This window comes from Epinephelus lanceolatus, chromosome 22 (genome assembly GCF_041903045.1).
Source record: "Epinephelus lanceolatus isolate andai-2023 chromosome 22, ASM4190304v1, whole genome shotgun sequence".
Classification (NCBI taxonomy): Eukaryota; Metazoa; Chordata; class Actinopteri; order Perciformes; family Serranidae; genus Epinephelus; species Epinephelus lanceolatus.
In genome coordinates this window covers 13,550,927-13,676,808 of record NC_135755.1, presented here as the reverse complement: position 1 = coordinate 13,676,808, position 125,882 = coordinate 13,550,927, and the positions used below count along the sequence as shown (strand labels likewise).

The following is a 125,882-nucleotide window of genomic DNA, read 5'->3' as shown; positions in this document are numbered from 1 at the left end:
TAACCGCTTATCCTGTTAGAGGTCGCGGCTGTCACTGGGCAAGAGGCAGGGTTCGCCCTGGACAGGTCACCAGACTATCACAGGGCTGACACATAGAGACAGACAACCATTCAAACTCACATTCACACCTACGGACAATTTAGAGTCACCAATTAACCTGCATGTCTTTGGACTGTGGGAGGAAGCTGGAATACCTGGAGAAAACCCACGCTGACATGGAGAGAACATGGAAACTCCGCACAGAAGGGCTCCACCACCCAACAACTATTGGATGAATTGCAGCCAAGTCGGCAGAAGAAAATGTTGGCATTGTAGGTGTCTGCACACCACGGATACATTCCTTACATATCATATCAATGTTTTTGAAGCGACGTAGTCATGAGCTGACTTTGTCATCGGGAACTGGAGGGGATATTGGATCATGTGACACATATTAGCCTCCAAGCGTGGGTATATTTGATAGACTTGTGACTCTTTTTCCAGCAGCTTTTTAGCCCCCAAACGTGGATGTTTTTAAGAGACCCATCACTGTGTTCCCTGCGGCTTTTAAGTTGCCAAACATGGGTGCTTTTTATGAACCTGTCACTGAGTTTCCAGCAGCTTTTTAGCTGCTAAATGTGGGTGTTTTTGAGAGACCTATCCCTGTGTTTCCTGCAACTTTTTGGCTGTCAAATGTGGGTGTTTTTTTAGGGACCCATCACTGTTTGCTGCAGCTTTTAAGTTTCCTAACAGGGGTGCTTTGTAGCAATCCGTGGCTATTTTTCCAGCAGCTTTTTAGCCACCAAACATGGGTGCTTTTCAGCAATGTGTGGCTCTTTTTCCTGCAGCTTTTTAGCCTCCTAATGTGTTTTTTTTAATGGACCCGTCACTGTGTTTCCTGCGGCTTTTTAGCCTCCTAATGTGGGTGTTTTTAAGGGACCTGTCACTGTGTTTCCTGCAGCTTTTGAGCCTCCTAATGTGGGTGTATTTAAGGGACCCGTCACTGTGTTTCCTGCGGCTTTTGAGCCTCCTAATGTGGGTGTTTTTAAGGGACCCGTCACTGTGTTTCCTGCAGCTTTTTAGCCTCCTAATGTGGGTGTTTTTAAGGGACCCGTCACTGTGTTTCCTGCAGCTTTTTAGCCTCCTAATGTGGGTGTATTTAAGGGACCCGTCACTATGTTTCCTGCGGCTTTTGAGCCTCCTAATGTGGGTGTTTTTAAGGGACCCGTCACTGTGTTTCCTGCGGCTTTTGAGCCTCCTAATGTGGGTGTATTTAAGGGACCCGTCACTATGTTTCCTGCGGCTTTTGAGCCTCCTAATGTGGGTGTTTTTAAGGGACCCGTCACTGTGTTTCCTGCGGCTTTTTAGCCTCCTAATGTGGGTGTATTTAAGGGACCCGTCACTATGTTTCCTGCGGCTTTTGAGCCTCCTAATGTGGGTGTTTTTAAGGGACCCGTCACTGTGTTTCCTGCAGCTTTTTAGCCTCCTAATGTGGGTGTTTTTAAGGGACCCGTCACTGTGTTTCCTGCGGCTTTTGAGCCTCCTAATGTGGGTGTATTTAAGGGACCCGTCACTATGTTTCCTGCGGCTTTTGAGCCTCCTAATGTGGGTGTTTTTAAGGGACCCGTCACTGTGTTTCCTGCGGCTTTTTAGCTGCTAAATTGGGGGGGTTTATATGAACCTGTCACTTTGTTTCCAGCTGATTTTTGGCTGCCAGACATGGGTGTTTTTTAGTCCATCACTGTTTCCTGCAGCTTCTTAGCTGGCAAATGTGGGTATGTATTTTAGGGACCTGTCCCTGTGTTTCCAGTGGATTTTTGTATGCCAAATGTGGGTGTTTTTTAAGAACCTATCACTGAGTTTTCTGTGTTTTTTTAGCTGCCAAACATGGGTGCTTTTTAGCAATCTGCTGCTGTTTTTCCAGCTGCTTCTTAGTCTCCAAATGTGGGTGTTTTTTAGAGACCCATCACTATTTTTTTCAACGGCTTTTTAACCCCTAACTTGAATAGCGTCATGAAAAGCAGTTGTCTTTTTTACCAGGACATTGCTGCATTTCCTGCCAGGATAGTGGCAATTAAAGTTAAAGTGTGGAGGAAAAAACATCCAAAGGTATTATTTATTGAGAGTTAAACACTCATAAACTCATCTAATCTGCTTTGTCAGGACTGTGTGGGTGTGGTTTTATCAGATGTCATTGACACTTGCCTGGCAACATAAGCAACAACCGTCATTGTATTTTCGTTCAAATATTGATGCATTCTGATTGGTGCAAAGACGTATGTGACATTACCTTTTTTTCCAACTAAGGTCCGCTCCAGAAGATCACAGAAACAAAAATGGACACAGAAATCTCTGGTATGTGCGGAGCCCCTAAAGTCTTGAAAGGTGATTATCTTGTGGGAACAAGTTATTGTCTTGTGCACACAAGATAATTCTTATCTTATCTATAAAAATAAATCCCCTTTCGGGACTTTAAAGGCTCTGCAGATATAAAACAACCAAAACGGTTCTAATTATGGCAGAAAACTGTGTGTTAATGTTGGAACTCTTTGCTCATAGAAATAAGTCTTTTTATTAAAATGTGTTTTTAGGGCATTGAAGCATCTTTTCACTTTTCCACAGTTGTTTCCAATAGGACAACCATTATATGTAGGAAAACACCCACTACACAGTATGGTCATAAAAATATGATGGTTTATGTATTGGGTAATGTGTGTGTGAATGCATTTTAGTTCAAAAGTCAAATTCTGGGTTTTATCCTAAATGTGTTGCTCAAACTATCTGCAGAAAGTTTAATTGTCCTGAACTGTACGAGGCTGCATGAAGCAAGAGCTGCTCCCATCTCTTAAAACAGCAACTTTAATTACAATCTTTTACAGCACTTGTTTATATTCCTTTTGTAAATAAACCAGCACACTCATACATCTTATATTTTAATTACATTTATTGCTTCTGTCCGTCTCACCTGTGCTGCCCCGTGAGGAGCTGTTCCTGGAGAGCACGTGAAAAAATGATGGGCATCTTTCCAGGTATCACATAAAAAGAAATCACATAAACTTTTGTTTTCACAGATGAAGAAAACTCATCATCAACCAATGCTGCGGCCAAGTGAGCTGTAAAAGTGGCCTTTGCAAACAGCTCGGCCATAAAGTGGGACATTTATGATGCGGCAGGATCTTGTTTCCAGAGGAACTCAGGTGCGGTAAAGCTAATGAAATAGGCCAATGAGATTAGGTTTATTTAGCTGTCGTCAGAATTTCTGTCTTTGTTGGACCAAGATAACGACCTGAAATGCTCCCACAGCGTCCGTGGTGTTAGTCAATGTATTATTCCTGGAAGGATTCATTTACAAAGATGGACTTTGGGGTTTAAGAAAGCACAACAAACAAACAGTTAATCAATATAAAAAAGAGCCCAAAATAGAATACGTGATTTAAACGCTTCCGGTGAGACATCTGTTTGGGAACATCTCAGTGAGCCTTTTAAACAAAGACATTTTGACCTGTCACGGTGGGAATAAATGATGATTGAATTCAACTGCTTCAGTTTCAGGGTCCTGCTATAGTGCTTTCCAAATGTTAATTATACACTCAGCTGTTAACTGTATATTGATGTTTTACTTCTTTTATACAATAACGGGTATTTTAACAGAGATAAAAACAAAAAGTCCTCCAACCCATACGACCACATAGCTAGGAAGCAAAAGTACGAGCAAGACCTGTTGCTCATGGAAATACGTCAAAGCTTCAACAGTAGAGAAAGTTATGATGTTATATGTGCGACTTGTGTAGTATTTCTAATTACGAATTTTTACAGTTTTCCCATAAAGTGCAACTTTCTTCAATTGCAAAATTGTCTTTTAAACTTGACAAACATTGTAGATGACGCTAATTGATGGCACAGTTCAAATGGGATCAAAAAATTATCAAGTCTCGTCCATACAATGTGTAAAACACTGGATGTAGCTTACCTGACTTCACCTGTCGGTTTGTGGACTGACATTTTTGAAGCCTCCAGTTTGGCATTTTGGCCTGCGCCATCTTGTTTTTTTCGGAGACTGAAGTGACCGTATTTGGGCGAGAGGCACTCAGAGTGCAGCGACGCCTCAAAGACAGCCTGTCACTCAAGCCTCAAGCGGCCCCACCCTTAAATATGGGTAACTTTGGGCCTTAATAAAATGGAAACGAGTGAGTTATATAAAAATTAACCCCCTGTACAGTAACCATGAATGTTAAAAGTCGCTATGGAGATCAAAACCTTTGGTCAGCATCAGGTTGGGAACATGTTTATTTCGGCTGTAAATGGGGATTGACTCACTTTTGGAGCCAGCCTCTAGTGGCCGTTTGATGAACTGTAGTTTTGGCACTGCCTCGTTTGCTTAATTTTTCAGCCTGTGAGGTTGCCACTTAGTCTCACCATTGACAATTTTTTTTTTTTTTTTTTTTTTTTTACAAAATAAGGTCCCATGGTGGTCCACCAGAAGGGGAGGGACTTCACATCTCTATTGAACTGTTGCCCAGAGGGATCTTCATCTCTCTCTATCTGCGTTTCCCTTGTCAGCCTCGTTGATCCATTTTACACCATTTTGTTCTCCATGTACAAAACATTACTTTTATTTGGTAAACCTTTCATTCAAAATAACATCTACATGAAAACTGGACTTTCTACTACTTAAAAGCATGAAAGACCTTCCAGGAATATAGATTAGTCGTCTCAGACATCTACCCAGTCAAGCTTTTGTGGTAGAGTCCAAACCGTTGCAGACACTTCGATTAAATTTTACAAGTGTTCCTATGTCACAGCGATTAATTTACAAACTTTCCTGCGCAAACACTTCACCGCCCACTTCCTTCTGGAAACGTGATGAACAGCTGGGGTCAGCTTTGTTGTTGGTGCTCTATTTCTGGAGACTCAGTTTTGACCTTTAAACAAACGCTGGTGTATAAATCTCCCCACCTCCACACACTCAAGGGCTCTGTCTGAAATGCAGGTGAAGATTTATCTTAATATTATCAGTGCTGTGAACTCAGTGTGCCCTGGATTTGGCAACACTGACCCAGCAGCTATCAGGGGGATTATTAATGAAGACATACAAACACAGAAACTACAGGGTGACCTGGGAAACTTTAGATCTTTGTCTTTTGATTTTAGCTGTGACTTTGGGCCTTAAAGGGACAGTTCCCCACAAAATCAAAAATACATATTTTTCCTCTTACATGTGATGCCATTTATCAGTTTAGATTATTTTAGTGTGAGTTGCTGTGTGTTGGAGATATCGGCCGTAGAGATGTCTCCTTTCTCTCTAGTATAATAGAACTAGATGACACTCAGTTTGTGGTGCCAAAAAAATACATCTGAAAAAACAGCAATGTCTCTTTCCAGAAATTATGACCCAGTTACTCAAGATAATTCACAGACCTTGTTGTGAGCAGTTTCATGTAGGAACTATTTTCTTTCTACGTAACAATGCAGGATTTATACTTCTGCATCTATGCAGAGCCTTCTCTGTAACCTACACAGTAGTCGGACGTGCACCTCCCCAGAAATGTAACTACACATTGCAGCACTACACTTTGTGGTGACGCAGACCTCCTGTCTGTTTCTGTAAGCTGAAACCATTTCCCTCAGTGGAAACAAAGCTTTTATTTACTTTAATTTCACAGATAAGAAACAATAAATTATGAAGACAATAACGCCTCCACAAAATAGCATTTTAAGTCTTGTGTGTGATTTATCCTGGCTTCATATGAGCAGAGGAAATCTCTGCTTGTCACTAGGCTAATTTATACAATGTAAAATGCCATAGGCTTGTGCTAATAACATTAGCATGTTGTATTTGTTTGGAAAACGTATATAGTCAGTGAACCTTGTGAGTTGTAATGGAGCTGAATTTTGTAACGTTACCTTTGTTAAATGTTGCTGTTGTCCCTGGCTTCATATGGGAAGAGGAAAAGTCTGCTAGCTGCTAAGCTAATTTATACAATATAAAATGCCATAGGCTTGTGCTAATAACGTTAGCATGTTGTGTTTGTGGGGAAAATGTGTCGAGATAAAGACAAATGTTTGTCTGTGAATGCTGCGAGTTATAGTGAAGCTGATTTGTGTACTTGTGTTTGAGACTGTCTCTATTAAGCCATGTTTAATGTGTTTTTAATGTGTGTTTTGAATCGACTAAACTTTACAGCACTTCACAGAAACCTCCGCCACTGACTAGTGGTTTGGAGGTGTCACTGCAGAGTGACACAGACACACCACAACACAAGTGTAAATGCTCACAACAGTGTAGGCTGTGCATAGAACTGACTTACAAATATAAATCCCACTCTACACTCATAAACCGTATCACTGCGCAGAAGGACGTGTGCATCTACTGCTAGCTCACCTAGCACCACTAAGCTAGCTAATGTTACAGTTCAGCTGAGGAGGACGTCATTCATGTTTACATATTGCGCCGTCATGAGCACCAGCCTGTCACCTATAAGTCTACGCTTCCTTCTGTGCGGTGACACAGTTGGTGGGTGTAGTTCGGTAGAAAGAAAATAGTTCCTACATGAAACTGGGGTCATGATTTCTGTAAAGAGACATTGCTTTTGAGTTTTTCAAATGTATTTTTTAGCGCTTTGAGCATCACAAGCTGAGTGCCATCTAGTTCCATTATATTGGAGAGAAGGCAGACATCTCTACGGCTGATTTCTCCAACACTCTGCAACTCACACCAAAACAATCTAGACTGATAAACAGCACTACAGGTGAAAGGAGAAATATGTATTTTTGATTTTGATCGCCCTTTAAGTTCGACCAATTCCATGTTGATACCTTTCCAAAATGTTACAAAATCTTGGGTGTGTTGCGGAGTGATTGTGACCTTGTGTCTTATGGCCTTGAGATTTCCAAACCAAAACAATAAAACAAGGTGCAGCTGGCTTTGTTCTGAAGGTATAATGCATAATGTTCAGTATATAAAACCTGGGGTGTAATGATACATTTTTGGACAGCTCCAGCATAAAAAACTAAAAAAAACTCATAAATTACTAATAATGTTTTATGGATCATCAAAGAAAAACAACAGGGTGGAGTGTGTCTAATAAACATACACAGTGCAGTGTCATTAAGAGCGGCTGATGACCATTGGACCCTGAGAGTGAGCCGATAAACACCTGTTCAGTTTCAGGGGTGTAAAATGTGAGACAGAAGGTAGTGTGTGTGTGTGTGTGAGGGGAGGGGGGAGGAGAGAAAGCAAGTTATATAAATCATTATACATATCTGTTGAGCCAGACATATCTCATACTGGCAGACTAGACACACCACAGATACACTCGCAGAGACTTGCTGACTTTGTATCCGACAAAAAAAACAGCTCTTATTTTCTTTAAGTTTTTAATCAATTTCAAAAACTGAGATCTGGATATACTTTTTTTTTGACTGCTGGACCGAGGAGGGGTCATGGATCCAATTGTGGAAGTAGTGGCTCTGTTCCTGGGGTTCATCGGGTGGGTGATGGTGGGGATCGCCCTGCCGAACCGTTACTGGAGAACCTCCACCGTCGACGGAAACGTCATCACCACCTCCACCATCTATGAAAACTTGTGGATGTCCTGTGCGACGGATTCAACCGGGGTGCATAACTGCAGGGAGTTCCCTTCACTGCTTGCTTTGAGTGGTATGTTGATTCTCTAATTGCAATAAATTTTACACATACACATAGGTAATTTCAACTTCAAGGTTCAGTGTGTAAGATTTAGGGGGATTTAGTGGTACACAGCAGTGAGGACTGACGATTGCAACAAGCTGAAACTTCTCGCATTTAGAATTCTTTCAGTGTTTATTGTTCAAGATGTTTTATCCAGGAGCCGAATTATCCATAGAGGTCTTCTCCTTTTTAAAACAAACAGACCCTGGGATTTAACCCAGTGAAAACACTGAACAAAGCGGTTTTAAGTTGAAAATCAGTGTTTTTCCAATGCTGTTTGGTATGTCAGAGATGGGCAGCCGGCCTGCAACATGTTATTGTGTGCTTGCCTTTTTTCTCTGATAACTTAAGATCCAGACATTCAGGAGGTTTTTACCAGGAGCCGAATTATCCGCAGCGGTCTCCTCCTCTTTAAAACAAACAGACCAGGTGATTTAAACTTTAAAAACACTGAATAAAACAGTTTTAAGTTAAAAATCAGTGTTCTTCCAATGCTGTTTGGCATGTTGGAGACAGGCAGCTCACCTGCAACACGCTGTGGTGTGCTCACCTTTATTCTCTGGTAACTTAAGATCCAGACATTCAGAAGGTTTTTATTGGGAGCCGAATTATCCGCAGAGGTCTCCTCCTCTTCAAAACAAATGGACTCTGTGCTTTAAACCAGAAAAACACTGAATAAAGCATTTCATGTGAAAAATCAGTGTTTTTCCAATGCTGTTTGGCATGTTGGAAATGGGCAGCTTGCCCACAACACACTACTGTGTGCTCACCTTTTTTCTCTTATAACTTATCTAACTTTATCAGAAGCCAAATTATCCGCAGAGGTCTCTTCCTCTCCAAAACAAATGGACCCGATGATTTAAACCAGTAAAACCACTGAAGAAAGTAGTTTTGCATTTAAAAAAGTCATGTTTTTCCAACACAGGCTTCTATCTTCAGTGGCTAATGCAAAAACTTGAATGGCCCTATCTAAAGTCAGTTTTTGTTTAATTTAGTTTGTCCATTCTGGGCTACTGTAGAAACATGGCGACCTCAGTGGATGAAGACCCGCTCCCTATGTAGATATAAACGACTCATTCTAAACTAGCAAAAACACAACAATTCTTATTTTCAGGAGATTAAACTCACACACAAAAATACTTAGGCCTATGTTACATTCCACTCCTGTTAATATACCCCCCTAAATCCTACACACCAAAAATATTATGCAATAAGAAATGACTGCTAAAGAACAGTTTCAAGATTTCATGGGTCCTCAGACACCCTGAACTTTTCCTCTATTGAACATGAAATGTTCATAACAAGATGTGATTACAGGCCAACATCAGATCTCGCAAACTGACAAGTAAAAGGTGGTGAATTCAGTGGTTGTTTTTGTCTGTCTCCCCTCTGCGTTCAGGTTACATCCAAGCATCTCGTGCCTTGATGATCTCAGCAATAGTGCTGGGCACCTTTGGACTGCTGGCGGCCCTGATAGGAATACAGTGTTCGAAGGCTGGAGGGGAAAACTATGTTCTCAAAGGGAGGATTGCTGGCACTGCTGGAGTGCTTTTCATACTTCAAGGTAACAAAGACACAAAAAAACAAATGCATTGAGTCCAAAGAACCAGTCTGACCTGCTAATACCAGTGGTGAAGAGGATACTCAGATCTTAAGCAGTAAAACCACAATGCTACAAGTAAAGGTCCTGCATTTAAAACTTCACTTAGAGTGCAAACGTATCCTTAAAGTACCAAAAAGTACTATATAAGTATTATATTATTAGATAATAGTTATGGATGCATTAATGTGTTGATCATTTTAATGTTGCAGCTGATAAAGGTGGAGCTCATTTTATGACTTTATGCTGTTGTGTAGCTTGTGAATTTCCCCCCAGGCTCAATAAAGTTTTATGGTTGCACTTGTGTAGTGCCTTTCTAGTCTTCCAAAGCGCTTTTAAATACATTCATACCTTGGCCAAGGCTACCATACAAGATGCCCCATACTTCATATGGTTCACAGCATTCTGGGGTTCAGTATCTTGCTCAAGGACCAAACCGCTGATCTTTCAATTAATGGACAATCCGCTCTACCTCCTCAGCCCCAGCTGCCCTATATGACAGATCATTATCTTAGCCAATAATAATACATCATAATGTATTCGTTAATTGTTAATCTGACTCTGAAAAGTAACTATATCTGTAAAATAAATGTGGTGGAGTAAAAAGTACAATACTGGCCTCCGAGATATCGTAGAGAGGAGTGGAAAAACTCTATTAAAGTACAAATACCTCTGAATAGGACTTAACTCCTTGAGTAAATGTACTTACTTACTGCCACTCCCTTATTCAGTACCCTAGAAACAGATAGAGGAACTAATACTCAAATTTCTGTAAGTTTCCTGCAAGAGTTCAGACTTCTGTGACACAATCTGGAAGCTTCCCGGCTGTTCTCTCAGTGATTACAACAATATGTATTTTTCTATTAAAAGGTCTGTGCACGATGATCTCAGTGTCCTGGTACGCCTTCAACATCACCCAGGATTTTTTCAACCCTCTCTATCCTGGGACAAAGTAAGATGATGGTGGTGGTGGTGAGGGATGACTTTCAGGCCCAACATGAAGCTCACATATGCAACTGACATTCTGCTGTGTGTCGCAGGTATGAAATTGGAGAAGGACTTTACATCGGCTGGTGCTCCGGCGTGCTCGCCATCGCTGGAGGAGCCTGTCTCACCTGCTCCTGCAAGTTGGGCACACAGGAAAAATAGTGAGTGCAGTTGTATCTGTTGGATTTCTGTCTGTCAAAATATAATATACAATGATTTATGAATGGATTTACTGTTAGTTAACTGTTTGAAACAATGACTGCGTTGCTTTATAACCATTTTCACTGCTCTATAGCTCGAATAGTCACTTTCAAATGTAAAAATCATTTATTTGAAGTTAAAGAGATGGATTTATGACATCACAAATATGAAGTATGAATGTACCAATACATCAACAAATTGATCAAACTACAAATAAATAAAACAATTGATAAATCTCTTAATAAAATAATGAATATCTAAATACATATTTGACTTTAAAATGTCAGCATGCAGATTTACAATGGAAACAAATAGCAACAAGCATAAATGAATTCATAAATAATTGTACCTCTACAGTTTAGACAAACAAAAATTAAATCACTATATTATTTTTATATCTGTGTTTATTTAAGAGATCACCATTAATGACACTCTGGCGCCCTGTTGTGGCAAAACCTGTGTGATGTCATAGGAGCTCTCATCAGACATTATCACCTGAATGTGTTAGTAGAGTCAGCTCATCCAAGTCCATGTATGGAAGGCCATTTCTGCCAATGTTACCCCTGGACATTTTTGTCCATTTCCAAAAATCAAAACTCCTTCACAGACAAATGAAAGGTCACAGGGGGGTGATTTTGGGTTAAATTTGAAAATCCCAACTTTCAGCATGAAAATCCATTATTTGACCCTGTAATGCATTTTTATCCCATCCATGATAAATGGATGGTATAGCAACAATAACAAATGGCTAAATGACATGTGGACATTTTTGTCCACTTGAAGGGTCATGGATGTAACTTTTTTGAACGATAACACAAGGGTTAAAAAAATAATAATTCTGGGGCGTCAGTAGCGTAGTGGATAGTGCCGACACCCCATGTACAGAGGTGATGCCTCGCTGCAGCGGTTGCAGGTTCGACTCCGGCTTGCAACCATTTGCTGCATGTCACCCCCCTGCTCTCTCTCACCCCATTTCACTCTGTCCTGTACATTAAAGGCAAAAGCCCAAAAAAATCTTAAAATAATAATTCTGTAAGTCATTATAAAGAGAAACTTTCTCAAAATAAAAATTTAGTATCTCAAAATCATGAGTTTATATCTCGAAATAATGACTTAGCATCTCAAAACAATGACTCACTTATCTCAAAATATTTATAGGGTTTCTCAAAATAATGACCCACTATCTCAGAATAGTAGAAACTTTTTTCAAAATATTGACTTAATACCTCAAAAATAATGAGAAATCTTGCTGATTCATTGTTTTAAGAAACTAAGTCCATGTTTTGGGACAGTTTCTCTCTGTTTTATCACAACGTCATTAATTTGAGATAAGCGTTTCATTAATTTGATTTAATAACTAATTATTTGAGATACTAAGTCGTTATTCATGAGGCTAAGTCTTTTCTGAGATATTAAGTCATTATTTTGAGATAAGTTTGTGAATTATTTTTGCCTCAATAAGTAATTCTTTTAAGATAGTAAGTCATTATTTTGACGTAAAAAGTCATTATTTGTGAGACTAATTCATTTTTTTAGATAAGTGTCATTATTTTAACTTAATAATTCATTATTTTCAGATACTAAGATATTATTTTGAGACGCTAAGTCATTATTTTGAGATAAGTAATTATTTTAAGATTGTAAGTCATTATTTTGACATACTAAGTCATTATTCGTGAGACTAAGTCATTTCTTTAGATAAGTCTTTATTTTAACTTAATAATTCATTATTTTCAGATACTAAGTCATTATTTTGAGATAAGTATGTCATTATTTTTGACTTAAATCATTATTCTCAGATATTAAGTCATCAAAATTTGAGAGCGTTTCTCATTACAATGATTTACAGGATCTTTTTTTGTTTTGTTTTATTTTGTTTTGTTTTGTTTCCATCACATTGGCAGAAATGGGCTTCCACAATGTGCCTTTGTTTCTTACACATGGAAAGTTTTATTTGGGTTCTATTTTATTGACCATTAAGTGTCATTACACAAGATAAATAAGGTGCACCATTGAAAGGGTTGGGTGAAGTAGAGCAGGCTATAAATCAAAGGGTGGTAATTGCTAAGTCATGATTATCTACCCAGCCTGACTGGGCCTGACAGGTCAAGGCCACTGTGTGTAGGATTTGAAGATGGAGTTTGGCGCCCCCCACACTAGTGCAAGTACACAGTGGTGAGATAAATGGGCTGAGAGCACAATATAGGTTGCACAAGGTTTGCACGTCACAGCAGGAAAAACACAAGTTTAAATGATAACATTAATGATGGCTGAATTCCATTTAGCTGCTTCAGTATCAGGATCCTTGTTATGATGTACCAGGTTCCAGCCTCAGTGTCTAATATATGTGTTTAATGATCTTGTGTTGCAGCCCGCTGCCTTATCAAACCAGAGGAACTGTATATTCTGGACCTGCGCCGACCCGAAGCGTGGCTGCTAGCACTTACGGACGAAATGCTTACGTTTGAGCTGGATGTGGAAATGGAACTTTGTCCATAAAAAATCCTGATGGACATTTTTCACGTCCTGGTGTTCAGTTTTCACCCTCCAGTTGGAGCTGTTTGTCCATGTGGAAAAACACAAAGGTCCATCTTGATGTGACAACACCACTGACCTGTATATAATCACCACATCATGTGTGTATTCTGTAAACTGTTGGCTTTGCAGTTGTAAAAAAGCTGAGCGCAAACCTACGACATGCTCACAATGATTCTATTTATGCTTAGCACAAATACATTTACATACAGCCTTTTCTTTTCAAAGGAATCCAATCATTTGATGATCTATTTAAACACTTCTGGACATTTGTAAAGGTGAAGGTCAAACTGTGATGATCCAGATATTTGTGTGTTGTTTTGTACAGTTTTATAGAAAGTACCTGTGAACGAGGGCGGAGGACAAGTTGTCTTTATTTTCATGTTTCTTTGTTTTGTTTTTTGTACGATTGTGCACAATAAAATGTGTCATGCTAAACATTTCAGTGTGACCTTGTCTTCCTGTTGTCCAACCAAACACTGACTCTAGACATAGGGTTTGTGAGTTCTCCTTCACCAGGGATACTCAACTTGCTTTGCCTGGGGGCCACTTTTACAAAAGGGCAGGAGTCCAGGGGCCAGTCACAGCAGCTCAGGTCTGGTAAGGCAGGGGTGTTTCTAGGATTTGAGGACATTTGGGGCTCAGCCAGTGCTTCTGTCTAACCTGGTCTCACTCCCATCTCAAGCACTGGCGCTTGGTCAGTGGCCCATTGGCATCAGACTCCGATGCATAGAGGCACCCTTTAGTGCAACATTTTGGAGATGGGAAACTGCCGATGCAGACAGTGGGTTGGAAGCCTGATTGTAGAAGTTGTTGAAAAAAATCTGGGTGCACGCCGTTTTTGGCCTTTGTCCATATTAACGTTTTTAGTTTAGATCCTATGCATTGTTTTATGAATGATACCCCTGGTCTGTGGGTGGTAAGTTGAGTATCACTGTCCTACACACTTGGCACATGGGAGAGGTTTGTTGAACGCAATCTGCAGCCTCACCACTAGATGCCACTAAATCCCACACACTAGACCTTAAAGAGACACTTTTTTGGGCCTGTTCCAATACCCGCACTTCCCCTAGAAATACCCACTTACACTTGGTTGTGCGCGTTCACGTTTAGGCTAGTGGTGTCCCAAAACAGAACTGAGGTAGTGGAAGTGGTTTCCAACACTTAAAATCCACCCTAGATTCCAAGGGAGCCCAGACCCACACTTTGAACGAAGTGGAAGAGGAAATTTCGCAGAACACTTTGCGAAGTCAGCAACTTCGGCAAGTTTTGGAAAACAATTTGTTACTGTACGATTGGAATGTAGGCTATACAAACAACAGATGGTTGGACTAGCGTAAACTCATCAGCAACTCGGTTGAACACGGCTTCAAAATATTTAAACAAATCGACTTACCCGAACAAAACCGATCAGAACTAGAAGACGTCGTAGGCGCCTCCTGTTTTCAGCATTTCGTCTCCGTTGATTCATCAGATGGAGAAGAATAAACATAGCACCACGCCACGACACAAGCGCTGGAGCTGGCATTTTCAAACCTGAATGACTACCAGTATCTTGCGTTGCTACTACGCGTGACGTATACCTGCACGTCAGCCACGCCGATTTGCATGAAGTGGTGTCTCATTTCTTAGGGGAAGATCTCTACCCTAATATTTCTCACTTCCTTCGTCAAGGGTTATCTCGCAAACGAGGGCACTCAATACCAAGTGGGAGATTTAAGAGGTAGAAATGGGACAGGCCCTTTGTCATATAGCCAAGAAATTATCACATAATAATAAGACATAATAAGACACAAATCATCTATATTTAGCGACAAAGCTAACACTGAGGTCTTGTCTTGAGAATGTGGGAGATATAATGACATAAAGATGGTTTAGATTCTGCAAAAAAGGAATAAAATATCTGTAAAAAAAAGTATTAAACTAAATGGAGTTTAGGATTCCTCTCCAGGGTTACATACTTGGCATTGTAGAGAATAACATTAGAGACCCAAAATCCAAATATTCTTAAATCTTGGCCGCAGCACTGGAGTCATAAAGGTCTGATAAAGTGATCACATTAGGGCATTTTATCTCGCAATTTTGAGACTCCTGACCAGTGGTGTAAGGTGGTCACCATGGGCCTAAACTAGCTGCTGTATCGTATCATCGTCTTGTCACATGATCAAGTAGAGACGCCATTAACAGCCCTGTTACTCAACAATCATCAATGCATACCTGTATGTGACAAAATATCGAGGAAAATAAAAGACAGCGTGGCACTGTGGTTCAGTGGTTAGCATTATCGCCTCACAGCAGGAGGGTTCCTGGTTCGAACCCGGGGTGGGGCGCTCAAACCTTGTGCGGAGTCTGTATGTTCTTCCCATGTCAGCGTGGGTTTTTTCCAGGTACTCCAGCTTCCTCCCACAGTCCAAAGACATGCAGGTTAACTGGTGACGCTAAATTGTCCGCAGGTGTGAATGGTTGTCTGTCTCTATAGCCCCTTTTACACTGCCAGATTTTCGGCGAATGTTGGGCCGTTTTGCCGGCAAGCTGCAAGCGTTTAGACACACAGAGCCGGACTGGCGAGTTGATCCAAGGTGCACAATTTTCTGCCTCGTAGGGTAGACATATTGGTGGAACCTTTTTTGGTTTAAAAAGAACGAGGTGCCCTTCCGCCATAGGAGGGGCAGATATGCAGTCTGTGGTAGTCCCCCCCGCCACAGACCTCAATAGGCCCGTTTCCACCGCATGAACTTCGGGGTAATTTTACGGGGCCGGGGCCGTTGGTGTGTGTCTCCACCGCAGGAACCACCCCCGAAGGACAGAGTTCCGGAACTTTTACAGGGGCTAAACAAGTCCCTGCCTCGGAGTAGGTACTCAGAACGGCCCGGAAAGACTCCTGGCTGGGGCTTGGGGATTACTTGGTGCTGATTGGATATACTCAAGGTGGGATGTGATGTCAACAGAAAGCAACAAAATAGCCGGCATTTTTAAAACTCAGCAGACGAGGATTAGCTCGTTCATATAGCTTCCTCCACCATGTAAAAAAAATTCACTAAATGGCCCGTGAAAAAAACATTCTTTCCAGCGGATATCTTAGTTACAACATGATTGAGCTAGCAAAGCGTTTTGTGTTGCTATGTGTGGTATTTATTCAGTTTTGGGAAATCACGATGTCCAGAAAGCATCAGCTGACAGGGACAGCTAACAGCAGGCTAACATCAGGACGTCATCTGTTAAAAGCCTCCCCTTGTCAGATACGACATGAAACTACTCCAGTTAGCTCGATCATGTTGTAACTAAGACATCCGCTGGAAAAAACATTTTTTTCACGGGCCATTTAGTGAGTTATTACAAACACCGCTAAGGGCTATCAGCTAATGGCGTCCCTACGTCGCCCCGGTAAATGGTCGCGCAGCGATTACGTCACATCCAGAGCCCGTAACTTTACAGGAACCTTCCTCCTACTCCGCTCTCTCAGTGGAGACACGGTGGTTGAGAGGGCCGAGCAAGAGGACGTTCCTGTAGTAGTTCCTGCCCCCCAAATAGTACCAGGAACTTCTTCAGTGGAAACGGGCCTAATGAAACCAAACTGCCTGATCTGTCTAATTTTACGCCCCTGACTGAAGCTCAAGTGATAGATTGTGTTTTTAAGTTTTAAAGTTTGGCACAAATAGGCCTCCATACATGATTTACATTACCACATTGTCAGATTTTTGTGTATCAGAGTAAGTTTCAGTTTCTTGTTCTTGAGCCACAGTCGTTCACTTGAACTGATACGGTGTGTGTGTGTGTGTGTGTGTGTGTGGCCCATGCAGGGAGTGTGTTAAAATAGTCCCTCCAATGAGCGCAGCCCACGTCTCCAGACCAACGCGGATGTGCGGCCCGTGGACCAACCACAGATATGTGGGGCAGAAAGGGAGGAGACGACGGTACCACAGGCAAAAAGGTTTCATGTACAAAGTGTACCGGCCCTCAGCTGTTCACCCTCACCATCCTCATGTTACGTGGAGCTGTTTTAAATTCAACTAAACCCCACTGAGTCCCTGTCACGGCGGAGGAACCGCTCTTTAACCGTTACCGTTTCAGGGGGGAACCTTTCAGCTGCCGTATTTCTACACGGAACACTGTCACACCGGGACCGTAAATACACCGTCGTAGCTGTCCCTGCGGTGTAGCAGAGAAGGAAAGGATGGAGGTTTAAGGTTGTATATCACCAGCTTCAATGAAACTAGACGTGAACGCAGAGCCGTTAAGTTTGCTGGTTCCGGTGTGAAAGTGTGACTGAAGCCGGAGATGGAGTCGTGTCGGCGGACAGGACTCAGCGGGGTCCTGTGCTCCCTGTCCCTGCTGTGTGTCATCCTGGATATCCAGCTGGACGGTAAGCCTGGCTTCACGTTCACAAACAAGTTTTTAAAACACAACTACAGACGGTAATGTGCGTTTATAACTTCTGTAAAGCCGTTAAAGTTTCCCCAAACTGACCCGGAATGTTAGCTTACCGGGTACACTGTTACCCGCCCCACCATCACCTGCTCTGAGTCACAGCCACTGCTTCATTATTACACTGATAATGACATTATATAGGCTGTAAAAGACATTAGCAACAGCTGTACAAGGTGTTTAAGAGTTGTAGTTATAACTAGGAGCAGTACGCGGAGCTACAGTCCTGTACTTCCTGTCACCAACATCATTAGGGACTGTACTGTATTTATCTGAGGAGGGAGGTGGCAGGTGAGCAACAGAAGGGCCACTATATAATATTCTCAATATATCCTCCTGAGACCCTGTGTCCTCAGATGAGGATATCACATTTTGGGTTTACTTGACCCTCTACTTTATTCTTCTTAACTTAGACCTGTTGTCCTCGTTCGTGGACACTTTTTTGTGCCATCTAGTGGTAGTAAGAGCACAATACACTAATCCATGTAAAAACAAGATGGCGGCCATCTCTGCCAAGTTAGTCTGCAGCTGATCCCGACACAAAAGTGGACAAGGTCCAAAACCTGATCACATTTTATGGTTGAAACTTGTTTATTTGAGATTAATGATGTTTGTAGTTTGATATGGCAACAAATTTGACCAACTGTTGCAACAGTAACAAGATAAGACGCTGTTAATTAAGAAGTACTTGTTTAAGGATACTGGGACTTTACTATCGTTTCTTTTTTTGGGACATTGGGAGTGTATTAGCATTTTGTTTGAGGACATTGGGACTTAATTGTCGTCTCGTTTGAGGACATTGGGACTTTCTTATCGAGTCTTTTTTTGGGGGGGGGGACATTGGGACTTTTTTATCATTTCTTTTTTTTGGGACATTGGGACTTTATTATCGTTTCTTTTTTGGGGGGACATTGGGAGTTAATTGTTGTCTCGTTTGAGGACATTGGGAGTTAATTGTTGTCTCGTTTGAGGACATTGGGACTTTATTATCGTTTCTTTTTGGGGGGGACATTGGGAGTTAATTGTTGTCTCGTTTGAGGACATTGGGACTTTATTATCGTTTCTTTTTGGGGGGGACATTGGGAGTTAATTGTTGTCTCGTTTGAGGACATTGGGACTTAATTATCGTCTCGTTTGAGGACATTGGGACTTTATTATTGTTTCTTTTTGGGGGGGACATTGGGAGTTAATTGTTGTCTCGTTTGAGGACATTGGGACTTTATTATCGTCTCGTTTGAGGACACTGGGACTTAATTATCGTCTCGTTGAGGACATTGGGACTTTATTATCATTTCTTTTTTTTTTGGGACATTGGGACTTAATTATTGTTTTGTTTGAGGACATTGGGACTTAATTGTCTCTTTTGAGGACATTGGGACTTAATTGTCTCATTTGAGGACATTGGGATTTTATTATTGTTGACAGTGTTTAGTTTTTTATACTTATCAGGTCCTACTGATCCCAGATAGCTTGGAGAAATTAAAAAGCATACCAAACAAACGTGCAGGTCTCAGGAGGATATAATATTTAAATATTTATTTATTTATTATATCAGATCAGTGGCATAAAATTGTCTTAAAATGACAATAATGCAGTTTATCACATTATTTCTTGGACAATATATCATCCAAACAAAAGCAGAAATCATGACAGGCCTAACCAAAGTGATAGAAGACATTTAATTTGAGGATAAACCCTTTGAGATGCTCCATCTTGTTTTCATGAACTGTCAAACTGACGGGAGTCTGTTTGGGCTTGTTAAATGAATTAAATCATATAGAGATGAAATATCGCCATGCACATAATGGCCTTACACACCTAGAGATGGCTTCTTGGAGTCAAACAGAACAGCAGCATCATCACGGCAAACATATTTATTTCATGTCATGGTCTGTAACATCTTGAAATGTGTTTTAAATACAACTATCAGCTTATACTGAACGCACACCACATGTTTATAGTGTTAGGAGTCAGTTTGAGGGGCTGTCGTTGCCTCTGTTCATCACAAATTAGAATGGTGATGATTAAGGTTGGGTATTTGAAGCAAAATAGACTTGGCTTTGACTTCCTGTTTAGCTCATCTGAAATTTAATGAGCAGCATTTGGTCATGTCTGCACCTCTGATTCACCTAAATACTTCAAGTGACTCACAAACTAGCTGTTAGAATATAAATCATAAACAGGTGTAGCTTGAGTGTCGGAGAATATATTTGTTTTTTGAGTTTCTTGTAGACAGTCTGCTGTCTAATAATGTTGTCGCCATCTCTCTTTGTCAGCGATATATTTCTAGCAAGGCTCAAGCGCCGTCTTATGTTACAGGTGTCTTGGGGGCGACTCATGTCGAGATCGAGCACCACTTGGAGATGGGCCGCAAACTTTTGGCTGCTGGTCAGCTGGCCGAGGCCTTGTCCCACTACCACTCGGCTGTGGGTAAGGTTACACGTGTGCACACACACACACATGCTGACACACATTTATACTCTCACCACTGGCTGACATTTACAGCCGCTTTCTCGGCTCTGATAATCCCTGTAATCTTCCAAATGTCCGCACAGACAGATTTGTTTTTGTACATTAAGAATGACATTTGGTGTGAATTATTTTCACAGAGGGAGACTCTAAGAATTACCTGACCTACTACAAGCGAGCCGCGGTGTTTCTGGCGATGGGAAAATCCAAATCTGCCCTGCCAGACCTCACCAGAGCCATCCAGCTCAAACCCGACTTCCTGGCTGTAAGTTTGCCTGATTCAGAGTCTGATTTTATGTCTTTTTCCCCCTGAATTAATTCACTATTAAGAGCTAAAAATGTGTATTGAAATTGGAATATTTTTGGCTTTTTCTCTTTTAAAATAAATAAAGTTCCCGAGCTCAACTTACTTACTCTAAAGGGCTAGTTCGTAGCTTTTAAAGCAGGATTGTATGGGGTACTTTTCCATAGTCAGTGTATTAATTACAGAAAGTGAAAGTCTTCACGTCCCCTTTTGGGAGAAGCAGACAGGAATGTTAAAGTTGAGCAATGTACTGCTGTGGATGGGGCTGCAGCAAACATATTTTGACTGGTAAATGGACTGCACTAGTCTTCTGACCACTCAAAGCGCTGTTACACTACGTCACATTCACTCATTCACACACTGGTGGCCGAGGCTATCATACATGTTGCCACATGCTACTCGCTAACCATTCTCACTGATGGAACAGCCATCAGGAGCAATTTGGGGTCCAGTATCTTGCCCAAGGATTGAAACACCAATGCTGAGCCACAACTGGCGCTAACAGATCAATATCAGTTTAAGTGTATGCAATATTGAGGGTATTATCAATGTCCTACCTTTCCATCAGACGGCAATTTTCGATGGGTACACCGTTCTCAGCATCTGTACTTTCTTTATGCTCTCGTCAAAGCCACTGGACTCCAATGACCTCGATGGGTACACCGTTCTCAGCATCTGTACTCTCTTTATGCTCTCGTCAAAGCCACTGGACTCCAATGACCAAACAGTAATTTTCAGAGGTGGGGAAAAATTGATACGGTATAGTATCACGATATTTTTGTGTGGCAATATCGTATCATCACATACCAAGTACCAAGTATCGATTTTTTTTTTTAGTAAAGAAATCATTAATATGACAAATACAAATTAAACTTTAGTTGGCCTTTTTCAGTCCACTAGATACAATTTGCTGCTGCGAAAAGACTGAAAACAGACTTAAAATCGCAATAATATCGTATCGTGACTTAAGTATCGTGATAGTATCGTATCATGGATCCTCTGGTGCCTCCGACCTGTAGTAATTTTGCTGAACATGAGAGCTACTGTTGCCTTAGTCAGCTGGCTTGTTGGTGTTATCGTGTAACTTATCCTACCCCTTCAGCGACAACAACACAAACAAACTAACGGACGGAGGCAGCGATCGTCCAGCAGCTCCTGTGTTCAGCGATGTTAAATCACCGTTTTTCTCAATGGAGTCAGGCTTTGAAGTGAAAATACTCTCAATATAACGTATACTTAAACTGATACTGAGTTTTTTAGGTGGCTAAAATATGTTTTGCTGCTGCCCCATCCACAGCAGTACATTGCTTAGCTTCAGTGTCAGTACTCCTGCCTGCTTCTCCAAACTGGGGGCGTGCTGACTGACATCTATTGTGGGGATTACACTGACTGTGGAAAAGTACCTTATATAACCCCACTTCAAAAAATGTGAGCTCTGCCTTTAACATAGACATGCTTTAAGACCTAGTATTGCTTTTTATGTGTATTTTTTCCCCCAGATAATAAAGAGGTACAACTTTTACAATCGAAATTGTGAAGTTTTTCAGACATTAAATGGAAATTTACAGACCCTCTTGCATCCCTAGTCCTCATTATGTGTCCATATGGTTCTCATATTTCTCTCCATCTCCTGGGTCTCTCTTTGTTCCTGCGTTTTCAGGCCAGGTTGCAGAGAGGGAATATCCTGCTGAAGCAGGGTAACACTCAGGAGGCCAGGGAGGACTTTGAAGCCGTGGTGAGTTTAAATCCCAAATCACCGCTGCTGTCCTTTGTAGTGTTTTACCTGCAGCAGCCAGAATAATTCGTCTGTTTTGTTTTTAGCTGCAGCGCTCCCCAGACCACGAAGAAGCTCAGGACCAGCTGATGAAAGCGAACGAGCTGGAGGAGCTGCAGGAGGACGCGCATGCCGCGTACCACCAAGGAGACTACAGCGCCACCATCAGCGTGCTGGAGAGAGTCATTGAGGTGTGTGTCCGCTCTGGAGAAAGTCTCCTAAAATAAAAGATCTTTTATTATTATATTATTTCCCATCATACGTCAGATGTCAGTTGAGTTGAATTACTTTGCACATGTAATAAAGTTTCCGTCCTTCTCCAGATCTCTCCTTGGGATCCTGAGTCGCGGGAGCTCCGTGCAGAATGTTACATCCGCATGGGCGATCCTCAGAAAGCCATCCTGGATCTGACGCCGACCACGAGGCTACGCAACGACAACCGCGCCGCCTTCCTGAAGCTCAGTATGCTGCACTACAGCCTCGGGGATCACCACGAGTCACTCAAGTGAGCTGGAATAAACAAACTACGCTGATTTAGAGCCATGCAAATGAAGCTGATTTTCATCCTGAGAGCATCTGTGCCACCATAACAAAATGTCCGTCTGGCTCGTCTGTTTGTGTGCAGTCACATCCGGGAGTGTCTGAAGCTGGATCAGGATGACAAGGAGTGTTTCAGCCACTACAAGCAGGTGAAGAAGCTCAGCAAGCAGCTAGACGCAGCAGAGGAGCTCATTGAGCAGACGAGGTCAGTACGTCTGTAGGAGTGGTGCGCTTTGTCCTCTGAAATCATGAAGTCTTTAGTCTTGGCTCATGCAAATACTGAAGTTCAATGAAGTGAACATTGTCAGCAACCAATAGCTGCGCTCTCTCCAGCACCAAACAGGAAGCAGCAAACCAGGTAGAGAGTGAACGTGAACAAGTCTCCGTTCTCTTGCACTGCGGAAAAGGAGGAGAAGCTGGTGGAGCTGTGGAGGAAACAAGACTCTGTGTTTAATTCAGTGTGTATCTGATCCACCAACCAGCACTTATTCCCACAGTCTCCTCCCACAAAAATAGTGCAATTAACCAACAGAGGCTGGCAGCAAGTTGAGGAAACAAAATCCAGAATTTAAAGTCTGTACGCAAACACAGTTTATCTTTGTTTATTATACTGGTGCCGAATTGACAAGAGAACTGTCGACATATGACACCTTTAATCTTGTGTTACCAGAGTCATGTCTTTTTACAGAAAGTTAAGGAATTGTTAAAATGTCATATTTCTAAAAGGGAGTTTGGTGTGATATTTTACACCAGGAGCAGGATGGAAAATAATGTCTAAAGGATTCTAGTTGCTTTCAGATAGTGGCCCTGCAGATCCCCCAGTCTTCTCAAAATCTTTTTGTGTGAGACTAAAAACCCACAGTCTTAGGATATGTGAGGGTGTCACTCAAGTCTTTTACAGGTCTTCTGAAAGTCTTCTAGTGTATGGTAGTCATGTTTGTATGTAGTCACACACTAAGATTTTACAAAGACTGGGGATCACTACTACTCACTACTACAAGACTACAAGTAGAATCCTTTTAAGATTATTTCCCATCCTCCTCCTGGTGTAAATTTACAAGAACAAAACCTGTTAAACATTTGAGCAGAAACCGAAGCAGCTTTTGGCCACAGCTGTCCAGATGTAATGTCTTTTGCGCACACAAACCCATTACAATGTAGACACGTGTCATGCTCGCTCACAACCCAAAGCAAACGCCGTAGCGGCGCGCATGCGGTGTGTGTGTTTTTTCGTCCGGCGCACAGCTCCATGGACCTGCTTCTCCCTCCGGTGTTGTGTCAGATCCCGGTTCCCCCTCGGGCTGTGTCTCTCCTACTGTTTCCCACAGAGCTCTGCCCCGTTTGAAAGGCGAAGAAAGCCCGTATGTGGAAAGACGGCGCCTCCGAGATGCAGAATGTGTATTATAGAAGAGAAACACACATTTCACGACCGCTGACTTGTATCATCAGAACGGACATATCAGACATGATTTTCAGCCTCCTTTCATATTTAATAGAGGGGGGACAATACCTGACAGTAATATTCTCAGCTGTCAGGATCTGCCTGCTGTAAAGGGTAAATATAATCATAGAGGGCTGAAAATCACAGGACACGTCTGTTCTGATTATACAAGTCAGCAGTGTAAAGCTCAAGCATGTGGGGGCCTCCTTTCATATTTAATAAAGGGGGGTGGGGGGGGCGTATCTAAAAGTACAGCTGTCAAGATGCCCTCCGCCACAGGCCTTTGCCACCTTAGTCTCGAGAAAACCCAGGGAAAACCCTGGTGACACCCTCTCAAATCTAAAGACAATGTGAGTTTTTAGCCACACTTAATAAGATATTTGTTTGGAAAAAGTGGGAAGATTATTTCCCATCCTGCCGCTGGTGGAAATATGACACCAAACTCCCTTTAAAAAGACATGTCATATTAACAGTTCCTTAAGTGTCCGCAAAAACACATAAAAGACTTGCGACAGCTTGGACTGAATTCTATGATCACCTTACATCATCAAGATCACCACAACTCATATCATTTTATTCCAACATTGAGAATTTGTCTGACCATAAAGAAAAAGGCCTAAAGAGTCATTTGTTGTAAGGCTATCATAACATGTATTTACAAGGTGTGTGCTTTGAAATATGCGTCTGTTTGAAACAGAGAATGTCAGCCACTTGATATTTTTGAGATGAAAGTTAGCTGCCTCAGAAAATAGGAATCAGTGTGGGTGGTTTGATGAGTTAGGGCACATGTGATACCTTTTATTATACATGCAAATCTAACTTACAACCTACACGTTGCATGTGATCCCCGTTCTTTCCAAATCTTGTTGATACTCGGACCAGAATACAAGAAGAAGCTAACACTTGCAACCTAACTAGCTACCTGAAACCCTTACTGAATTTTCTCTTTACACACAACTAGGTACGAGGAAGCTATTGAAAAGTACGAATCAGTGATGAAGACAGAGCCTAATGTCCCACACTACACTAACCTGGCCAAAGAGAGGATCTGCTTCTGCCTTGTCAAGGTAAGATAACTTGTGCCTGTATTCTAACACATAAATAAAGTAAGTACATGAGGGTTAGATTTTCTCTTTACCATCAAACTTGCCAACTAGTGCCAACTCATTATCCCTCTGTCTTGCCCATTGTAGATTAACTTGGCTCAGGAGGCCATAGACGTGTGTTCAGAGGCTCATCAGAGAGACCCTCGCAACGCCAACGTCCTCCGAGACCGAGCCGAGGCTTACATCCTCAACCAGGAGTACGAGAAAGGTAAAGAAACATCTTACATTTGCATACACATACAAGCATGCATGTATTGGGTCTAGGTTAGCAGGTTCTCCAGGGTTTATGGTGCCAAAAATACAGTAAACTACCAGGCGAAACATGCATTGAGAAGGTCGATTAATAGATTGTAGTCTTTTACTGTTATTCCCCCCTTAAAATAAGATCAGGTAGAATTTGTCCAGTCCAAATCGATGACAGTTCCATGTAGGATAAGTGTGAAACGAGGCTGTCTTCTACTCTCAAAAATGTTATTTAAAAACAAACTTTAGTATTGTTCAGATACAAGTGTGGCAGACAAAAATCTTTTTAAAGGTCTTTTATTATTTGTTTCATTCCAGCCGTGGAGGACTACATAGAGGCAAGAGAGTTTGACGGTGAAGGCGACCGCATCGATCTCAAAGAGGGCCTGGACCGAGCACAGAAACTGCTGAAAATCTCTCGTAAGAGGGATTACTACAAGATCCTCGGTGTCGGCAGGTAACCGGTCCAACCAGTTCTGTAACACACAGTGTGTATTTCCTCTGGACTGAACACTGAATCCATCAGCTGTCGATAAATGCATCGAGCAGATCCCTCCAGATAACTCCCACGCACTTTGTTTTCCTCAGGAATGCAAACAAGCAGGAGATCATCAAGGCGTACAGGAAGCTGGCGCAGCAGTGGCACCCCGACAACTTCCAGTCTGAGGCGGAGAAGAAAGAAGCAGAAAAGAAGTTTATCGACATCGCGTCAGCTAAAGAAGTCCTCACTGACCCAGGTCAGGAGCTCAGACGGCTGTTAGATTGTCTTTTTAGGAATTTAGCAGACACTTATTGAGAGTGACTTCCAACAAGTTAGCAAGTGTAATTTTGAGATTACAGAATAAGCGAAAACAGTTTCTGGCAGCCTGTATCTGTACTGACACTTTCACACTACTAATAGCTAATTTAAAAGCATACCTACATATATGTGGAAGTGTGTTTGAAATTGTCATAATACAACTTAATTACTCAGGTTATCTCAGATTAGTTTGACAAAATCCAATGTGTTCAAGGGGACCTATTATGCTTACTGAGACGACTACTGCAGGAGTGTTAGCTTCACGCCTGGGACAGAGCACACACACACACACACACACACACACACACACACACACACACACACAGACAGGGCTAAACTATTAGGGCGGGTTTATACTTGTGTGTCAGCTCTATGCTGTAGCCTACACCATTGTGAGCACTTCTGCATGTGTGGTGGTGTGTCTGTGTCACTCTGCAGTTACACCTCCAAAACACTAGATGGCGAGTGGGTTTCTGTGAAGTGCTGTAAAGTTTAGTTGATTCAAAACACACATTAAACACACATTAAACATGGCTTAATAGAGACAGTTTCAAACACAAGTACACAAATCAGCTTCACTATAACTCGCAGCATTCACAGACAAACACTTGTCTTTATCTGGACACATTTTCCCCACAAATGCAACATGCTAACGTTATTAGCACAAGCCTATGGCATTTTACATTGTATAAATTAGCCTAGCAGCTAGCGGACTTTTCCTCTACTCATATGAAGCCAGGGACAACAGCAACATTTAACAAAGGTGACATGACTAAATTTGTCTCCATTACAACTCACAAGGTTCACTGACAAAACAACCGTCTTATACTAAACACGTTTTCCAAACAAATACAACATGCTAACGTTATTAGCACAAGCCTGTGGAATCTTATATTGTATAAATTAGCTTAGTGGCTAGCGGACTTTTCCTCTACTTATATGAAGCCAGGGACAACAGCAACATTTAGCAAAGGAAATGCTAAAAAAATTCGGCTCCATTACAACTCACAAGGTTCACTGACAAAACAACTGTCTTATACTAAACACGTTTCCCAAACAAATACAACATGCTAACATTATTAGCACAAGCCTATAGCATTTTACATTACAAGACTTAAAATGCTATTTTTGAGGCTTTATTGTCTTCACAATTTATTGTTTCTTATCTTCGAAATTAAAGTAAATAAAATCTTTGTTTCCACTGAGGGAAATGGTTTCAGCTTACAGAAACAGACAGGAGGTCTGCGTCGCTGTGATGTGTAGTTACATTTCTGGGGAGGTGCACGTCAGGCTACAGCGTAGATTACGGCGTTGATTCGAAGCAGAAGTGTAAATCCCAAATAGTATCACACAGCTAACGTTACCCAGTAGTTATTAAGGGGTTTAATGACAGAGCGGAGATGTTTCAGTGTCGGTGTGAGATTGTTGGGACTGTTAAACCACTCCTTGTCAGATGTTAGCCTCAGCTGCTGTGGAGCAGAAGGAGAGCAGCTCACATCTGCTCCAGGCACACTACTGCAGGTGTCTACATTACATACACTACTACATGTATCTACATGCTAACGTCAGGGAAAGATGTAATCTTGGTTGCTGACTGATTTTGCATCCTATTCCTGCGGGAACATGTCCCATCGGGAAGTTTTTATTCACGATTCAGGGTAGAGTGTGCTGCTGTTAGCCATTACAGTCACTCTCCAGGCTGCAATGACGGTGCAGTAAAATGGAAATGCTGACCAATTAGAGCAGACTCCACTTTTTTGGGAGGGGTCTTAAAGAAGCAGGTGCCAAAACGGAGTGACAGAGGGTAAATTAGAGGTCACCCCTGGAAAATAAAGTTGAAGCATGTAAACATGTTCTAGTAGAAACCCAAACTACAAGTACGAACGTTAAGATCAGCACAATAGGTCCCTTCAAGCAATGATTTAATCTTAAATTTGTCCCTCCATTCTTGCCATTGTCTCTCCAGAAATGAGGCAGAAGTTTGACGCAGGTGAGGATCCCCTGGACCCGGAAAACCAGCAAGGTGGCGGCGGAGGTGGAGGGCAGGGCTGGCCGTATCACTTCAACCCATTTGAGTCTGGCGGCAGCTTCCACTTCAAGTTCCACCACAACTAGAGTGGCGGAGGTGACGAACACGAGGGGGGGGCGGGGGTTAGGGACATTTGGGAAGATCAATAACGGATTTATGGAGGAGTCTTCCTCAGAACTTGTGCTTCAGCTTGGACACAGTTTCGTCGGTTACTTGAACCTTTTGATTTTTAACGCAGCGGAGGCTTGAGCTGTACAGTGAAAGGAAAATGGACTTCCAGCCACTAACACTAAAGATGTGACCGTGGCTGCTGTCGAATTAACTCATCGCTGCGGTTGAAGAAAATGAAGTCAACACTTGAGATCCTTAGGAACGGAAAGGTGGTGGTTGAAAGGAGTCGATGTGGGTGTCTGCTCTTGTTCCTTATTTCTTTCTTTGTGCCATTCTTTGAACCTTTTGTGAAGGGGCTCTTTTTTTAATGCAGTACTTGTTCGGACAGTTCGTAGGAGGACTGTCAGTGTGTTGGTTTCTGCTCACAGTATTCTGCAGAGGAATTACATGTTTACCGATCTCCATATTTTTGACCATGTCAAACTTCTCTGTGCTATAAAACTGAGATTTTTATACATCACGACATCAGGAGGCATTTTGTTTGAGCGTCTACATTGATGGTGAGTAGACGAGACTTCAGCACTGTTAAAGGAAACTTGTGGGTGAAATCCTATGGGTCTTAAATCAGTGATTGTTTTTGATTTGATTTTATGAGGTACGTTTAATATTCTTCAACCTGGTCACTTCTTGTCTCGTGTTTTTGTGTCTACGCAAGACTAATGAAGACCAATTTTTTTAAACTGGTCCAGTATTGAGCGAGAGTATTGCAGTTGGCAGCAGTGAAACAGGCTGCAATTTTAGCACTCGGGGCTTGTTCGCACCCTCAGTTCACGTCCACTTTAAGTGCGTGTTTTTGCCACTGACAGGCTCAGATTGTTATTCTAAGTGTCTGATATAATGGAAACGATCCATACAGAGATAGACCTTTTTGTTAAAGAGAAAGATCCCTTCAGTTTAACCAAAAACAGCCTTGAAATTGCGATCACCATACACACCAAACTGCATTTAAATAATAAGTAATTTCAGCATGTATAGCGCCAGAATATTTTCTTATCGAAGGGGGTAAACTAAAGGTTTATTTCAACCAAACCAGAGTTGGTGATTATTGGAACAGTGGAAAGATGAACCAAGACAGCCAGAGTTTTATTTTATTTCTGTTGAGTGTTTTCTTTGTGTTTTACGATGATAAAATTACTGGTCATTTAACCCTTTAAAACCTGAGCACATTGGCTTGATTTCTTTCAAAAACATGGAAAGAAGGCAACGAGCAACGAAAGAACAAATGGCCTAAAAAAAATTGCAAGAAATTAGTAAAAAGAGAAAATTAAAAACAAGAAAATTGGTTAAAAAAAAGTTAAACAAACAAGAAAATGAATCTAAATCTACAATTTTTTTCGCTATTTGTGGGACTTTTTTTTTTTTTAAACCAAGTTGCTATTGCATTTTTTCTCATATTTTTTTAAAGAAATTGCACCAATTTGTGTAAAATTAAAAAGTTAAAATACTTGCGAAATGTGTCTAAAAGCAGTACAAGAAAAATTTGTCGTTCCAGGTTTTGAAGGGTTAAATGGAGTCTACTGGGTTTCACAACGGTAATTTTGGGGCTGTTTCTGGTTAAACAAAAAGGTCTATCTCTGTAGGGATCCTTTTATAATGTTGCCAGACACTTAAAATAATAATCTGTGCCTGTCAGTGGCAAAAACAAAAACTTTCAGTAGACGTACAATTGCCCTTAATAGCTACATCGCAGCCTGTTTCGCTCAGTACTAGACCAATTTCAAAAATTGTTGTTGCCATCAGTCAGTTAGACACAAAAACATGGGAAATAAGGGCCCAGGTTGAAAACAGAGAACTTACCCTTTAAATTATGATTTGTTTTCAGCAGCTATCTAATCAGAATAATGTGTGAATTTTGTATTTCAGTGGAAATATTATCTCTTCAACAGGCTTTATATCCAGGTTTAAAACATTATGGATGTAACTGTTAATTAAAACTCACGTCACCATATTTAACTGACGAAAAAAGTTAAATATTCTGGACAAAAGCAGAGCAATTCATGACTGAGTCCAAGGTTGTAGTATTTCGCCCTTTTCCCTCGTCACTCATTTCAAAGCACGTCTTTGAAAACTTGCACTTTTACCTTTTATGTTTGAAAAACCACTCCACATCTCTTCCACTCCTGAAACGTTACTGTGGGCTTTAGAAAAGCCTTTCAAAGACTCTTTACAAACCAAGTGTGTCTTCTGTGGTTCTCTCAAAGCCTCATTTTGGAAAAAGGTCTATCAGAAAAATGCACATTTAAAATGTGATGCTGAGCTGGAGCGGGTGTGTTGCATTAGTTACAGGTCTGCGACGTATTGTATGTAATTCATATACAGTGCATTTGTATAATTTGTCTGACAGGATGCATTTGAAAATATCAATAAGGCTCCAGTTTTACAGCCAGGAAAGACACACAACAGTTTAATAAAGATCTGACTTTCTCAGTACAAACTATGTTATTGTGTCACTAACAGCTTAAAGATACAGTGACCATAACCGCTTCCTGTCCACTGCTCGACTGTGTGAACCAAATGTGACTGGCTCTTTGTATTTAAATGGACTGAGTGGGATGGTTTTGTTTCTGGGTTTTCTTTTTAGGGGTTTCTGCTGTTTGTGGCATCAATTTTACTGTTGCCAGACTGAGTCAGCTGACATGCTCAAGCATATTAAAATATTGAAACAATCCAAGTTTGTCCTGATTTCATGATGCATGGTGTGAAAGAGATGGAGACAGAACAGCTCCCCCTGCAGCTTTTATGGGGATATTTTTCCTAACTTGCACTACAATTGAAGGGTAAGTTCAGTGTTTTTCACCCTGGACCCCATTTTCACGTTTTCATGACTGATGGGAACAACATTTTTTTTAAATTAGTCCAGTTTTAAAAGAGAGGGCTGCAGTGTAACCACCCTGGGCATGTTTGCACCCTCAATTTCTCGATTTACATCCTCTTAAAGTGTTTGTTTTTGTCACTGACAGGCTCAGATTATTATTCAGGTGTTTGGCAACATTATGGAAAGGATCCCTACAGAGATAGACCTTTTTGTTAATGAGTAAGATCCTTTTTGTTTAACCAGAAGCAGCCCCAAAATCACCATTGCCAAACCTACCAGACTCCATTTAAATAAACAGTAATTTAAGCGTGTATAGAGTCAGCATATTTTCACGTCTAACTGGGTGAATTAAAGGTTTATTTCAACCAAGTACGAGTTGGTGATCGTTGGTACAGTGGAAAGACGAACCAAGATGGTTTTTGTGAGTTTTATTTTGTTTCTGCTGACTTTCAGTGAAGTGTGTCTTATGATGATAAAATCACTGTTTATTTAAATGGAGTCTGGTGGGTTTGACGATAGAGAATTCAGGACTGTGTTTGGTTAAAAAAGTCTGCAGTTGACAGCAGTGAAACAGGCTGCGAAGTGTTTGTTTTTGACACTGACAGGCTCCGATTTTTATTTTTAAGTGTCTGACAACATTATGGAAGGATCCCTACAGAGATAGACCTTTTTGTTTAACCAGAAGAAGCCTGGAATTCGTTATCGTCAATTCCACCAGACTCCATTTAAATAATCAGTGATTTTAAAATTAAACTCTCAAAAAGCCATCTTGGTTTGTCTTTCTACTGTTCAGCAATCACCAACTCTTATTTGGTTGAAATAAACCTTTAATTCACCCAGTTAGATGTGAAAACATGCTGACTCTATACACGCTAAAATTACTGTTTCTTTCAATGGAGTCTGGTGGGTTTGGCAATGGCAATTCTGGGGCTGTTTCTGGTTAAACAAAAAGGTCTATCTCTGTAGGGATCCTTTTCCATAACGTTGTCAAACATTTACTACTGTCAACAGCAAAAACAAGCACTTCTAGGGGACGTAAATTGACAGGTTTGGCAATGGTGATTTCAGAGCTGTTTCTGGTTAAACAAAAAGTATCTTACTCTTTAACAAAAAGGTCTATCTCTGTAGGGATCCTTTCCATAATGTTGTCAGACACTTGAATAACAATCTGAGCCTGTCAGTGGCAAAAACAAACACTTTTAGTGGACATAAATTGACAGTACAAAGTTCTGAGTGGTTACACTGCAGCCCTCTCTCTCAAAGCTGGACCAGTTTCAGAAATTGTTGTTCTCTTTAGTCACTTAGACACAGAAACACAGGAAAATGGGGTCCAGAGTACACTACCAATTTAGCATTGCACTCCCATAACATTTAGAGTTAGATATTAAAAAACAAAAGAGGATCCAAACTGATGCAGAGATACCTTCTTTTTATTCCACTCAATCTGGCGCCTACATTGCCCAGTGCTGGAAACCTCACTTCTTTAACTCTGAACCCTCGGATGTTTTTCATATTCAAACTCAAATTTAAGAAACTTTCTTGTGGCTCCCTCTGGAGGCGCAAAAGGCTTCCCACAACTTCCTTTACATGTGTAGTTGTACCATTTGAAGCCTGTTAATAGACTTAGATGTGAAGAATTGCATAGCACCTGATACATTTCTACCCAACATTTGTTTACAAGAATTAACGAAACACAAAGTCTCAAATACACAAATGTATTTAAAACATCATGAAACAAAGACGTTTACTGTACACAACACTGAATCACCATTTCTGCACATCTTGTTTGCCCACACACGCTGTATCATACAGCGGCCTCATCTTCAAGCTTCGAGGGAATGGCTGAATCCAGAATACTGACACAGGAGTTCTGTATCTGAGGTGAAGTCACCTCCAGTGAAGATGTCCACTCTCCTCTGAGCTCGGCCGTACAGCCTGAGCTCACTGAGAGAGTCAGTCTGAGCACTGAGTGTCGTCCAGACAGGAAGGGTCTCCATCAGTGGTTCGCTCCGAAGCCTTGTGCGTCCTCCAGACTGTCTGCCTCCACCTCGATGGATACCACGTGGTGACCGGGGATCATGGCCAAGCCCAGGACTCTGGGCTCACCCTGGGAAAAAGTGTCTGGAGATAAAAAATACAATCATATAAACATCACCCAGTTTCAGATCTTAAAATCTGTCTTCTTCCTGGTTGGACACCTTCAGTCGTCACCCACCTGTGGATTTGAGGAACTCCTGAGCTGACCCGAGGATGACGTTGCAGTCTCGGTCCGTGCAGAGGAACAGCCCCACCAGAGTCCGTCCGTCTGTCATGCGGATCCTCATGTTCTTGTTCAGGAGCCCCTCCAGTTTCTGCCGGGCCTGAGACGACGAGGACACCTCAGACTGCTCCTGGGTGTGGACAGAAAGGTAAGACACTAAACAAACATTGAACAAAATGGCGGAACAAGCGGTCAATTACCTGATTAAGTTAATGGGCAAACAAACGTAACTTACTTTTGATTTACTTGTAGTAATATTAACACATTTGATGCTCCTATTTTGCAGTTTTCAGTATTAAAATCATCCAGAAAGGTGTATGATAAGTTTACAAATATAGCTACATATTTGGAGTCCAAGACTAAACAAGTATCTCTTAAATACAGGCTAACGTTAACGTTACATGGTGTAAACAGGTGACAGTTGTACTAGCTAGTTCGTTAGCCACCGGCTAGCGTTAGCAACAACTACACCCTTCATTATAATTGAATATGTTGTAAGCTAACTCTATTCTCTCCGTCATAACACGTCAAACACCGTGAACAGTATTTTAAAGTACTAAAAAAATAAAGAGAGAATCACATACATGAGTCGAAGGACCATTTTCCTCAATCATTGTTGCCATAACCCTCCTCCTCCTCCTCCTTCTTCTTCTTCTTCTCCTACATTTGCTGACGGAACAATTTGTGTGACGGACCAGTGAAACCGGAAACTGAGTATCCGGGGTTTTTTTTTCCTTCTTAAAGAGACCGACACCAGGAAGTTAGTGATGCAGCAGAATATTAAATAAATAATAATAATAATAATAATAATAATAATAATAATAATGATAAATAATAATAAACATTTTAATTGTTTCAAATACATAAGTTATCTGTCCAATCCAATCAATTTATCGTCCTCTAAACCCTCTAAATCCACCTAAATTAATCTCAATCACCCCCTCAGAAGTTGAAATATTAATATATCTGGTTTGATCAGCCATTTTGAATTTTGAAAATGTCAGAAATTGATTCAGCTTCCTCAATAACCCCCTAAAACCACTCCAGTGCTGTCCAAATAATCCAAGCAGTTGCTGAAATATAGTATGCCTTAGAACATTCATCAGGACTTGGGTTGGGAACCGGAGGGTCGCCGCTTCAAGTCCCTGTGGACTGAGCATGGAGCATAGACAGGTAGCTGGGGAGATGCCAGTTTGCATCCTGGGCACTGTAGAGTTGCCCCCGAGCAAGACACCCAACCCCCAAGTGCTCGGGGTGCCCTTCCAACTCAGCCCCTGTGTGTATATGTATGTACAGAGCATTTGAGAATACTCAATTATTTTTTGAGGCCATGTTAAACTCTCTGAAGATACAGAATGCAGAAACTGAAGTGTTGAGCAATTCCACAGACTGTGTTTCATTCCTGGGCAGGAGGAGATAAGACAAGACAAGTTAAGACAAGATATGATAAGACGAGACATAATAACTGATCCCAGAGTGGAAAACTACAGACCTAAGAACATGTATAATGTCATGGTAATTAAATATGTAGAGAGTATGAGTTATTGATCAGAAGAATCATCAGTTTCTCAGCTATACTCCTGATTCAGCCAGATGTTTTTGATATGTTGTTTCCTCAGGCTCTGGTCCACAGTGATCACACTGATGACTAACTGAGTGAAGTGCTGCACCCTCAGGGGAGGTTTGTGCACATGTTCCCCTCCCGGCCTGCACCGACTGGGCCAATAGTGTGAGGAGGGAGTAATGATACGAGATGGGACTGTTCAACATCTTCACATCACAGGGTTACAGCTGGAGGTGAGGAGCATGTGCTGGAATGCAACTTTTTTTTGTGACTCTACAATGAAACCATGTTTGCTTGTAGCCCCGTGTCACAGCCAGGTACATGCCAGCTTTTAGTGACCAGTTCAACCAGAGTTATTTAACATCAAATTTGTTTAGTAATGTAAAAGAAATGTGAAAGAAGGAGACATGATATTTAGAAGAAGAAAAAAAAATGTGTGGCTGAAATACGTTTTTTATGTCTCCACACGATACACCAATAACCATAGCTGGAGGCATCATATTTTCAGGTCGTCCGTCCCATCCTTGTGTACATGATATCTCAAGAACACCTAAAGGGAATTTCTTCAGATTTGGCACAAATGTCCACTTGGACTCACTGATGAATTTATTCGTTTTTGGTGGTCATAACCTAAAGGTCAAGGTCACAGTGACCTTGCATCCATCTCATTCTTGTGAACAAAATATCTCAAGAACGGGTTGAGGGAATTTCTTCAAATTTGGCACAAATGTCCACTTGGACTCACTGATGAATTTATTCGTTTTTGGTGGTCATAACCTAAAGGTCAAGGTCACAGTGACCTTGCATCCATCTCATTCTTGTGAACAAAATATCTCAAGAACGGGTTGAGGGAATTTCTTCAAATTTGGCACAAACTGATTATATTTTAGTGGTCAAGGATCAAAAGTCGAGGTTGCTGTGACCTTGCATCAATATAATTCTTGGGACCTCAATATCTCAAGGTAGTCAGGATCCAAAGGTCAAGGTCACTGTGACCCTGCATCCATCTCATTCTTATGAACAAAATATCTCAAGAACGGGTTGAGGGAATTTCTTCAAATTTGGCACAAACTGATTATATTTTGCTGGTTAAGGATCAAAGTCGAGGCCACTGTGACCTTGCATCCATCTCATTCTTGTGAGCACAATATCTCAAGGTAGTCAGGATCCAAAGGTCAAGTTCACTGTGACCTTGCATCCATCAGGGAATTACTTCAGAGTTGGCACAAATATCCACTTGGATTCAACAATAAACTGATTAGTTTTTGGTTGTCATAGCTCAAGGTCACTGTGACCTTGACGGTCTCATTTTTTTATGAACACAATATCTCAAGAACACTGTGAGAGAATTTCTTCAAATTTGGCACAAACTGATTATATATTGGTGGTCAAGGATCAAAAGTCAAGGTCACTGTGACCTTACATCCATCTAATTCTTGGGAACTCAGTATCTCGAGGTAGTCAAGGTCCAAAGGTCAAGGTCACTGTGACCTTGCATCCATCTCATTCACGTGAATGCAGTATCTCAAGAAGTGCTTGAGGGAATTTCTTCAAAGTTGGCACAAATATCCAGTTGGACTCAACAATAAACTGATTCGTTTTTAGGTTGTCATAGCTCAAGGTCACTGTGACCTTGATGGTCTCATTTCTTTGTGAACGCAATATCTCAAGAACACCGTGAGGGAATTTCTTTAAATTTGGCACAAATGTTCACTTGGACTCAACGATGAACTGATTGGATTTTGGTGGTAAAAGCACAAGGTCAGTGTCGGGGGGCTTGATTCTGAACAACTTCTTGTTTTTCTTTTCCAACTTTGATCATTTCTGATCCATTCGTGAATTTATTAATATATGTTTGTACATCAGAATCTCCTACGGTTTAGTTTTAGTACATCCTTGCTGTATTTATTTAAAGATTAGTATCCTTCTATCTATTTTTTTTGTTTTGTTTTGTTTTTATGTGTGTGTTTTAGCCTCTTTTTATGTTTTTCCTTTTCTTTTTAAAATAATATTTCAAATGCACAGGTGGAAACCTGACACATTTTGGAACTGCTCCTGCCCTCCTGTACTGTAATTTGAGCATCTGTTAATAAAAACATATCTTTGCAAAAGGTCAAGGTCAGTGTGACCCTGCATCCATCTCATTCTCATGAACACAGTATCTCAAGAACACCTTAAGGGAATTTCTTTAAATTTGACACGTATGTCCACTTAGAGTGAAGAATAAACGGATTAGAAGTTGGTGGATAAAGGTCAAGGTCACTATGACCTCACAAAATATGTTTTTTTGCCATAACTCAAGAATTCATACACTAATTATGACAAAACTTCACACAAACATCTAAAAGGATAAAATAATGAAGTGATGACATTTTATATCCAAAAGGTCAAAGGTCAGCTTCCCTGTGACATCATAATGTTCTGTAAAAACACTTTTTCGGCCATTTGCCAACCTCATATCTGACATTTGGCCAGATACTTAATCATCATGCCACCTTAATTGGTTGTTTTTAATAAGAAATTGGTGACATTTCCAGCAGCAATTGTGGCACTAAAACCAGTTGTTTTTAGCAAGACGTCAGCAGCATTTCCAGCAGTGACTGTCCCACCAAAACTGGTTATTTTGTAGTGAGAAATTGGCAACATGTCTAGTAGCGATTGAGGCCCCCAAACTAGCTGTTTTTAGAGATATTGGTGCATTTTCAGTGGTGATTGTTCCATCAAAACCAGATATTTTAAGCCCAAACATGATCTTTTCATAACCACGTCTAGGTGGTTTTTATGCCTTAACATAACCACACTTTAAACCGTGAACAATATCCACTGCATAATGACATACAAATGTTAGATGTGTGGTTTGCAGAAACAAGATGCCGACATTTGTTCTTTTGATGCGTTTGCTCTGATGGACAGCCACTGTCTCTGTGACATGGTCACCTCTTTGCACTTTAAATTCTATTTCGTAGGAAATAAGAACATTTTGTAGAGGGTTTTTTTTTTTTTGCAGAGATTGGGGTTGAGACCTTGCCAAACCAGAATAAAAGATTCTAAAGCAAATTAAACACTGATGAAGTCTCAAAGGTCAGAAGAAGCCATAATTGGAACCTATTAACTGGCGCATGCATGACTGAACACAAAAAGAATATGTCATACTTTAAAACACTTTTGTTGGGATATGCAGAGCTAACTTCTTCTCCTTGGCACCCGCTGCCTGAACATTATTTAAGCACTATCTGCTCTCAGGGTCGCCTCGGTTCAGACAGCTCAGCTCTGAATGGAGCACAGGAACCTTCCTCTGTGTGTCACACTGCATAAAATCTGGGTTAGCTACAGCGCAGCACCCAGGGGAGGCGCTTTTTCCTCTCATCCTCGACATGTCTCCCTGCCAAACGGACACAGGGGGTGTTGGAGGGGAGAGGAAAGGGGGGGCCACAGCACAGTAGTGCAGTGTGTCAGGGCCTGCGGCATCTGAGAGAGAGTGCCGGCTAGTTTCAGATGCATAGTGAGACACATGCACAGTCATGGCTTCAAATACCTCACACACACATGGATGCTGTGTAGGTGAGGGTATATAAAGCACACAAACACAAATGCACATAAACACACACGTCTCGCCAGCCACCCAATCTGGAGACAGCAGACACCTCTGTGGCCAGAGGCTTCATGGGGGGGCTTCCAGTCAGATGCACAGATGCACACACACTCCTCCTCCCCCCTGTGGGTCTTGCATTGCGCCGTGCCTCTCTTGGCAGATGTAGCCGTTGGATCAGACACTTACAAATTCCTCTCTTGTCGTTTGTGGGCGCGGGGAAGCCGAGCCGGAGCGGCGCAGGCACCTGTTGCAGCAGAGGGAGCACGAGGTGTAATTGAAATGCTTGTTTACATGAGATCCAGTTATGGGTGTAAAAAGCCGCAGCTGACAGATAAATATACACAAACAGAATGCAAAAACAAAGCTCCGCACAATGAGGCTGCTGTCTTCCCTGGTTCTTGCCTGAAAGGCAGACCAGCCTTGAAAATACAATGTGATGTTGGGATTGTTCTCACCATATCCCATGAAAATGATTCCACTCTCACTCATAACATAAAGAACACATTTGCATATTTGTTATACAGCTACAAATGTGTTGGGTTACAGGTTATTTTGTGGGTTGAATTATTTTGTTTAAGGGTACAATACGGTTTTATTGAATGCTTACACTGTAAAAATAACAAACGTAGCCACCTTTATGTCACTTATCGGTTTGTGGGCTCCCGTTCTGAGGCTTCGAGTTCGGGATTTTGGCTGTCACCATCTTGGATTTTTGGAGCCAGAAGCGACCCGAGGTGACCATATTTGGACCAGAGGGTGGAGCTGACTAATGGACTGTGGTGATCATGGACCGCGGAACAAGGGGGAGCCATAATTTCAAGTCACGCGGAGGGGGTGGGGGGGCATATGCATTGAAACAGACAATATCACTGATGTATTAAATAATGTTGCAGAGCACTTTTTTTATTCCGACGCCACACAGTCACATGTACAGTACACGCATGAACACAAACACATGCTTGCTCAGATTAACCCCTCTGATCCCACTCTAACATTCACACACAACAGGCCAAGCCTATTTACACATAAACGCACAGATGTATAGCAAACTATAGCAAACAACAAAGTACATCCAGTCCACAACCAAAACTCATCTTGCTGCCTTGAATCTAAATCAACATCATATTCATTATCATCACAAGTCATCATCGACAGGATGTCATCATCATGTGTTGACATCCTGTCGCTAGGCTACATCTTCTTCTTTTTCTTCTTCTTCTACTGTTTAATGGGGACCCGCGGGACCCAGCGGGACCCAATCCCAATGCAGCCCTCTATGTCAGAGTACAAAAGTTACCCGGGCCATGGCCCCCTTGGCCCCCCCAGTTCCGCGGTCTATGGTGATGATACCTCGCAGACTACCTGTCGCTCAATGCAGCCACACCCTTAATCATGCGTAACTTTAAGCTTTAATAAATGTAAATAGGTGACTTAATAAAAATTCACCCCCTGTGCAGTTGTCACAAATGTTTGAATTAGCCATAGAGACTAAAACTGTTTTTGCACTTTAAACATGTTTATTTCTGCTGTAAAGTTGGGTATTTTAACATGATGGTCTATGGAGATTGACTCGTTTCTGGAGCCAGCCTCAAGTGGCCATTAGAGGAACTGCAGTTTTTGACACTTAAGCGTTGGCTTCATTTTTCAGCCCCAGAGTTTGCTGCTTGTACCATTTAGCGTCATCTTGCATTAGCTTTCCAATTGTATTAATATCTTAAAAATGGAGACACACAACTTGCCACTTGTTAAGTTTATGTGCGTGACTGGTGACCGTAGATCCGTAAATATACAGATGATGCCTCTAGTGTCCAACGCAAGGAAGTGCATTTCTTTACAGATGGAAACCACATGTAGCCATTAGGGAGAGGCTAATTTTGTCGTTTTTTTTTTTGCCATCTAGTATTTTGGAAAATGTGCTTGGTGCATTACCAGGACAGAAACGGGACCTGCCAGGTACGTGGCTGAACGAGTCATAGATGTGATGACAATCTGACTGTATACAACGTATAACCATATTTTAGAAGAATAAAATTACTCCGATTCATAATGTGTTAAAACTAGATAAACAAGTTGTTCTCAGTCATACACTCTCACCTGACGATCAACACAGGCAACTGAATTAAAGGAAATAGCCTGTTAGCTAGTTAGCAGCCTGTTAGCTAAGCTAGCACACCGTCATACGGTCTCTCTGAAATCCACTGCAAACGTTCAATTTTTAACGTACTCGTGGCAAATTTCACACCGGAATATTACGAAGGGGAGGAGTTACGCAGGCACATTGGATACTTCCATTCCCATAGTTATGAATGGACTTCTGGTTGACTCGTCTCTGTACACATACAAAAGTCAAAACAAGGCGTGGGCTCGTTAAGTGTTGCTCCACGACCAGCTGTGTCCAATTAACTGATGGTGTCACTGACTGATTCATTGACGGGCACAAAATGATTATGTTATACAGTAGTTTAAGCCTTCACGTGTACTGTGCATACATATTAAAGTAAAAAAAATACTTAAATTTGAATTGCAATGGATTTAAGACAAAAAATACTTTAAGAAACATGAGAAGGGCTATAGTATTCATCAGCCATATTTTTAATATGGCACTTTGGTTTTGACAGGAGATAACCCTCCGACTGACTGTAGATTTTTAAGCTGCGAGAATTTAGATCACACATGTTGAGGAAGTCCTGGATGAGTTCCTCCTACTGTTGAATTTAAATGTTGACATACAGGAAGAAAAGCAGAGGTGTTACTGATATCATTAATGAGTGTCTGAGTAAACAACAACAGTGTGTTCCTCTGCCAGAAAATGTTGAGCAACACTTAATTTTTTGCATTCTGGTGAGTTTTTCTGCATCAATTTACGGTGGAAATGTCTTTAATTTTGTCAAAATAAAAGTCCTCTGTACTTTAATGTTTTTATTGGGGGGTGGGGGGCGTCTTCAACATGCCCTATGGTCATATCTTGTTTGAGCTACATCACAGTGCCTTGACAGTCTCCGGTGGACGTGCTCCACTTTGTCCGTATCCATAAAGGCTCATTTATGCTCACTGGATACGTATATGGACACGTACAGAGCCACCTGTCGATATGCTGTGTTCATTTCATCCATATTTGTGCACGTTTTTCAAAATGGAGCAGTACTACCGGAATCCATGGGGGCAGTGTAGCATAGTTCAAGTTATAACTGTTGGACATGATGGAGACATTTTAAAAATGGCGAACAAATCAGTAATTTAGTGAAAAGAATTCTCCTTCCACATGTCGCAGTGTATTTAATGACCATTATATGTAGTGCTGTCTCCCTTAAAAAGAACATTTATAAGACCTTGTTACTGTTGCCTTGTTTGATGTTGTCAGAAACTTTTGTTCCTGCCCTCTGGTGCCATCTAGTGGATGTACCTATGCTAACGGCTCTCTTTTGTGACTTTGCACCGCCTCTAATCTGCCAATCAAATCACTTAATAATAATAAGTAATCAAAAAGTCAAATATAAGAAGTTACATTACTGCCAATTCCGTCAAACACAAGTCAACCACTCTACAAACTGTATGTGTTGTAGCTGCTGCTGCTGCTGCAGGAGTGTGAGCTCCACATCGTGGACAGTTGTGAGAGTCTGCCTGGCCATAAATGCACAGTGACAGGGCTAACCGAATCATCACACAGCTAATGTTACCTGACGCTTATTAACAACAGAGTTCAGCAGTTTCGGTGTCGGTGTGAGTTTGTTTGGACTGTCAACAGCTCAGTGTTGGAAGTGTTGCTAATGTGCATGCTAGCCGGACAGATGTTGAACAGTTCAGCGGGATGAGAGTGGCTTCAGAGATGGCAGCAACATAAAGTTTCTATCAGGATGGTCCCGGATCAGACCTCCTGGACCAAAAAGATCAAGTGCAGGTATCATTTAATTTGGGATTCAGTACTATGACATTCATTTATTATGTGAAATTGCTCATTTTGATGCTTTTTTTGTTGCTTTATTTTTCTTTTTTAAATGAACTTGTAACAAAATTAGTTGATTGAAATTAAATCAAGGCCATGTCAGACCCTGTGTCCTCGTATGAGGACATCACATTTTGGGTTTACTTGACCTTATACTTTATTTTGCTTAACTTAGACCTGTTGTCCTTGTTCGTGGACACTACCACATCTTTCTACCACATCTAGTGGTAGAAAGAGCACAATACATTAATCCATGTAAAAATAAGATGGCAGCCATCTCTGCCAAGTCAGTCTGCAGCCGATCCCAACACAAAAGTGGACAAGGTCCAAAACTTGTTTATTCATGATTAATAATGTTTGTATTTTAATATGGCAACAAATTTGACCCATTTTAGCAACAGTGACAAGATAAGACACTGTTAATTAGGAAGTACTGGTTTGAGGACACTGGGACTTAATTATCGTCTCGTTTGAGGACATTGGGACTTAATTATCGTCTCGTTTGAGGACATTGGGACTTTGTTATCGTCTCGTTTGAGGACATTGGGACTTTAATATCGTCTCGTTTGAGGACATCGGAACTTTATTATCATCTCATTTGAGGACATTGGGACTTTATTATCGTCTCGTTTGAGGACACTGGGACTTTAATATTGTCTCATTTGAGGACATTGGGACTTTGTTATCGTCTCGTTTGAGGACACTGGGACTTTAATATCATCTCATTTGAGGACATTGGGACTTTATTATCATCTCATTTGAGGACATTGGGAGTTAATTGTTGTCTTGTTTGAGGACATTGAGACTTTATTGTTGTCTCATTTGTTTAAGGACATTGGGACTTTATTGTTGTCTCATTTGTTTGAGGACACTGGGACTTTATTATCGTCTCATTTGTTTAAGGACATTGGGACTATATTATCGTCTCTTTTGAGGACATTGTGACTTTATTATCGTCTCGTTTGAGGACATTGGGACTTTAATATCGTCTCGTTTGAGGACATCGGGACTTTATTATCATCTCATTTGAGGACATTGGGACTTTATTATCGTCTCGTTTGAGGACACTGGGACTTTATTATTGTCTCGTTTGAGGACATTGGGACTTTATTATCGTCTAATTTGAGGATATTGGGACTTTATTATCATTACGTTTAAGGACACTGGGACTTTATTGTTGTCTCATTTGTTTGAGGACATTGGGACTTTATTATCGTCTTGTTTGAGGACATTGGGACTTTGTTATCGTCTCGTTTGAGGACATTGGGACTTTAATATCGTCTCGTTTGAGGACATCGGGACTTTATTATCATCTCATTTGAGGACATTGGGACTTTATTATCGTCTCGTTTGAGGACACTGGGACTTTATTATTGTCTCATTTGAGGACACTGGGACTTTGTTATCGTCTCGTTTGAGGACACTGGGACTTTAATATCATCTCATTTGAGGACATTGGGACTTTATTATCATCTCATTTGAGGACATTGGGAGTTAATTGTTGTCTCATTTGTTTAAGGACATTGGGACTATATTATCATCTCATTTGTTTGAGGACATTGGGACTTTATTGTTGTCTCATTTGTTTGAGGACATTGGGACTTTATTGTTGTCTCATTTGTTTAAGGACATTGGGACTTTATTATCATCTCATTTGAGGACATTGGGAGTTAATTGTTGTCTCATTTGTTTAAGGACATTGGGACTATATTATCATCTCATTTGTTTGAGGACATTGGGACTTTATTGTTGTCTCATTTGTTTGAGGACATTGGGACTTTATTGTTGTCTCATTTGTTTAAGGACATTGGGACTTTATTGTTGTCTCATTTGTTTAAGGACATTGGGACTTTATTGTTGTCTCATTTGTTTAAGGACATTGGGACTATATTATCATCTCATTTGTTTGAGGACATTGGGACTTTATTGTTGTCTCATTTGTTTAAGGACATTGGGACTATATTATCATCTCATTTGTTTGAGGACATTGGGACTTTATTGTTGTCTCATTTGTTTGAAGACACTGGGACTTTATTATCGTCTCATTTGTTTAAGGACATTGGGACTATATTATCGTCTCGTTTGAGGACATTGTGACTTTATTATCGTTTCATTTGAGGACATTGGGACTCTATTATCGTTTCATTTGAGGACATTGGGACTTTATTATCATTTCGTTTAAGGACACTGGGACTTTATTGTTGTCTCATTTGTTTGAGGACATTGGGACTTTATTGTTGTCTCATTTGTTTGAGGACACTGGGACTTTATTATCATCTCGTTTGAGGACATTGTGACTTTATTGTTGTCTCGTTTGAGGACATTGGGACTTTATTATCATCTTGTTTGAGGACAGTGAGACTTTATTATTGTTGACAATGTTTAGTTTTTTACACTCATCAGGTCCTACTGATCCCAAATAGCTGGGAGAAATTAAAAATGCACATTAAACAAATGTTCATGAGAATATAAGTTGTTAAACTTTATTCATATTTTTAACCCATTTCTTTTTGCATAAGGAGCTCATCAGGATGCAGATAATATTTCCTACTCTATCTCGCTGCCATCAGTTTCTCCTGTCTGACCCCGATTCGGCTGCGAGCTTTTGAATGTGAAAGGCAAATCAAAATTCCTTTTGTCAAAACAAAAATGCCCTGAGCAGCCACTGAGGGCTGGCTGGGGTTGAGGGATTCCCATGGCCTTACTGCCATCCAGCCTGCTGCTGCTGCTGCTGCTGAGATTTACACACCAACAAGAGTTCACAAAAAATCTCCTGTGCTTGTTTTAAAACCTCTGGATTACCCGCTCTGAGCTGTTTAATATGGTGCTTTATAAAGTGGGAGGGGGGGGGCGTAGTTTGCATATTGTGAATTGTTTCCATCCCCACCACAAGTAGTTAATTTTTAAGCAATACAATCTGATGTAAGTCTGGGCATGGCTGCGGCAGATTTTCCCAACCCCCCTCTTTCAATCCCTCCCCAGTACTCACACACACACACACACATACACACACACACACACTGTGCTCCAAAATATTTTTTTATACAACGGTGGGGGCTCCGGAGAATATAAGGTGGCCATATTTGATAGATTTGTGTCGGGCTCTGCAATGCAGAAAGAGAGAGTTGTTGCGCGTGATCTTGCAAGTGACAGTGACACCAGGCGAGTCTGTCGGATTCGTGACTGATCCGGACTTGGAGGGGAGAAACGAGACGAGGGGAGGGTGGAGGTGGAGGTGGAGGAGGTGGAGGGAGGGAGGTGAGGGTGGTGGTGGTGTGTGTGTGTGTGTGTGTGGGGGGGGGGGGGGGGGGACAGAAAAGAAACAAACAAGTAACAATGTAACTTACATGCAGTCACACACCCCTTTCTCTTGTAACAATGTGTACGTTTTTAAGGAGGGAGGGGGCGCGCGGAGGGAGAAAGGGAGCCGGAGAGAGATAGAGAAAGGAGGAGGGGGGTGCGTTCTGAAATAATATAGTCAGCCATTTTTTATGTAAGGGGATTTTTTCTTATTGGGGGGGTTGTTAAAAAATAAATATAAGAGGGCGGCCATCTTTGTTGCTCTGCCTAGTGTAAAATATTTCAAAACGCCCCCCACTTTTTTCTGTGCCGATTTGAATATTAAATAAATATCACACATTCGGGGCAAGAATACGCTTTTTGGAACACAAGGACGGACCCGATGACAGGAGTATAATGTCCTCTCCTCTCCGCTCCTGTGAGGAAGACGAGGGCATGGTGGTTAATTCCGAGGGAGGAGATTTTGATGAAGAAGACGACGACGGAGACCTAGACGAGAACGCAAGCGACATAAACTCGCCGGCGGCGCCTCGGGAAACTGCAACACCGGCCGCGCCAGGTACAGTAAAACAGGAGAAAACTGGCGCACAAGTCGGGAGCGCGCACACGAAATAAAAACACACTTAGTTAGCGGGTTTGGGGAAATGTTGCAAAGGCAGACGGCGTGGTGAGAAGCAGCCGCAGTTTGTGCTCCATATCGGCGCCTCCACAGCTCCACACGGTACAGTAGACACCAGCGAGTGCGCGCATGCAAAAATAGTACTTTTACTATAAAAACCAGCCACATGTTTCACCACCTTTACCCGCCACAGCCTCCGTAGCCCCCCAGCTATTGCACCTATGTGTTAGTATAGGTGCCATTTGTGCAGCTAGACATACTGGAGATAAAAAAAAGAAGGTCGAGAGCGCGCTTTGAAACTCCTCTCCACTTTGCAACAAAATGCAAAAACACCAGTGTTGTTTCAATCTCTCCCACTCCACTTCCTCTGCACCTCCAGCACATCCCAACAAAGTTTACTCCTAACTTGCCACACGGCTGCTTTTCCTTGCACTTCTTCTTCTTCTTCCTCCTCCTCCGTCAGCATTAAAAAGTTGCAGCCTGTGTGCCCCTCTCAGATCCATTTTGACAGCTCTCAGACATGCATGATAGATAAATGAGCAGGGTGTGATAAGGTCGCCCTGAAGGGTTAAAAAAGCTCATGGATGAGAGAGAGAGGGCTGGAAAACATGGACTCCCCTGGCTGGCCGGGGGCTATATATATTTGATGCCCATCAGAGAGGAGAGGATGCGTTGTGCTGTGCAGACTTGAAAGCTGGGTGCCAGACACAAACTTGCCCTCTTGTCTTAATGTCGCTGTGACAGGTCAAAATAGGACACTACTGCTGCTGCTGCTGCTGCTGCTCTCACAGGACACTGAGGTGTGACTGCTCAGCTTCCTCTTACCACCTGAACAACATGTTTATCAAATGCATTATATCCCAGCATGGCAGCTTTGTCACTCCTCTCAGCTGTGGCAACAAAACGAAAATGATTGAATGACATTCTGGAAGTTTCTGTGACAGTAGCAGCAGCACGGGGGGGTTGCAGCAGTGAAAGTAAAGGGTGCACAAAGTAGTGGCTGGTTAACCACACTGCAACAGTGCAAGTCAAAAATAGCCGTGCAGCAGCCTTAAGGTTGCAGTTTATTCACAAAACACACAGTAACCTAGTGATGAGTGTGTTGTATGTTGGGTGCGATGCAGAGAAAGTTAAAAGTGCAGATGTCACAGGGGAGAAATGTGAGTTTGCACAAGTGTCATTTCCTGTGTGAATATCACAGGAATCAAACACCGCTTTGTCTTTGGAGCTAATTAGCTGCGCCGCCATGCCGGTTCCAGACAGATAAATAGAGCTTCCCGTCGAGGACCTTAACCCCCTCACGACCTCCAGCAGCGGTCGCAGCGGTGGTCGGGGTCCCCGTGTGGGAATTACAGCGCGGGAGAGGAGTCGTTCCAGTTCAGCGCACCGTCCCGCTGGCGGCCTCTGAATCACCGAGCCCTGCGTGCGTGCTGCCGCCGCCCCCGGCGCGACTTCGGCGGCTGCGCGCTGCACGGATACGCGGGAAGGGTTGGCTGGGGTGGGAGTGAGGAGGAGGTGGTGGTGGACTAGGAGGAGGAGGAGGAGGAGGGGGCTGTTGCTGCCGCCGCTGCTGCTGGAGGGAGCGCTCACCAACAAAGGCAGGCAGACAATAAAATCCGACAGAACGTAGCCTATCTAACAGGCTGGTTGCACAGGCCCAGACCGCAGCCCATATTTTGGTTATGCTTTAATGCTTTGCTGCATTTTTGCCTTTTGAAGCTGTGGCTGCTGTTGTTTTCTCTGTCTCTTTTTCTACCCCAAGCCAGGTCAGGTTGCAGGTTCAATTGCTCTCCCTGTGGTTGTGATATTGCACAAGCAGCGTGGGGAATAACTGGCCTGATATTTTCACATCATTTGCAGTGAAAGCAGAGATACAGTCATGTATTTTAGATGCTCTGTGGCTGTGAGTCCTCTATTATATAACAAGGGGGAAGGGGGGGCTGAGGTATTTGTGTTTCTACTATTTGTGTTCCCTTAAATCAAAAGTTTAAATGACAAATGACACTTTTGCATCCTCAATAAATCAGCCCAGGTTGATAAAATGACCTGACCCAGCATCGACCTGAACTTGGCATGCTGGAAGAAATAAGTCGGGCTGCATCTGGTTGCCCAACTCGGCTGAGACTTGGGATGAATGATGCCCCAGAAACCGACATTGCCACCGCAGGGCTGTTATTAAGAAAGACCCGGCCCAGCTTCGGTCCAAACCCAGCATGCTAGAAGATATAAGCTAGGCTGTGTTCGGGTGCCTGACTCGGCTGAGAATTTTGTTGACCGATGCTCCAGAATCGAGACAGACAAACTGGCTCAATTTGGTTGCTGACACTGCCATCACTGGTCCATTATTAAAAATGACCTGGCTTAGGTTAGGCCCAAACCCGGCACACTGGAAGAAATAAGTTGGGCTGCATCCGGTGGCCGGACTTGCCTGAACTTGGGATGAATGATGCCCCAGAATCAGGACAGTTGAACTGTCCTAATTACGGTTGCTGACATTGACATCACTTGACTGTTATTAAGAAAGACCCAGCCCAGCTTCGGCCCAAACCCAAAGACTTGGAATTAATGAGGGCCCAAAATTGGGTCAGATAAACTGGTTCAATTTGGCTGCAGACGTTGCCGTAACTTGGCTGTTATTAAAAAGGACCTGACCCAGCCAAACCCAACATGGTGGAAGAAATAAGTTGGGCTGCATCCGACCTGGACTTGGGATGAGTGATGTCCCAGAATTGGGACAAATAAACTTTCCCAATTACACTTGCTGACTGCCATTTTAAAAAAAGTGCTGGCCTAGCCTTGGCCCAAACCCAGCATGCCAGAAGAAGTTAGACAGTGTTCGTTTCCCGACTTGGCTGAGACTCGGGAGGATGAACGACGCCCCAGAACTGGGCCTGGCTCGATTCGTCTCCTGACATTGACATCACTGGTCCATTATTAAAAGTGACCCTGCTTAGCATAGGCCCAAACCCAAAATAAGTTGGGCTGCATCCGATGGCCCGACTTGCTGAATTGGGACTCGGGATAAATGATGCCCCAGAATCGGGACAAGTAAAGTAATGTCTCGATTCAGCTGCCACCACTGGGCTGTTATCAAAAATGACCTAGCCCAGCTGCGGTCCAGACTGCGTCCGGTTCCCTGACTTTAAGGGGACTCGAAACCCAAATAAACCATCTCAATTCGCCCTCCGACTGCCATCAAGGGCCAGAAAGTGACCTGGCCCTGCTTTGGTCCAAACTCAGCTTGCCAGATAAAAAAGTCAGGTCAAGTCCAGTATCCTGACTTTGATGAGACTTAGAGTGAATTACATCCCAGAATTAAGCCAAATAAAGTTCTGTCGAGAGACACTGCTGTCACTGGGCTGTTATCAAAATGACCTGGCCCAGCATTGGCCCAAATTCAGCATACTAGAAGAAATAAGTCTGGTCGCGTTCGGTTGTTCAACTTGGCTGAGACTCTGATGAGTAACGCCTTAGAATAAGGCCAAATAAACTGGCTCAATTCTGACTCCTAACACTGCCATTACTGGGAATTATCCCCATGCGATGGAACCACCAACACCAGCTGTCACATGTACTTACAGCCCTCTGATGAACTGTATCTAATTTACCATGTGTCACAATTCAGAAGGGGTCAGAGGTCGCCGAAGCCACCGTGGCTATCATGCAGCTTCTGTTGTGTGTAATTATGTTCAACTGGGATTAGCTGGGTGTTGGGAAGCTTATTGCTCATCTGATTCTAATAGCTGTCTCGCTCCCGCCTAGAAGAAGAGCCAGAGGTATCAGACAGAGAGGTCCCGCTCAGGAAGAAAGGACGGCCGAAGAAAAAGAGGGACACAAAGAAGAAAGACAAAGAGGGGAAACCTGTCAAAGCAAAAAAACGCAAGAAGATTGTAAGTTTGTTGCACTTTGTTTTTACTTTGTGGACTACATTACAACGTCTTCATTATTTTTCATTCTCCTCCTCTCTTCAGGACAGTGATGTAGACAGAGACTCAGACAGAGAAAGAGATTTCGGCGACAACTCAGACAGCGTAGCCAGTGACTATGGATCTGGAGAGAAAAAGAAGAAGAAGAAACATAAAGAAAGGAAGGAGAAGAAAACCAAGAAGAAGAAAAAAGTCGATGGGGACCGAGACAGCAGTCAGGAGGAAACAACAAAGGTAAAGAGTAACACACAATAAAAAAATCATCTTTAAGTGCATTATGTTATCTGTCTGTTCTGACTGGTGGTTTCTTCCCAGCAGCCGATAGAGCAGAAGACCTCAGCCCAGCTGGCAAAGGAGTGGGGTCTGGAGGATGTTGATCATACCTTCACAGAGGAGGACTACAGGGAGCTCACCAACTACAAAGCCTTCAGCCAGTTCATGAGGTGCGGTATTTTTATTTTCCCATGGTGCTGACGTTGACAGCTGGCTGTAGCTGCATGAAGACAAGTATTGCATATGCATACAGTGTTTTTTGCTCCAAGTACTGTTTGCTTGCTTTGGTCTGAATCAGGGACTGAGTTCGTCACAAAGTTGTATAATTGCCTAGAGTTGGTTCGTGTTCTCACAGCAGCATTTACAAGCGGACCAGATCAAATGCCTTGTGTGAGAAAGCTGCTCTTGATTGGTCAGAATTTCCATGCGGGAAAAATCCAGGAAGTAAACCAAACATTGAAGAAGAGTACACTCGCAAGATTAATGTGACACTTTCTAATGTCACAATGGAGGGACAACTACGCAGGTTGATTTTAGCGCTGCTCATCGTGGACTATATCGCTGTCACTGTTCATTTTAGTCAAACCATACAGTTTGAAAACGAGGCGCGGCTCCAACTAGAAAACAATGTTTTGATGCATTGGATGTGCTGAATGTGCATATTAAGGCAGTACAGGAGGAGGTGCACATTAATAATCCTCCAGGATTGTAACATGCTCATGTTTAACCCAAACAATGTGTCATGTGACTGCAGTTGGTTCGGATCCAGGTCGGAACACATTCTCACCACAAACAAACCGCACCAGAGTTCGTTTGTAACCGGACCGAGACCTTCTTGAAGAGGTGGTCTCGGTCCGGTTACAACTGAACTCTGGTGCGGTTCAGTTGTTTTGGCGCGCAGCTGAGTGCGATTGCTGTGTTCACACCTGCCCAAACGAACCGCACTTAGGGGGCAAATAAACTTGAGTTTGATTGAACCAAACCAAACAGCGCAGGTGTGAAAGCACCCTTAAATCAGTCTTTCAAAAGTCTTAAAAATGCTATGACTTGGGAAGTAGGATTTTATTAGTAGCTTTTTCTGATGTTTCATTGTAAAATCTGAAGTCTGAGGAAGAGGCTTGAAACATTGCTATGCATTAAAATCCTTCTCAATGGGAGCTGCTTGGTGTGCGGACTTATTTGTTCTCTACTTTGCCAGACGTTTCTTTCCACTCCATTGGACGTTGGGATGTGTGTGTCTTTTGTAGTGCTTTTCATTGTAAAATCTCAAAATAATTCTTAATATCTATGTTTTAAGAATAATTTACCGAACGCCTTTCGCAATAATGTCACATCAGGGTAGCGGAACCAGCAACAGTCATATTTTGTTTCTAGCTGGGATTCTCAGAGCAGAGTCACCACTGTTTGCAAGCTTGCTGTCACTGGACCCTGAACGACACAGGGAAGTGCAAATTCAAAACAAATTGGCTATGTCTTAGTCTCTATATACAGACTCTATATTCAGTGAATGTAGAGTCTGTAGGCAAACCCCGGAGATCTTGCCTCCGGAAGAAGAGCGTGCTAGGCTGTTTGTAGTCCGCGTGATATTGACAAATCACGTTTGAGCCGGCTGCAGTTGTTACCAGGTTAAACGGTCCGTGCGGTGAACTAACAAGGCGAAACATAATTGGCGTCACTGCAAACTCTGAATCCATCGCAATGGTTCAGCATATTTACTTATATATAAATGGAAGTCGGAAACGGAAATTCACCTCCTCCGCCCAAATCAAACCGGAATGCCAAAAAATCCAGGGCCTTGCCCCCAGAGGCTGTATCGCCGTCTGCTGGAAGTCAGACGCCGAATACAGCTGATGGGTTCCGAGAATGGCTATGTCCAGTAACCAAGAATTTGCAGCATGGTTGAAGCTGGACCAAAGCAATACATGCAAGGCTTGATGTGTTTCATGCATGAAGTTCTTAAACTCGGCATGATGAGAATCAAGGCAGTGGAATCCCTCATGCACCAACGAACGGCTGATATTTCCAAGTTCTGTTCTTCCCTTGTATCTACCACAGGGCAAAAAAGTCATGTTTTATATTAAAATAAGTATGTGGGCAAAATTAGTCCCTCATCCTAAGTAACTGATGTCAGTTTGTGTTTTTTTCCCTTTGTTTTGAGTTCGAAAAATTGGTGTTAAATGTAATTTCAAGTGGCATTAAAAGGTCTTAAATCCTCCTGCCTTAAGCGACAGGAACCTGGAAGGAAACACGTATCTACTGCTCACCTAGCACCACTGAGCTAGCTAACATTACAGCTTAGCCGAGGAGGACGCCATTAATGTTTATATCTTGCACTGTAATGAGCCTCTCGTCCATGAGTAGATGCACACTTCCTTCTGTGCAGTGATACAGTCGGTGGGTGTGGATCAGTAGAAAGAAAATAGTTCCTACATGAATTTGCTCACAACAAGGTGAGTAACCAGATCATGATTTCTCTATAGAGACATTGCTTTTCAGATGTATTTTTTAGTGCTTTGAGCACCACAAGCTGAGTCCCATCTAGTTCCATTATATTGGAGAGAAGTTAGACATCTCTACGGCAAGGTTAACCTCACCAGACAGGCCCAGTTTGGAGTGTAAGCTTGTTTATGGCTCTACGTCTCAGTTCTGCATGTATACATATGCACATGTGCTGTTGTGGAACACAAAATAATGGGCTACCCTTTGTATAAAGTTACACGCCTGTCACACAGACCAGCCTCCAGCAACAGAAGCTGTCCATGGTGAAAGTACCCGCAGCATATTAACACAGATACAGGTGGCGTGGGCTGAAAACAACTTGCCTCTGTCTCCCTCTGGCAGCTGTGTCTTTATCATCTGTGCTAGTCGTGCTGTCAGTGGCAGCCTGAGCCTCGGCCTCCGTGGCTGACTCATACCTGCTTTGACTCTGATAACATGAATCCATAATGTCCACTGCTTGTATATGTCGGGAAGTTATTTGGCTGTCTCAGCTCCACTGGCAGACTGAGCCGGAGTGGAGAACTAAAATGTAAGCCATTCCTGTGACTAATACGTATTATTGACATTTTAATGACCCTGACCTCTTGCTCGCAGGCCGATGATAGCCAAGAAGAATCCCAAGATCCCCATGTCAAAGATGATGACCATACTGGGGGCCAAGTGGAGGGAGTTCAGCTCCAATAATCCTTTCAAGGGCAACGCTGCTGCTGTCGCGGCGGCTGCTGCGGCTGCCGCGATTGCTGTTGCTGAGCAGGTCTCTGCAGCGAACGTCTCTCCTGAGCCTCCACCGCAGCCGCCACCAATCAGGAAGGCAAAGACGAAAGAGGGCAAAGGTCAGTGGTTCCTTTCCCTGTACCCCTGTAGCTTTTGTGTCGGTCTGGGCTTTTATAAGTGTGAAATAAAGCGCTTTTCATTGATATAAGTGTGTTAAACATCCAGTAAAAACAGGCCACTTTGCAGCTTGAGAAGCACATGACGACACAAGAACAGTAATCATCTTTAACATGTGCTGATGTCTTGTGATCAGCTGCTGTTTGCTTATGTTGTGGTTTACATGCTAATATTTCAACCAAGAGAGGCTCACTAAGATTAAAGGGATAGTTCAGATCTTTTGAAGTGGGGTTGTTTGAGGTTCTTATCCATAGTGTGTTACCTACATTAGATCTCATTCAGCATGCCCCCAGTTTGGAGAAGCAGGCAGGAGTACCACAGTGAAAGATAAGTAATGTAAGGCTTCACCAGAGTCACACAAAAACACAAACTAACTGATCGAGGCAGTGGTAGACCAGAAGCTCCTGTGTTCAGTGAGGTAAAATTGCTGTTTTTGTCAATGGTGTCTGGCTTTGAAGAGAGCATAAATACCTGCTTCAGTTCCTCGTCGGAAAAGGCTGTCTGATGCTAAAGGTAATGCGGTGAAAATGTTTTAAATATAGCGTACACGTAGGGGTGGGGGAACAAAAATCAATGTAGCATAGTATCGCAATATTCAGCATATTGCAACATATTTAAAATCGTAGTAATATGGTATTGTGACTTAAGTATCGTGATAATATCATATCGTGGATCCTCTGGTGATTCCCACCCCTATGTACACGTAAAATGAGTTTGATATTTTTCGGTGGGACTGATTTTTTTAGGTGACTAAAGTACATTCCCAGTTGGCCAGATGTTGATATTTGGTAGAATTTAGGTTGTAACATCGTGTGACAAAATTCAATGTCAGCACAATGTCTAATGCTAACAATATGATGAAGAATATCAACAACAGATGACGTTTGTATTTTGTTGGTTTTAAGTTGTGTTGTTGGGAACCAAAATCACACGTCTTCCACACATCTGTTGCCAACGTCAAATTGACGCAGAGTAACATTTACGCGTAAAGCCTAGTTCACATTACACGATTTTCACCCCGATTTTGCGTCACGGAGACTATCATCATCTTTTGAGTGTTCATACTTGGCGACGAGTGTTTCTGTCATCGGGAGTCTCGCCAACTGCGTTTCGACCCTTTGTGTGCACACCACAAGATTTCTCCACCGAGCCCTCGCCGACAGAGCCCCAGATAATGCGGTGACGTCACCAAACTACGTTTTTTAACTGACGACACATCGTAAAGGCATGGATATTCTTCCCAGTGTTGAATCAGATCTGCCTCCAGGGCCTGGGTCCAAACACAACGCGCTCCCCGTGACCCTGTGGACTCCGCCATTGTTGTTGTTGCTTGCCGGCTCGGCTTGTCCTCCTTACACTTCTTCCGTCCTCCTGCGTGCTGACATGGGACAGTCAGTCGTGTCTGACTTCTCCAGTTTTCTAGCATGCCAGATATCCAGTCCCAGTCACAGACAAGGGGACGACTTGCTCGTAGGCACACGAGGACTATCTGATGATTCACCTCCGACCCAAGGTGGCTCTTAAGATCCTCTGCGACGTCAAAATCACGGTGAAAATTGTGTAATGTGAACTACCCTTTAGGTATAGAGAACAAAACCCAGTGTCACAAAATGCAAAACGTCACGATGTTAGTGTCCACACAATGTGAAATTCTAACGTCGTCAGACATTTAAAGTATTGTCAACCCAATTTTAACGTCCAACCAAAATTTAACATCTGTCCAGTGTAAGAGTCAGCTGGTGCCAGCTGGGTTGAATAGCCTCAGTGGTGGTACTCCTGCCTGCTCCTCTAAATCGACAACTTCATACAACCCCACTTCAAAAGATGTGAACTATCCCTTTACTGTCTCTTTTTCAAGGGAGACTTGGCCGAGGCAGGCAGCAGCATAAATAAAAGCACATAGCGACAAACAGAAAACACAAAAAGTGACTACATTAAGAGGAATCTGCCTTTAATTCCTCCATTTGGATCTTAAAAGTGTGTAACAAGATTAATTGAGTGTGCCAAGCCGAGGGTGCTGAATACACAAATACCCTTTTTCCAATTTCTCTGTGGCCATAGGGAACAGAACGTATAAAGAAGTCCTGAGAGTGCAAATAGTCCTGTCCTGTCACTTTACTGTGGGATAAAGACACATAGGTAGTGTGAGAGCAGTCCAAGAAATGCCTTATATACTGTATATAAAGGTGTGCCAGTGACAGAGCAGAAGCAGGCTGCTACCCAGTGAGTATAACCCACAGTGGTGAGTCAGAGCTTTACAAGTGGTAATGAACTTCAGGGAAGCATTGTAAGCTGTGTCAACCATATGAAGGCACTAAGCAGAGGTGTGCATATATAAAAGATCACCATAATCCACCAGGGGTAAAGAAATATGAGGCAGTGACAAGTCGCTCAGTTTAAGAACCTATGTAGAAAGACCCAGGATTAGCGTCACTATAAGACAACAAACTGACCTTATTTACTCTTGCTCCTGTGTTACTCACTGCCTTGTCATTCATCTTATGATCTTATCTGTCCAGGCCCTGGCTACAAGAAGCGCAGTAAAAGCCCTCGAGTCCCAGAAAAGAAAAAGGCCTTGGCAAAGGCGAAAAAGATGGCACCCATTCGTATCAAACTATCACCTATAGGTGCCAAGAGGAAGAAGAGTTGCTCAGTGAGTACAAAGCTTCTCTCTGTCTCCATTCCAGCTTCTTCGTCCTCCAATTCTGTTACCTGTTTACTGTTGTTTCTTCTTTCCTTGACCCTTTCTTTGCTCTCTGTCAGAGCGAGGACATGGACGAGGATGAGTCCGAGCAGGAGGACTCCAGCGTGCACAGCTCCTCGGTTCGCTCCGACAGCTCCGGCCGTGTTAAGAAGAACAAGCGAGGACGGCCTGCCAAGAAGAAGAAGAAAAATACAAGTACAATCACAACCTGTCCATTATATGTATTATATATAATTATAGATGAAGTATGCCAAATCTGTATTATAGTGTAGTTTGGATTTTTTGAAGTGGATGTCGGTTGGCATGACCCCCAGTTTGGAGAAGCAGGCAGGAGTACTAGCATTGAAGACAAGTACTGCAGTACATCAGTTTAAGTGTATGTTATTTACCTATGCTCTCTTCTACGCCACCAGACTACATCGACAAAAACAGTAATTTACCTCGCAGAAATTTGGAGCTGCTTGTCTCCCGCTCTATTGTGTGTCATTGGGGTTTTAAAGGGTTACTTCAGATTCACCAAAGTCACACTGTAACACAAACTAACTAGCTGATCATGGCAGCAGCAGACCAGCAGCTCTCAGCTATAGCGAGGTAAGGGCACTGACACACCAAGCCAACAGTTGCCTGTCGATCAGAGTATATTGCCCTAGTTTTTGTGGTGTGTCCCACATCGTTGGCACTGGTCAGCCCTTGTCGGCTGTTTTTCAGCTGATTCAGCATGTCGTCTGAGCTTGCTGATGAATGAAATCACTTTGATTGGCTGTTCAACTCAGTGCACAAGATGAGAAATGGAAGTGAGGCAAGTAAACAAACGGCTTAAGTCATACATCCATGCAAGATGCTGTGGATCGAAACAAACCTGTTATACTAGGTAAGATTATTTTTGTAGCCATTGAGCTCGTTAGCAGAAACGGTTCGAAACTGTTTGCATTATTGTCCGTTAGCGCACAGTAAATATCATTTGTTCCTTCAACATTGGGATGTGTTGTTAATGTGCTAACTGGCTAACTAGCATCTTGAATCAGTCCTGTTGGCCTTCTGGCTTAACTTTTTGGATGACAAATACAAGGACTATCGCCTCATAGCAAGGGGGTTCGGGGTCTGGATCCACCGACTGGGGACCTTCTTTGTGGAGTTTGCATGTTCTCCCTGTGTCAGCGTGGGTTTCCTCCAGGTACTCCAGCTTCCTCCCACAGTCCAAAGACATGCAGGTTAACTGGTGACTCTAAATTGTCCATAGGTGTGAATGTGAGTGTGAATGGTTGTCTGTCTCTATGTGTCAGCCCTGTGATAGTCTGGTGACCTGTCCAGGGCGTACCCTGCCTCTCGCCCAGTGTCAGCTGGGATAGGCTCCAGCACACCGCGACCCAGTATAAGGATAAGTGGTTACAGAAAATTAGTTGTCCCTGAGCGTATGGAGAGTCCTTATACACAGGTGGGAAACATACGTGCTCGTTGGTCGTTGGCTGTAGTCTTTGCAGTGTGTTCAAATGCACCTTTTTAGGTGACATAGGCAGCGTGAAGCAATGAAACAGTTGGCCTTTATTGCCACTAGTTTTTTGTTAACAGCTTCAGTTCTTTGTCTAAAAGGGATGTCTGATGCCAAGGTAAAGCAGTGAAAATATTCTAAATATAGTTTAGACTTGAAGTGATATAGATTGTTATATGTGGCTAACATACGTTCAGCTGCTGCCCTGTCCACAGCAGTACATTGCTTAGCTTCTGTGGCGGTACTCCTCTCTGCTCCTCCAAAGTGGGGGTGTACCGACTGCCATCTACTGTAGGTAACACTCTGACTATGTACCTGACCTACCTACCTACCTGATACCTAAGTACCTCAAACAAATCCTCTTGAAAAAACCCGAAATAATTCGCGACATGTTTCACACATCTTTCTGTGTTTGTCTCACGCCCTGCAGTCCAAGGTGAAGAGGAGGGAGACGGCTACGAGACGGATCATCAGGACTACTGTGAGGTGTGTCAGCAGGGCGGAGAGATCATCCTGTGCGACACTTGTCCCCGAGCGTACCACCTCGTCTGCCTCGAGCCCGAGCTGGACAAGGCCCCCGAGGGCAAGTGGAGCTGCCCGCACTGCGTGAGTACAGGACCACGTCTGTGTTTTTTTGCTCAGCATCCTTATTCACATACAGTACAGGCCAAAAGTTTGGACACACCTTCTCATTCAATGCGTTTTCTTTATTTTCATGACTATTTACATTGTAGATTCTCACTGAAGGCATCAAAACTATGAATGAACACATGTGGAGTTATGTACTTAACAAAGAAAGGTGAAATAACTGAAAACATGTTTTATATTCTAGTTTCTTCAAAACAGCCACCCTTTGCTCTGATTACTGCTTTGCACACTCTTGGCATTCTCTCGATGAGCTTCAAGAGGTAGTCACCTGAAATGGTTTCCACTTCACAGGTGTGCCTTATCAGGGTTAATTAGTGGAATTTCTTGCTTTATCAATGGGGTTGGGACCATCATTTGTGTTGTGCAGAAGTCAGGTTAATACACAGCCGACAGCCCTATTGGACAACTGTTAAAATTCATATTATGGCAAGAACCAATCAGCTAACTAAAGAAAAACGAGTGGCCATCATTACTTTAAGAAATGAAGGTCAGTCAGTCCAGAAAATTGCAAAAACTTTAAATGTGTCCCCAAGTGGAGTCGCAAAAACCATCAAGCGCTACAACGAAACTGGCACACATGAGGACCGACCCAGGAAAGGAAGACCAAGAGTCACCTCTGCTTCTGAGGATAAGTTCATCCGAATCACCAGCCTCAGAAATCGCAAGTTAACAGCAGCTCAGATCAGAGACCAGATGAATGCCACACAGAGTTCTAGCAGCAGACCCATCTCTAGAACAACTGTTAAGAGGAGACTGCGCAAATCAGGCCTTCATGGTCAAATAGCTGCTAGGAAACCACTGCTAAGGAGAGGCAACAAGCAGAAGAGATTTGTTTGGGCCAAGAAACACAAGGAATGGACATTAGACCAGTGGAAATCTGTGCTTTGGTCTGATGAGTCCAAATTTGAGATCTTTGGTTCCAACCGCCGTGTCTTTGTGAGACGCAGAAAAGGTGAACGGATGGATTCCACATGCCTGGTTCCCACTGTGAAGCATGGAGGAGGAGGTGTGATGGTGTGGGGGTGTTTTGCTGGTGACACTGTTGGGGATTTATTCAAAATTGAAGGCACACTGAACCAGCATGGCTACCACAGCATCCTGCAGCGACATGCCATCCCATCCGGTTTGCGTTTAGTTGGACGATCATTTATTTTTCAACAGGACAATGACCCCAAACACACCTCCAGGCTGTGTAAGGGCTATTTGACCAAGAAGGAGAGTGATGGAGTGCTGCGGCAGATGACCTGGCCTCCACAGTCACCGGACCTGAACCCAATCGAGATGGTTTGGGGTGAGCTGGACCGCAGAGTGAAGGCAAAGGGGCCAACAAGTGCTAAACACCTCTGGGAACTCCTTCAAGACTGTTGGAAAACCATTTCAGGTGACTACCTCTTGAAGCTCATGGAGAGAATGCCAAGAGTGTGCAAAGCAGTAATCAGAGCAAAGGGTGGCTGTTTTGAAGAAACTAGAATATAAAACATGTTTTCAGTTATTTCACCTTTCTTTGTTAAGTACATAACTCCACATGTGTTCATTCATAGTTTTGATGCCTTCAGTGAGAATCTACAATGTAAATAGTCATGAAAATAAAGAAAACGCATTGAATGAGAAGGTGTGTCCAAACTTTTGGCCTGTACTGTATTTATCTTGAAGTGACGCATCGACTTGGCAAGGCTGAGTGAGAAAAAGAAAAGACAGTTAAAAGTGGGTTTGTTTTTACTTGCTCTGAGCTGCAGATGAATAGAGGCTTTGTAGCTGCGTCACAAATCTCAGCGGAAGGCTGGCTGAATTCAGACGAACACAATCCTGTCCAGGCAAAGACTGATACCTGAAGTGGTGCTGTGGATGTAGATCTATTCAGTCATGTCACAAATTAAACCCAATGTTCATTTTTCGGTTACCATGACACAGATAACTGTCTTTATACTGAAACAAGTAAAATAAGTCAGCTCAATGAATCACTGTGAGTTAAATGTGGAGTGCAGAGGTGTTAGGTGGAGTTGTGTTCAGGTGCTGGCAACCTAATAACACAGAGAAAGGCAGGAGGTTGGGATCAGCAGACCTGAGAGTGCAGGAGGGAGTGTACCGGTGGAGTAGCTAAGATGGGTAGAGGGGAGTCAGGTTATGGAGGGCTTTATAGGTGATGAGGAAGAGGAGTTTGTATTTGTATTGTAGTTTCTTGAGAGTTTTGGATGATGAACTGTAGAGGAGACTGTTGCAGTAATCAAGTCTGGAAGTGACGAACGCGTGAATGAGACTCTCTGCAGCTGAAAAGGAGAGGGATGGACAGGGGGTGCACAAGAAGACAAGATCACATCTCTGACATGCTCTTGACTGGAATAGTGTTTCTAAAGTCAGGTATTAGGGATGGGAAATGATAAGATTTAATTGACACCAAAGTCATTATTGATTCTGCTTATCCTTCTAGTGTTGTCATGATACTGGCATTTCAAATTTAGATACAATACCATGAAAATAAAATGGGGCGGCATGGTGGTACAGATAGCACTGTCACCTCACAGTGAAAGGGTTCCTGGTTCGGACCTAGGGTTTGGCAGCCCTTCTGTGTAGAGCTTGTATGTTCTCCTCGTGTCAGTGTGGGTTTTCTCCAGGTACTCTAATTTCCTCTCACAATCCAAAGACATGCAAGTTACTTGATGACCCCTTTTTCAATTGTCACTCTTGGCCGCACAGAGTAAAGCCATGCCTGTTCCAATTTGTGTTTCCATTGTCAGTTTAGACGCGCCTTGACATATTAAGCTGCGCCAGAGATGGACCTTCTCAGGAGTAGGTCGAAAAGCCCTCAAGCGAGTAGCGGTGACGATCCCCCGTTCTGCCCCCAAAATAAGCGTGTGTTTTTGTGAGACTCTCCTCACCTGTATCTGCAGGAGACCAGAGAGAAAGGCGTTTTTAAAAGTCTCTGTGTGTTCAGCTCTCAGTACGTCTGTAGCGTCTAAGTGAATCTCTGTGGTTTGGAGTTTAGTTTCTCTCCTGCGTCCTGTTTGTACTGTTTCATGTTCGCTATCAGCCGTATTAGAAGTTGTGTGAAGTTGAAATCCCAAACCACGCCAAGCCAGGCTACCTGTGCAAAGTGTACCCTGCCTCTCGCCCACTGTCTGCTGGGATAGACCCCAAGTCCCCAAGTCCACAAGCAACCCCTAACAGGATATTTGTCGTTGTCAAAATTCTGTCAAAACATATATTTATATATATTTGACATGTCAGTCAGTTAATGAACTATTTCCTTCCCCAGGAAAAAGAGGGAATCCAGTGGGAAGCAAAGGACGAGGACTTTGAGGATTTCGAGGAGGACAGCGAGGACAGGGTGATATCGGAGGTCAGAGTCGGGGTCCACACCGGGGCGGATGAGGAGGATGACGACCACATGGAGTTCTGTCGGGTGTGTAAAGATGGAGGCGAGCTGCTGTGCTGCGACACCTGCACCTCCTCCTACCACATCCACTGTCTCAACCCGCCGCTGCCGGAGATCCCCAATGGAGAGTGGCTTTGTCCGCGCTGCACGGTGAGAAATATTAAAAAGTAGGTTCAAGGTTGAAAAATACCAAAGCTGCCATTAAAATTTTAGACATAAGAGAAATTGAAATGTATCGAATATTGAAATGTATGAGAAGGTAGATTCAAGACACTTGAGAGAAAATGTATTCCAAGCTAAATGTGTCCTAGATAAAGACAATTTCATGGGCATGTGTAAATGTGGAGGTCATGGTGTGATGAGGGCAACAGAACCACATCATCTGCATAAAGCAGAGATGCAATTCTGAGGTTCCCAGACCAGACCCCTTCGTCCCCCCAGCGGCAGAATGGAACGTGAGATGGATCGGCAGTTTGGTGCAGCTTCTGCAGTGATGCAGGCGCAACTATCGTGGTGAAGACGGAGCTGAACTGGAAGGCAAAGCTTTCGATTTTCTGGTCCATCTATGTCCCAACCCTCACCTATGGTCATGAACTCTGGGTAGTGACTGAAATGAGTTTCCTCCGTGGGGTGGCTGGGCTCAGCCTTAGAGATAGGGTAAGGAGCTTGGATGTCTGGAGGGAGCTCAGAGTAGAGCCGCTGCTCTTTTGCATCGAAAAGGTTCAGTTGAGGTAGTTCAGGTATCTGATCAGGATGCCTCTTGGGCACCTCTCGTTATAGGTGTTTCGGGCACGTCCCACTGGTAGGAGGCCCCGGGGCAGACCAGAAAATGATGGAGGGATTACGTATCTCATCTGGCCTGGGAACGCCTCGGGGTCCTCCAGGAGGAGCCCGAAAGCGTTGCTTGGGAGAGGGACGTCTGGGGTGCTCTGGGGTGCCCCCGCGACCCAGCCCCGGATAAGCAGGGGCCCAAATATACAGATGTATCAAACAGATTCAGCTGAGTGTTACTAAATAAATAGTCTTAGTCCTAACCAACTGTTTGACTGCAAACACAGGATCCGTTCACACTTCCTAGGATTAACTATTCTTAGTATTCCTCCTTTAGTGTCCGCCAATCAAAGGACGTGTCCAGAAGATCCTCCACTGGCGATGGGGTGAACCTCCGCCTCCCATCCCTGTCCCCCCGGCTCCTGATGCCCCGCCTGATGCCCCACTGCCGCCTCCCATGAAGGGCCGAGCCGAGAGGGAGTTCTTTGTCAAGCTGACCGGGCAGTCGTACTGGCACTGTACCTGGATCACTGAGCTGCAGGTGAGACAGAAAGGATTCAAGTGACGGTCACATCGAGTGTAGAACTGCTCAGAACTTTTCTCCCAATCCTCATCTTCCTGTCCCTATTCTCCTTCCTCCTCCCAGCTGGAGATCTTCCACTCGGTGATGTACAGAAACTACCAGAGGAAGACGGACATGGACGAGCCTCCCAGCCTGGATTACGGGTCGGGCGCAGAGGACGAGAACGGAGTGGGGAAGAGCGAGAAGAGGAGGGCCAAGGACCCCCAGTACGCTATGCTGGAAGACAAGTACTACAGATACGGCATCAAGCCTGAGTGGATGATGATCCACCGCATCATCAACCACAGGTGAGGCTTGTGTGTGAGCATTAGAACGCAGTGTCTGGGCTTTTGAAATGTGGTGTCGTCAGTTCCTGAGTGTATTGTCATTAATTTATAATGCAATCCAAGCCAGTGTGATTTATTTATCTTTATTAACATCTGCCATTAACTATTTTTCAGTTAACAGGATTTTGTTTTTGGTCTGTTGTAAGAGGTTAAAACGGTCTCATACGTACTCACGAACAAATGTAACTCCTAAAACACAATGCACTAGTGGCAGCACTTCTTCTTCTGTTTACAATAACAGCGTTTGGCATCCATAAATGTTGTATTACTGCCATCTAGTGGAGAGCATATGGTCTTCCTTGCATGTGAATTTTGAGCTAACATTAGCTGCTCACATCATGCATACAAATAAAAATATTTACACTATGTCTGTATGGACATGCTACACATTATTAGCTCATTTAATTTATTCAGTTTATTCTACTAAGACCATGAGCACCAAAAGATAATTAATAAAAATTTACCGTTATGGTAAACTAGATATGAGACAAGTTGGTGATTCACCTCATCTGAAGTCTGAATATATGTCCATTCCTCAGTTATGTATATGCCTTTAGTCCATAAGGGTCCACTTATTGAAATAACTAAGATTTTTTTTTTTTCATAAAAATTAGTTCAAGTTTTGAATATTGTTTTAACAGGATAAACAGAAGTATTGATATGCTGGGTGCTTTAAACTGACAGTGTAACTCTCTCTTTCAGCTCATGAGGTTGGACCTAGATGTGCCGTCTCTCTAGGCCAGATCAAATGAATGATTTATAAATGATATTATTTGATAGGATCATTTTTATACTAGTAATATTCACACTTGTTTAAATAAGAAATTTGATAATATTTCTGTCTTTTTTTGATAAACAGGAGCTTTATGTGAAAGGAATTAAAGGCCTGTCCCAAGTGTACGTTGGTTGAATTCAGTGACTGAAGCAAATAAAAGCCGAGGGCCAGTTGCACAAAACACCTTAAGTTAATACTTTCCTTAAAGTCCTCGTAAAGGTTTCCTCAAAATGAAATCAGTTGCACAAAACACCCTTAAGGTTTCCTTAAAATGTTAAGTATTTATGGTTTTCTTCTTGTCTTGGTCTTATAATTAAGAAATCCCTTGACCGTTGCACAAAAGACATTAAAAACCAAATTCAGGTAAAAATATTTTTAAGGTACCTCTGACTCTACCTTAACGCTTTGAAACTTGAGCAAAGTGACTTGATTTCTTTCAAAAACATAGGAAGAAGGCATTTAGCAAAAAATAACAAGATAAAAATAGCAAGAAATAAGAGAAAAAAGTCACAAAAATTAAAAAACAAACTCAAATAAGGGCATAATCTTAAAAAAGTGCTTAAAATGATAACAAATTTGTAACATAATTTTAAAATACATATTTATGCATATTTTTTCCATAGATTTTTTAAAAATAATTTACAAATCTACTAACGTCTCGCAGTTTACGGAACATTTCTTGCCGAATTGCTCATTGCCTTTCTTCTCGTGTATTTCGAAATAAATCAAACCAATGTGCTCGGGATTCAAAGGTTCAAAAAAGTGATGTCGCTCCAGGTTTGACTGGAGGGTTGACTGCAAAGTGACTGAGATTATGGTGATAAATGAAAAAACTAACATATCCTGAGAAAAGTGTTCTGTGACCAGGAGAGCCCAGTGGATACACTTTTAAATTTAATACTATGGATTTAATTCTCATTGCAGTTTCCTCCGACAATCGTTTTCTGATATTTGGGGATCAAATTTACTTTGTAGTTTGTGCTTTCTATGACTGTATTCCTCTAAAAGTTTGATCTTCTCCTCCTCTAACCAATATGGTTTTCTTGTCTTTGTCATTTTTTCACTACCTAACTATAAGCCAACTTTGTGAGACGATAGCAGGCGTCACAAGTGTGAGTCCCAGCAAACAAACAATTTCCATGGAAAATTTTGCTGCTGTAAAATCTCTTTTAACACAGTAAATGACTGAATGTTTTTCCTTAACAAAGACAACTATTCAAGGGATTCTGTGCAACTGTGTAAATCCCTTAGTTGAGGAGGAATTAAGCCTTAAGTGTCATACTTAAGGAGAAAGCTTAAGGTGTTTTTGTACAACCAGCCTCTGGGATATTAACTGAAGTTCTATGGTTTTCAAATGATGAGTTACTGATTCAGATCACCGCATTTATTTGTGTGTTTTGAGTTCAGTGACTTGACATTTGTTTGTGAACACTTGTGAGAGTGTTTTAACACCGCAGTACTGTTGTAGTACAAAATGGTGGTTTACAAAATCCGAATACATTCAAACACATAACACAAGCACTCACTGTTATGTGTGTGTCTCTGTGCCAGTGTGGATAAAAAGGGGATGTACCACTACCTGGTGAAATGGAGAGACCTGACCTACGACCAGTGTACCTGGGAGAGAGACGACATGGACATCCCTGAATTCGCAATTTACAAGGCAAACTACTGGAGACACAGGTAGGACGTGTTGGAAGCATATTTCACCACCACTGACGTCATTATGGGAAAAAACAGACCATTTTTATTATTTTTTTTACAGCCAGTACTGTCGAGTTGTTTTCAAAATGACTGCAGTGATGATGTTGTTTCAGCTTTTTTTTTTTTTTCATTACGTTAGAGGTTTATCAGGAGACTCGAGGGTACCCGAAAGTACGGGAACCTACTGTAGGTCAGTGCATAGTTCAGCTTCAACATTTATTTCTTGTATTTACACATCTTGTTTTGTTTATTTTTGTGTTAACATTGACAAAATATTCTGGTTTTTATTCTGATGAAGACAATATTCCTACTAAGCTGTTTACATAGTTAGGAATAGGAATATGCTCATTAAATGGTCATTATCAAATTTGAAGTATTGTTCTGTTTGGAATAATAGTGTAATATTGGTGTGCATGAAAACATAGTCACTGATATTTCTCTGTCCAACAGAGATGCAATAATGAAGGAGGATCCAGACAAACCCAGGAGGATAAGGAGCAGGAACCAGGAGGGTGAAGAGGAGTCTCCTGCTTCACCAGTCACTGATGTGAGTTAACTCTAGTTTCAGTTATTTTGTCTTTCAAGCTGCTTCCTGTTGGTATTTTACACCAACTCTTCCATCTGACTCTCTGGAGCTTCAGTCAGGTTTAGAAAGACAACCAAATTGTTTGGAAATGGGGGCATTGCTTTTATTTTTGATGATTAAATTTTAAGTATTATTATGCAATCTATTCATCTTACCTGTTTCTTACAAGGTGGAACCATATTCTCTTTATGTGTATATTAATCAGGTCAATGAAATATACAGTCATTTTTCAAACGTTTGTTAAGTGGATTGGTTTTATCTTGTCAAACAAAACTAACTAGCTTCTAAACCCAAGGGGGCATGTTTCAGCAGGAATATGATCCGAAATTGGGGAGAAATTAATATCACTGACGACCAAGATTACATGTTTCCCTGATGTTAGCATGTAGCTACATGTAGCAGTGTATTTGCAGCTTGGGAATGACTGTAATGGTGTAAAGCAGCGCTCTCTACACTGAAAGGTACTTCTAAACACAACCGGACATGTTTCAGCAGGAACATGATTCACAACTGGGAATAAATTAACAATATTGGCAGCCAAGATCACCTGGTTTGCTGATGTTAGCATGTAGCTACATGTAGCAGTGCGCTTGGAGCCAGAGAATGACTGAGTATAGCGACAATTTCTACTGTCCAAACTCAAGTGGACATATTTCAGCAGAAATATCATCCGAAATTGGGGAGAAATTAACAACATCGGCGACCAAGATTACATGTTGCCCTGAAGTTAGCATGTAGCTACATGTAGCAGTATATTTGCAGCTGGGGAATGACTGTAATGGTGTATACCATCACTTTTCACTATGAAAGATCACCCATTAAAGCTTCTAAACCAAAACAATGTACACAACCAGACATGTTCCTGCAGGAATATGATGTGAAATTTGGGAGAAGTTAACGACACTGGCAACCAAGATTATGTGTTATCCAGATGTTAGCATGTAGCTACATGTAGCAGAGTGATTAATTTAAACACTTGCGGTAACCTGTCTGGAGCAGATGACCATATGAGTTAAATATAAAATGAACTGTGTCCCAATAAGGTCTCACCTCTTTGCTCTCTCCTTCCAGCCTACAATAAAATATGAGGAACAGCCCGACTTTGTAACATCGACAGGTGGGACGCTGCACCTGTACCAGCTGGAGGGTCTGAACTGGCTCCGGTTTTCCTGGGCTCAGGGCACAGACACCATCCTGGCAGACGAAATGGGCCTCGGCAAGACCATCCAGACCATCGTCTTCCTCTACTCACTCTTCAAAGAGGTACAGGAGCCCCTTTGGTCCTACTGTTGTCTCGTTTCACTGAAAAGACTGTATGAATTGTTCTTCCTCTTCCGTCCCCCAGGGCCACACTAAGGGTCCGTTCCTGGTCAGTGCTCCGCTCTCCACCATCATCAACTGGGAGAGGGAGTTTGAGATGTGGGCGCCCGACTTCTACGTGGTGACGTACACAGGAGACAAGGACAGCCGAGCCATCATCAGAGAGAATGAGTTCTCCTTCGATGACACGGCCGTCAAAGGAGGGAAGAAGGCTTTCAAACTGAGGGTGAGGAGGGAGAGGGCCAAAATCTTAAAATTAAATATGAGGATGATAGACGATGACAAGGAAAGTCACGAAGTAATTATTTGATCTAATCATGTTATTGATTTTAAAGATCCTTGATAGGTCTTGGAAAAATGTAACTCAAAACTCTCATTATTTATTAGTTGTTTTTGAGTGACAAGTTTGATCTGAACCATAACTCGAAAAATTAGCTTGCCAAATTTAAACCTGTTACCATAAACATTAACAGCCATAATGATATTAAAAAAAACACATATATTAAGAATTAGAAGAACAGAATTATATAATTAAAAAATCCTTTCTCTTTTGTCTCCCTGCAGAGAGAGGCTCCCATCAAATTCCACGTGCTGCTGACCTCCTACGAGTTGGTGACCATCGACCAGACGGCGCTCAAGTCCATCGACTGGGCCTGTCTGGTGGTGGACGAGGCCCACCGCCTCAAGAACAATCAGTCCAAGGTACTGGAGCTAATGTGTGTCAATGTTAATGTAAACCCTACTAAATCAGAGGTTCTCAAGTGGTGGGTTGCGGTCCAAAAGTGGGTCAAAGGTCCATTCTGAATGGACTGCAAGTGACTCGCAAACGTGTCAAGTTTGAAAAAACAACGCTTTAGTACAGTACTGTAAATTTTCAGCTCAGAGCTTTTATTTTGAAGTACCATTTTCTGCTGTAGAGTGAGTGACTAACAGGCAGCTACTTGACAGAGACAGCAGACATGGCCAATAACACGTATGATGCCGAATATGTTAAACTGGACTGTAGCTGAACCAGTTGGGAACTACTGCACTAAACAGTTTATTACATTTTTGATAAAAAGGCCTCACATTTTTAAAGGATTGTGACCCTTACATGTACTGAGAGGGAGATCTTACAGTTGTAAAAAATGCTGGTCAGTAGGGCTGACAACTTCCTCGTGGTTGGTTGCTATGCTCTTGTTGGACCAACTTCTCATTGGTAAAAGAGCTGTGTAGTTCATTTCGCGCATGTGTGTTTTTCCCAGCTGAAAACACCCAGCACTTGTCAGGAAATGCCCAGCTGGGAGAGCTAGAGCACATTGGAGGCGTAGCATTTTTGTTGAGACAATTTGGTTGCATCTGGTTGCTATGAAACGGAATATCCGCGGAAGTAAAAATGTAGGTACAAGATAGAGTATTGGATTAGTGCTGCCCTCGACTAAGAATTTTCCTCGTCGACCAATAGTCGTCATTTAAGACCATTAGTCGACTAGTTGCCTGCACGTTTACGATATTAACGTAATTATTAAATGATATAATTTGAGTTGAAGGTGTGAGAAAGAATAGTATCAGTAACATTGTTAACACTGAGCTACATTACAGAGAAATACAAAACCGTACTAATGAACCTTCATTAACATAGGCCTATATTTTATCTACAAGTGCACGTCACACACTGAGCGAGCCGCCTGTTAATGACGCTGTGGGCTAATGGGCATGTAGCTACTTCCATGTTTCAGATGATACGTCATGTTTGTAGTCGACCAATGAAGATGAGTTTACATATCACCTTGGGTTCGTCCTTCACCTTCTCAAAGTGATCCCACACTTTGGATTTCCTGCCCGACATGTTATTAACTAGCCTGTGGAATAACCGCAGGTACCAGCCCTGGAAATTAACCTGAGCATGGACACTTCCTGTGTCTGTCCTTTCAAATTAAATTCTCACATGGTCCAGTCATATAGGTTTTGGTGCAGATCCTTATAGAGTTTCACGTTTGTTAGTTATTTTCTTTTTCTTCGACTAAGCGACCAATGAAATCTTGCCAACTACTAACCTTTCTGGTCGACAAACATTTTCTCGACTATTGGGGAGGATGGACCCGCTAATCTGTGTGGGTTCAGTATTAATTTATGCTCTATTGTTGTCGTTCTGTGCTTGTACATTTATGATGTGACGGTTGGTCTTTGTTGTATTTGTCCCGCCCCTCCATTGTAATTAGACAGCTGGGTAAAAAGTGACAGTGACAAGTGCAGTGTTTAACCCGAAGTTGGACGTTTTCAAACTCCAAACGTGCAGTGCTAAGTGCTAAAAAGATGCTCAGCACCCCGTCATGCTGCTGGTGATTGTAGCATAGTGTAAATATGCGGCGCTCCCAGTGCAAAGAATTATCAAATATGCTGGCCTCAGGAAATAGCCGCTTTGGTGGAGACACAATGGTGCCAGGTAGAGTGCGCTCAGGACATTGTGGGCATTTCTTTCACCCATTGACCAATAGATTGGTTGAAATGTAGGTAGAATTTTAGTCAACCTGAGGCCTGTACTATGACGCCAGGTCGACTCACCCAGGATATGTTTTCATTATCTGGTGACTAACCCTAACCTTGGCCGTCTGGATAACCGGTACTACACACTTCTACAAACCTGGTCAAAAGAGAACCAGCTTTGTAGGACTGAAAACCCAGAGTTAACCTTGAAGTTACCTCACTAACTCCAAATCCTGCTTCATAGTACAGGCCTCTGGAGTCTCTGTGGTTGACGCCAGCCTTACTGGTCAGCACTCTCTGGTGGACAAACCATCAAATGGCAACACTCTTTTTGAATTAACTACAGTATCCTTGACAGGTTTTGGCTTTTTTATAGTGCAAGTTTGTCTTACTTTAAAGCTGGAGCTGAATTTTGTTAGACATGTATGTAAAATAACTGCAGATCAGTGAAGGAGTTTTCTTGTCTTTGCAGTTCTTCAGGCGTCTGAACGACTATAAGATCGACCACAAGCTGCTGCTGACGGGAACTCCTCTCCAAAACAACCTGGAGGAGCTGTTTCACCTGCTCAACTTCCTCACACCCAACCGCTTCAAGTACGACTCCTCACACACACACACACATATGCACACAGGTATACCTAAAACTGTCACATACAAAGAATGTTCGAGGGTATTATCAGTCCTTCACCCAGTTCCATCTCTCTGTACAGTAACCTTGAAGGCTTCCTGGAGGAGTTCGCCGACATCTCCAAGGAGGATCAGATCAAGAAGCTCCACGACCTGTTGGGGCCTCACATGCTGCGGAGGCTGAAGGCAGACGTCTTCAAAAATATGCCCGCCAAGACCGAGCTGATTGTCAGAGTGGAGCTGAGCCCCATGCAGAAGTACGACACACATTCATTGGAGGGTTCGGGGGGGAAATGTGGATTTACGCTGATGATGGACATTTTTAGACACGACATGACTCGACAAAACTGGGCATTTTTTAAAGATTAGTTAATTAATTAATTTATTTTTTAAGGCATGAAGGTTGCATTTAACCATTATTTCAACTCTAAACTGTTAAGGTTTAAATGGAGTTGTAGCAATCTGATGTTTTGCAGCACAAAATTAATAACTTCAATTAGTAATATTGAAGTGAGACAATTCCTCAGAAAGTCTTCAGGATGTTTTCATTAAAAATGAAACAATGTAGGGTGGACAGGAGAAAAAGGAAGTTTATCTTAGTCTGTGTGTGCGGCGCTGCGATGATCATGTCCTCATTTGTCTTCATGTTTATAAAAACAGAAAATACTACAAGCTGATTTTGACCAAGAACTTTGAGGCTCTGAACTCGAAAGGCGGAGGGAACCAGGTGTCCCTGCTCAACATCATGATGGACCTGAAGAAGTGCTGCAACCATCCCTACCTCTTCCCCGTCGCCTCCATGGTGAGAACACACACACACACTCTTATCCTTGACAATACCCCCTTTGTAGCCAAAGACAATGCTTTGATAATAAATGCTTTGGATTACTCCTAAATGGCAAAACAGTGACACCTTGTGGTCATTTTCAGTAGTGCTTGTTGTAACATATTGGTACTTTTAAGATGTAGTTTATGGTTAAAGTTACAGTTAAGATGCAGACATGTATTTGTTCCTCATGGCATGTGTGTGTGTGCGTGTGTGTGTGTGTGTTTGTAGGAAGCCCAAAAAACCCCCAACGGTGCTTACGAGGGGTCGGCCCTCACTAAGGCCTCGGGGAAACTGATGCTGTTGCAGAAGATGCTGAGGAAACTGAAAGAGCAGGGGCACCGAGTGCTGGTGTTCTCACAGGTACACACTCACATGGACACACACAAATACAGTATGCTAAGCACAGGCAAGTACACACACCAGATGGACACCTCCCTTCACAGATGTTAAATTACTCCCATGACGCCTCCAGAAGGCTCAGCAGCAGATTGATTCCAGCTGTGCGTGGGTAATCGAGTGTAAATGAAAACACACACAGGTAGGGCTGTAGCAAATATCATTTTTTAAACATTTAAGCTTCTGCTGAGGTTTTCGAATGATGAAGTCATCTCTGAAAAAATACAAACTAAATCCTCAAACTCAACAAGGGACATCTTTTAGGCCATTGTCTTTATGATGACAGGATTGTGGGTAGTTTAGCTTAGATATTTCTTGACCTCAACGAGTCTCTAGTCATCCAGTCTCTGTCACACGCGAGACAGCAACAGAGTTCTCTTTATGCATCCATGGTGAGGAGAAGAGCCAGTATGTACAAGCACAGAGCGAGTAGGTGGAAAATGCATTTAACTCTGGGGGCAGCAAGGCTTGACATTGGACAGTGGTGTAAAGTGCTGCAGGGGCGGTGCGTCCAGGAGCACCGACGCACATCTAGCCGCCGCCGGTGTGGGGTTGTACATTGAAAATAATATGGGCGTGTTTTGTGTTTCGGCCTGAATCTTTACTGGGTTTGAAAATGCAGCATTTAAATTTTGGTTTAGACCAGCTCTCTTTCTCTCTTCCGCTTACAGATGACTAAAATGCTGGATTTACTAGAAGATTTCTTGGACCATGAAGGTTACAAGTATGAAAGAATTGATGGAGGCATCACAGGAGCGCTGAGACAAGAGGCCATCGACCGTTTCAATGGTGAGATACTGGATGATATAACCTTTTTTTGTACTTGTTGAAACGGTTCCTACGTCTACACAATACATGAGACAGTCTGTGGAAAAAAATCATGTTCCTGTGCCTCCACTTAGTGCTTCTGATGGCATTTGCTAGAATCCTACACGGCAGTATGAAAGAAATCAGAGCTGAGGAGTCTCTAACGCAGCTGTCAATCACATCAATCACTGCTTATGAACTGCGGTCAAACTAGGCAAACCGTCAAAAACCCTGAGCTATCCCTTGAATGTTACTGGCTGTTTGTATATCTTACACACTCTCTCTGTCTCTCTGCTCGCAGCCCCTGGTGCTTGTCAGTTCTGTTTCCTGCTCTCCACCAGAGCGGGAGGTTTGGGCATCAACTTGGCCACGGCAGACACAGTCGTCATCTTCGACTCTGACTGGAACCCTCACAATGACATACAGGTACTGTAGACTGGCATTTGCTGAGTGAGGTAAGGATTCAGTGCTACAGATACTTAATGTTTCAGCTGTATCGCTCTCTGCACAGGCGTTCAGTCGAGCCCACCGAATTGGACAGGCCAACAAGGTGATGATCTACCGGTTTGTGACGCGAGCCAGCGTGGAGGAGCGCATCACCCAGGTGGCCAAGAGGAAGATGATGCTGACCCACCTGGTGGTCCGGCCAGGCCTGGGATCCAAAGCTGGCTCCATGACCAAACAGGAACTGGACGACATCCTCAAGTTTGGAACAGAAGAGCTGTTCAAGGATGAAGTAGAAGGTAAAGTGATAGAATATATCGTCAAGGGATTTTGTTGGATTGATTCTGACAGGGAGGATTAGGCAGACTTCCTCTCCTGAGTGAAATTATTTTGTCAAACACACTTAAATGTCTTGACTCAGTTGGTCTTATTCTGGTTTTATTGACAACATGCATTTCTATGTGGAATTTGTCTGTAAGAACAGGACAAATCATTTCCCCTTTTTAACTCTGACTTTAATTGGCAGGTATGAAGAATAGTTCAGGGGACAAAGTTGAGGACGAGGGCAGCGTGATCCACTACGACAACGTTGCCATTGAGAGGTTGCTGGACCGAAGCCAAGATGCCACAGACGACTCGGACGTCCAGAACATGAACGAGTACCTCAGCTCCTTTAAAGTGGCCCAGTACATGGTCCGAGAGGAGGATAAGGTGAGTGGGAGGAGGTGGAGAGCATGTTACAAATACTGCAACAGATGCTGTTGTTGATAAATGTAAATGTAAATGCCTTTGTTTTCTGTGATACTGAGCTGAATATTTGGGGATTTTGGACTGTATGTTGGGGTTCTTTTGGAGTTTTTTACCATGTCTAACTTTGATGGACTGGATGCTAAAGAGACGGTGCTACTGGACTGGTGACTTTAAGCCCAGTTTCGGTGTGGTACCTTCAGAACCAAAAGTAACCCTTCAGACATGGTACCTAGACTCTAGTGTTTCCACCGCAAACAGTACTCTTAATTTTTTTTTCTGAAATTGATGCGTGTTTATAAACACATATGGCCTCACTTTGCGTCAATCATGTTTGCACTCTGCCTCCAAAACTTTCATGCGTTATTACAGTTTTCAGGAAAGGTTCAGTTTGTTGCAATTTTTCTGTCAAAAGCCTTTAGTGACTCGTTTGACCATGAAGCAGTGAAGATAGCTTACTTTCAGCGGGTCAGACAGCAATATTTCAGTGCATGATAATCAAGGTGGACGTAATAATGGATGAGGACTGCACACAAGACAGAAAGCAAGCAACAGTGTAGAAACAAAGAGGCAGGAGAGCTCAGCCCCTTCAGGTAGCCACAGTGCCAAATGCAAGACTCCTGCAGAGAGTGGCAGCCACCGGGGAGGTAACACTGTAGCATAAACAAGACTTAAAACAAGAGAGACTCAGGCATGCAGTTGCACATTTGAGGGTCTACTTGGAAGTAAACCCTCAAATGTGCAACTCCATGTCTGAGCCTCTTGTATTATAAGTAACTCTGGAGGATGTGCTATATCGTAGGCAACTGGACTTGCTTGAGTTTCTTGAAGACTGTAAGGCTTCGTAGGTGGTAATCCCTTACAAACAGGATGAAACCAGGCAGGATTGAGATGTAACAAGGGGAAATAAGCAGCATGACCAGCAGGGATTGTTCAGAGCTCTGTTTTTTCTTTACTTATACAAAATAAGCAAGGCACAAAATGTCCACGATCTTCAGTTACAGCATAAGATTTTACAAAAAGGGAAAAAAAGGCTTACAGGCTCAACAGCAGTTCTGGCAGCAGACCTGACCCCCTCTCTCTGACACCCAAACTACTTTCCTCACCTGGCATATCTACCCCGGCCTGTACCATTACATAGAAAGGTTCCCAAAAACCCCATTACCATACTATATACAATACATGTACAAATTAACCCCACTAATACTTACATACACACAATACAAATAAATGCTGACTAATACAGGTTAAACAAAACACATAATAAACTGACGAAAGACCAAACAAAAGCCAAACTCAAACAAACCCTCTACCCCCTCCCCTCTCTGCTCCTACACTAACCAGGTAATTATTGGAGCCAGCTGGAGTCCTGTGGCTCTTGTGTGCACTCCATGAAACCACGCCCTCCCGGAAGTTGACCTCAGAGACGAAGAGGAGTTAGCAGGGTTCAAAATAAAAGCACAACAACAACCAAAGGAAAACTTCCTGTATTAGTTTAACACATCCAACTTTACTATATGTGTGCAATGTTCGTCACCTTAGTGAGGGGGATGCTTCCCAGCTCCCTCACAAAGACATCGAACCGTCGTTAAACACAGGAGGTGGCCTACGACACATTTATCATCCACCTACAATGCAGTCTTGGGATCCCTCCCCAGACGACTTTAAAACCAATTCTCACCTGGTCCCACCTGACCCTAACGACACACAAAATGGCCGGGTGGGTCAACGACTCACATTGTGACCTTAACGACTCTGAAACTAAGAGCTAACATGTGACCCCAAAGACTCTGTAAAGGCCCGAACATACTCAGGTGGAACGTACGCGGAACAGACTCCGCGGAGGTCTGCGCAGATGTCCACAAGCCCTGTGCGCGCAAAGCTCAGATTTTACGACCGCACGGACTCCGCTCCGCGCACCAGTGACTGCTCGGCATGTATTTTTCACATCACGGGGATTTTGCACGGACATTTTTACAGGAAACTACAACGTGGAAGTGCGCTTGACTATGAAAGCCCGAATGACTGCGGACATTCCTCGCGAAGTCCGCTCCGCTAATAGTACGCCCGAGTATGTTCAGGCCTTAAGGGCCGTTTCATAGTTGACGCAAAGGCACGCAGACGCGAACGCATTGGGACGCATCAAGACGCATTGGCCACCATGATGCGTGCTTGCGTCTCAAAATGTGTTGTTAATTTTTTTTGATACGCAATGCAACGACGCAGGTAATACCATGCATTGCCAGCGGGGGTAATGCAAGCGACGTACTTGAAATTAACCACTTTTTGTTATTCACAGAAGAAGCAGGTATGAAATATGGCGGGTGAGGAGGAAGAACTTTGCGAACTCATACGGGCACACACCCATTTATATGACAGTTCTAGTGCCCTGCACTCTAATAAAATAGCAGTACTAGCTAGCCTGAATGTACCGGTGACTCTGCTACCCGCTATTGCGCGAGTGACATATTGCATTTCAAGTGTCGCCCGCGTTGCTTGCGTTCAATGTGTTGATTATGAAAGGAAGTGCGTTGCTTGCGTCACTTGTGTCGCTTGCATGGTTGCGTGCGTCGACTATGAAACGGTCCTAAGGGGTCACACCCACACAGGGTTTAAAGCCTGCGACTCCACACCAGTCCTTAAGAATGGAAGAAGCTTCTTGGATGAGGGGCGAAACGTCTTTAAGAAACCCAAGCAAGTCCAGTTGCCTACGATATAGCACTTATGATAACTCCAGAGGAGAGATGCAAGAGTGCAAATGTGGCTTTTAATTTTGTCCTGTATTGCGAATGTTCGTAACGATTAGAACAATAAAATGCATCGGACTCAGTGCGCCAGGTTTCTGTGTTCAACAGTTTTTGTCAGATTTAAAAAATGCATACAAAAATTTCGGACTTGGTGTGCAAAGGCCTTTAGAGTGCTATGTCAAACCCCCAGCTATATTTGATGTGTAAATAGTGAAGCTTTTCTCTGTCATGATTTCAATGACTAAGCCCTTTTTTCAGCTCTGCGGGAAATTTTGTAAAGAAAGTTTTAACTTAACTTTATCTGAGAATGTACGCATGTGGTAGTAATTTAACAGATAACCACAATCAGTTATGCTATTTCAGAGACATTAAGTCAGATGACAGAATGACAAATGTCTGCAAATAATTCTCTCTGATGCTCCAGATCGAGGAGATTGAGCGGGAGATCATCAAACAGGAGGAGAATGTGGATCCGGATTACTGGGAGAAACTGTTGCGGCATCATTACGAGCAGCAACAAGAAGACCTGGCAAGCAAGCTGGGCAAAGGCAAGAGGAACCGCAAGCCTGTCAACTACAATGACGCTGCACAGGAAGACCAAGGTAGGGACTGGGTTTGGACCTGGTGCTGGACAAACTCCTGTAGGCTGTGTATATCAAACTGTGGATTTAAAAACAAATCCTCTGTCACATGATCCTATGAATGATTGCTGAAAGTAAGAATGCATTTGTTATTTATTGTCAAGATTTATTACTTACTCTAAGCTTATGATCTTTGTAGAATTAGCAGGACTTTAGATGATGTGTCCTGTGTTTGAGTTACTGCTTGCACAGTGGAGGTGAATGGGCCTGGCCTATTGACAGACCACCATGTGCTGTTTCAGAGTGGCATGCTGACATTTCAGATAACCAGTCCGAGTATTCAGTGGGCTCCGAGGAGGAGGACGAGGACTTTGACGACCGGCCAGAAGGTAAGCAGGAGAAAGAGACATCAACCAGAGCTGCGCTGCTCACGAAACAATGAAAGATGCCTGTTGGAGCACACACACACACACACACACACACACACACACACACAAATTCAGGTCTGTGTTGAATTACAGGTTGAAATTGATTTAGTTGTAACAGTTGCCTGGCAGAGTCCTACATGTTAGATTGCCAAAAATGCAAACAGCCATCCACCTCCTCCCCCCTGAACCTTCAGACGGTTTGAGGAGAACACTCCAAACATGTCAGAAATTTTGACTCAACGCTAACTGTAAATTTCAAGAAATCTGCAAGTCTGCAAAATCCTCCCTCGCCTTACATCTTGTACTTCTCTCAGGGACTCTTCGTTATTTACGAGGTTGTAGCAGGTAGTGCAAAACAGGGAAAGGCATGTCAAATAATTTTTAATGCACTGGGGAGGGCCTCGTGTTTGTTATGTTGGCTTCAGTGAGGGGCATACATCTTTAAATGGCTGTATTTTAAATACCCTCTGAACTTCAAAACCTGCCAGGTTTGAAATTACACAATTACCTCATTTATCACATCCAGAAATAAAAAAAAAAAGAAATTTTGAAGGCACAATGAAGGCTGCCATCTTAAAAATCTCTTTATTTTACCTCAAGGATTACAACAGTCAACCATTAATCAGTTAACTACCTGGAATGCAGTACTGACCGATAAAGTACTGCTCTGCGTACTAGCTAACGTTAGCTAGCGGCTCCGCTCATTGATATTGGGGATTACTGCTTGTAACACCATCCCAACTCAACAGTGTGTGAAAACACTGGGCCCACCCTCCTGGTCCCCACACGTCTTCCCAGTTGCTCAATTTTGTACACCCTCTTTAGCATTGTTAGCTCCGTTAGCAGTGTCAGCAAGGCTAGTGGTGCTAACAAACTACCTGGAGAGAGACCAAAGGTTGGACCGTGGATCATGTACCGCAGCAACGCTGGGCTGTCACTGAGACAATGTTGTTAGAGGTAATTGCTGAATTAGCGCCGCTAGCTAACTCCCACGCGACCCAGCTGGTGCACAGTGCAGAGCGACCAAAGCTATGTTAGCTAACCAGTAGAGACCAGAGGGTGGGCTGTGGTCACTATGTTTCCACGTTAACACAGCTAGCTGGCTGTTTGTCAGTGAAGCAAACATAAAATAAAATAAAAGGCAAAATATTTACGTCACAATATATTAAAATTTCACCCTCTCTAAATTGAAAACGCTTCGAAGTGTGGTGCTTAAGTTCGCTGAGACAATGGAGTGCCGGACTAAGAGGAAAGGCCTCATGTATTTTACATTACGGTGGAGAAAATGGTGTGTTTATTTAGTCAATGAGACAGATTCCACATGATTATTGTATGTATCATATATTACACTCTACTTTAAATTAGGAAAATGTGTCATGACTTTGTAAACATGCCATGAGCTCATATTTGTCTTTTTTCTTTCTTTTTCCTTGTGTACCGCGAAAAATAAAATAAAATACAATAAAATTAATAAAATAAAATTAAATTAAGAATAAAAAAAAAAAAAAAGATAAGTACAAAGTTTTTAAATGAAAAAATTCAGTGGTCAGTTACTGGTTAATGGGAGTTAGGCTGTCAAAAACAAAATTAAACAAAACTGACATCACTATTCTCCAAGTCTCATTTAGTATGTCACCAAAAATAAACCATTTACACCAGATCCTGTAAAAAAAAACCCCTCTAAATTCTGCGTTCCTGTCTGCATAACATTAAAAAAAATATACGTTTTCTTTTCAACTCTGAATTTCTTTTCAACGTTGAACTCAAACTTTCAAACCTTAAAGGGTAAATTTTTAAAATTTAATGTTGTTCCCTGTGTCAAGTTACTGACATTGCGATGTGTGTGCCGGAGTGTGTGTGAGGTGTAGGCTAATTAAATTTAGTTAGTTTCATGTGGTCGGATGGTTGGCGGTCATGCACCCATTTTCTGCTGAAGCGCACACACAGCTTTTGTAGTGATGCAATTTGTAAGGAGGGTTTCCATTCGCTTGAGAAATGACCTGTTTGCTTTGGTGATAGCTCGCTCCACGCTGTTTACTTGTTGAATTGGCTCCAATACCTACATTAAGGCTGAAAAAATCTGGTTATGTATGGTGATGGGAAAATCATGTATTTTCACCATCACTCAGGGAGGCTCAAGGACCAAAAGAAATACGGAGTGACACCCACCCCCTCTAATAAATAAAGTACGGTCCCTTACCATCCTGTCCTGTCGCCTCCTGTTACCTGCAGGTCGTAGACAGTCACGCCGGCAGTTGAGGAACGAGAAGGATAAACCTCTGCCTCCTCTTCTCGCCAGAGTGGGAGGCAACCTTGAGGTTTGTACAAGTCTGTGGAACGGGCCCTGCTTTCATTTATTCTATTTTTTTATTGTGATGTTACTGGAATCTGTCGGCTTTGTGTTTAAATTGAACTCAGATATTTTTCTAACAGTCTGACGGTCCTAAATGGCAGCAGGGCTATTTCATCTCCAGCAAGTCCGTACGTTCCAAGCTCATTTATCATAATGATAATGGTGGATGTGATTATAATGGCCCGCACTGTTCAAGAGAGGATTCAAGGTTTATTTTAGTGTTATTAGGGAGTCAGACCTATTCAAAGAAGGCCTTGGAAAGTTTGAAAAATACGTGGATGTCTGCAGGAGAATTAAGTTTTCTCATCCTGACATTTTCAATTAAAGTCTTCCAGAGTAATAACAATGCACTGATACATTTTCCACTGCCAGGATAGTGCCAGCTTCACTCTGGAGAAATATACTGTAAGATATACTCTCATTTCCGTAGGTGCTGGGCTTCAATACACGCCAGCGAAAGGCTTTCCTGAACGCAGTGATGCGCTGGGGGATGCCGTCTCAGGACGCTTTCTCCTCTCAGTGGCTGGTCAGAGACCTCAGGGGCAAGACTGAGAAGGAGTTCAAGTAAGGACAAACAGTACTGATTGATTCAGATGTAATCTTTCTCAAGTTCTGTCTTTTAATCATATATTTCTCCTCTTCTTTGCCAGAGCTTATGTGTCTCTCTTTATGCGTCACCTGTGCGAGCCGGTGGCTGACGGGGCAGAGACGTTTGCAGATGGCGTGCCGAGAGAGGGCCTGTGCCGCCAGCCAGTCCTCACCCGGATCGGCGTCATGTCTCTCGTCAAGAAGAAGGTCAGAATCAGAAATCAGAATCAGAAATACTTAATTTATCCCTGAGGGGATATTGTGATTTGTTACAGTTGCTCTCATGTAGAGTAGAGAATTATAAGAAGTGAGAATAAGAGTATGAAAAAGAAGTATGTAAATATTAATCAATGAAATGAAATTAAAATTAAAATGTACATTAAAATAAAAAAAAAAAAATACATTGTGCATTATGCTACAGTGTTTAACACTTGTACTTAAGATATAAAAATATTAAAAATAAAATACATATCGTCACTGTGCTGAGGCTGTAAGTGTGAAATTTAACTACAGTATATACATCAATAGAATAAACAAGAATAGAATAAAAGTAAACATAAGAAATATGTACAGTTATGTGCATCATAAAGTTCAATCAACATTAAAACAAACAATGAAAATTATCAACACAGGATTACACACATGCATCATTTCGTGTGAATCTGTTATGTTTAGGAAGGCATTTACGTAGAATCTAATTAGAATCCAGTTCAGGAATGGCGGACTCCGCCACTAACAGTGTACACTGATGTACAGTAGGGCTGCAATTATTCTTATTATTTTCTTTATTGTTCCATTATTGCATCATTTCCTGTGAATCCCCCATATGTAAGAAGGCCATTAGAAAGCAGCATGGGAATGGCGGACTCTGCCACTAACAATTAACACTGACGTACAGTCGGGCTGCAAGTAACGATTATTTTCATTATCAAAGAATCTGCCAATTATTTACTAGATCAATGGATTAATAATTTGGTCTATGAAATGTTAGGAAAAGGTGAAAAATGTTCATCCTTGTTCCTTTAAAGTCAAGACAAACCCAGAGATGTTCAGTTTAATATTATATAAAACAGAGAAAATCAGGAAATCTTCATATTTGAGAGGCTGAAAACAGCATTTTCTGTAATTTTTACATGAGAAATGACTTAAACTATAAGTTGATTATCAAAATATTTGTCAATCCACTAATTGATTAAATGACTAATTGTTGCAGTTCTCCTAATAATAATAAATAGACAGGCTGAGTGGCAGAATTTACATTATCACAAGTATCAAGTGTAGATATTTCACAGGTAGTGTATACAGATACAGATATTACACACAAGTGATGATGGTTTTCGTATGCGTGGTCCACTGGGAGCAGTGTTGGTTGTATAGTCTGACAGCAGCAGAAAGGAAGGACCTGTGGTATCTCTCCTTCACACACAGCGAGTGAAGCAGCCTGTGTTGTCCAAGTGTCCTGCATGGGCTGGGTCATGTTGTCCATAAGGGATAGTAGCTTGGTCTCTGTATTCCCTGTCATCCTCCTCTGTGATGACGCCAACAATTGCAGAATCATCAGAGAACTTATGTCGATGGCAACTGGCTGAGTTGTATGTGAAGTATAGTTCAGTCAGGAACACTTAAGTCAAAGAAAACTTTACTTCCATTTGCAGTATTATATTTGGCGGTATGGCTCTGTTCTGGGGCCCCTCTGGCTTTCCTAGGCCTATGCAAAGAGCCTCTTCCATGCGTCTGTATGTTTTTATGTGTTTTTTATCCTCTTTTATTGCCTTTTTTATTGTATCGGGACCAGAGTACATAATTCGCTCTGTAGTGTGCAGACATGTACTGAGTGAAAATAAATGAACCTTTGAACCTTTGAACCTTTTTTGTCTACGTGGAAGCATAAGGCAGAGAGAGCACACCTGTCTGCCCTTCCATGTGCAAATGAGGAAAGCCTGAGGCAGAGAGAGCAAACCTCCCTGCCCTTCCATGCGCCTACATGGAAAGCCTAAGGCAGGGAGAGCAGCCGCAAAGACCCCCCGGGATCAGAACAGCAACAGTAGACAGGCCAGAGCAGTTTAAATAGGGCGCCCTGAATGAGATTTGCCAATTGGTTGCATAGAAAGGAATCATGTGATCTATCAGCTGACTCCCTTCCATCAATCAGCTGCTCCATCAGTTGATTGGGCTGCTTGAGATCACCTGATGTAGCTGGGATGTGAGCTGAGCTTGACATTGTGTCCTGACTGAACTAACGCTGTGCTCAATATCTGCAACTTACATATGAGGAGATTTAAAGCTTAGACTTAGCGTAGTCCAGGAATGGACGCCGTTTTATCTCAAATTTGTCGACAGAAGAGTTTCTGTAGTTTAAAGTGCTATGTAACATCTCTGAACCATAAAACGGAGAATTATCCTTCAGGCTCAAAAACATAATAAAGGTTGCAATTTTGTAATAAGCTCCTCAAAGAGGACTCTTCTGTGGTTCCATCACCCGCCCAAAAACATCTGATAAAGCTTTGAAAATAGACTTCTAGTAGTTCGATAAATTTAGACAGAGCCAGAACGTGTGTGCCAGGGTAGCAGGGAGCTGCCTTTAATTCAGCAAACTACAAAGACAATATCGTCCTCAGGGTCGTAAATTAAATGTCAGAGCTCTTCTTCAAGTGAAGAAATCAACCATGACATCTTGAAAGATGTTCTGATTACCCTACACCTTCCCTGTGCCAGTTCACTCGAATTTATCCAAATATCTTCGCTCCAGCTTTCAGTCCAACTTGTTGAAACCTGCTGACATCCTGATCTGCTATCTCTGCCAGGGGGAATGTATGATATATTGCCAGGCGAGCGGGGCATGTGGGTGGTGAGTTTAAAGAAGGTGGTATTAGGTAAAGTGAGTGCGTGCCAAGCTTTTTCATTTTGCTGAGTGTTGTGTATCCAGATCCAGGAGTTTGAGCACATCAACGGACGATGGAGTCTTCCAGAGCTCAAGCCCGAGGTCATCGTAGACAAGTCCTCCTCCAGGGCCTCCTCTCCCGCTGTTAAGACCGCCACGCCCACCCCCGAGGCCAGCTATAATAACACACCTTGCACCTCAAAGCCAGGTAAGCAAACAATCACATTTACCAGCAGGGGGCACTCCATGTAAAGGGCACCAGAGACAGCTGAATCTGAGCTACAGTAACACGTGTGTTTGTTTTATGTGTTTATGTGCAGCGACCCCTGCTCCAGCAGACAAGCTGGAGAAGAACGGGAAGGAGGGAGAGAAGGAGGAGGACAAGGAGGAAGGCAGCGAGGCCCCGTCTGACAAAGAGAAAGTGAAGGAGAAAGACAAGGATGAGGGGAAAGAGGTGGACAGCAGCAAGGCTGCTGAATCTGAAGAGGTGGGACACTGTCGGTTAAAAACATTTAAACATTTAACAAGTTCCCTAAAACATATACTATAAAACATATATGCTCCTGAAACCTGACAGTAATAAACAATAAACAATAATCTACAAATATAATATGCTGTTAATTGTATAAACTGTATGGGCTTTATCTTACACCATCTTCAGACTGACTCAGTTGTCATTTTCACGGCCAGAAACCACATCGTGAAAGTAGCAAGTGTACTTGCACCCATCTGTGCTCCCATGGGCATGTAGGTCTTGAAATTACATGTGGTGAGATGCATTGTTTGAGGCAGCAGAAAAGGACTGAGCCATTGACCAACAAATATCTAATCCAGAGTTAGTGGCGCAGGATTTTCCTGCCTTTTATATTGCCATAGAGATGTGTTCAGGGCCGGCGTTTGGTGGAGATTGGACCACTCACTCCAAAGTTATAGCAATTTCCTGTTTCATGGCGAGACATCAAAATTCAACGCTGTGCAGCGGGTGTTCCCCTCAACATGACATAGATCTTGTAATAACTTTTGCTCACAAAGTAGTCAACCTCGCACAAACCAATTTTGAAGGCAATCCGATGAAATCTGAAGGAGGAGTTAATTAAAATACAACACGTGGGAAACACCAAAAATGACCATGGAATTCAAAATGGCCGAGATTATCAGATAGTAAGATATGCCCTCATAGGCATTAGGCAGGTGCACAACGCGCATACACTCCCCTTAGTACACACACAGGGATGCGTTGATGGGTGGCGGATGGTGGGTGAAGTAATACAGCATCAGTGAGGAAAACACAAACACAATCTCTAAAATGTGAACGTAGCAGAGATCAGAGCAGAGCCACTGTCTGTCTCCCCATTAAAAGAGATGCTGAACAGCAGAACTTCACTGATTATTTCTGAAGCTAAAAGTTTAGTCCTGTTTCCTTGGTCAGGTTTATAACTACAGTTTTTAGTTTTGGAATGGGAGACGACGATCTGATTGGTTGAATTCATGTACTGCCTATAACATACCTATGATTAATTGAGGGAATTAACACAATACCTTTTGCCCTTGTGCCTTATTTTTCGCCCAGATTATGCAACGTTTAACTAGGAAAAGTTGAGATAGAGATGCCCTAAAAGCACTTCTACCATGCACTTTGGACCATGCTCTTTAGATCACTTACGTAGCGTCCGATAAATGGTGGAATACAAATTAAATTCAGCACAACAACAAAGCAGACCAACTCAGTGAGTGACAACTTACTGTGTTACTCTCTGTAGCTTTCCTCTTCCACAAAAGACACATCACAAAGTTCGTCCCCGAGTCAAAAGACCGAAGGCAAAGACGACGCTGACCTGAAAGAGGAGGAGAAGAAGGAAACGACTGACGCTCCAGCTGCCACAACAGAGGAGAAAAAAGTACAGGAGGAGAGTAAAGAGGAGACAAAACAAGAAATGGAGGTCAAAGAGGAGAAAACAGGTAAAAACAAAAACACAGAAACCTGATCGGTCGGTTTGATGAAATCTGACACCCACAAACAGATAAAGCAGGATTGTTTGGAGCAAAGCAACAAGCCCTTGCTTCTGTTTTTTTTCCTGCAAAAGGAGAGAAGCTGGCGGAGGAGAAGGAGAAAGACAAAGAAAAGCGGGAAGAGTCACAAACAGCAGCTGAGACGACAGATGCAAAAGAGAAGACCGAGGTGTCTGACGTGAAGAAAGGTACGCTTCACTCTCTGTGACAGTCTGCTGCCATTAATACGTAAGCACATTTCTTTTTTTACAAAATATCTTTTTTTCTCTGTAACAGAGGAACTCAAAGGTGAAAAGGATGCTGGGAAAGAAGTCAGATTGGTGAAGGAGGACCCACCCAAGGGTAATGGGAGGCCTCCCATTGAGCGCCCTCGCTTTATGTTCAACATCGCAGATGGCGGCTTCACCGGTCAGTACTGATTTACCTGCAGTGGCTGTGGAATACATTCAAGTGTACATAAAGTGATGCATTTCAACAACTTTAACCATCTATGTTTACTTTTTTAACATTTATTCTGGCCATTAATGGGTCAACTAGCTATGGAAAACCAATCAAAAAGATAATTTTCTTGCAAAACAATTGTCAGGAACAGATTCGTCTGTAAGGAATGAAGAACAAAACATGAAATGATCCTCAAAATTTTTTGTCCCAGATACTTCTTTATTTTTACCACCAACTTTTATATGTCGTAGATTCAAGGGTTTACACGTCAGAAACTGGTAATTATGGATGTGACGTGAACGTAACAATAACCTTTTGTTAAGGTGAAAGTGATCACAACTGAGAAGGGTGTTTCGTTTTAATGTTCGTTCCTTATTTTGCCGCTTGTTTTTATCTGCTAGCTTAATGTCTCTTATTGACGAGAGTTCGCAAGAGTTCGTTGCTAAAACAGAGACATGTCTAGAACAGAGTTAACTTTCTCCTTATTTTTCTGTCTGATAAAATGCCACTTCAGTGTCAGAAGGGTTGGGGCTTGTGAAAAATGGGCTCAACATTTACTTCAGTGACTATAGGGCAAAGTAATCAGTCCTAATCTGTACTCAAGCTCACTTTTCCTATTGGAACGAATAGACTCAGGACCGCTGCTAGTTTCCTAATGGGGCGGGGCAGTGGCGAAACCCACGACACAGATACAGGAAGTGAATTTAAATTTGGCCGTCTCAGTTTATCAATGGTCTCTGTCATAGGCTGACTCCAAATGTCCACACTTAACCGCACTTGCCGACTTGCAGACCTCATGGGCGCGTTCCCAGGAAGTCCAGGAGTGCTAAGGGCTGTCCAAATCCACGATATAACAAGTCCTGATTTACAAATCTTTATGTTTTTGAACATGTGTAGCCTATTTTAGACAGACATTTTTGTTCAGTCACAAAAAAGGCTATACTTGGGATTTATCTTGTTTTCTGCAGGAACAGATGAGTAGATGAGTTGTTTATCAGCAAAACAGTTTCAAGGGCCGTCTATCAGCAACTTGCCCTCGCAGACTTGACATGATGACGGTGAACTCGTCACAGTACATACGACTAAATCCGCGAGGGCTCAGTCTGCAAGTCCAGAGGGTGGACATTTGGATTCAACCTTAGCTCTGAAACCATTGTTTCTTCCAACACAAGAGGAACAATGAGTGACGAAAGTGTATGTTGATTGGTTTAACACGAGTCAATGCCGCACTGGCAAATGCACGGCTAGCTTGTTAAAAAACAGCTAGTTGTGTAAACAACAGCCAACACAAACAACAGCTTGTAAAAGAAAACTGAAAGAAAACACGGAGGAATGGGCCGACAGGGAAGTCCAAGCTTTACTGAGCATATGCAAAGAGTCAAATACAGCGCAATTTTGACTTCTCGAAGCAAAATAGGTTTCTGTATTCCTATTGGTGGTGCAAATGCAAACAGAAAAAGCTCTTGAAGGTATAAAGTTCTCGGGGGAGCTCCCCACTGGGCAGTTCCTCTTTGGGAGACCTGAAGACTGTTTGGTTTGAAGCATCTAATATCGGCTTCTGAAGATTCTAGCTGCAAGATCTTAATAGTGCAATTATGATTTATACTTCAATATGTTCATTAGATATACAGAGATCTCTTTGCATTGCTCAAAACATAAATGTCATGCTCTGAGACAGGTTTTTTCTTGAATATAAATCCTGTAGAATCCCTGAGAGATGAGGAGAGAAAGGTGAAAAGGTGAAAATAACTTATTAACTTGTCCAAACAAGTGACTAAGCAGTCTAAACAACATAAAACCCACCGCTAAAACAAAAAACATTCCCCTTGCTTTCCAGAGCTTCGGTACAAAAGCCAAAAATGATCCCCACCTTGATCGCAAACCCAGAAAAGTCTGTCAGTCTCTGTGCCGTGGAAACACCTGCAGCCAGGTTTCAGCGAGCTAAGCACTTTGAGACCAGCCTCATTTTAAAGCTTGTGTTGGCTTCACCCCACAGAGCTGCACACTCTCTGGCAGAACGAGGAGCGCGCTGCCATCTCCTCGGGGAAGATGAACGAGATCTGGCACCGTCGACACGACTTCTGGCTGCTGGCGGGAATTGTGATGTATCCTTGACGGCAGTTGCCCGAGCGATGACCCCGGTGTGTTTATTTTTCTATAAGCCGGCAGAAGCCCAGCGTAATAAGTCAACAAGCCAGCCAGAGCTCAGTAAACACCAAACTGTGTCTGCTGGAAGCCAATGTAGTGGGTCATTTAGTTCATGTTGTTCCCTCTATTATGGTAATTAAGGCCATGCAGCAGTCACATAAAACTGTTTTCATTACTCTGCGAGATAATCAAGAGGCCTGCTTGGACTGAAATTAAAGGGGAGGAACTATTTGTTTCAGAAGCCGCCTGAAATTTGGTGCTGAAATAACTGTAATTGTGTATTTTACGAAGATGGAAAATGAATCACCCTCAAAAATCTGTGTTCAGCTTAAAGGAATAGCTCAACACTTTGGGCTTGTTTGCTTTCTTTGCAAAGGTCAGATTGATATCACTCTCATGTCTGTTACTTAATTTGGCATAAAGGCTGGAGGCAGGTGTGAACGGTGAACTCGGCTCTGTCCAGCATTCAGAAATGCCGACCAGAGATTAGAGTTTTGATTCTCTGCCAGAACCTGAATATCATGAATCATGAATAATCTATGAGCTGTGTTGCCATCAACTTGTCCCAGATCCTTTAATGAGGAGAAGGGGTTGAGCTACGGGCACTTTCAGTGTCAGGCCTGATTTATTGGGCTTGATTATAGCTTTACCAAGGATACATGTTAGCATTTTTACATTTCTGTTTTGAACGTGATACTTTAGGGAGTTCAAGTATCTCTGGGTCTTGTTCACGAGTGAGGATAGAACGGAGCGTGAGATGGATCAACGGTTTGGTGTGGCTTCTGCATTTACACGGTGGCTGCGCCGGACTGTCTAGGTAAAGAAGGAGCTTAGCCGGAACGCAAAGCTTTTGATTTGCCGGTCCATCTATGGTCATGAGCTGCTGGCTATAATTTCAAATTTAATGGACAGTTATTAGAGTTTTATAAGTCTCCTCACCTAAATCTGGTGAAGAACGTAAATGAGCATTTCCCTAAATCCTGAAATGTTTGTTTTTTGAAGAATGAAGCTAAGCTAAGCTAAACTTAGCATGAAGACTGGTTGGAACGGGAAACAGCTAGCTTGACTCTGACCAAGGTTTAAAAACTTTGGTCAACCTAAACTTTCTGAAGCTCACTAATTAACATTTTGTATCTCATTTTTTTAATTCATACAAAAATAAAATTTGGCATTTTGAATTACGGTGTTCATCACAATCTAGTTAGCCTACAGCATGCAACTCCCGGTATTACCACAGATTGTTACCTTAACATGTTCAGCTGTGTACGTATTAAACAAAGAAAGACACAAAATGTTAATCAGTGAGCTTTAGATGTGCTGGTACGCATATTTTTGATCTTTGGACGGAGCCAGGCTAGCTGTTTCCCCTCGCTCTTTATGCTAGTCTCCATGCTAATAGCTAATCTTCTCCTGGTGCTAGCTCTAGCTCACAGACTTGATAGCATCTTAGCGCTCAGTAAGAAAGCAAATAAACATGAAGTGAAAATGTTGAGCTCTTATCTGATTCATAACTTTTTCATCAATAACAATCAACAATAAAAAAACCCTCCTTATTTAGCTTCACTGTGACGTCACTTCGACGATGCTAGGTGGGATAATGGCTCACATGATGCTGCCTCACACTATCTCTTATTCAAAGTGTTAAGTGACCCTTGACCCCTGTGCCAGTCACGGCTACGCCCGGTGGCAGGACATCCAGAACGACCCCCAGTTCGCCATCGTCAATGAGCCTTTCAAATCGCAGGCGAATAAAGGCAACTTCCTGGAGATGAAGAACAAGTTCCTGGCTCGACGCTTTAAGGTAAGACGAGACGTAGCTTCACCTTTCCTCTTATAACTGGAGAACACTTGATTAATTTGCCATTTTTATTTTGTTTTGTTTTGTTCCGATAACATAATGATATTTTTTTACAGTAGCCGAGAAATATAAAAATGTTAAACTATCATTTAAACTACAAGCAATAGAATACTAGTAGTCTTGAATTGGCGGATCAGAGGATTCCGACTATGACCAGCCAAAACCAACTTTAAGGATGTTACACAGACAGATTTCGGTGCCAGCCCTTCTTCCATGCAAACAATCTATTTTAGTAACATTTCGCAGTGTCTTGAATCACCTGACTCGTTTGATGGTCGGATGACATATGCCCCTAGACCCACATATTGGCTGGATGGTATTGCTGACCGCTGCATTTCTGGAACAGCTCTCATCCTGTTTTTGAGCGGCTCGCATGTTTCAGATCCTGCCTTCAACATCCTCATTTACTGTATCACTGTCTCTTTCACATTTCTCATTATCTCGCTTGCTAAATTATTGGAGTATTTTAGAGGGTTTTTTTTTTTCGGTAAATCTTCGCAAGACAGCACAAAGTAAAACTCTTTCACACCAGTTTTCCCTTAGCATAGTTTCAGCTGTTGGTTGTGTAACACAATAACGCACTTGTGCAACATGTTAACAAGAAATTGACCGCATTTTCTTTTTTTGTGGGGACACACTCCCACAACTAAATCATTGTATGAGTCTTGATTTCATTTGAAATGCTTGCATTACTGTTGCTATGCCAACTGAGAAAGACCCTGACATACTGCTAAAAAATATCAGACAATGAGAGATGATTGCAGCAATGTCAAACTAATTTAAATGGTATCTTCAGTATTTTTAACCTTCACCCTATTTTCTCTTGTTTCTGTGTCTAAGTGACTAATGGGAACAACTATTTTTGAAATTGGTCCAATACTGAGAGAGCACTGAAGCTGCGAACAGGCCGCTGGCAGGCTCTGATTGTTATTAATTCACTGACATGATGGAAAGGATCCCTACAGAGTTAGATGTTTTGTTAAAGAGTAAGATGCTTTTTGTTTGACCAGAAGCCTCCTGAAAATGCCAGACCCAGCAGACCACCCACCATTTATATAACATTTTCATGTTATTTCCGATAATGTCTCATTATTGCTGATTTAGTCTAAAGATCATGATATTTATAATCAAAATAATGTCTTGGTCCTTATATTAAAGGTAATACAATTACAAACAAAAAAAAATATAACGACATTAAAGTTAGGTGCAAAAACAATTAAACTAGATATCAGTAAGGTACCGAAAAGTAACTAAATAACAGCAAGGCGCAAAAAATAAAACAAGATAAAAGTAAGGGGCAAAATATGAAGACTAGATAACAGCAAAGTGCAACACATACAAACTAGATAATAGTAAGGTACATAATAGTACGGTGCGGAAAAAAACAAACTATAAATCAGTTAGGTGCAAAAATGTAAAAAAAACCCCAAAAAACCAAAACGATAATACTACAGTGTAGTCATTAAAAACTAGATAGCAGTAGGATGCAAAAAATACAAACTAGATAACAATAAGATGCACAAAAAATTCAACTAGATAACAGTAAGGTGCAAAAAAAGAAACTAGATAATATTAAGGTGCAAAAAATAAAAAGTAGAAAGTGGAAAGGTGCAAAAATTTAGACTACATAACAGTAAGGTGCGAAAAACTTTAACTAGATAACAGTAAGGTGCAGAATATAAAAACTAGATAGCAGTAAGGTGCAAAAATTAAAATCTAGATAACAGTAAGGTGCAAAAAAATAAAAATAGATAATGATAAGGTGCAAAAAAAATAAACTAGACAACAATAAGGTGCAAAAAATAAAGACTAGACAGCAGTCAAGTGCAAAAAATTAAAACTAGATAACAGTAAGGTGCAAAAAATTAAGCTAGATAATGATAAGGTGCAAACAAAACGAAGACAACAATAAGGTGCAAAAAATTAAACAAGATAACAGTAAGGTGCAAAAAATAAAGACTAGACAGCAATAAAGTGCAGAAAATTAAAACTAGATAACAGGATGGCGCAAAATATGAAAACTAGATAACAGTAAGGTGCAAAAACATAAATTAGATAACAGTTAAGTGCAAAAAATAAAGACTAGATAACAGCAAGGTGCGAAAAATGGAACTAGATAATATTAAGGTGCAAAAAATAAAAAGTAGAAAGTGGAAAGGTGCAAAAATAAAGACTTAGATAACAGTAAGGTGCAAAATATGAAAACAAGATAACAGTAAGGTTCAAAATATAAATACTAGATAGCAGTACGGTGCAAAAAAAAAATAGAAAGTGGAAAGGTGCAAAAATAAAGACTAGACAGAAGTAAAGTGCAGAAAATTAAAACTACATGACAGTAAGGTGCACAATATGAAAACTAGGAAATATTATGGTGTAAAACCCCCCCACAATTTTCATGTTCTTTCCTTTAATGTTGCTTGATTGCAAATTGAATCAACATTTGTGAATGAAAACCATTAATATGAAAACACTTACAGTGAAAATAATCTCTTGGTCTTTATATTAAAAATACATTATTACGTCTTCAACAGATGTATAAAATGTGCTTAACGGTACATTGTTAGCAAATACTTAAAATAACCAAACAAAAAATGACACGTGAATGATTGTGGTTCACTGACATCAGTATTTGACCCCTTCATCCTGCAGCTGTTGGAGCAGGCGCTGGTGATAGAGGAGCAGCTGCGACGGGCGGCCTACCTGAACATGACCCAGGACCCCAGCCACCCGGCCATGGCGCTCAATGCGCGCTTTACAGAGGTGGAGTGCCTCGCAGAGTCACACCAGCACCTCAGCAAGGAGTCGCTGGCGGGCAACAAGCCAGCCAACGCTGTCCTGCACAAAGGTCAGAGAAGATGGGATGATGTCAGTAATTAGGGTGAAAAATCTCTCTCTCTGTTTTCATCTGTCTGTTCAGCTCATAAAAAAACAAACATTTAAGCCGAGAAAGGCAGTTTAGACAAAGTGCGAGAGATTGGCAAACAGATAATGGCAGGCACACAATAAAAGAGAGATACACATCAACACATGTTGTGCAATCCGTCTTCCTTCCTGCTGAGCCCATATCACTTCTGCCTGAAGCTGACTTTAATAAAGCTGAGCAGATAAGCTTACACGCTGTTAAACGATCGCTCCAAACATTTCCTCACTGGCAAGTCTGTTCATGTTTATATTGTTCTGTCGAAAGGATAACATGCTCAGCACACTACTGTTCTGCCTTGTGTCTCTGCACGTAATGGTGCCGCACTTAATGAATTCTCATAAACAGACTTATCGTGTTGCAAAGTGACGCTGCTGCTCTCTAATCAGTGATTAACTCCATGAGGGGATGTGATGACAGAGTCATGAGATAATAAGGGATGGGAACAGAAATCCCTTGTAAAAATAGAGTGAGAAATGGGCTTTTTTGGAAATAAAAATACCCCAAGATAAGACTTTTAAACCGAACAGACTATAGTGTTTAGACGCCATAAATGATAATATAACTAATAATAACATTGGAAGAACTTATCCATTTTTGTCTAATTTGGGGGGACAGGGGATCTTTAGGGGGAGATAACAGCTCAACAGTATACGCCACATGGGAGTGGTGAACATCATCTGAAAGCTGGGAACCTGGAGATTAATTTGAGATGCAGCCCAACACTGTGTGTTGACTTTTTCTACTCAAAAATATGTAATCAACATTGTGTTTTGGTTAGGCGCCTATTCAGACTTTGAGCATGTGAAGCACCCTGTATTGTCCTTTCTCTAACCTTCCCGTGTAATCAATCTACCGTTTTTCCCCCAGTAATTAGTATCTAGTTCCTAACATGTTGAGGCAGAGGGTACTTGCTGTAGCTCTGGTTGAGGGTGAGAGGCTGTCAGCAAATAGTTTGTTGGTCACGGGGAAACAGAGATCAGTGTGGGCACATGAGACCCTGAAAGAGACGGTTTGTCATGGGGAGTACCACCAGTTGGTCCAGGAGCTTCTCCTCGATGATGGCTGTTTCCAGGCATATTGTAGAAATTTTCTGTCTATTGTCGGGTTGTATAACTCTGGGTATCCAGCAACCACTACCACCAGTTTCTCCTCCATTGTTTACCAACTGTAAACTTGTTGTCGTGACCACCACAGAAGGCCGGCCTCTCAAATCATCCGATTGGACAACTGGAAAAAAGATGACGTGGGTTCTTTTCAGCTCTAAGTCTTTCAGCTCAAGGAAGTCAGAGCGCTCCTGCAGAAACGCGAGGTGCATCGCAATGTAAAAACGGCGAGAAAAAAGCTTTATTCACATTAAAAACAGTTACAAAAAGCCGCCTCCAGCTGCTAAAATGCTTTCTGTGTGATCAGGGCCTTAGACACCAAGACCTTAAGGAACACCTTTTGACATTTGGAGAGTTCTGTACGAACTGCATTTTTCATTGATTGGATAGCGAGCACTTCGGTTCTGGAAACTGCACTACACTTAGGATAGCCAAACATCTTCTGCATGCCAAGGTCTCGAGTTTGTGGTCGCAAAGTTTCATGAGGCTGTGATCATCCTAGAGGTCACTTAAGGTTATTTTATACAGTGAGGTCAATGAAATGGCTACTGTGGTGGCTAACATCATCACACGTAAACAAAATTGGGCTTGTTGAATCCACAAGAGTGTCAGCTTTCCACTCATACCCAAGTTATGCAATTCCAAGACTGTTTAGAGGCTCCGGTGTGCAGAAATATTCAAGCACAATAGGCGAAAATAACACATGTATACCGCATGTTTTTTTACCAAAAAGTGCATTGTTCTAGCAGAAAGTGGGCATATCTTTAACAGAGAGACTTGTGGGTATCCATAGACGGCAAGGCAGCTTTATTTGGACAGCACATTTCATACACCAGGGTATATCAAAGTGCTTTACAGAGTAATAAAATATAAAACATAAGAAAGGATACAGGTATGTGTTACTGTTGTGATTGACCATATTATGTAGACCATGTGATGCCATTGATATGAATATTATAAAGTCGAGTTTGAGTAGTAGTAGGTGGTGTAAAACGGGGCATGTCAAGCGTCATCTGGGAGGTTATTCCAGGTTTGTGCAGCATGATAACAAAATGCTGTTTCACCATGTTGCGTTCTAACTCTTGGGACGGCCAGTAGGCCGACCCCAGATGTCCTCAAGGTCCTAGAAGGTCCATAAAACCCATTTTCATTCAGATGTCTTGAGCTGAGAGTTCTAGGGACCCTTGTGAAAATGGCCATGCTGTTTTCTTCCATTGCCCAAATTTGGAGCTATGTTAACCCCCCTTTCCCGACAAGCTAGCCTGACAAGGTACGAATGGATTCATTAGGTCGTCTAGTTTCATAAGATAGCAGTGTCTTCACTCTGGCTTTAAAACTCAGCCCGCTACGTCTTCGGAAAGACAGTAGTGTTGACCGTGGACGCTGGCATCTCAGCGGAGACCTTGTAGTCCAGAAGTCGTCAATCTCAAAGGTTTCTTGGGAGCTGAAGTGACCCTGGACGTTAAATGAAATATATAATATAGTTCCTGAGCCTCAGCCTTCACAAGGGAGCTATTTTTTTCTGCATCAATCAATAAAGTATCCATACAAAGCAAATGATTAATAAGAGGTGTCGAAGAAACAGGAAGTATCAAGCTAGAACATGCAATTATGGATCAGAAGTAAAGCAGTGAGTCTTAGTAGTTGTTGATGTTTGTTGTTGTCAGTGTTGAACCAGCTGGAGGAGCTGCTGAGCGACATGAAGGCCGACGTGACCCGGCTACCGGCCACGCTGGCCAGAGTCCCACCCATCGCCGCCCGCCTACAGATGTCCGAGAGGAGCATCCTCAGCCGACTGGCCAGCAAGGGCACTGAGACGCACACACCCCCGGTCAGCAGCAACCAGCAGCTTCTAAACACACACACACACACTTAAACACATGCTCATATGCACAAGTTGAAACCTGCAGCTGCCTGCATTCAGTGGAAAAATAATAGATGGAGAGCGGCCAATGAGAAACACAGAGCCCATTATCTTGTCACCCACCTGTGGATTTTCACTCCACAACTGTTTAGTCAGCAGATTTCTTTCTGTCAGCTTACGTAACGTAGAAGTGCTTTATCTTATCTTATATCATCTGTTTTCATAAATCACATCCGACATGCACAAAACTTCTCTTCCTCTTTGCAGCCCATTCCTCCGGGACCCTACGCGACCCCTCACAACTACGGAGCCCCCTTCACCCCCGCACCCCCGAGCGCCCTACTCATGGGAGGGGCCAACTACAGTCAGATGCCGCCTGGATCCTTCATATCAGGTCAGTGTTAAATCTCCATTGACATCCTTTACTTGTGATAGTAGCAGCTGGGTCAGGAGTTGGGTCTGTTTTTATAAACGTGCAGACGAGTGTTGCGCAAACGCAGAAAAGTTCAAGAGGTAGCTCGGAATTTTGCGAAGAAAGTTGCGTTATATGAGGGCATTTTCCATAACTGGTGTATTATCTAAATAAATAAATGTGTTTTTTATTTTGTGACAGACATCTGGAATTCTTCATCTTGCATGAAGGTGCAGCATTTTGAGTCGTGTGGAAAAATGTTTTTTCCTCCTCTGAAAGTGCTTAAGGGGCCAGTTAGGAGCCGTTTCAGTCTTCACCTGCCAGCGCAGGTGCTCTGTGTGTGAATCTGTGGGTGTGAGAGCGAGAGCGAGGTGGATGTGTTCCAGTCAGTAATAAGCAAACATCTGAAGGTATTACAGTACCCATAATTATAGCATCCAAGGTAATTTACACAAGAATACCGGCTTGTTTGATGTGTTTGACAGTTGGCAAGCTGGCAGTTTAAGCCAGATTTATGATTCCTTGCGGAGGTGAAGGATTCCCGTGTGTCTTCTTTCTTCTACTTGGTGATAGGAGAGATTTATGGGAAGATTTGAACAGGAAATGGCTGCGCTAGCTCGAGCAGAAAATATAGATTTATCAAAGTAAACGTGTGTAAAAGGGGCACTCATGAGGTTCTGTTTACTCATCATGAGGACTCAGCCTGTGGAGAGTTTTGTGTAAAATCTGTGGCGCTGGAGCAGAAAATAACTCTGATGACATCACAGTGATGTCATTAGGGTTATATCTGCTCAGGCTTGTAGACTACCAGTTTATAACCTGTATTATGAACTGGGGGCATGGAGTTTAAAAGGTGCAGGTGAGGAGGGACAAACAAAAGACTGTATTGCGTTACAGGAAATGTCGGATACGGTGTTGTTGCAGCTTAGAGGGATAGTTTGGATCTTTTGAAGTGGGTTGTATAGATGGTGGTGCACGCTCCCAGTTTGGAGAAGCAGGCAGGAGTTCGGCATGGAAGCTGAGCAATGTACTACTGTAGCAAAATGTATTTTAGCCACCTGAACAACTCAATATCCGTTCAAGTGTGCGTTATATTCAGAATATTTTCACTGCTTTACCGTGCTGTCATAAGCCCTGTTTCCAATGAGCAGTTCAGTTCAGTTCGCTTTTTTTTCCATTTCCACTGTGAAAAGTTGTGGATGGTACCGTACTAAAAGGTGGAGCTGTGAACACTGCAGTCTGATTGGTCAGTAGAGGACGGTCACTCTGCTCAGGGCTGAGTTGTGGCTGGTTTTGAGGCTCATGTAACCACTGTTCATACTGTGGAGAGTTTTCTTAGTAAACTGTAACTGCAGCAGCTGGAGTCGGAGAAACAATAACTTCATTCACTGGGTCGACTGCCGGCGACTTTTAAGGTGGAACGTTAACTTGTAATGTTCCTCAATGCTGTGACCATCACTTCAGTTTTTATATCACATACACTTTTGATAACGAGTGCATCTTTAAGCATAATATATAAAAATTTCGACCAAGTTATGTGAGCTGCGTACATCCCAATCCTCACTTGTAGAAAAAAAAGCATTGTGGAGCATCGTTCCTGTGGGCTCTGGCAACACTAAACACCTGAGCTTGCCTGAGAAGGACTAAATGCACAAATCTGCTATTTTTAAATATCCCATGCAGAGGGACTCTCACTGCAGCCTGATTTATTTTGTTCTGAAAATGTCGGCGTGCATCCTCGTTCTGTGGACGATAAACGAGGCGCAGACTTATATCTGTGTCGACGGTGATGAGGAAATACAATGAGTGCTGGACGGAGCAGCATGAAAGAGTACTGTTTGCAGTGGAAACGCTAGGGTCTAGGTACCATGTCTGAAGGTGGTCCCAAAGGTACCATACTGAAAGTGTTTGGTGGAAACCGGGTTATATATAGATACCGTAATGGCTTCAATTCCCTGCCACAAAGGGCTGTCTGACGCAAAAGGTAAAGCAGTATAAATGCTGTCAATACAGCGTGTTTTTCAGGTGGCTAAAATACATTTTGCTGCAGCCCCCATCCACAGCAGTACATTGCTTAGCTTCAGTGCCGGCACTCCTGCTGCTTCTCCAAACTGGGGGCGTACTGACAGACATCTGCTGTGTGTAATACGCTGACTATGGATAAGTACCTCATACAAGCCTACTTCAAAAGATCCAAACTTTTCCTTTAAGTCATACTAAGGACTAAGAGACAGGAATATTTCGGCCTGTGCTGCTTTGATTTTGACTATTCTTTATTTTAATGCGTCTTTTGTGAAATACAAAATCCCTGCTGTGCTCCTTTAAGTCAAGCTTGTCATAACGATCTCAGCGAGGACGTCTGCACACAAAAGACAAATTATAAGTTTGTCCAACATTACCGAAAAGGAGATCGTTACCTCAACTTTTTCCATGTTTTTTACCCAACGACAACCTCTTGCAGCTTTAGAAATCTGAACAAGAAAACACACACACGGCCCAGGCTCGCTAATCACAGTTCTTGTGGTCTCTGCTGCCTCAGTGGAGCTACAGTTTTTGGGAGCAGAGCTACAGAGTCTCCACGACACCCTGACAGAGGAGCACAGATCCATCCTCAGAGATCTGGACTTGATTACTTGGCAACTTGCACTGATGATGGGCAAAAGCGGTCCAAAATGTTGCTTCTATTTAAAGATATCATCTGAGGAATTTCATCTTTATATGGTTATGTTGTAGTGGAAAAACATTCAGTCAGGAGAATCGAAATGAGTGACTCTGGGAATATTTCTATGCACGATCAAGTCCAGTGTTGTTTAGCTCTTGTGTTTCAATGTAATCCTTAAATATGTGGAGCAAAGAGCTACCTGATGGCTTCTAAAGCAGCTCTGTTTTAAGCACTTTGAGTCGACACTTTATCTCCCCGAGCAGCTTAAGTTGTGAAACCTGCAAAAATCCAGAACGGAGTCCATATTGGAAAAACACATCTGTGGCAGAGTTTCTGATGCGGCTGCCAGATAGACACCTGAAATAGACATTACCGAAATCAAACAGGAACGTGCTGCACTGCTATATTAAGGCATTTTCATCTCTTAACATGTCCAACCTCAAAACCTCAATACTCAGCAGTAACGGCACATTGTGCAACAGTAAAGCACAGTCTGGAGTGCTATCAAACCTGTCGGGGGAGTGTTTTCTTTCCCGAGCATGTTTATTTTCACTCGTGAAGTCCTTTTGTGGCTCTCGTTACTTACTGAGTTAAAAGCCGTAGATTTTAAATCATAAAAAGAAGTTCTGTTTTGGCCCCTCGTCCAGCTCTCCTCGCCTGCAGTCTGTCAGAGCGCACTGGCAGTTTTGTGAATTTATTTTCTCATAATTAGTTTGGTAACAGCATATGCTCACCAGACGCACTCCCCACTCTGCATGTGTATGCGTGTTCGGAGATGTTTAGATAGCGGCGATGTGGCAGAGATAACTGGTAGAACCTGATATTCCCCAATAGCTTTGCCTTAAAAAAAAAAAAAAAAAACCACAACACCCAGCTCTCTCTCAGTGCAGCCTGCCTCCACTCAGTGTATCTTGATTTATGTAATTGTAGACTGAGACATCTGTCAAAGGCATTGCATTTTAGAGAGCCAGGGCCTATCTCTGAAAATGTCATTATGCTGTGTGCCAAGAAAACATTCGGACTTTGTACCAAGGTATTTTGAGAGGGACAGAAACCGCAGAAGGAGTTTGGTTGTGTAAACGTCGTGTTGTGACTTGTGAACCGGCGGAGGGCTGGGCCCCGGTGCTGTGCTGTTCAGAAATAGTCGCGCGCGAGTTGTGTTGCTCCGTGGGTTTTTTCTCGCTTGCGGGGGCCTCGCGGCGAGCAGCTTGAGCTGAGCGCAGGCCGAGCCGAGCCGAGTGCAGTCTGAACATCCTGAACTCTGGCAGGGCACAGGCACGCAGCAAAATGAGGCCACATTTACGGTCTTGATTGGGGTCGTGCTGGTTCCTGACCTTCTTAGACTCCAGCCAGGGAGGGAAAGAGTGAGCAGGAGTTAAAACAACAAAAAATCTCTGATTGTGTGACCTCCACCATTAATAGCCCTCTCTTGAGAGAAGCTCCCTCGCTTGAGTACACAAAACACATCCAGAAATATGCATGTCTGCCGTGGCACTTTTTACATCTACTACTTTAGCTGCACTCTGTGAACTACAGAATGTAATGATACGCCAAGTGCTCCCATGAAGGATTGTTTCGTGCTGTCTCACACATGCCAATATCCAAGCATTTGCACAATACTCTGAATTGCATTTTTGGAAAACCTGTTTCAGCGATCAGTGCTGCCATGAGGAAGCTACTCATCTTCACTAAAAGACAAAACTTCATCCTGTAGGGGCGTAGAAATTAGAGATTGCCCTTCAAGTGGAGCACACTGGTTCAAGCCCTCATGTCTGCAGGCACCCGCACTGCTGAGGTGTCCTTGAGCAGGACACTGAACCCCCCGCCAGCTGCAGTAGCTCCCCTCTGACCTCTGACCTCCCCGCAGAGGAGGGAGGCAGACTAACAGAGAATTCCCTACGGGGACCAGTAAAGTGTCACATTATCCTGCTCCCCTCTTCGAGTCTCCACTACAGTCTGCCGCTTGTCTGCCCCCACAGAAGCCGCCGCCGCTGCTGGGGCCACCGGGGGAGCTGCTTGGGGAGCCACCGGAGGGCCAAACGCTGCTTGCCAGAAGACCAAGGAGCACGATGTGGTGCAGCGGCAGCGGGTGGTGGACCTCTGGAAGGACGGCAAGTCCGAGGGGGCCATCGGGCAGGAGCTGAGGATGCCTAAGTCGACGGTGCACAGCATCATCGTCAAGTACCGGCTCAGCAACACGGTGGAGAACCTGCCGCGCAACGGGCGACCAAAGAAACCCTGAGGAGAGGAGCGGAAACACAAGAGGACATTTTGGATAAAACGTCCAGGAATGTAACAAAAATGGAGAGTGAAACAGAGAAGCTGGAAAGGAAAAAGTCCAGAAAGGACAAAGCACTTTGATACTGTGGGAATGTGAGGAATATAAAGGGAGAAGTAAAGCTCACTGGATCGAATAGGGACTGGAGGCAGAAAAGGGAGAGGACATGAGAAGTGAAAAGACGTGGCGGCACTTGAAAGAAAACAAGCAATCAACTGCAGAGAGAGGGAGAGGAGGAGGAGGAGGAGGAGGAGGAGGAGGAGAGGTCCAAAGTAAGAAGGGAGAGAGGTGAAAAGCTGGCGCTGAGATCAAGCACTAATGATGCGTGGGGGGGGGGGTGAAGGGGGGGGTGCGATGACCTGTCTGGAACAAACAAAATCCTCGAGTAAAGAGAAAAGGCGCTACTGAAATAAAGCCCAAAAATCTGACTTTGAGGGGAAAGATGTCTGGACCGAGGGAGGACGGAAAAAAAGACGGTATGTTAATGTAATCACAGGTTTTCAGGAATTCAGATATGAGGGCCGAAATGGAGAAAAATGCAACAAAGGAGGATTTTTTTTTTCCTCTAAAAGCTCAGACAGATTTCTTCTTTTTCTGTTTCTCCCTGTGCGCCGAAAAAGATTTCCCCCCAGATCAATTCCTCATCCGCCGGCTGACTGAACAAGCCTGTCCCCTCGCTCTGACCCTGTACTCCCTCATTCCTCCGCAGCCCTCCACTCCTCCATCTCTCTCTGTCTCAGCCTCACACACACGTTTATATACTGTATATCTATACACTGTGGACCTCACACACAACCTGAAAACCTGCAAAGAACTTAATTTATCTGCTCAGCACAGGCAGATGAAATCCAAACCCGAAATAGAAAGGGATGAACTCAGATAATCTTGCAAAAAAAGGAAAGAAAGCGAAGGGAAAAAAAGAGTTTTCTAAGTTTAAAGCACTTCTTCCCATGGACTCTTTTGCCCCAGCATTCCTGAGTCCAACCAAGCATAGAAGCAAGAACCATAGATACAAAAAAAAAAAACCTCTGCCTTTGTGCAACAATCAGTAGCAACTGTGCTCTGACCCAATTGAGATATGTACTGTATTACAAAGCATATTTACTATTGCACCTTTTAACGGGGGGGGGGGGGTCACTTAAAGGGGAATATCACTCCACTGAACTCACAGTTTCCTGTTTTTAAGCCTCATTGCAGCAAAAAAAAAAAACCCTCTGTATTTACGAGCAGCTCTTCCCCAAAGCTAAAGACTGTAATCTGTCACTGAAAGAAAGAGGGGAGCCTTCGCTTTGAAGCCCGGGGAGACGCTTTCGTTCCTCGAGCTTCTTTATTGTGACAGCGTGATGGATTCCACGCTGGAAAATGTCCCCTGATCCCCGAGAAAATAAAACACTCTGGACTGTGTCATCGTTTTTCCAGCTCGGTGTGTGTGCAGTAGAGCTGTACATCAGTGTGACATCCCAGACTAAAGAGCAGGGCAAACTCCTCTGCCTCGATTCAGCGAGGACGGAGGAGTCCGAACTTTTCCAGGATGTGTGAGTGTTTTTAAGCTAAAATCGAGTGGTATTTCCCTTTAAAGACCAGAGAAGTGTGGCAGTGGTGCGGCCTGCAATGAAGACTGTACTGTGTGTGTGAAGGCTGAGGAATGTGTGTGTACGTGTTTTTGTGCATGGTCGCTCAGCTATTTCTATCAGAACTAGGTATCCTTTAAAATGTTCAGTACTGGTGCCAATATACCTGAGTTTCTTTACCAATTCCAAACCATACCTTTTTAGGATGCTACTTTTAAGAATGTACTATATATTTTTTCACAAATGAGCTAAACTCAAATATTTAAGTTTCAACACTAATCAGCAGGATAGCATTGTCTCACATTCAACTTGGGTGGTGTGCACTTACCAGAAATGGCGACCACAGCATTTGACCGCTACTTCTTACACTAAATGTCAAATTGCAACTGGTCAGAGCGTTACTGCCAACATTTGACCATCATTGTTGCCCACCAAAATGTCTGCCAACTTGTTTGCCACTTCTACAACTTTGGGTGGCCCCTACCTTTCTGCTACATTGCCAAGATGGTGAACACTAAGGGGGAGAGTTGTCCATAGGGGTGTGACGATCCATCGATCTGGATCGGTATGTCAATTCCGTGATCAACTATCCATTGTCACTGATACAAAGTGAAAACTTCGATCCATATTGTCATCTTTAGGGTATGCTCTTATTTTGAAAGTCTGTGTCACTGTCACACAGCGGCAGGCAGATGGCAATCAGCCAAGAAAAAGACGATGAGGATAGCGTTATTTACTCGGGAATAAATCAGCACTGTGGAAGTATTTTCGATTTCAGAAAAAGATACAGGTCAACACACTAGAGCCTTGACGGCGCCACTGGCCACGCACATGTGAGTTGTCGACGGTGACAACGTGTGTGTCGGCTTCGTCGAGTGTACCAAGTGCAGCGCGATGCTGGTACGTGACAGCAAAAAGACAGGGACCTCGACACTTAAGAGGCACATGACGAAGGTTTGCCATGGAAAGAAAGACGAGAGTCAGCCTTCAATGTCCACGTTTGTATCCTTAAAAAAAAATGTCGGGTTTAAACCAGGCTCAGGCTCGTAATTACAGTTAAAGGGACGGGCCAGGCTCGGACAGAACATGCATGGGCTTGGGTGGGACCGGGCTGGATTTTTTGGGCCCAATCTAAGCTCTACAACACACAAAGCACATGGCGTATGTGAACAATGCAGTTACGAGATAAAACACAACGTAACGTTACCTGCCAGGATGAACGTCTTACTCCACTAACTTCTCGCTACAGCAACATAAGCTGCTCTGTTTCATGGCTGTTTGGAGAAATTTGCCTTCAGGACTTTAAGTTTTAGGCAAAATGAAAACATTTCTTCCAGAAAGGCTTCTCTGTCAGAAAGTCCTAAAGCTATCGGGAAATATCGTATCGTTGTCCAAAGAATCGATATGATACGTTATCGTGATGAAGCTGGTGATTTACACCCCTAGATGTCCAGGGTTCCACACTGAACTTTTTGACCATTTTGAGTACAGCATCCAGTACTCATAGCACACTGCACCCTACTCTATCTCTAATTGGCTAGTTCTTCTTGCCTTCATTGGTCGGGCTGATAAGGTTAGGCATGTTGAGTGGTTCAGGGTAGGATGACAATATTAGGGTAAGCTAAGGTTTATGGCTTCGTCTTCGTCATACTAGGAATGTCTGATTCTGCTTAGTAATGAACCATGTGCTTCTGTTTGGGGGTGTATATACCCTACTTTTCGTAGAATCAGCCCTTCAGAACAATGCAAATTTGTTTTCGGGATACTGGGCTGTTGAACAAATGGCCTTTCCATCCACTGCAACATTATTTGGACTACTGGGGCTTTGGAATTATTAGCCCTGGGAACGTAAGCATGGCAGCGCATACAGTGTGTTTATCAGAGCTTCTTTACTGAAAACAGCGCGGTACCCCAAAAACAGATGCACATTGCTCCGAAGGGCTGTTTCCCAAGAAAAATAGACACACATTCTCCCAAACAGAAGCAAGTGGCTAATTGTTATTCAGAATGACGTTTTGGATATTTTTATGGCATCCTATTTTTCCTCTGCTATTCTTACCCTAACCCTAACCAATCTCACTCCTAAATACTGAAACCTAACCAACCCAACCAATGAAAGCAACGAGTACTAGCTAATCAGAGGCGCAAAGTCCAATGACGTTATTCTGGATAATAATTAGCCATGTGCTCTGAAAAAAAAGCCATCTGGAGCAATATGCCTTTCTTTTGGGGATACTGAACAAATGGACAAATGGGCTTTTGGTCCATCGGTCCATTTTTCGGACTATTGGGGCTTTGGAATTATGAGCAATCAGAACAATGTCCCCCTGTGCGCTACCTGCTCAGCACCTAAAAAAAATTAGCGACTAGTTGGTGAATATAGTGGAGCATGTAGCAGCTAAAGAGCCAGGTATTTCCTTCAGTGAGTGGTGGAGACCAAAACTGAGCTAAAATGCAAGAATATTACTCTTAGACTCAATAGGTGGAGCAAATGAAAGACGTTGCTTTGTGTAAGCTGGACGCGATAGAATATCAATGTGCTGCCCTCAAGTGCTCAGAAAATCAGTTAATACAGGTTTAAATCAGGAAATATCTGATAAAAGGATAGGCTACCAAGATGAAGAGTCCAGCCAACTTTAAAGGTTTGAGTATTTCACATCATGAGTCGTGATACCCGGTCTCAAAAGAAAACATAACACACATCTGTGCACACACACACAGAGGATCATGGATATGCAGGCAAATTAGTTGTTTTTTTTTCACAGTGAGATCTGTGATTGATGACTTTACCCCCAAACTCTTGAAACACATAGATTTGTGAAAATCTTTTCAAGTCTCAGTTGGACAGACTCATAATTCTAAAATCAAACTTGTGCTTTCTGAGCTCCGGAACGGTTGACAGTTCAGAGGCAGGAGGTTGTTCCTGATGAAAGCTTTTGGCATAGCTGCAGACACGCAAAGCTTTTCAGCAAGCAAAAACACTGCGTTTCCTGCCAAGATGGCAGCGTTCTCTTCTATCAGATAGTAGGCAGGACCTACAGGGGAGAGACACGATGGCCAGGAATGTTTTTTATTGCCTTTTTGGACTTTAGATGCTCCATCCAGTGCAGTCCAAGAGTTTAATGCATAGTAGATGAATAAAATGGGTAAAGTTTTAGGAATTCCTAGATATATGTCCATGTGTGGGCTGTTGGAGTTCTCGTATTTTTCCTGTAGCTACAATTATCACTGCCAACCTAACTTTGGACAAGAAAATGTTCATTTGTCTAGCACTGTCTGCTGCTACTGTGAAGCTCCAGACAGGCTGCAGAGAGAAGTTTGGATGGACAGACGTGAAGTATTGCAGTGTGGATTTGGCATTGCAGAGGGAATCCATCCATTGCAGAGGGAATCCATTATCTGGCGTAATGCATGTGTCTCATTGAATTCCTTCCCCTGTTTTATCTTCACAGCTCCTTTACCTTATATGCCATTTTTTTGTTGAGCCTGAGTCAGACTGGATTTTTGTGCGGCTGACACTGATATTGTTGTTTTTGATGTGAAATTGCAGTCAGCACTAACCTAGGGGACAAATGTTTCATGTGACTGCACTACAATAAAAGCCATCTTTTCGCTAGTGGAACTTTTTTAATGTGAAGCAGCAGAGTTAAGAAATGTTAGATAACAGTTATGAGAGCGAACAGTTAACAGCAAAGCTGATATCAATGCAGTGAAATTAAAAACAGTCACACTGGATTACGCACTGAATCATTTTCTGTGAATCTCTCTTGTGTAGGTAGGTAATTTAAAGCAATGGCGGACCCCGCCACTGACAGTGAAAATTATCTGTTTGTCACTAGAGAGGTGTTCTCACTTTCTTCTACTGAAGGGTGCAATATCTGTGAACTCCCCTGAAAATCTGAGCTTCAAAGTACATCAGACAAGCGAGGTTATGTACGTCACTAATACACCTGAAACCTAAAACCCAGGGCGGGCCGACAGTACAGAGTAGAGTTAGCATCAGCACAGAGAAAGCTTTGACGGCAAACATGGCAGAGTGTAAAATTTTTGGATGTAAACGGGACCAACGCAAGCACACTGTGACACTGTAGCAGATATTATTGTATGTTTTCCAATGCTGTATCAGCCACTGCCAGTTTGCCTACAAGCTAGCAAACAACTGAAAGATGCTAACTATGCTAACCATTCTGATATGTCAGCTAGTTGCAAATTTTGGTGCATAACAGACTTATTGTCTGAGTCAGGGTCTGACCGGTAACTAACCGATTAATTTTTAAGAAAAAAATGCAAAATTAAAGCTTTTTCTTTTAGTCTGGCACTTCTTCGACTCAGTGAGCCTTGGGGACGCATTTCAAAGCACTATCCATTTGGAGGTGGTGAAATTTAAATTTCTTGTGATGTAAATGTCTTGCCTTCAGTTTTATTGTCTGGGCGACAGACAGCTGGCTAGCTAACATGCAGAAATATAGTGTCGACTGTCCCTTCAGTCTCCACTGGTTAGCTAATGTTAGCCTTGGCCGCTCTGCACGGCGCACCTACCACGTCTAATGGGAGCTAGCATGTGGCGCCATTCATTTGAGATTACTTCTGGGAATGGTGTCCCAGTGGCGGGACGGCATTGCTGCAGAAACATGGTGGCCGCCCTCCAGCCTCCCCCCAGGTAGCCGCAAAACCCCGTTAGCATTCACTTCGTTTACATGACATTAGGGAAAATAGATTTATTGTGTTAGTCCGACTACAGCCAGACTTTTAAAATACATGTAAACAGTCTGACTGGAATCATACCAAATCTGATTTCCCAAAACTTGGACTAACACCCAGATTATGCGACTGTGAGTCGAACTACTCCTGAATGTATAGCCTACAGTCAATCAGACCCAAACTGGCTGAGGCGTTCGGTGCATGCTCCTCAGTGTTCGCCCCGGGTTTTGACCATGAAGTCGAAAGCATTAAATGTGTAACAAAAGAAGAAGCCGGTAACAACATGGCGAAATCTACATCCAGAGATGTGCAACTTTTTGGAATGACGAAATGTTAATAAATGTTTAAATTTGTCCACCACAGTACCAGTTTGCTGATAGCTAACCGTAGCTAATTTGTTTGTCGATTGTTTGGTCTGTGATGTACCGGGTCACCTGGAAAAAGGTCCATTACTAAGAGGCTGAAAGGGGGCATATCGCCACCTATCGTAGCAAAGTCGGACGTACTTCGGTCAATAAATTGCCACTGTGCTTGTATACAGGGACAAGAACAGCATTCCAATTGAATAGCCTAGTCGAGCTATAACCGTAGCTCGACTTTACCGTGCATGTAAACACACGGTGCTTACACAACTAACAGTGATAGTTAGCGATGCTAAATTAAGCCGCTTGCTCATTCAAGCGACCTGTAGGGAAACCTGCAGGTGGGCATTGTGTTTCCACAGCAATTCTGTTAGGTTAGGATGGCGTTACTAGCGGTAATCACCAACTTAGCGGCAGCGCTAGGTGCTAGCTAACTCCCAACAGACCCAGGTGGTGTGCAGTGCAGCAAACTGAAGAGCAGCAAAATTAACCGATAGACCGACGTGTAACATTCTTGACAATTAACCAATTACTTTTAAACATCATATTAATCACAACAGAGTATTTTTAACACTTTAAAAGGTATCTTAAATTATAACTAACAATTTCAAAACTGAGAAAAATATGTTGTCATATACAAACTTAAACATTTGGATCCTTTTAATTAATTTTTTTTCTTTATTTTTATAACAATTATAAGCTGTTATGTACCAAGCAGGACGTTTTCGAAAAACATACTTTTCAGCGCTCTCTGTTGGACAAAGTATGTAATCACATCTTTGGCATTTTTGTTTTGCGACTTAACAGTCACTCACTATTTTTTTGTCCTCTCCTCTTCCAGATCACTCGGCTGTTTTTTTCCATCTCATTGTCTCCTTTTTCCATGTCTCAATCTTCTGCTCCTGCATCTTTGTTTCTCTCTGCACCCGTAATTCCTCTTGCTCTTTCACCCAGTCTTTACCTCCATTTGTTTTGCTCCTTATCAGATTTTGTCTGCCCCAAACACACACATTCTCACACACACACACTGACTCTCTTCTTTCTCTCTATCCCCTCTTTTGGCCTCCGCTGGCGCAATGCCACAACTTTTCCCATAAGCGGTCCCCCCTCTGCTTCTAGACACACACAGTTACGGCCCCCCCAAAACGTCTTCAGCTCAATACGGTCCTTATCGCATCTTTGATCTGCACGGGGGTGTTATGACAGTTTATCTTTCCCTGTGGCGCGAGTGAGAGAAGTGCGCTGTTAGTCTATTCCTGGCTTTGTTTTGAAAGGAGTGCTAAACTCGCCGTTCCACTCCCCGAGCAGATTCATGATAGCGCACAAATGTGGGAAGCTCAGATCCCCGAGCTGGCCAGCTGTGCAGTCGTGTAGAAAGAAGTTAATTTTCATGCATGTGTGCGTTCGTGTGTCTGTGACCTCATGTGCCTGTGTGTGTGCTGAGTGTGTGAGTGAATGTGTGTGTGTACTCATTGCCGGCCTCACTCTCTCCAGGCTCACAGTTATGCATTCTGGGGTTTTATCATTATTGTAAACATGATACTGTATATGTAATATCATATATTGATGTACTGTATTATGCAAGTTTGCTCATTAAAAAGATTATCAAAGTATGATCGAGTAACCCTGGATGCAGGTTGTTGGCTTATTCTGTTCTATCGTAGATAAACACGACTAAAACCAAAGCCAAATGTTCCGTAAACTTTGCTTTATGTTGCAGAAGAGGACAGTACGCCTTCTTGTCCCCTTTGTCAGCTCATCTGCAAAACATTTTGTGGAGAGAATACAACAAAATCAGTTGTCATTTGGCAGTACGCACTGCACGGCTAATGGTTTTCAGTTTTTATTGTTTGTCGCCAAAAAACACCCATATTTTTAAAAGGAGCTGATTTTCTCCTGGAGTCCGTCCAGTAATAGAGAGAAAATATGCACCAAGAACAAATTGTTGTGTTTGCTCAACAAGTTGTACTTTCAGCCTAATTTTTCACCCATTATTTTAATATTCAAAGGAAACACAATTACCCAGATTTGGGTGGAAAAAATGAGAATGTAGAGAACGACTAACACTTAAAACCTCCGTAATGGTCTGATTTACTATAATTACACAATTGCGTGGTATGATTAATTTATCCTAAAGTCCCCATGAAATGAAAAATACATTTACTCAGTTTTAATCCTGTGTCCCGGTGTTAATTCAACATTTATTTCTTTTTATAGACCATATTTTTACATCAAAATCCTTGTCTTTGCAGCTTCAGTAAAACGGTTTCAAATGTTTGATGACTCATTCTTCACTCTGGGGTGTTTACAAAAGTTCATTCAATCAAGTAAGACTGTGGGCGGCGAGCTAATAGGCTTGGCCGGTATCTGTTTTTCATACTTTCATACCTTCCTGACATCTCACTACGGTATACAAAATACACAACAAAACCAAACAAAAGAATGTAAAAGCCGAGCTGCTGATGACAGAAGTCACTGTCACCGAGTGTTTCTAATATACATCAGCCCACTTAGACCAGCCTTGCTGGGTTTAAATACTTAAGGCCCCGAAAACACAGAAAGCACCTTAGCAGCAGGAGGTGGCTTTTTGTAATTCGATGAGAATGAAGCTTTTGCCCACGGTATTTGCGTTGTGACGCACCTCGCATTGCTGCGCTTTAAGCCTAGTTCACATTACAAGATTTTCACCCCAATTTTGACGTCGCAGAGGATCTTGACAGCCACCTTGGGTCGGAGGTGGGTCGGCAGATAGTCTGCCACGACGAGTCCTAATGTGTGAACAAGCCTACGAGCAAGTTGCCCCCTCGTCTGGGACTGGATATCTGGCATGCTAGAAAACTGGAGAAGTCTGACATGACTGACAAAGAGCATCAGCCAATGAGAGACGGGATACGTCCCACGTCAGCACGCAGGAGGATGGAAGAAATGTGAGGAGGACAAGCCGGCAAGCAACAACAACAATGGCGGCGTCCACAGGGTCACGGGGAGCGCGTTGTGTTTGGACCCAGGCCCTGGAGGCAGATCTGATTCAACACTGGGAAGAATATCCATGTTGACAAGTAAAGTGTAGCACCCAGCTTTGGGTCTGGGGCGGTCTGGAGGGGGTACTGGCGGTGTTGCGGGTTGGCCTGTGCTCCTGCGCGCCGGGGTCCAGGGTGCTGGGTGGGGTTCGTCGTCCATGCATGCTGGTGGTGTGCCTCGTCCTTCTGCTGGGGGTCGGTCTGCTGCGGGCGGTGCGACCCAGGTCGGGACCGTTGCGGGGGCCTGACGCTGCAGTTGCTTAGGGGGCGGGGTCCGGTGGGGGCCCGTTGGGGGCCTGTTGGGTTTCCTTGGGGCCCACCTGGCCCGCTGTCCATGGGCTTTGGGGGCCTCGCGGCGCCGGGGTCTGGTTGGCACCACCTTCTAGCCCCACTCATCCATCCCTCCGGCCTTCGGGCCGGGCCTACACTGGCCTGGCCTCCTAAACCACATTCAGTTCACCTATCACACATTCCACAGTTTTAACACACCACATACATTCACTCTTCGAGGTGCAGACCACTGATGGATTGGGGGGCTTCTCGTTGGGGCAGGCTATGGGACAGTGGTGTCCTGTAGCCCTCCATGCTGCCCCCCAACCCATCCTTATCTGTTCTCCAATTTTAAAGCACCACACACACCTACATCTTGAGGGACAGATGGGAACAGGTTACAGGTGCCTTATGGCTGTACAGGCTGCAGAACAGCAGTGTGCTGTAGCCATCAGCCTTGCCCCCACCTGTCTCCTATGTCCCTCAATTTTAATGCATCACATCACATTTATGGGCACTCACGGTGTAGGGTTAATGTTTCTCCGTCAGGGATCGGAGAATCATAGTAAGAGGGGGGGTGGTGGGTCAACACACACTGTAGATACTCATGGTATGGCTCGTGGGGTCTGGGCGCTCCTGCAGCCTTGGGGTGCCTTACCGCCCGCCTTCCCCCGCGGGTCTGGGACATTGGCCCTGGACCCTGGTGATGGTTTTCATAAACAGGGTTCAAATACACGCATGCATGTTTGATACTTCAGCTCCGTGAAGCATCGCAAAGAATCGATGGGATCACTCAAAAGGGGCTCAGTTGCTTCTCAAACCTACCACACTGCGCTGGCAACTCTTCTCCACAATCGGGCTTTCCTCCACCACCAGGACTCTCACATTTCTGGTGTTCAGTATAGACTTCTCTTTTTTTTTGTTTGTTTGTTTTTTTTCTTTCTTTATTATACATTTAGGTGTTTATTTTTGGTAATCTGCATGGAGCACAACAACCTCAAGGCCACAATACATACATCAGCTACAATGCCTGTTCTGCCTGTTTTTTGTTTGCTTGTTTGTTTGTTTGTTTGTTTGTTTGTTTTTTCTCCTTCTTCTCCGCATGCACTGTCGCTATATAACTCAGACCTTAAGCACCTGTCCCTCAATCCCCCCTGCGTGTCCCTTACTTTCCCCTTGACACACTATGGTGTATCACGGCCCTCTCTGGCTCATATTAGGAAGTTTTTCCAATAAAGGCTGATAGGCTAGTCTCCCGGGAGGGTGGGTGACGGTCACAACCACGCACAGTATGGGTATAAAATACTTGACTGCAAGATTAACAGTGCATCAATCTTCATAAAAAGCTTACACCCTTTTGTGGCGCTAAGCTACGAAGACTAATGCAGACAGGTGGGGGGGGGGGGGGGGGGGGGGGGGGAGTAAAGTGTAGCACCGGGGAACTTCCTAATATCCTGTTTTGTTCACGCGTGACAAAGCGTAGTTTGGTGATGTCGTCAATCTTGTGGTGTGCACACACAGGTTGTAACGCAGTTGGCGAGACTCCCGATGACAGAAACACACGTCACCAGGTATGAACACTCAAAAGATTACGATAGTCTCCGCGACTCAAGACTGGTCGGCCAGTCATGTAACGCGAACTCACTTTTAAGTGCTTGGCGTTTTTTCTGGAGCACTTTGAACTCCTTGAGTTGACAAAACTTCAACTCAGAGTGGAATAACGCCCCTAGTCATCTCTTTTCCCATTGTCCAATCAGAAGATTTGAGAGGCGGGCCTTCTGTGGTGGTCACAACAACACGTTTACAGATGGTAAACAATGGAGGAGAAACTAGTGGTAGCGGATGCTGGATACCCAGAGCTATATGGCCCGATGATAGACAGCAGGTTGTCAAACTGCCCCTAGTCGTCCTAAAATATGCCAGCCATCATGTAGGAGAAGCCCCTGGACCAACTGGTGGTACTCTCCATGACGTACCCTCATTTTTAGGGTCTCATGTACCCACACAGATCTCCGTTTCCCTGTGACCAGCAAACTATTTGCTGACAGCCTCTCACCCTCAACCAGAGCTACAGCAAGTACCCTCTGCCTCAACATTTTAGGAGCTAGCAACTGATTCTCGGGGGGGAAAACGGTAGAATGATTACACAGGAAGGTTAGATTAAGGACGTTACAGGGTGGTTGTCTGGCAACAATAAAAAGGCACAGCAAGCGTTTTTTTCACTAGTGTCATTTAAGTTGAAAACAAAGGCAGTGCTGTGCGCCACGCGTTTTGCAACCTGTAAAACTCTTTCTGTGTGATCAGGGCCTTAAGGCATTGTTCTTGCTGGAGGATCTGATGACACTTAGTAACACCTCAGTGGGCTGAACGGAGAGGATGTGTTGAATGAAATCATGTGGCCAATAAACTGCCATTGTGGTTGGACGAAGTCATTTCAAGATAAATAAGTTATATAGTAGATTTAAATTACATTTTTGTTTTTCTCTAGTCCTGTAACGTTATCCCCACCACCCGCAGTCGCAAGCACAAGTATAAATGCTCCAGGGCGTAGACCACATGTGTAGGCTACGGCGTAGGCTCTGCATCGAGCTGACGCACAAGTATAAATCCAGCTTAACTGTACACTAGTAAGTACTTTGGTCGCGTCTCCATTGCACAAAATGTTTCCTCATTTGTGACACCTCACAAAGGCATCAACACTGAAAAGACTTTGTGGACAAAGGTGACCTAATACGCAGTGTGTGTGTACGAAAAAACTAAATTTATAAAAGTACCCATGTCTGTGTGGACGAGGCCTGAGAGTGAGCCTGTCAGGAATGCCCGAAAGTTGTTTAACCACAGTTTTGAACCAGTATCTAAATTTGTGTATTTGCATTTGTGCGTCCCTGTGTGAGTACGAACAGTTTCTGTTTTGGGTCTGCGAGAGGAAACATGTAGAACAAAGACACGTTACATGTTGAACTGACTGAACTCTCCTCTGTCCCCGCAGTCCTGAACGGGCCTCCCATGTCTGTAAAGAAGGAGCGGGAAGCAGAGCTGCTAGTCAACCGGCGGGAGCAGCGCAGCGGAGAGGTCATCTGTATCGACGACTAGACTACACACATACACACCGAAACACACGCACGCACACACACACACACACACACACACACACACACACACACACACACATTCAAACCCATCTGCTGCAAAGATATCCCCAATCTCTCTCCAAGAAAATGAACCACACATCCAGTATTAAAATGAATTGACTGACTTTTCGGGCGTACTTACTGACCCGCTAGTGATTGTAGTTGCTTCATTCACACACGAAAACTTTGCTGACTGGTACTCCCTGAAAAACTACAATCACACACACATGCAGTACATGAACACACGCACATGTGCACTTACTGTCCACGGACACACGCACACACACCTGCAGCACACACAGTCCATATTGTCTCATAACTTCTTGTGACCTTTTCTTGTCTGCCTCAAACCATGATACTCCTCATAAGCAGGCCTCTTCACACAGGCCTCCTCCTCCTCCTCCTCCTCCTCTTGGGATGCTTCTAACCTCATCTACACACACAAGTAACACACACACACACACACACACGTACACACACAACGCACCTCAATTCTAGAAACCTTTAGATCTCTCAATAGACCATGTAACTTTCCTCCTCCTCCTCCTCCCCTTCGACAGGAAGCTGCATGTGAAACTAAAATAATTTCTACCGCCGCACTCCATCCCCTGAAGCATGCTCTAATCACAATAATGCTGTCTCGTGGAAAGGAAAAAAAATGGTGTCAAGCTGTGCCTACAGTTGTTTTAATACTGTTTCTAATTCTCCCAGGAGAGGCTGAACCTATGGTTACTCAGTCCGAGCAGCTCCAAGCACAGCTCCATCCTTTTTTTGTTTTTTGCTTTTTTGTTTAAAGGTACATACTCGGATAGAAATGCAGCTAGATGATATGATATGATAATTATGTTCAGGACTTGTTCGACCACATTAAAGGGATAGTTCAGATTTGTGGGGTTGAATGAGGCACTTATCCATAGTCAGTGTATTACATACAGTAGATGTTAGTGGACACGCCCCCAGTTTGGAGAAGCAGGCTGAAGTCCGACACAGAAGCTAAGCAATGTACTGCTGTGGTGGGGTCAGCAATAAAATGTATTTTAACCACCTAAAAAAGTCCCACCTAAAACAATATCAGTTCAAGTGTATAGTGTTTTGAGAGTATTTTCACTGCTTCACCTTCCTGTCAGACAGCAGTTTACAACGGGGAACTGAAACTTTTACATCGCTTTCTTGAGAGCCAGACTCCATTGAGAAAAACAATTTAACATTGCTGAACACAGGAGCTGCTGGTCTACCACTGCCTTGATCAGTTTTTTTGTTTGTGTGTTATTGTGTGACTTACAAAGTCTCGAAACAACGCAAACTAACTACCTGATTGATTCAGTGATAGACCAACAGCTCCTGTGTTCAGCGAGCTAAAATTACTGTTTTTCTCAATGGAGTCTGGTGGCTCTGACGAGAACATAGATATGGACCTAAAGCTATTAACGGCTTCCCCATTGGAAAGGGCTGTCTGACAGCAAGGTAAAGCGGTGACAATACTCTCAATGTAGCGTACACTTTTTCTGGAATATATAGCTGTAGCCAGAGGCATTATGTTTTCGGGTTGACGGTCTGTCCGTCTGTCCCACGATATCTCAAGAACGCCTTGAGGGAATTTCTTCAAATTAGTTACAAATGTCCACTTGGACTCTACGATGACGTAGATTTACGATAGATTTTGGTGATCAGAGGTTAAGGTCACTGTCTCATTGTTGTGAATGCAACATCTCAAGAACATCTGTAGGGAATACTTACACTCATCAATGAACTGATGAGATTTTGGGGGGTCAGAGGTCAAGGTCAAAGTGACCTTGCTTCCCTCTCATTCTCGTGAATGCAATATCTCAAGAACAACTTTGTTTAAATTTGTCAGAAAATGTCCACATGGTGTCAATGATGAAGTGATGAGATTCTGGTGGTCAAAGGTCAATGATCACTGTGACCTTGCATCGTCTCATTCTTGTGAACACAATATCTTAAGAATATCTGAAGGAAATTTCTTCAAATTTGGCACAAACAGCCACTTTGAGTCAAGAATGAACTGAATTTGGTGGTCAAAGGTGAAGTTCACTGTGACCTTGCGTACATCTCATTTCATGAACATTGATATCTCGAGAATGCCTTGAGGGAATTTTTCCAAAGTTGGCACAAATATTCGTTGGACTCAACGATGAACTGATTAGATTGTGGTGGTTAAAGGTCAAGGTGACTGTGACCTTGCATCTGTCATATTCTCATGAATGTAGTATCTAAAGAGCACCTTCAGGGAATTTCTTCAAATTTAGCACACACGTTCACTTGGAGTCAAATTGAATTGATTAGGATTTAGTGGTCAAAGGTCAGAGTAACTGTGACCTTGTGTGCACTGTATTCTCGTGAACATGGTATCTCAGGAGCACCTTGAGGGAATTTCTTCAAATTTGGCACAAATGTTCACTTGGACTACAGGATGAACTGATTAGATTTTGGTGGTCACAGGTCAAGGTCACTGTGACCTTGCATCAGGAACAGAAGGGGAGACTCAAATGCTCACTCAGTGCTCACCTTGACATTGTCCTAATGGTATACTTCCTCCATGCTGCCAAGGGGAGGATGTGTGTAAAGCATCCATGTTTTTACAGACATTGATGTAAACTATAAGTGCAACTTTTGTGTTTGTGGAGGCGTACCACTGCAGGGCAGTAATTCTAGTTTTTTTGGTGGGACCTTTTTAGGTGATTAAAATACATTTAGCTGCTGAGCCCCATCCATAGCATTACATTGCTCAGCTTCTGTTTCGGCACTTAGGCCAATTCACCAAACAAGGGACGTGCTGACAGACTGCTGCTGTCATTAATACACTGACTATGGATCAGTACCTCATACAACCCTACTTCAAAAAATCTTTTACTATCCATTTAAGTATTTGCCGCCCCGCTTCCCTGGTTCTAGTTTATGTAAAGAGCTTCGAGGTATTTTGGGGGTTTGTTCCAGAAAATGCGAAAACGACGATGCTATTTTTCAGAAGCCTCCTATGAATGTTTATAACCTTTTCATAAGCAAGTCAGTGTTATTAAAACCTATCTGATCACTCCTCTTGACGCCCTTCCCCTCTCTCAATCAACCTTTCCTCCTGTTTTATTTTTCTCCAAGTTTCTATTTCTTTCTACAAAAATCCTGTGATATACTTTGCATATTTAAACAGCTCATTCGTGTTCTCTTGTGTTTTTACTCTCGCGATTATGAGTATTTGTCGTCGTCGATGTTGTTCTCGCTGTCGCTATTCGAGAAAGAGCTTCTACCAAAAGAGACAATTTTTTTGTAACGAGAAATGTTTGTCCTATAATTGCAAGAGAACGCAAACGAAGAAGTTGAGCTAACTTCAGAGGTAGATATATTACAAGAAAAACTCATTTTTCTTGCTTACGTTTTAGATTTGGGGCTTGCAAATGACATATACATATATAGAAAATAGGCCATATGTAACCCTAAATGCTTCTATGAGCAGAAAGATAATGTACACTATCTAACCCCAGTAAAAATACACGGTTATTATCTGGAAAATCGAAGGCTGGAAGTCCATTTTATATACCGCATCATTAAAAAACGCCTTAATAAACATAGCTGAACAAATGTAAAGTCATCAAACTGAATTAAGAACCTGATGTCAACCTGTAAATCCTAGAGTCTGCTTTAAGTTAAAACTGAAAAAAAGATAGCTACCGTAGGAGTTAATTTATCTCATAAATCCCAGACATTTTTCACTGATCTTCCCAGGAAACAGTCCATTTTAAAAATTATGTTTCATACAACGGTTTTTGCAACCCCGGAACTAAAATGTTAAAAGCACTTAGTTCTTTTTTTTCCACTTTTACTTTGTCCTCTCTCCAGATTTTTGTGTTCATTTCTGGGTATCTTGTGTCACTGTGTATGTAGTGGTGCCGATCAAATGATGAGTGGCAGTGAAACATGTCAATGATGACGCATCTCCTTTTTTTTTTTTCTTTCTTTATTTTTTTTTGTTTGTAATAAAACTGAATGAAATGATAAAAAGCAATGTGTGGATTTTTTTGTCAAATGGTGTTTGTATTTCACATCCATTGTCATACTTTCTCGAGCCGTCCTATTGGATGTACTGACATGAAATTTGCTACCAATACTCAAGGTCCATAGAGGATACATTCTACATCAGGTTAAAAAATAGATTTGCCTAATACCCGAAACTCAACATTCCTATCAGCCTCTATCAGTGGTGGAATTAAACTAAGTATGCATTTACTAAAGTGCTGTACCTTTAATTGAGTATTTTTATTTTAGGCCAGGTTGGCTGGCACACTTTTCACTCTCTACTTTATTTTATCTGGCATTATTTGTGTTAGAATATTTTAATTAGCAGCAAATGAAAGTCCAAGGTCTCAGCTCTTAATAAATATGTTTTAATGTACAAAATTTGTTGTCTAAAATTTGATAATTTGTTATTAAAGTCATGTTGTGCATTTGTGCCAACAAGTCCCATCAATGGGGTTATTTGGCATAAAATTTGGCTAAAACGCTATCGTTACTGTACAAAAACATTGGGCAGTAGAAAGAGTAGAGACTATTTAAACATTTAATTCAGACAAGCAGAAAACATAACTAAGTGAACACTTGGCTATTTTTAAAGCCAAACAATATTTTTTAGCAGTTTATCAGTAGGAATGTCTAATTATTTTTGCCACTGACCATTAAAATGATAATAAAAATAATATAAATACTGTTTTTAACGTTTCAAGACTGTTTTAATCTCTCAAAATAACTAAATAGCTACAATATATATAAAAATGTAGCTACCGTAAAACTTCAGTTAATAGCCTGGGCTATTATTTCTTTACATTACTAAAATCAACATATTTACACATTTACAGCCTCAGGAGCTAGCTAATGCTAAAGCTACCATGGATGTAGACATTTAATCTTTTTCAGATATCGAAGGTGACACAGAAAACACACCATTTCAGTGAAATATAATTTATTATGTTTTATTATGAGAATTTAAGTAAAATTTGCTGATAATACTGAACCTACATACTAAACTATAACTTTTTTTAAAAAGTTTTAAATGCAGGACTTTTACTTGTAGTGGAGTATATTACTTGTAGTGGAGTATATTTTACAGTGCAGTATTAGTACCTAAACTAAAGTAATATATCTGAATACTTCCTCCACCACTGGCCGTAGTTGAACTTGGTAAGCGCTAATTAGCATTTGTTAGTAACTATTAGCTAAAATGCTAAATTAAGTTGGTAAATATGGTAAATAATAGATCTGCTAAACATTAGCATGCTAGCATTTTAGCATGCTAACGTTAGCATTTAGCTTAAAGCGACACTGTACAAGTACAGACCATAGACTATAAAATACAGACACACACAGCTAGCTTAGCATGCTAACGTTAGCATTTAGCTAAAAGCAACACGGTGTGTTGAAGTACAGCTAGCTAACGATACAGCTACTGTGGATGTAGCCTTGTAGTCTTTCTATTATGGTGAATAAATAATATTGGCATTACGTTAATCACTGATTTAACGCACCAACCGGCGGGCACGTTAAGTTGCCCAAATCAAACGCACCTACGTTAATGCGTAATCAACAGGTGCATGCTGGTTATAGCTAAAATGTTAGCTAAATGCTAATGTGGTCCAGGTGAACTCTGAAGCGGCGATTTCGGTATTGGCTCAGGAACTTTTACCTCCAGTGAGGTGTGTGAGAGTCTGAGTGGACTGGTTATACTGGGACAGAGAGGCATGTTTAACGTTATACTGGGACTAAAGAAGCTGAGTGGACTGGTTTTATTTACCTGGAGCAGACCGAGTTGAACTTAGCGGTACACCAGACTCACAGAATGACGTTCAGAGGTGAGTACAACAACACACTCATTCATAAATATAAACTAGCACACTGTACAGACATCAACAGCAACCGCTGCGTTGCCTGGCAACGTAGTAGCGTTGCAATGTGTTGCTTATGTGTCTGTGGGCTGCAGCTGCTGTCAGGTTCATATTGTCTTATATCTGTGGTGTGTCTTCCTTGGTGATGCTTTATACTGCTGGTAAAATGTCAGGCTGTTTAAAGTAACTATTACTTGAATAAAATATTTTAGTTCTCTTTCAGCCCCTAACAGTGTAAGTCATAATATTGATATGGCATATTGCAATATCTATGAAACATTGCTAACATCAGCCACCCTCATCAGTGGCGCCCCCAGAATGTTTGATAGGGGTGGCCAAATGGGACCACTGAAAATCTTGGGGTGTACATACTATGGGTTGGTACTGTTATGGATCTATCTATGATTAGACTCATAAGTCAGTCTTTAGACGCTTTGCTTAACTAAAGACTGATGACTTTCTCCCTGATTTTGTGTTTAGATGGGTGGATACAATTTCAGAGTTTAAAAAAACTCCCTACATTGCAGAACCAATAGTAAATCTGCAGGGCGGTCCTTCGGTGGCTCGCTGAACTCTTGTGCTTGTAAACATAGTCCCACTAGAAACACGTGTAGCAGTACAAAATGTCTCAGCCGTGCTCGCAGAAAACGCCGTCAAAGTTAGTGGATGTTTGTTGCGTTTGCAGCGACACATTCTCGCCAACTAAAAGAAACAAACATAATCTTTTACAAGGCCATGACTCATCCGTCCGGCCGGACTATAGAGGGAATCGCCTTGTTGTTTACAAATACTTCCTGATAGAAAACCAGCAGAGCTTTTAGCTATATATATATAGCCTATATATCACATTTTTCACATCACTGTATCACCGTTTAGACTAATCTGATGTTTGTTAAGTCTATTAACACAATGATTGAACAAACATTACTATTTCTGTGTGCACGTTTAGCTGGGCTTACCGTTAGCTGTTAGCCCTGTTAGCCCTGTTAGCCGTTAGCGGTGTCTGTAATAGGTAATAACTCATTAAACTGTCCGTGAAAAAAATATATTTTCCAGCGGATATCTTAGTTACAACATGATTGAGCTAGCAAAGCAGTTTTGTGTTGCTATGTGTGGTATTTATTCAGTTTTGGGAAGTCACGATGTCTAGAAAGCATCAGTGGCTGCAGTTGACAGGGACAGCTAACAGCAGCAGCAAAGCTAACATCAAGACGTCATCTGTTAAAAGCCTCCCGTTGTCGGATACGACATGAAACTACTCCAGTTAGCTCAATAATGTTGTAACTAAGACATCCGCTGGAAAAAATATTTTCTTCACGGATGAGCACACGTTTGATAAAACGGAGTTAAATCTCTCGGCATCCATTTTCAAGCTCTCTGTGTGTTTGTTTCCTTGCGGACGAGAAAAGGGGGAGCGCACATTTCCTAGAAGGCGTGTCCTTTTCAAAAATGCAAGAGGCGTTGCTTTGTTGCCGGCCGTTTTCGCCGGTGTGTTAAACACACTTTAGAAAGGAGTGTCCCCAGACTATCAGAAGGTGGAGATCTCTGATTGTCTGGTGGAGAGACTAATCTATGATAGATATCCAAACATCTGTACATCCCTGATCTAACCACCAGTGCTTCATTAATGGAAAGATCAACACATAGATGGATTCAGAGTACTGTATGTGTGGATATTACGTATTTTTCTCTTTTCATCTCTCCATCTACATTAGGGGGAGGACAGGTATCCGCACAGGTATCCATCTATCTGTTAGTCTATCATCAGAATTCAATGGTTGGACCGATACATGGACATAGATTGGGTAAACTAGATCCACATGTCAAGGTATGTGTGTTGAATGTATGAGTATTGACAAGACTGTGAAACTGTGTGCCAGTAAGATACCTGACAAATTAAATGTACAAAGTAGGCCTATACCTCATTTAATGAAGGACATAAGGACAAAAAACATAGTTCAAAACGGTGCTATGTTTTAGGCAAGAAGACAGTCATTAAGATGATATATGGTTGGATTTAGTGACTTACATTGACAGCTCAGTGGTTGAAAAACAAGTATGACAAAGAAATTTACTTTTGTCACCAAAAACACTCTTTCTCACTGTACTCCGCTGAAACACATTCAACCTCTGTGGAATTTTGTGGGTCACTGTTTGGCGGTATTTGTGGTCAACTGACCGGAAGCATGAAAGGATCAACCCAAGTCTGTGTTACAATTTATCCCACGTTCAGAGCATAGATTCATACCAGTACAGATAAAATTATGAGTTCTGCAACAGTCCTGTTTTAAAGCATTATGTGTTTGTATACATGTGTTGGGCAATCTATTGGTATTCAAGTTGGCTGGTTGTCCTTGACCTTAAAAAGATGAATATACAGTTTTAGTTTGGAGGAGTACATTGATTGTAAGGACCAAAATATTTACTGGGAACAAGACTTCTCAAGTTTAGGGGATAGTCATGGGTACCCATAGAGCCCATTTTCATTTAGGCTATCATGAGATGAGAGTTTAAGGGGCCCCTTTGAACATGACCATGCCAGTTCTTCCTTCACCAAAATTTAGCCTACCTTTGGATAGGGCTGCAACGATTAGTCGACTAATCGATGACTAATCGACTATTAAAATAATCGGTTTGAGTCATTTTTCATAGAAAAGTACTCCAAAGTACTCTCATTGCAGCTTCTTACGTTCAAATATTGCCAGCTTTACACACTCTCTCATGATGCTGAACTAAAACCTTTTGGCGTGAGTACGAAACAAGACATTAGATGACTTAATTTTGGGGTTTGGGAGAGACAGGCCGACATTTAACAACATTTAAATACATTTTTCATTAAAAAGGTTAGTTGGCTAATCGAAGGAATAATCGACAGATTAGTCGACAATGAAAATAATTGTTAGTTGCAGCCCGACCTTTGGAGCGTTATTTAGCCCCATCCCGACAAGCTAGCATGGGCTGTCTAGTTTAATGGCAGTGTGGCAGTTATATCAAGGGGCACCACTGAATCTAGACCAACTAAGAGTGTAATGGTGCAGGAAAACCCCACAATGTAGTAATTTATACAAGGTTATATTTTTAATGCTTATGAATTTAACTTTTTATTTCTAAGTATGGTTGAGTTCACTTTTTCTTTCAACAGTTACATAGGGTGCGTTCTGAATGGCATACTTTTTCTCTTTACTTTTTGTAGGTACTGCAGCTGCCCTTCAAAAGTACGTACTGTTGCATGCAGTATGCACACAATCAGGACATAGTACTGTTTCATAACATCACGCCCTGAACTTTGACCCTCCTGCTTTTATATCCGTTACCTTGGAGATAATCAAACGCCACTTACTGAGTTGTCCAGAGACGGAGATCATCAGTTGCTCCAATGCACTTTGTCATTTGTCATTGCATTGGACCGGATGTACAGTAGTAGAACATCTTGGCCTTGAACTTTTTGGCATGTATTGGGACATACTAACTCTATCATCAAATATGATGACTTGAGACTTGCTTGATTAACGTTGATAAAAGACTTGACTTGACTTTAACTTTGTATTCATGACTTGAGACTTGACTTTGACTTGAGACAGATGACTTGAAAGGACTTGGCTTTAATTCAGTATTAAAGGCACGCTAAGCACCGTTGGGCGTCACTTCTGTTTACGTTCAACAATGTTATCAAACACAACGGAGCTAGCTATCCGTAGTGATCCAAGTGTCCTGAAGCCCCGACATAAAAAGTTGTTTGAAAAAACGTCAGTGGAACTCTTAACTGCCTCGATGGGAACCGCGTTCACGTGTGCGCCCTTGTGCGAGACCGTGAGACATGGGCACCGCGTTCATGTGTGTGTGCTTGCTTTCGCTGGTCTCGCGCTGGCTGGTTGGTGAAGCCTGGACCTGAATGTTTTTGTTGGCATTTGCAGAGCCTGGGCTGCCTACAGAGACCAGACTTTTTCACAGCATATTCAGAGGACATGTAGCTAGCGGATCATGAGGAGATGTTTGCTGTATGTGACATATGACTTGACTTGTGACTTGCTTGACCTGAGTAATGACTCGACTTGACTTGCTTGACTTGTAGCAGGGACTTGACTTGACTTGCTTGATTCTCACCACAACTAACTTGGGACTCGCTTGAGACTTGAAGGTAAAGACTTGAGACTTGCTTGTGACTTGCACATGTGTGACTTTCCCCCATGTCTGGGTAGTGTGGGTATTGGAACGCACAGTTAATCTTACTTTAAAATATCTTAAAAATGCCACAGTCGTCATCTTTTGATTTGTACAAATACCCCCAATATGGTCATTTTATTGCTTGATTTCACTTTTTCATGACTGCTTAGTGGACACTTAACTGATATACAGACAGATTAAATAGCATAGACATTTTAGACTCCCACTTTTATCCAAAAATTATAAGATAAACTCCCATTTCTTGCGTATATTTCAACTTCATATGTAAGGTGAAGCAGGTGATAAACTCAACATATATGATTATATAGAAGTATAAATAAAAGCCTGTAGAAGCCAAGATTGAAAAAACAGTTTAAAGCCTGGCTCTGCAGTAAAAAATGTCTGCTCTATTTAGTTTTGTTTGATAAATGAAGGTAAATAAAACTTGACACACAGTCGTCTTCAGAAACGTGTCATTGCCAGCGTCAGTCTGCTCTGATGTCTGCGGATGCTGAAGCAGGAAGAAGCTGATGTGGGCGGCTGAGAGAGCGATGGCAGTGATTCAGTGTCTCCTCTATAGAGGCCTTTATCACACTTTCTTCTGTCTCCCACACACACACACACACACACACACATCACAGCAACCTTGAGGAGCAGATGGTTAGTGATTCATGATGACTAAAGGTGAAGAGTCAGCCTGCTCTGTTATTCAGAACAGATTGATGCCACGCAGTTCACTGTTTACTGTTATCTCAGCTTTATGATTCCTCGTGGATGAGCCTGGAGATGAGTTTAACTCCCAGGGCTCATTATGGATAATATACTGGCTGTGTCCTGAGAGATCTCTTCTCTACTGTACATGTATGTTTCAGGCATGAGCTTTTGATGTGGAGAAACTTGAGGGCAGACCTTTAGTTTCTCACCTCAG

The 125,882-nt window shown here is 42.5% G+C and overlaps 4 protein-coding genes across 14 annotated transcripts; 3 read left to right on the top strand and 1 right to left on the bottom strand.

Moving 5' to 3' along the window:
* Positions 1-7,244: 7,244 nt before the first annotated feature.
* Positions 7,245-13,432, top strand: cldn15a (claudin 15a). The gene is made up of 5 exons (XM_033651910.2): positions 7,245-7,639; positions 9,069-9,233; positions 10,140-10,221; positions 10,310-10,417; positions 12,829-13,432. Exons 1-5 carry the CDS (start codon positions 7,423-7,425, stop codon positions 12,923-12,925), a joined length of 669 nt encoding a protein of 222 aa, XP_033507801.1. The 5' UTR covers positions 7,245-7,422; the 3' UTR covers positions 12,926-13,432.
* A 3,471-nt stretch (positions 13,433-16,903) lies between these two features.
* dnajc3b (DnaJ (Hsp40) homolog, subfamily C, member 3b) lies at positions 16,904-30,959 on the top strand. Its single transcript, XM_033610119.2, has 12 exons — positions 16,904-17,355; positions 19,737-19,847; positions 20,027-20,151; positions 21,851-21,925; positions 22,012-22,155; positions 22,288-22,469; positions 22,590-22,709; positions 24,907-25,012; positions 25,139-25,259; positions 25,613-25,751; positions 25,883-26,031; positions 28,060-30,959. The coding sequence occupies exons 1-12, from the start codon at positions 17,271-17,273 to the stop codon at positions 28,206-28,208; spliced, it is 1,506 nt and encodes a 501-aa protein (XP_033466010.1). The 5' UTR covers positions 16,904-17,270; the 3' UTR covers positions 28,209-30,959.
* Positions 30,960-32,517: 1,558 nt separating this feature from the next.
* Positions 32,518-34,087, bottom strand: naa38 (N-alpha-acetyltransferase 38, NatC auxiliary subunit). 2 transcript variants are annotated; one of them, XM_033651989.2, is made up of 3 exons: positions 33,953-34,087; positions 33,324-33,498; positions 32,518-33,229 (listed from the first exon to the last, which is right to left on the bottom strand). In XM_033651989.2, the coding sequence occupies exons 1-3, from the start codon at positions 33,989-33,991 to the stop codon at positions 33,105-33,107; spliced, it is 339 nt and encodes a 112-aa protein (XP_033507880.1). In that variant the 5' UTR covers positions 33,992-34,087; the 3' UTR covers positions 32,518-33,104. The 2 variants fall into 2 exon arrangements, with proteins under 2 accessions (XP_033507880.1, XP_033507881.1); XM_033651990.2 differs by having other exon boundaries at positions 33,324-33,495; positions 33,953-34,074.
* An 11,671-nt stretch (positions 34,088-45,758) lies between these two features.
* On the top strand, positions 45,759-114,952 carry chd3 (chromodomain helicase DNA binding protein 3). 10 transcript variants are annotated; one of them, XM_078164339.1, is made up of 41 exons: positions 45,759-46,326; positions 50,152-50,276; positions 50,358-50,546; positions 50,628-50,755; positions 53,679-53,917; positions 56,495-56,628; positions 56,739-56,874; positions 58,599-58,774; positions 62,070-62,339; positions 63,298-63,501; positions 63,607-63,830; positions 66,196-66,327; positions 66,488-66,538; positions 66,799-66,895; positions 68,006-68,197; positions 68,280-68,480; positions 68,819-68,956; positions 71,193-71,314; positions 71,431-71,604; positions 72,008-72,149; positions 72,405-72,536; positions 73,244-73,361; positions 73,681-73,805; positions 73,891-74,122; positions 74,350-74,534; positions 77,742-77,919; positions 78,201-78,287; positions 80,559-80,644; positions 81,110-81,243; positions 81,330-81,474; positions 84,194-84,356; positions 84,469-84,635; positions 85,909-86,107; positions 86,233-86,346; positions 86,435-86,566; positions 88,596-88,704; positions 90,416-90,548; positions 93,255-93,450; positions 96,299-96,462; positions 96,763-96,889; positions 101,549-101,939. In XM_078164339.1, the coding sequence occupies exons 1-41, from the start codon at positions 46,164-46,166 to the stop codon at positions 101,809-101,811; spliced, it is 6,426 nt and encodes a 2,141-aa protein (XP_078020465.1). In that variant the 5' UTR covers positions 45,759-46,163; the 3' UTR covers positions 101,812-101,939. The 10 variants fall into 10 exon arrangements, with proteins under 10 accessions (XP_078020465.1, XP_078020466.1, XP_078020469.1 ...); XM_078164340.1 differs by having other exon boundaries at positions 50,631-50,755; positions 101,549-101,938; XM_033609991.2 differs by lacking the exon at positions 101,549-101,939 and adding an exon at positions 114,761-114,952 and having other exon boundaries at positions 45,760-46,326; positions 50,149-50,276.
* The last annotated feature ends 10,930 nt before the right edge of the window (positions 114,953-125,882 follow it).

Bases quoted from the DNA above. Each gene is read 5' to 3' on its own strand.
- cldn15a (XM_033651910.2), top strand. From the start codon at position 7,423: ATGGATCCAATTGTGGAAGTAGTGGCTCTGTTCCTGGGGTTCATCGGG. The intron at 7,640-9,068 runs GTATGTTGATTC...CTCTGCGTTCAG, and splicing joins TTCACTGCTTGCTTTGAGTG to GTTACATCCAAGCATCTCGT. The intron at 10,222-10,309 runs GTAAGATGATGG...TGTGTGTCGCAG, and splicing joins CCTCTCTATCCTGGGACAAA to GTATGAAATTGGAGAAGGAC.
- dnajc3b (XM_033610119.2), top strand. From the start codon at position 17,271: ATGGAGTCGTGTCGGCGGACAGGACTCAGCGGGGTCCTGTGCTCCCTG. The intron at 17,356-19,736 runs GTAAGCCTGGCT...CTTATGTTACAG, and splicing joins CCTGGATATCCAGCTGGACG to GTGTCTTGGGGGCGACTCAT. The intron at 25,752-25,882 runs GTAACCGGTCCA...TGTTTTCCTCAG, and splicing joins AAGATCCTCGGTGTCGGCAG to GAATGCAAACAAGCAGGAGA.
- naa38 (XM_033651989.2), bottom strand. From the start codon at position 33,991: ATGGCAACAATGATTGAGGAAAATGGTCCTTCGACTCAT. The intron at 33,499-33,952 runs GTATGTGATTCT...GTCCACACCCAG, and splicing joins AAAATGGTCCTTCGACTCAT to GAGCAGTCTGAGGTGTCCTC. The intron at 33,230-33,323 runs GTGGGTGACGAC...TTTTATCTCCAG, and splicing joins GGAGTTCCTCAAATCCACAG to ACACTTTTTCCCAGGGTGAG.
- chd3 (XM_078164337.1), top strand. From the start codon at position 46,164: ATGTCCTCTCCTCTCCGCTCCTGTGAGGAAGACGAGGGCATGGTGGTT. The intron at 63,502-63,606 runs GTGAGACAGAAA...TCCTCCTCCCAG, and splicing joins CCTGGATCACTGAGCTGCAG to CTGGAGATCTTCCACTCGGT. The intron at 68,957-71,192 runs GTACTGGAGCTA...TTGTCTTTGCAG, and splicing joins TCAAGAACAATCAGTCCAAG to TTCTTCAGGCGTCTGAACGA.